Source organism: Sus scrofa, chromosome 15 (assembly GCF_054392235.1).
Source record: "Sus scrofa isolate SSC_HxYL_T2T_F1_AM1 chromosome 15, Sscrofa_HxYL_maternal_Yorkshire_Landrace_v2.0, whole genome shotgun sequence".
Classification (NCBI taxonomy): Eukaryota; Metazoa; Chordata; class Mammalia; order Artiodactyla; family Suidae; genus Sus; species Sus scrofa.
In genome coordinates, this window is record NC_139397.1 from 141927937 (window position 1) to 142072115 (window position 144179).

The 144179-nt window shown below is 37.0% G+C and overlaps 1 long non-coding RNA gene and 1 other non-coding gene across 2 annotated transcripts; both read right to left on the minus strand.

Annotated features, from left to right (window-relative positions):
* Window positions 1-26683: 26683 nt before the first annotated feature.
* LOC146396167 (uncharacterized) lies at window positions 26684-118110 on the minus strand. The gene is made up of 7 exons (XR_014829449.1): window positions 118040-118110; window positions 115227-116206; window positions 114933-115072; window positions 113834-113991; window positions 110549-110628; window positions 109681-109790; window positions 26684-27516 (listed from the first exon to the last, which is right to left on the minus strand). It is a non-coding gene; the product is annotated as an uncharacterized LOC146396167 (long non-coding RNA).
* LOC146396168 (U6 spliceosomal RNA) lies at window positions 60453-60563 on the minus strand. Its single transcript, XR_014830670.1, has one exon. It is a non-coding gene; the product is annotated as a U6 spliceosomal RNA (small nuclear RNA).
* Window positions 118111-144179: the final 26069 nt, after the last annotated feature.

Consider the following 144179-nt stretch of genomic DNA (forward strand, 5'->3'; position numbering starts at 1 on the left):
GAGAAAATAAGGGAAGAATCAGCTTATCCACAGTGAAAAGATGACATGAGGGATAATACAAAAGTATCTTGCGTTTCAAGGAGTAGCCTGAAAATTGGTATTTTAAATGAAATGTCCATTTTGTTAATGACTCTTTGCCACCAATTTCTTCAAAAGCCACATATCCATCTGCATGACATGAGAGAAAACACTATCAAATCACGAAGTAATGAGGATTCTATGACTGTTACCCCAGCATAATCTCTATGGCATTCTTACCACAATGCACTATCATTTGTCTATAACATCCATGCCGCTGTTTCTGTTTATTTTATAACCATTGCCTGGAATTGTCTTTATCTTCAATCCATTGATCCATTAACTCTACAGCTCATTTCCAAACTCATTTACATGTTTCAATTTAGATTTTTTTTCACTTTTATACATTCATATGTTTGAATTATTTTTGTCTCTAGTTTCTATTCCACTTATGTTAGTAGAGCTGCTGAAACTTGCTGAAACAATGCGTTGTGAAGATGTCAAGTTACTCCTGAATCTGTGGTTCATTTCACAGTGTAAGTTGTAGTGTCACTAAAGTTAAAATAATGTATTCTATTTTTTCTTTTGCATACTTCCTGGAAAAAAAAGCATTAAACACAATACTGGGCATTGGATAAATAGTGGTCACTACCTACTGTTCACCAAGAAATGTAAGATATGTGACACCAACTTCCACATTCCATAACATCGTCTCTAATCTCAGCCATAACTGTAGCAAGAAACAAGTAATGGGAATTCAATTTAACAGCTGAACGTAGGATGTAGTTTTATTAGACATGCAAAACACTGATTTCTAAAACAAAGCAGAAAAAAGCAAAGCAAAGCAAAACAAGACTATTTCTCTCCACTAGCTACCTGCCCTTTATGAAGCATTTGAGATGTGTGAACCCTGGAACTCTATTCCAATGTAATATAGTAAACATATGATCAGAATATCATCAAGTTTATTAAAGTACAAGTTGTGAATTACAAAATGGAAGTGAAGATCCCATAAAAAACCCTTTAGACATATTATCTTTCTCTCTTGAGCATCTTCAGACTCATTTTTTCCAATTGGCTTCTGTGACTCTGCCCTTAAATATGTGCTGCCTTCTCCAACATAGAAAAATAAAAATACCTTTACTGAGCCCTTGTATTAGCCCAGGTTTCCATAACAAAATAGCATAAATTGAGTGCTTAAATTATGGAATTTTTTCTCATAGATTTGAGGGCTAAGAAGTCCAAGATCAAGGTGCCAGCTGACTTGATTCCATCAGCAAGCCTCTCTTATTGACTTGCAAAGCCCTCTGTCTTGCTGTGCTCTTGGATGGAGGAGAGAGAGCAAAAGGAAACTATCTCTCTGGTGTCTCTTCTTATAAGGCCCCACCTTCATAAACCCATTTAAACCTAATGACCTCCCAAAGGCCCCTATCTCCAAATACCATCACATTGGAGGTTAGGGTTTTCATATATGAATTTGGGGGAAAACACAATCCAGTCCATAGCAGTCCTGTTACTCAATTAAATAATGTCTTTCATTGTAGAAATTCCTAGTCAAGGCTCATACTGATACCGTACCTACTGATGCCAGTGATTCCTGCAAGTCCTTTGTACATGGACCTTGTACTTTTTGAGACAGATACTATTGTCTCCTCCATTTTGTGGAGGAGGAAATTTAGGAATAGAGAGATTTAGCAACCTCTCTTGGGTCATGTAGCCAGCAGGTAATAGAGCCAACTTTCAAACTCAACCCCACCATCTCCAAAATCTGCTAAGTTATAAAGCTCTTGCCTTAAAGGAGGAGTCTGTACACATCACCTCTTCCTCCTAACCTTTACCACCACTGCGTTAAAACTTTACAGTTTGATGCACAACTGCTTTGGGGAAAACATTCTGATAGTTTCTCAAACAATTAATCATATGACCCAGCCATTCGATTCCTAGGTATTTACCCAATAGAATTGAAAACGTATGTCCACACAAAAAAGTACACATGAATATTTGGAGTAGCATCACTTATAATAGGCAAAAGGTAAAAATATCCCAAACATCAATTAACTGATGAATGGATATATAAAATGTGATATATCATACAATGGAATATTATTCATCCACAAAAGTACTAAAGTACTCATACATGCTACAACATGGATGAACCTTCAAAACATTAAGTAAAGCAAAAGAAGCCAGCAACAAATAACTCTATATTATAAGAGTCCATTCATGTGAAACATCCAGGACAGAAAATCTGCAGAAACAGAAGGTAAATTAATAGTTGTCAATGAAAAGGGAAAAGTAGAGGTTGGAGGATTAGGTAAATGATGGTTAAAACATATGAAATTTCTTTGGGGGGTAATTAAACTACTGTAAAATTATGCTAAAAGTTGCACATATCTGGGTATACATTTACAAAACTTGAACTGTATACTTAAAATAGGTGAATTGAATGGCATATGAAATACACATAAATAGGGTTTTTTTTTTTTTTTTTTTTTTTTACTTTTTAGGGCCAAACCCATGGATTATGGAAGTTCCCAGGCTAGCGGTCAAATCAGAGATGTAGTGACCAGCCCATAGCCACAGCAACACAGGATCCGAGCTGAGCCTGCAACCCACACCACAGCTCACGGCAACACTGGATCCTTAACCTCCTGAGCAAGTTCAGGGATCGAACCCACAACCTCATGATTCCTAGTTGGGTTCGTTTCTCCTGCTCCACAATGCGAACTCCAAATAAGGCTATTTTTTTAAATGCCTACACAATTTAATATTTACGCTATGGAATCTATTGTAGAAATTTAATATCATTTGTGCCATCAGTCTTTTTCTTTTCCTTTTTTACTGACCATTATGCTTTCTTCTCTGGTGTTGTATAGTATTTCTGTTTCTCTTTTACTTTTTCTTTCCTTCGAATTCCTCTTTTCACTCTATAATTTTCTTTTCTCCTCTTCTATACTCATATCCTCAAATGAGTGAGTTTCTTAAACATGAGTCTAGAGCCCTGCTCTTTATTATGATTTTAGCTAGAGTTTCTTATGTTTTTTTTAAAATAAGTTACTGCATTTTTCACATCGACTAACCTCTCCTCACATTACCTCAAAATCAATGAGGAAATATGAATGAATGAATTTTTACACTTGATGAAAAGTAGAGACTTAGCTCCCAAGGTATTTTGCTTTATTTTATTGGGCTTCAGGTGTCTTATGTATAAAATGGGGAAAATATTATCTGCCCAAACCAGATTGTTGGGAATATCAAATATATAATACATAAAGAGAATCCTTTGTAAACATGAAATAATTATGTAAGTATAAATGACTATCAGTATGCCTAAAATATAGTTATTTAAATTTCTATCATTTGTCTATCATATTTTTTTCTTTTCAGAAATAAAATCTTGGCACCATTGATAATGATACTTTTATTTATTCATATGATTCATTCAGTTATTTAATCAGTAATCCTCTGTGTATTCAACCCCCACTATATTTACTTCTCCTAAGAATGCTGCTAAGTATAGGATGCTCAGGGTATAAAAAATAGCCTGCCTTGGTCCTTTGGAGAACTAACACTATGGCTGAAGTGGCAGACAAATTTGTAGAAAATGTGATAGAATGTGATATATATTATCGAAGCATGCATTTGAATTGAAAGGTAGGTCACCTAATCAGGTTTGCAGCTGAATAAGTTATAAGAGAAGGTTTTCCAGCAGTGTGAATATATGCTCTGAGTTTTAAAAGATGTCTTCTTATTTAGCAAGTCATTGATGTGTATGTTTTAAGAGACAGAAAAAGCAGCTTATTCAAAGACACAGAGCAGTATGGACACAGTGAGGACTGCATAAGTCAAGGCCAGGTTATGCCGTGGAAAACAAATCACCCTCAAACATCAGTGAGTTAGGACCACAAAACTTTATTTCTCAGGGACATTATACTCTATGAATAGTTGTAGAACAGCTGAGGAGACATGGTCTTAAATGTTATTAATTCTTGTACTAGAGGAATAAGAGAAGGATCTTGGGTGGGTCGTTAAGATTTTAACCCCAAAGTAACATGTATAACTTCAATTTACAACTCATTTGCTAGACAGACATGGTTATATTATATTCATCAATATTTTTCTTTGTTTGACTTATTTCACTTAACATAATGCTGTCCAAGTCTATCCATGCTGTGGCATATGGCAAAATTTTGCCCTTTCTAAAGGCTGAGTAGTATTCCATTGTATACTACATCTTCTTTATCCATTCATCTGTTGATGGACACTTAGGTTGCTTTCCAATTTTGTTTTTTTATTTTATTTTTTTTATTTTTTTTTGTCTTTTGTCTTTTTGTCTTTTGTTGTTGTTGTTGTTGTTGTTGCTATTTCTTGGGCCGCTCCCGCGGCATATGGAGGTTGAATCAGAGCTGTAGCCACCGGCCTACGCCAGAGCTAGGGGTTGAATCAGAGCTGTAGCCACCGGCCTACGCCAGAGCCACAGCAACGCAGGATCCGAGCCGCGTCTGCAACCTACACCACAGCTCACGGCAACGCCGGATCGTTAACCCACTGAGCAAGGGCAGGGACCGAACCCGCCACCTCATGGTTCCTAGTCGGATTCATTAACCACTGCGCCACAACGGGAACTCCGCTTTCCAATTTTGTAATTATAAATAATGCTGATATGAACATTGAGGTGCATGTATCCTTTCAAATAAGTGTTTTGCATTTTTTGTTTTGTTTCGTTTTGTTTTTTGACATATACCCAGGAGTGGAATTGCTATAGAGTAGTTCTATTTTTGGTTATTTTGAGAAACTTCCATACTGTTTTCCACAGTAGCTATACCAGTTTACATTCCCACCAACAGTATGTAAATGTTGCCTTTTCTCCACAACCTCACCAACAATTGTTATTTGTGTTCTTTTTATGATAGACATTCTGACAGGTGTTGGGTGACAACGCATTGTGGTTTTTATTTGCATTTCTTTAATAATTAGCAATGTTGAGCATCTTTCCATCTGTTAGCTATCAGCATGTTCTCTTGGAAAAAAATGTCTATTCAAGTACTCTGCCAATTTTTAATTGGGTTGTTTGTTTTTTTGATGTTGAGCTGTATGAGCAGTTTTATATGTTGGATGTTAACCTTTTATCAGCACATACTTTGCAAAAATTTTCATCTATTCAGTAGGTCATCTTTTCATTTTGTTGATGATTTCTTTTGTTGTGTGTGTTAAGTCCCATTTGTTTATTTTTGCCCTTATTTTCTTTGCTTTAGGAGACAAATCCAAAAAAAAAAAAAAAAGTATTCCTATGATGTATGTTAAAGAATGTCCTGCCTATGTTTTCCTCTAGGAGTTTTATTGCTTCTGTACTTACATTTAGGTATTTAATCCATTTTGACTTTATTTTTGTATATTATGTTAAAGAATGTTCAAATTCCATTCTATTATGTGGAGCTTTCCAATTCTCCCAGCACTATTTATTGAAGAGAGTGTCTTTTCTCCATTGCGTATTCTTGCCTTTTTGCCATAGATTAATTGACCATAAATTCATTGGTTTATTCTGAGCTCTGTATTCAGTTCCATAGACCCGTGTGTCTGTTTTTGTTCCAGTGCCATACTATTTTGATTACTGTAGCTTTGTAGTATAGTCTGAGGTAAGGGAGCGGCATTCCTCCAGCTATGTTCATCTTTCTCAATATTGATGCTCTTTGGGATCTCCTGTGTTTCCATACAGATTTTAAATTACTTGTTCCAGTTCTGTGAAAAATGCCATTGGTATTATGACAGGGATTGTACTTAGTTTGCAGATTTCCTTGGGGTGTATGGTCATTTTAGCAGTATTAATTATTTCAATCCAAGAACACAGTAAATCTTTCCATCTATTTGTGCTATTTTCAATTTCTTCCATCAGTGTCTTATAGATTTCAGAGTACAGGTCTTTTATTTCCTTAGGCAGGTTTATTCTTAAGCATTTTATTATTTTTGTTCTGATGGTAAATAGGGTTGTCGCCTTAATTTCTCTTTCTAATAGTTCATTGTTAGTGTAATGAAATGTAACATATTCCCATTTATTGGTTTTGTATCTTGCAACTTTACAGAATTCATTGATGTGCTCCAATAGTTTTCTCATGGCATCTTTAGGATTTTCTATGTATTGCATTGTATCATCTGCAAACAGTGGCAGTTTTATGGCTTCCTTTCCATCCTAGATTCCTTTCATTTTTTTTTCTTCTCTTATTGCTGTGCCTAAGACTTCCAAAACCATGTTGAATGAAAGTATCAAGAGTGGAAATTCTTGTCTTATTCCTGATCTTAGAGGAAATGTTTTCAGCTTTTCAATGCCTACTATCTCTTTAAGTAACATGTTCTTGCTAGGGTTCAAAGGCTATGAGAGGACATATTTCAAAAAGTATATTGGAATTTACAATTACATATGCCCAAATGTGAGAATGATAAATTATCTACAAATATAATCAAATAGTCATTTACATCATCAGTAGAAGAAAATTACATATTTTCTTTATTACTACAAAGATTGTATCATCTAATTCAAGAAACATCAGCCTTAGCATCAGATATCTAGATTTAAACCTTTATTCTCATTAGTTTTCATGGTATAAATTTTTTGTTAGATAATTCTCTGAGACCCAGTTTCAAATCTATAGTACAGAGATAATAATAGTCATTTCATAGGATTATGGAAATTGTGTGATAATAGCATATAAAAGTACCTAATTATCTACAGAATAGAACACTCAATAAATAACAATATTTTCCTTTCTGGTTATTTGTTGAGGCTGTGTATTTTCCCTTTATATATGAGCTAGCTTATCTTCAAAAAATGTTGTAACTGAAGGTTCTTAGCAAATCTGTTTCTTTTAGATTAATTTCCTGATCAAATCCATATCCTCTCAACTGGGTTTCAAGGAGAAAACCCATGATTCATCTCATTGTAATTGCTCAGTCATCTCTATTCAGTGGGCACCCAGCCAGACACTGATTTACTGATCACCTACAATACAGGGAGGCCCGGAGTTAGGTCAGTTTTAAAGACTGAAAATTGGAGCCACAAATACATCCTGAATATTCTGAAACACTATTCCCATTACAAATCTATGCAACAATAAACATGTGGTAACTTCAGGCTCATTCTAGGACACAGTTCCTCAAATCACAGAACTGAAAGCTTTGTCCAGGATAATTTTGAGACTATAATTTTTGGCAGAGATCTCTCCTTTCAATCCTCTTTCTTCATTTCCTTGGATGTTCAGTGGAGAAAACATGTTCAGTGGAGAAAACATTTCACCATGAAAATTGTCAAAATTATGTTTTTAGGGCACCTACAACTTTTAATTCTATATCCTTCTCCCTTTCCAACAATGATTTTCTCGTTTTAAGGAAATACAGGTAGTTTCTCACACAGAGTTTGGTAATGCCATTGCATGAGAGACCCTGCATTATTGTTTTTAGGCATTCATTTCATTGAGGTAACTTTCAAGTTGTGAATAAGGAGCTTAGGGTCAAATGTAACAAAAGTTTATGACAGGTTGGGAGCATAGCAACATACCAAGCACTTGATAATAGTGACTGAGAAATAGTCATCAAAATCCCAGGAGGATCTTTAAATTCAATGACAAATTCAATAATGTATTTAACAGAAATGCATAAATAGGCATATTACCTTTAAGACCTATACTGAGGCATTGCATATGTTCTGTTGCTGACAATTTTATCTGAAGAATTTCAGTATTATCCATTTGATTTCCAAATTTTATTTTTTTGTTATTTTGTTTTTTTGTTTTCATTTTTTAAAGTTTTACTGAAGTATAGTTGATGTACAATGTGATCATTTCTGCTGTAAAACAAAGTGATTCAGTTATACAGATACACATATCCATTCTTTTTCAGATTCTTTTCCCATATAGATTATCACAGAATATTGGGTAGAAATCCCTGTGCTGTACAGCAGGTGCCTATTGGTAAATCATTACATATACTACAGTGTACATATGCCAACCCCAAATCCCCATTCTATCCCCCCACCACCTGTCCTTTGGTAACCATAAGTTTGTTTTTAAATTCTGAGTCTGTTTCTGTTCTGTAAATAAGTCCATTTTCATCCTTTCTTTTAGGTTCCACACATAAGTGATATATGATCATTGTCTTTCACTAAATTACTTCACTTAGTATGATAATTTCTATGTCCATCCATGTTGTAGCAGATGGCATTATTTCTTTCTTTTTAATAGCTGAGTAATATGCCACTACATATATGTACCACTATTTACAATAGCCAAAACATTGAAGCAAGCTAAATGTCCATCAACAGAGGAATGATTTCCAAACTTCAAATATCAGGATTGTTAGCCTTTGTAAAGAATCAATGTAACATTACTCCAATTCTCTCCCTAGCTAGGGAACTTCCATATGCCACAGGTGCAGCCCTAAAAAGGCAACAGCAAAAAAAAAAAAAAAAAGAAAGAGTCAATGTAATTTTATAGAAGAGTTTCAGCTAAGTAGATTTTTATTTTTTCATTGAAAAAAATGTAAAGTGCTATTTTGGATAGGAACAGTCTTTTGACAAAATCTAGCACATTTTATGTCTACCACTTAAAATAGTTGAATTACTAAAATAAGAAATTATACATTAACTTGCTACTAGGCAGGGCTCCTACAGTGGATGTCTTTAGAAATAGTGCCATTCATAATTTGAGAAATAAATAATTGTTTGAAAAGTGTCAATGTAGACCCTTTAACAATGTTATTATCTTCTTTTAATTCAAATTTTACTCCTATAAAGGAAAATATAATTAGATACTAGCTGGATTTTGGTCAGAATGGCTTGCTGCCTTTTATATTCATACTCAATCATGTATTAAAGTCATTTGAAAAGAAGTGTTGTATCAGGTTTAGTCCACAGCAGGTATCAGCCACCTTGGGCAAAGCCATAGATTCACTTCCATCAAGTAGTCAACGTGGTTCTCAGCACAGTGTTGGCCCCAATGAACATTCACTATATGGAATGATTAGCCAATTGGTTTTAAAGACAGGAGAAGAACGTAGATGCATCCTAATGTGATCTGATACATAATTTAGGGAGAGAAATTTAAATTTTGGCTCATTTGGAAGAGACAAAAGTGAAAATTATGCATGCCAGTAGATATAAATCTTCCACTATATCTTTCAGTCTAGAGATTCTAATTCTTACAAATTTATCATACAATTTGCACATTTTTTTATGTCTTTAGCACAAATCTATTTCTGCTACTGTTTTAAACGTGAGAGAATATAAAAAGAACCCAACTTTTATAAAACTATTTAGAAAATGAGTAGTGAGACTAGAAAAGGACTTTCCTATTTAAGACAAAAAAAATGGACACAAAATTTTGGAACCTCTGGGACTAATTAATATTTTTTTTTCTAGCAATGGGGCCATTTGTGTTAATAACATGTTTGCATTACTTAACGTGATAGAATTTTTTGTTCTTTTAAGGTAAATAGCATATGCAGTGTTATAGCACACAAACGTCAGCATTTTGAGAGTGAGCATTCATCAGAATCCCACTGTTTCTTTGCTCTTAGTTTCCTGGTTTTCCATCTAACCTTCCCCCACCCTAGTCTTCTCACACTTTTCTATACTGTACTTACCTCTTAAATATAAACATATTTCTGATTTCTGCTCTAAATTCTTCCATTCTCTCTCTACACATAGTTCATGAGTGATTTTATCCCATAACATGACTTCATATACCAGGGGGGTAGTAATTCCTAAATCTACCAATACAACTGAGATTTGTCTGACCTTTGACTTAAAGGTCTTTCTGGCTCCTTACTCATTCCACGCCTGAAAACTATGTTCACCTTTCCTCAAACTTGTTCCTCTGACTCTATTGATGAAGGAATAGTTCTACCAGTCACTGACTGAACGTGGAAATCCGTGCATTCTATTTGAACATTCGCTCTCCCACACTCCTCACAGCCAATCAATCTCCTAGCAATGTTTACACTACCTTTAAAATATTTCTGAAGCCAGTCTGTTTCCCCCCTTTCTTTACTGCTTACTTTAGGCAAATAGGATTCCTTTTCTGGATTACTGCTACATCCTTCTAAAGATAATCCCTTCCTTAAAGCCTTATGGTGGGCAGGATAACAACCCATGTCAAAGATGTTGTGTCCTAATCCTTGGAACCCCACGGTTTTGTTACTTTATCTGACATTTGTATTTAAGGCCCTTGAGTTCTGGAAGAGTCTCCCGGATTATCTAAGTGAATCCAATCAAATCACATAAATCTTTAAGAACTGAGACTCTTCCAGAAACATTGTGTCAGGAAGTAAAGGGCATGTGTGTCCCCTCTCAGAGTGAGAGAAAGGATCAGAGAGGGATCAGCCATGCTGCTTCTTAAATACAATCTGATCTGATTATTCTTTAACCACACCTTCTTCCCTATTTCTAGAGTCCTTCATCTTCTGAGGACACTTGAAAACCGTTCCTTTCTGCTGACTTAGAATTCCTCTTCACTGGCCTTCTTACCACTCATCCATCTACTTTCGAGTATCTAAATAATCCGTTCTATTATCTCCTTTCCCCTCTGTTTATGCTCGTGGTTTTACACCTTTTGTTGCTAGTAGTCATTTTGTATCATTTAGAAGGTTTCAGGAGAGAGTTTAACTAAGTGTAAATGACAGATTCAACCTGCCATCTTTAAGCAAAGCCATCCCTCTCCAATTTTCTTTGCAAATTTTTTTGGAATAATCTGTTTCTGCCTATGTGCTCCTTTTTGCACTGGCAGATTTGAATGATGTCCTACTAATGTAAGGCTTAGAGGCAACAGGACAAATTTTATAGAACAAATACAACTTTGAGATCTAATGATTTTGTTACATATTGAAGATTTATATAAAATGCAGTACCAAAATAATGTATTTTTGGAAATAAGCAAAAAGATTTCAAAGCTGAATTTCCCCAGAGAAGCTGAAACCCCAAGAGACATTTAACAAAACATAGGTTTTTAATTTAAATAAAGGAATTCCCTTACTTTTTTGCTCTGCAAAGAACACAGAGGTTTTTGGTTTTAAGCAGGAAATTTAAGGTCAGATGTCAAAGTCCAATATCTGATTACAGCCAAGCGTCACCCTTTCCTTAACTCCATATTTAACACTCTGTGTGTGTGTGTGTGTGTGTGTGTGTGTGTGTGTGTGTGCGCGTATAACTTTAATCTTCCTCACTTTCTGGAGAAGAGCCAGACTTAACATACATGTTTTCAAAGGACTTGAATCTCATCTGATTCAAAACATGGTTCCTTTTTTAACATCTGCGGTATCCTTTTGTATTTTTCCCTATGTCCTCGTGGTTTTTTTGACTTCTTGGGAAGAGGTAGAAGAAACCAAGTGCAAAAGCAAAGAGAGTGAGAGAGATGGAAGATACCAATAATGATATTTTTTTCTTAAATAAACCAAGTCTTCTTAAATCTTTCCAGATTGAGTCTTGGTCCTTTATATAATTATTTTAAGATCATCTCGGATTTTATTCAAATATGACATTTGTCTTTATTTTGGCCCCAATTGTGAGTGTTGTGAAGTCACTATTAATCTGTTTCAAGAATTCTTTTAAGAAAAGACACTTGATTTTAAAATAGAAGTATGTTTCATAGACGCCTTCATCATGTGTTGTAAATTTTACTGAAAACAGAATTTGCAGTGAGATCAATCCTAAGTTACTCTTAAGGTCACTCTGCCACTTGAGCCAATGGTCCTTGGAGTAAATAATGATATGGTCATTGTTAAAAAAACACACTACTTTCCAAGGAAAATGTCTCATGACAAGCCTAACTATTTGCATGCAAGGAAGAGTCGGTAACTTAACAACAACGACGAAAAAGCAGATGGAGGAAATGAAGAGAAGAGATACAGAAGGAGTACTGAAATATTTTGATTATATCTTTAAATAATAAAATTAAAGTATTATAAATTTCTTTCCTTCAACAAGTGACAAAAATGCTTCACAAGGACTTCTGAATTTGGCATCTTATCAGACCTCCATGGAGAATATTCTCCTAGCACAATCTGAGAATAGAAGGGAAAATAAACAGGCCGTACAACCAATTGAAAAATTATTTGCAAGCATCCCCAGATGGCATTTTCTAGATTCCAGGAGGCTAACAAAGCCTTGTCTTGAACACATTATTGCATAAAACCAATCTACTATTTTTGCATAAATAATAAAGAGTCTGACATAATTAGTTTGAAAAGGTGATTATAAGAAGATATTCTGACCCACTCATAGCTTGTCCAAAACACACTGAACAGAGGAAGAACACATCTGGACATGCAATAATTTAAGGGTATAATTATAGCATCACCATTCATTTAGTCTGAGTTTAAAAAAAAAGGCTATTATCTAACAGTATTAAAATAAAACTTGGTCTTTGCTATCAAGGTTACATGTGACACTAAACATTAATGTGAGACTCAAAAGTGCCTCACGAATTGTTTTGAGGTTTCTTTTTTTTTTTTCTCAGTATGAACCATGAGTCACAGAACTTTAAAACTGGACATGTGATGCAGATGGGGCAAGCAAACTGTGGTGGTGAAAACGTGACACATTATGTCTTCTTAGCAATCACCAGAGATTGGGTCAGATCTGGAATTCTGTTGCAAAGAACTTGGATTAGGAGATTAGCAGAAAATATGGTCCAATCCAAATCCATCCCATTTGTGGGAGGAATTCTTGGAAGTTATATAAGTTGGGGGAGTACCATGAATTTTTGGGAAGGTTACAGGATCAAATGGAGCATGTCCAGCCCAGGAGAGTGGCCAGATGAGAAGGAGATTAGAAGCAATTAGTAAACAAGAAGGAATATTGAAGAAACTGGGCAGAGATTAAAGACTTGTGTCAGCATCTCCAAAATCTGAAAAGCTGAACACAAGCAAAGGAAAATAAAACCAAACCAAACCAAACAAAAACTAATATTCTCTTTTTTGGGACTTGTTCTGTTTAGACCTATAAAAGGACAAACCCAGAATCAATGCAGGGTAGTCAGAGTGAGGTATTATTTAATCCAAATAAGAAAGAAATTTCTAACAATTTGATTCTCTCAGAGTGATCTATATCAGGAAAAACTACATCAGTAGTTTCCAGTCCCAGGGGAATTGTTGTAGTGAAGTCTAGATAATGTAGGAGGTAATCAAGCATTGGAAAAGTATTGAATTTCATGACATCTAGCCCCTTGAATTAGTAAAGATCTGGCTTGGTCTGAACATTCTGGGCACACCCGGAACCCAATCATGGGGCCATGCCTTCTTAATGTGTCACTATGCCACAAACCAGTATTTTCTCCAGCTACTCTGGCCATGAAGCTCAAGTACAGCTTTCATTTGATTACTATATTTACTTTAAAAAATAATGCTCTCCCCATTCACAATTTGACATCTTTTTTTCTAGGTATGTGTCTTTGTAGGAATCTCAGCAAGTATTAAGTACGACCTAATTCATCAGCTATTTTTATCAAATAGTATAGGTATCAGGTTGAAAATATTTGGATCTTGTGCATGGTATAGGTTTCTATTTCATTCATATGTTTCCATTTAAATGCCTAAAGAATTCTCAGAATAGCTGGTTACTGGGTTTAGATTTGAGCCTTGGTCAGGATGTGGAGCTACACTCCAGCAAGACAGTCTCTGCTTCTTATACCTCCTGCAGAGGAGGTTCTTATGAGGCTGGTAGGAGAATCAATATTTAGCTTACTTAGAAGAAAATGTAAGCATCTGGTCTACATGGGTTTTCTGTCCAGATCTTAAACCAGGGTAACCCCTCTACATGCCACATGGCTTTCACCAATAAAGGAATCGTCTTCATTTGCCATCCTAGACTGTTCATGGAAAAAGCCTTAAATCTTGTTCCTTCATTTCGTCCTCCTTTCCCATATTTTCACTTTCCACTCCTGCGCTTATATGATTGCTTGCTTTTGGCTTCATCTGTTGATTCAGACCCTTTGCTCAATCTTTGGTTTTGACTCTGGATGCTTCTCAGGGTCAGAGTCTGCACTTGGCCTCTGGTGCTCTTGCTCTGGCTCTCGGTTACTCACTTGATCAGCTCCTGGTTTGAGTCACCATCCCACTTGACCAGTGCCTAGCACTGGCACATTCAAGTGGATCTACTTCTAGGCGTACCTTAAATATTCATGAAGATGGACAAGGAGTGGCCTTTTTCCAAATTACTATTGGTGAAGCTCAGAGATGATGTTCCTAAATGCCAAAACATAAAAGGTCACATGTGCACAATCCGAGGTTCTTAGACTAGGCCGGTAGTTTGGGGTGCCTTCTATTTGAGGTCAGTTTCCTGTGTGCCATCATACCAGGTTCATGTCTTACTCTGTGATATTTTGGAGACAATCATCATGCTTTGACTGAATCTCTAGAGAAGATAAACAAAAACAATAATATGACTAAAGGTGACATCATTGTAGTCACTCACCTAAGCCATGCACCCAAAACCATGCACCCAAAACCATGCACCGGGATTATTTTTCTGTGCTGACTCACAGGTTTATTAGAAAAAATTAATTGGTAACATTTTAATGAAACTCTACCAGGCAAATTCTTAATCATAATATTTCTAGCAGAAATAATTTATTTTTAAAAGTTAATATCAAAACATTACTCAATGAAAATTAAAGATGGAAAAATTCTAATTTAAACCCATTAATCACTTATAGAGAAATTTATGAAAAAGGCATTTAAAAATAAAGATAAAGAAAATAAGAACACATTTCAATGCCATACCATATAGAGGATGAATTTGTTTTTGGACACGTTTAGAGAGTTCTCTAACCTTCTGTCTTCTAAATTTCCAATTAAAATATGAGCACAGGGAGTAGGGGAATGTGTTTACACTTGGCAAAAACTGATTTCCTGTTTCTAAGAAAAAAAGCTTTCAAAGCTTTTTTGGACTTCAAATAGCTCTTGCAAAACAATATTTTGATGAGCTAAGTGTAAATGAATCAGAAACATATGGATTGGATTTCCATTGAGATACACATGGGCTTAAACATAAGCTGAAGAGAATGCCTGGTAAGTTATACTTGGAATTGATGAAAACCAAAATGTGGTAAATTTTTCAAAACTTATTTTGAGATACCTTATGTCCTGTCCCCCAGCCCAAACACTGAGGGTTTATTCTCTCTTTTAGGAAATCTGTTTGGAAAGGTAGAAGCTACTTTTTCTTTATTGGAAAAGAGGTAAGTTTTAACAAGCAGGCTTCAAAGCGATATTGCTACGCACATCTACCTATCAAAAGGACTGAAGAAATGTTCAGGGCAACCAATACAAATGCATCTTAATTTTCAATAATTTTCTTTGCCTTTGCTCCTTTCCATCTGATTTCCTTGACCTCAGCACAGAAGTATCTAAGGATGAGAAAACAGATAATGAAAATCTCCTGTCAAAATTCTTCCTAAAACATGCATGCCTGGCTATATTTATCTCTGCATCCTATAAAGCTGGCTCCACTATAGTTCTAAAAATATTGTGTTTATTTAAAGTGAATAATATCATAAATACATTATCCTTTATTCCGAGTGATATTTGAAACTGCTCTGGGAACCATCTTGATAAAAGATGGTATGATATTAAATAATTGAGGACTATAAATTCTTATTCATACAAGAGATAATTACATGATTAATGCTATTTATATGACTTAATCCTTTCAGAGTCTCAGGGGTTTGCGAAACAATAGTGTGAGAGATAGCTCTCTTAACTACTTATCAACAAATTTACATTAGATGCTGTCCCACAAAAAAAGTACATCTTGATAACTCCAAGTACCTCAAAAATGTGACTGTATTTGAAGATAGGAAGGAACTTTAAATGGGTAATTAACTTGTGAGGTCATCAGAGTGGACTTTCTTCCAAGGTGACTGGTGTCTTTATAAAAAGAGGAGATTAGGAGACACATATGGAAGGATGACCATGTGAAAACATAGGGACGACACTACAGAGTTATGCTGTATGCTACCAGGTTCTTCAGAATATACTACAAAGCTAAAATCATCAAAGCAGTATAGCACTGGCACAAAAACAGAAATATTGATCAATGGAGCAGGATAGAAAGCCCAGAAATAAACCCTCATACCAATGGTCAACTGACACTTGACAAAGGAGGCAAGAATATACAATGGAGAAAATACAGTATCTTCAATAAGTGGTATTGCAAAAACGGACATGTAAAAGGATGCAGTTAGAACACTCTCTAACACCATACACAAAAATAAACTCGAAATGGATTAAAGACCTAAATATAAGACTAGATACTATAAAACTCTTAGAGGAAAACATAGACAGAACACCCTCTCACAGGAATTGTAGCAATATCTTTTTGGATCCACCTCCTAGAATAATAAAAATAAAAACAGAAATTAACAATGGGACTTAATTGAACTTTAAAAATTTGCATAGCAAAAGAAATCATAAACAAAATGAAAAGAAAACCAACAGAATGTGAAAAAATATTTGCAAATGAAGCAACCAACATGGATTAATCTCCAAAATATATGAATAACTTATGTAGCTCAAAAATTAAAAAAACAAACTACCCAATATAAAAATGGGCAGAAGATGTATTCAGACATTTCTCCAAAGGAGAAATACAGGTGACAAAAAAAAATATGAAAAAATCCTCAACATTGCTAATTATTAGAGAAATGCATATCAAAACTATAATGAAGTATCACCTTATACCAGTCAGACTGGCCATCATCAAAAAGTCTACAAGGATTAACTGCTGAAGAACGTGTGGAGAAAAGGGTACCCTTCTACACTGTTGGTGGAAATGTAAATTGGTTAACTACTATGGAAAACGGTATGGCGGTTCCTCAATAAAGTGAAAACAGAACTACCGTATGATGGGAGTTCCTGTCATGGTGCAGCTAAAAGGAATCAGACTAGGAGCCATGATATTGTGGGTTTGATCCCTGGCTTTTCTCAGTGGGTTAAGGATCTGGCATTGCCTTGAGCTGTGGTGTAGGTCACAGATGCAGCTCGGATCCTGAATTGCTGTGGCTGTGGCTGTGGCTGGCAGCTTTATCTCCAATTTGACCCCTAGCCTGGGAACCGCCTTATGCTGTGGGTGCACCCCTAAAAAGCAAAAAAAACAAACAAACAAAAAAGGAACTACTGTATGATCCAGCAATCCCACTTCTTGGCCTATATCTGGACAAAGTATAATTAAAAAAGGTTTTTGTACCCCATTTTTCATTGTAGCACTATTTACAATAGCCAAGACATGGAACAAACCTAAATGTCTATCAACAGAGGAATGGATAAAGAAGATAATACACACACACACACACACACACACACACACACACACACACACACACACACAGTGGACAATTACTCAGCCATAAAACAAATGAAATAATGCCATTTGCAGCAACATGGATGGACACAGATCATGCTGTCTTTCAGACAGTGAAAGACAAACATCATATCATCATTTATATATGGAAACTAAAAAAAAGGATACGGATGAACCTATTTACAAGGCAGAAACAGACTCACAGACTTTGAAAACAAATTTATGGTTACCAAATGGGAGAGTTTGCTGGGAGGGACAGATTGGGGGATGGGGATTGGCATGTGTACACTGTGGTTTATGGAATGGTTGGCTAACAAAGACCTGCTGTACCGCACAGGAAACTCTGCTCAATATCCTGTGATAATGTCTATGGGAAAATAATCTGAAAAATAATGCATATGTGTGTGTGTGTGTGTGTGTGTGTGTGTGTGTGTAAAACTGAATCACTTTGTTGTACAGCAGAAATTATCACAAATTGTATATCAAATATATGTCAATAAAACTTAAAGAAAATAAAAGACAAGGGAGGAGGAGGCCATCTCTAAACCTGGGAGAGAGGCCCCAGAAGAAACTAATTTCGTCACCATCTTGATCTTGGACTTCTAGCCTCTAGGATTATGAGAAAATATATTCCTTGTTTTCTAAGTCTCCCAGTCTATGGTACCTTGTTACGGCAGCCCTAACACCCTAATGCAGTTGTAAAGATGTTTACTCTCCACTGAAGACAAATCATTATTGCTGTAAACTACAGTCCAGAGTCTAGTGTTTTTTGTTTTTTTGTTGTTTTTTCCTGATGAATCTGAAAGACGTCCTCCTAGAACCTAGGTTTTGACCATGATGGAAGTCGTGGCTTAAATGCTGAGGCTTCTCTGACCATCAGCACACGTGAGGAAGAATTCTTAAGCCAAAGCAAGAGTCCAGTTCTCCAGGTCCTAGCATAGTCTGTTCTTGGCATCCTTCCATCAGTGGCTGAATCTTAGTCCTTTCCCCACATTGTGTTATTTCCCTATTTTCCTCAGGCCTAAATTATATTAGACTTACAATCCTTCTTTCTGCTAAAGTTGGGACTCCACTCATACCCTGTTTCCTTAATGACGACCTGACACCTATATTCTGGTCTCACAATGAAGCACTGAATTTATGATAAGTTTGTGTGCCCATTTGGTTTGACTAAGAACCTTGTGGTATTCTTGCCATGTGGTAGCTTAACTGTCATATTTTATAGGCATATTCCCCTCCTTTCCCTTTATTACCTTGACTGTGTCTACCCATTCACACCTGCTGCCTTCTCTAAACTGATGTCCATGTCCCTGACAGCTGATGTCCTCCCCTCCTGCATGTGCCAGTGGTTCTGGGTATAAGATGACCAATGTTCTTCTACTGACCCCTCTTATAAAAATCATGTGCTAAAATCCCCCCCTTTGAAAATGGGGATAATAATAGTATCTATTTGATAGGGTTATTTGAGGATTTGAAAAGAACATTGTATGTAAAGTGATTTGAACAGACCCTAAAATATTGTAGAAACTCAATAAATGTTAGCTAAAATACTGGATGATAATGGCTGTTCTAAGACGTGAAGATGCATTTAATCATTACAACCTTGGAAGGAGGGTATTTTTTCTGTCTTTCATAGATGAAAAGCTTGAGCATAACCCGATTGGATTCAAGACCCAAGGTCTTCATGCTCTTTCTATAGTTCCACATTAGAAGAGAAAACCAAGCGAAATGGGCCAAATGTAGTGACTTACTGTTACCTAAATATAGCATGTCTTCATAAGGAGCTATTGGGAAGAAAGATTTATTTTGGAGAGAGGATTAGCATAGTTATAACCAAGACACGAGAAGTTTTTATGCATTTCTTAAGAGAAGAATTGGACCTAGTCCCCTGCAGTTAGAAGTAAACTCATTATATAATCTGGAGGACCAAATCCTGTTTTAACTAATGGGTCTGAAATAAAACATCCATATGTGTGCCGTTGTACTGAATAAACTGGCCAAGAAAAGTAAGAAACTAAGGGTGTGTTGAACACAAGAAACTAAGGTTGTGTTGAAGACAGAATCATTGTGTGTTGAGTGATCTCATAATCACAGCATTCTGAAGATGTGCATGAGTTCACTGTCATAGGTGGGGGCCTTAAAACTTAGAAATATGACAGTAAATTAAATCATCAAGTCCCTAAGCAAAACTGTGGCTTTAGGTTCATGCTTTTTCTTCTCTCCTGATTGTATTTGGCTGACCGTTGTATTAGTCTGTTAGGACTGGGATGAGGGCAATAAACCACAAATTCTCTAAGCAGGAATTGATGCTTCACAGGGGCATGATTGGAATTGTGCCTCTATGCAATTTCTTACACTGTCATCTGTCATTTGTTTTTCTTTTTTTTATTATTTTTATTTTTAATTTTTTAAATTTTATCATTATTTCCCCAATACATTTTTTTTCCTACTGTATAGTATGGTGACCCAGTTACACATAAATGTACACATTCATTTTTCTCACATTATCATTCTCCATCATAAGTGACTGGACATAGTTCCCAGTGCTAAACAGCAGGATTTCATTGCTAATCAATTCCAAAATCAATATCTTGCATCTATTAACCCCAAACTCCCAATCCATCCCACTCTCTCCCCCTTGGCAACAACAGGTCTATTCTCCAAATCAATGATTTTTTTTTTTTCTGTGGAAAGGTACATTTTTTGCTGTATATTAGATACCAGATATGAGTGATAACATATGGTATTTGTCTTTCTCGTTCTGACTTACTTCACTCAGGATGAGAGTCTCTAGTTCCATCCATGTTGCTGCAAATGGCATTATTTTGTTCTTTTTATGGCCGAGTAGTATTCCATTGTGTATATATACCACATCTTCCTAATCCAATCATCTGTTGATGGATATTTGGGTTTTGTCTATGTCTTGGCTATTGTGAATAGTGCTGCAATGAACATGCGGGTACATGTGTCTTTTTCAAGGAAAGGTTTGTCCGGATATATGCCCGTGAGTAGGGTTGCTGGGTCACATGGTAGTTCTACATATAGTTTTCTAAGATATCTCCATACTGTTCTCCATAGTGGTTGGACCAGCTTACATTCCCACCAACAGTACAAGAGGGTTCCCTTTTCACCACACCTCCTCCAGCATTTTTTATTTATGGACTTATTCATGATGGCCATTCTGACTGGTGAGGTGGTATCTCGTGGTAGTTTTGATTTGCATTTCTCTAATAATCAGGGATGTTGAGGATTTTTTCATGTGCTTGTTGGCCATCTGTACATTGTCCTTGGAGAAATGGCTATTCAGGTGTTTTGCCCATTTTTCCATTGGCTTGTTGGCTTTTTTGCTGTTGAGTTGTATAAGTTGCTTGTATATTTTCGAGAGTAAGCTCTTGTCAGTTCCATCATTTGAAACTATTTTCTCCCGCTCTGTAAGTTGTCTTTTTGTTTTCTTTTTGGTTTCCTTTGCTGTGCAAAAGCTGGTCAGTTTGATTCAATCCCATTGGTTAATTTTTGCTTTTATTTCTGTTGCTTTGGGAGACTGACCTGAGAAAACATTTGTAAGGCTGATGTCAGAGAATGTGTTGCCTGTGTTCTCTTCCAGGAGTTTGATGGTGTCTTGTCTTATAGTTAAGTCTTTCAGCCATTTTGAGTTTATTTTTGTGCATGGCGTGAGGGTGTGTTCTAGTTTCATTGATTTGCATGCAGCTGTCCAGGTTTCCATCTAAATTTTTGTGGTTCTATCTAAATTTTTGGATTGTTTGTTGTAGTTCTGTGAAACATGTCATGGGCAATTTGATAGGAATTGCATCGAATCTGTAGATTGCTTTGGGTAATATGGCTATTTTTACAATATTAATTTTTCCAAGCCAGGATCATGGAATATCTTTCCATTTTTTTACATCTTCTTTAATTTCCTTGATTAATGTTTTATAGTTCTCAGCATATAAGTCTTTTACCTCCTTGGTCAGGTATATTTCCAGGTATTTGATTTTTGGGGTGCAATTTTAAAAGATATTGTATTTTTGTATTCCTTTTCTAATGTTTCATTGTTAGTACACAGAAATGCGACTGATTTCTGAATGTTAATCTTATATCCTGCTACTTTGCTGAATTTGTTGATCAGTTCAAATCAAACCAAGAGCTGGTTCTTTGAAAAGGTAAACAAAATTGACAAACCTCTGGCTAGACTTACTAAGAAGAGGAGAGGAAAAACTCAAGTAAACGAAATAAGAAATGAAAAAGAAGTCACAATGGATACTAGAGAAATACAAAAAAACATGAGAGAATACCATGAACTATTGTATGCTAACAAATTTGACAACCTGGAAGAAATGGACAACTTTCTAGAGACTTACAGCCTGCCAAAACTGAATCAAGAAGAAGTAGATCAACTGAACAGACCGGTCACTAGAAATGAAATTGAATATGTCATAAAAACACTCCGTACAAATAAAAGTCCAGGACCAGATGGCCTCACAGGTGAACTCTACCAAATATACAAAGAGGAACTTATACCCATCCCCCTTAAACTTTTTCAAAAGGTTGAAGAAGAAGGAACACTCCCAAAGACGTTCAATGATGCCACCATCACCCTAATTCCAAAACCAGACAAAGATACCACCAGAAAAGAAAACTATAGGCCATCATTTTTGATGAATATAGACACAAAATTTCTCAACAAAATTTTAGCCAGCCGAATCCAGCAACATATCAAAAAGATCGTGTACAATGACCAGGTGGGTTTCATCCCTGGTTCACAAGGGTGGTTCAACATACACAAATCAATCAATGTCATACACTGCATTAACAAAAGAAGAGTCAAAAACCACATGATCATCCCAATAGATGCAGAGGAAGCATTTGACAAAGTCCAACATCCATTCATGATAAAAGCTCTTACCAAAGTGGGTATAAAGGGAACATACCTTAACATAATCAAAGCCATTTATGACAAACCTACAGCAAATATAATACTCAGTGGAGAAAAGCTGAAACCCTTCCCACTAATCTGGAACAAGACAAGGATGCCCACTCTCACCACTGTTATCCAGTATAGTCCTGGAAGTCCTAGCCTCAGCAATCACACAAACAAAAGAAATAAGAGGTAACCAAATAGGAAGTGAAGAGGTAAAATTATCATCATATGCAGATGACATGATACTGTATATAGAAAACCCTATGGACTCAACCCCAAAACTACTTGAACTGTCATTTGTTTTGCAAAGTGCTTACACACAAAATCTTTTGGAAACTATTATTATTATTATTATTATTATTATTATATAGAAAACCCTAAGAACTCAACCCCAAAACTACGTGAATTGTCATTTGTTTTCCAAAGTGCTTACACACAAAATCTTTTGGAAACTATTATGTGAAGTCACAAGAGGTTAAGGACTATCTTCTCAAAGGTTAAGTGCAAAAAAATACATAAACCTGATTTTAAACAGCTTTATCTTCTAGTTGTCTCTGTGTGACCTAGGAACTTAGTTCACTGAATTTATTACATTTTCCTCAACACATACAATACTGTTCACCACAAAGGCGATGTTTAATAGTAGGGATTACAGGCATTCCCGCTGTGGCACAACTGGTTAGAAATCCAACTGCATCAGCTCTCGTCTCTGTGGAGGCAAGGGCTCGATTCCTGGCCTGGTGCAGAGGGTTAGGGATCTGGTGTTGCTGAATCTATAGTGCAAGTCACAGCTACTGCTCAGAGTCAATCCCTGGCCCAGGAACTTCATAAACCTCAGGTACGGCCATGCAAAAAAGGAGGGGGGATTATAAAATGATAAATAATTGATTGAATATTCACATTAAGAACAATATTTTCGAAGAAAAAATACATATCAGTTTTTCATAAAATTCTACTAAGAAGTAAAGCCAGCTCTATAAATTAAAGCATGATATAGATAAAAAGTGTGCCTTCATGCCTACCCCATTGATTAATTTATGCATTTTGTGTATTCATTCGATAATGAGTTACACAACTTTGTGTACCAAATAGATTCCTAACCCATTGTGCTACAGAGGGAACTCCTGAAATCCCTAAGATTAAAAGACTCCTTGCTGGTGAGCAGTATTATTTGTGTTGAGGAAAAGGTAATAAATTCAGTGAACTAAGTTCCTAGAAATGGGTAAATTCAGTTGAAAATTGGTAAATAGTGAAATGGATTAATAACACATAGGATACATTTCTACCACGGAAGTAAGAATTTTATTCACTATAAAACTAACAAGGAAAAAATGAGAAAATGTATGAATTATGTAAAAACTTCTTTTCAAGTGGACCAATATCCTAACTACCATCAAAACACATAAGAAAGCAGTTTTTAATATATACAGAAAATTTATGATGCAAAGATTGACAATTTTGAGTATATACTGAAGTTCTAGACAAAAAATAGCATTCCTGATAGTTGAGTATCAGATAAAACATAATCCAGTCATGCTTTAATATTACTCCTTCCCTAGAAGATAGTATTTCCTATGGCAAGAAATTTGTGTAGGAAATTGGGTAAACTCCATGACACTTTAACTCAGATATTTTCATAGTACCAAAACTATTGTTTGTTAATTTAAAAATTGCTCATGTTACTGGTTTACATTATTAAAAAAAATAATATCCTATTTAATATTAAATATTTTATAAAATGAGAAATAGATATCATGGATTGAATTGTGTCCCTCAGAAAGATATATTTCAGTTCTGTCCCTCAGAATATGACCTTATTTGGAGATAGGGTCTTACAGAGGCATTCGAGTTTAAATGAGGTTATTGGGTGAGTCTTTTTTTATTAGACAGAAAATTTAGGTTGACTTGTGCATGGACCCAGGGCCATGGGGAGACTGAAGTCATGGTGCTGAAAGCTAAGGCACTACCTACTAAAGAAAGGTAGGAGAGAGGCTAGGATCGCATCCTCCTTGAGAGTTGTCAAAGGCAAGATGTCCTTATCTACAACTTGATTTTGGACTTCCAGCCTTCAGAGAGACTTTTCCTGTGAGACAATAAGTTTCTATTATTTAAACTACCCAGTCTGTGGAATTTTGTTATAGCAGCATTAGCAAATCAAGGCAATCACCTGGGTTAGATTTAATTCTATTAATACAGTCTTGCTTGAATGGATTTCCTAGCCAAGGTAACCATTTTCCTTTCAATCGAAGAAGAGTAAATTAGATAAGCAATGAGATCCTGCTGTATAGCACTGGGAATTATATCTAGTCACATGTGACGGAGCATGATGGAGGATAATGTGAGCAAAAGAATGTGTATATGCACATGTGATGGGGTCACTTTGTTGTACAGTAGGAAATTAACAGAACACTGTAAAATAACTATAATGGAAGAAATAAAAATCATTTTTTTAAAAGAAAAAGAGTAAATTGGAAGTTCCCATTGTGGCTCAATGGTAACCAACCCAACTAGTATCCATGAGGATGCAGGTTCTATCCCTGCACCCGCTCAGTGGGTTAAGGATCCAGCATGGCTGTGTGCTGTGGTGTAGGCTTGCAGCTACAGCTCCGATTTGACTCCTAGTCTGGGAACTTCTACATGCTATGGGTGCAACCCTAAAAAATAGAGAGAAAAAAAAAGAAAAAAGAAAAAGAAAATTGCTGAAACTTTAAAAAATACTTTCAAGATAAATTATGCTATAGCATTAGATTCCCACTGTTAATGGGGATAAGTGATGAATGTAGCTTTAAAAGAGTCATAGTATGTAGATAGCACACAAAAAATATGGAATTTTTTAAACAGATGCCCCAAATCTAATTTTAACACCTCAAAATTTGGTTTTGATTGCTGAAGAAAATCCAATCACAAATAAAATAAATAGCAAAGAACAGAACTTTAACAGTTTAGCTATTGTCTTCCACTAACCTAAGATAAAAATTTTAAAGTTACAGCATAGATATTTCCATTAAAGTCAAGCAAAAATAATAGTATCCCCAAACTGACACTGTCTAGTATTGTTTTAGAGTCAAAGTAAGAAGGTAAAGAAAATAATCAGGACGCATAACTATTGTAGAAAAGAAGCCAAAAGATATCAGCTTCTTTAGATAGACTTTTCTATGTAGAAGCTGAAGGAAATCAACTGAAAAACTGTTAGAAGTAACAGCAGAATTTAGTATAACTATTAACTTCAAAATAAATAAGCACATGTTATATTTATTTATTTATTTTTGGTCTTTTTGTCTTTTAGGGCCACAGTCATGGCATATGGAGATTCCCAGGCTAGGGGTCCAATTAGAACTGCAGCCACCTGCCTATGCCGGAGCCATAGCAATGCCGGATCCGAAGGAGCTGAGTCTGCGACCTATACCACAGCTCACGGCAATACCGGATCCTTAACTCACTGAGCAAGGCCAGGGATGCTGGTCAGGTTTGCTAACCATTGAACCATGACAGGAACTCCTAAATAAGACATATTATAAATACAAGTAAAAGCATATATTATACGTAAGCCTATATTATATATACAAGTATTACAATTACATGGAATAAATTAAAAATATGAAGTAAAAAGGCCAAAGAAATAAATTAAGTGTACATTGTTTATATAGAGAATATGTATGTTTGAGAAAAGTAAATATTTTTTCCATTTTTTAAATTCCAATAAGAGAGTGATGGACTTTCAGAAAATGACAAAATTATATAAATTTTACATTGAAAACTAAGGTGTGAAGGTTCAGGAAAGTTACATAAAACAATAATGAGAAATAAGTTTAAGAAATAATATTAAAATATTAAAATACATACACATAGATGCTATATTTATTTTAAAAAACAAACATTGTGCTTTTTTAACACTTTGTTTCATCATCCTAAAACAAGTACAAGGGAGAATAATTGGGTATTCAGATAAAGGTAAAGTAAGAATTATTTAAAATTATCTGAGGTCCTATAAGCTACCAATAATTTACCTTAACATTGTATTATATATCTTTATAAAGATTTCTCTAAAATATGCATACCATACATTTCATTTTCAAATAGGTTTATACCATACATATTCTTCTGAAATCTGTTTTTGTATTTGGTATATAAAAGATATACATATATATAATTTTCATATTTTTATGGTATTTTACTGTGTGAATGTGCCATTGTTTGTTAAATTTATCTTCTCATTTTGGTTATTCAGACTAGTTTTTTTTTTTTTTTTGTCTTTTTTAGCTATTTCTTGGGCCACTCCCGCGGCATATGGAGGTTCCCAGGCTAGGGGTCTAATCGGAGCTGTAACCACTGGCCTATGCCAGAGCCACAGCAATGCTGGATCCGAGCTGTGTCTGCAACCTACACACAGCTCATGGCAACGCCGGATCGTTAACCCACTGAGCAAGGCCAGGGACCGAACCCACAACCTCATGGTTCCTAGTCGGATTCGTTAACCACTGCGCCACGACGGGAACTCCCAGATTAGTTATTTTTCAGTGGTTGTAAACAAGGTTAAGAAAGCAACCAAATACAAATACATGTGTATCTTTATAGAAAGCAGTTTCTAAAGATGAATTTTTGGAAGTGAATTTAATGGATCCATGAAGCAAGACAGAAATTCCAGAATTCTCCCAACACACTCATCCATACAAACATATTTACATATACAAAAGATATATGTATGTGTGTATTCAGGGAAGCATTTCTATAATAGCAGAAATCGCTAACATATCAAATATTCAGTAATAATGTAGCACTTTATTAAATAGTGCATTCTTCAAGGATAAATTACAGTATCAAGTTGTAGAAAATAATTAGAGATGTTCATGATATTCTAAGAGTAAACCCAGGTTACAAAGGAAGCATCCATATCAACAGTGAATGATTTTGCTGGGGGGAAATAATGAATGCCTTATTTTTATTGTACTTTTTGTTTACGACAATTGCTGAAGTGAATATCTACTAGTTATGTGGTTCTTCCAAGTGTCACGAACATCCTCTTTTTACTGTCTCTTCCTATAGCAGACTTTCCCAAATCCTTCTCTTCCTCTAAGATCTAGACTAATTCATAACAGCTTCACGAAGTCATTTCCAAGTGCAGCAGTCCCAGCTGAGAACGTCTTCCCTGTGTTTCCACACCGATTCCAAGCTGCCCTTTTTCGAGGTGTTGATTTTTACTCCCCAGTCAGTATTCCAGCTTTTCTACAGTAGCACTTGCACACTGCAAAAGACAAAAGCCCGTCAGAGGAGATGGGCAGGGAAACATCACATTGAATCAGAAATAGCGTCTTGTTTATTTTAAGATCGTATGAAATTTTGTTAAGACACCTCACTACATTATGAGGTGCAACTTCTGCCTTATTTAGTGAAACTTTAAAAGAGAGAAAGACATTACATTTTATTACATTTTGTCATAAATTCATTTACTCAATTTTGCTTGGGTGTCATGTATTTAAAGGCTATAAGCCATGTAGAATTGTCACTTAGATGTAGAGTACTTATAGTACAAGATGACAGGTGAATGGCAGTTCCAACTTCAGGCTCTTCTAACCTCTCTAAAATGCTAGTAGGTTCATAAAAAGGATAAGTGCCATTAAGACTGTCTACAACTGTAATTTGAAAAAGAATTGATGCTAATTATAAGGCAGATAGAACATGACTGAGAGACTACACAGACTTTAGAAAAATATGATAATGAGTGTTACTTAATTAAAAAAAATATAGAGAGTTCCTATTGTGGCTCAGCAGGTTAAGAACACAACATAGTGTCTGTGAGCACGTGGATTCCATCCCTGGCCTCACTCGGTGGGTTAAAGATCTGCTGTTGCCACAGGCTGTGACATGGGTCAAAGATATAGCTCAGATCTGGCTTTCCTGTGGCTATGGTGTAGGCCTGCAGCTGTAGCTCCAATTCGACCCCTAACCACCTGAGAACTTCTATATGCTGCGTGTGTGGCCCTAAAAAAAAAAGAAAGAAAGAAAGAAAAAGAAAATAAATGAAAAGAAAAACACAAATACAAAAAGAAAATTCAGTTCTTACTTTCTCTTCTCATTCACTCAATTTCCATGTATTTATGGCAAGCAGAAACCTGAGCAGATATTATCTGTTCCCCTTAGATTATTCTTGACTCTGCTATTATGACTCCGTTTTCTCACATTCCACCATCCCATCTTTCCCACTGCTAGGCTGAAACATTAGATTTTGGAAAGAGTGGACAAGAAGTCGATGAATGTGTGTGATGGTGGGAAGTTATCACAGATTCTCTTTTCCTACCAAAAGCAATTTGAATATTGAATGCCACGTGAACAACTCAAGAAGACAGAACAGGAGCAAACATTCAACCTAACAACCACCATGTTGCTGTGGCTGTGGTGTTTTACATGTATTTCCCCTGCCTAGAGTTCCAGAGAGATGAACAGAGAAAATAGAAGTGGGAATCCACATCAGAATAAAGGTAACTTCCATGAAAATCTACTGGAAAGAAGCAAGTGGGTTGTGTCCCAGCTAAAGCCCAGAAGTATTCAAAGACTTGAAAAGGAGATTCATTAGTCATCTAAGTGGAAAAGAGCCGAGTCATGGGTGACCAATCTATCCCGTCTGTAAAAAACTTGGTCAGATCCCGCCTTCTTTTCATGATTAAAAATAATGCAGGAGTTCCCGTCGTGGCGCAGTGGTTAATGAATCCGACTAGGAACCATGAGGTTGCGGGTTCGATCCCTGCCCTTGCTCAGTGGGTTGGGGACCCGGCGTTGCCGTGAGCTGTGGTGTGGGTTGCAGATGCGGCTCCGACCCTGCGTTGCTGTGGCTCTGGCATAGGCCGGCGGCTATAGCTCGGATTGAACCTCTGTATGCTGCAGGAGCAGCCCAAAAAATGGCAAAAAGACAAAAAAAAAAATGCATATTCCTTATCTAACTGAAAATAAATTTTCAAGATGAAAATAACCTAATGCATATACATTAAAAGGTAAAAGTGCTTGCTCCATAAAATAAGTTAAAAGGTCAATAATCAGGAGTTTCCATTGTGGCTCAGAAGTTAATGAAACCAACTAGGATCCATGAGGATGTAGGTTCGATCCCTGACCTTGCTCAGTGGGTTAAGGATCCAGCATTGCTGTGAGCTGTGGTGTAGGTTGCTCGGATCCCATGTTGCTGTGGCTGTGGTGTAGGCTGGCAGCTGTGGCTCCGATTCTACCCCTATCCTGAGAGCTTCCATATGCTGCAGGTGCAGCCCTAAAAAGCAAAAAAAAAAAAAAAAAAAAAAAAAAAGGGAGTTAATAGTCAGAAAACATGATGGATGCCTACAAATCAATAAAACTAGGAAAATGTATAAATATGTGAAAAAAATCATAGAAAAAGCCTTGTAACAATATTCTCAACTTCCCAAGTGATCAGAATAATACAAATTTAAAAATTAGATAACTTTGAGATATACTAATTTGACAAAAATTAAAAATTATAACCTTGTATTGGTAAGACCATAAGAAAAATAAGAAAACAAAAATTACTTTTGGAATTTTTCATATATATATGGCAATAGTGCATTTATATTTTCTGTGTGATGAATATATACCTATTTATGTAACCTTTGTTATTTCCTTATACATATGTGATAGTTTTCAATTTCTTATCCCACTTTTATTGAAATATAATTGACATATAGCTCTGTATAATTTTAAGTCATACCACATAATTACTTGACATACATATATTGCTAAATGATTACCAAAAAATTAGGTAACATCTATCTCCTCATATGGTAACAATTTTTTCCTTGTGTTGGTAACATTTAGAATTATTGTCTTAGCAACTTGGAAACAGACCACACAACAGTGTTAACTGCAGTCATTGTGTCGTACATTTTATCCCAGGACTTCCTTATCTCACAATTACAAGTTTGTACCTTTCGACCACTCTTATCTGATACCTCTCCCCCACCCCTTGCCTCTGGTAACCACAAATCTGATGTTTTCTTATATGAGTTTGGGCTTTTTTTTTAGACCACACATATAAGTGTGATCATACAGTGCTTGTCTTTCTCTGTCTGACTTACTCCATGTATGCTAATGCCGTTGAGGTCTATTCATATTGTCGCAAGTGTCAGAATTTCCTTATTTTCCATGGCTGAATAATATTCATTCATACACATATATATATATATGTAAACATATATAAATAAGTATATATAAATATTCATCTGTCAATGGATATATGTTGTTTTTTCATGGTCTTGACTATTGTAAATAATGCTGAATTGAACATGACAGTGCAGCTATGTATTGACATAGTGAGTTTGTTGCTTCAGAAATACATCCAGGAGTCCCTGCTGTGGTGCAGTGGTTAAGAATCCAACGATAGCATCTCAGGTTGCTGTGGAGGTGCGGGTTCAATCCCTGGCCCAGCATGGTGGATTAAAGGGTCTGGTGTCGCCACAGCTGTGGAGTAGATCACAACTGGGGCTCAGATTCAATCCCTGGCCCAGAAACTTCTATATGCCCTGGGTGCAGCTACTAAATAAACAAACAAAATACATCTGGAAGTGGAATTGCTGGACTGTATGGTAGTTTCATTCTTATTTTTTAAGGAACCTCCACACTGTTTTCATTTTACATATTTTAATTGTAGTATTTTATATGAATATATCACAACTGTTTTATGTAGTTTTCTACTGATGACATTCTTCAATTGTCTCCAAACTTTTTTTCTCCTTAACAATTTTTTAAAATGTTTAGTTAAAATATTTCATCTACCTGCATGGTAGATTTGTGAGTAAATGTTTTCCCTTTCAATCCGTTCTAAGAATTGTTGAAACAATCAATAAAACAAAATAGAGTGTATCACTCAGTGGCCAAGGAAAGTAGTGCCAAATATAGGTAGTAGATACAGTGATTCTGGTGATTTCATATACTCTGAAGCTAAACAAACAAATTAAAACATGATCTCAAAATGTGGTAAGTTTTAGAAATGAAAAGGAAAAGTTTCTGTGAGTGATAATATTGTCAACACTACTTTAGATTGGGTAGTGAGATGAAATGCCTGGAAGTGGCATTTAAATTGAGATTAGAAAGGTAGGACCAAGATGCCCCATGAAGAGTGATGAAAAGAGAATTCCATGTATGAAGAACACCATATGTGAGGGTCCTCGTTCAGGGAGAGCTGGGCTTCTTTTGAGAAACTGATAACAAGTCACTGGAGAGGAAGCCAAGTTTGAAGTAGGAAGGGCAGGATCCATCATGGACTGTTCAGCGTAGTAAGTAAAACAAATGGTTTTTTGAAAAAGTTATCATCTCCATGTCTGTAGGGAGGAAGGTGAGGAAGTGGGGTGGACAGGGAGTTTGGGGTGGGAACAGGCAAACTATTATATTTAGAATGGATAAGCAATGAGATCCTGCTGTACAGCACAGGGAACTATATCCAGTCTCTTGGGGTAGAACATGATGGAAGATACTATGAGAAAAAGAATGTATATATATGTATGACTGGGTTACTTTGCTGAAATTGGAACAACATAGTAAATCAACTATACTTTAATTAAAAAAGTTATCATCTGATTTCAATGTGTGTCTCATTTCTTCTCAATCAATTTCACACCCTCTGCCCCTTTTCACATCTCTTAGATGACTCTTCCTTTATTATTGCCTTGTGGTGACCTAGTCTCTGTCCTTTCCTGGACCTGTTATTTTATGTGAATTAGTAACTGAAGGATGATTATGCCTAAAGGAGTGTTGCTATATAAACAGTGCCATTTTCATTGATCTGTTGCCGTCTATAATTTGGAAAGTTGAGGGAGGATGTTGAAGAGAACATGAGTGGGTGAGAGAGAAATGCTCCAGGGCAAGAAACATCCATTCCTGAATTTCATAATATACGATAAAAGTTGGTATGTGTTGATTTCACTAAAACATGAGCCAGATTTTAAGCTGCTTCTAGTTACAAAGAGATAATCTGTTTTTTTTTTTTTTTTGGTATTTAAAGTGAAATGGCAGGCTTGAGGGGAGACAACACTAGAATGCAGAATACAGGCACGCTGAAACTTCCTATCAGTGTAACATTCTCAAGGGAAAATTTCTAGCAATAAGTTAACACATCTACAATGAAACACAAAGCATCAAGAAGTATAAAGACCTGTGTGCATACCTTATGATTTAATCATAAATATATGATGCCAAAGCTACATCGATAATGAATTTATATGTGACATAAAACGTTTTAATGTATCGCATAAAAGATAGTGAATAAAGCATGCAATTTGTTGATATCCAAATAAGAATTACACTACACATTCTTCTTTCCTCAGGGATTGAAAAAAACTGTCATATTTTTTGTTTTATCTCAAATATAATTCTGTACAAATGGTACTTTGTATTTCTAAAATTTAGCATAACTTCTTTTAAAATGATCACAAGAGATCCCAGAACATAAACAATACCCTTTGAGAGCTGAAGTAACTTAAAATAATAGGGTCATTCTAAACATTTTAGGAAGTATGTGAAAGAGTGATGATTGGTTTCAATTTAACATCATAAAAACAAGAAAAGGAAAGTTAATTTCCATTATCTTCTGAGATTAAACTCTATAAACACCACCCAGTGGATAAAAGAGTTATTTAATTGTCAGGCAAAATAGCATCAACATTTAGTATGAAGAGTTATTTCACAATTTTCAACTAAACAAGAAATTTTGAAATTTTATTCTAAAGTAATTCTATCTCAGGCTCTCTCTGTCTCACTCTCTCTCTCTGTCTCTATTACAAACACACACACACACACACACACACACACACACACACAGTCATTTTAAAAAGAAAAAGCCTTCATGTGTAGTCTTAATAACAACAAAAGGACATTGTGAGCATCCCAAAGTTAAGTGTTAGGGCACAGCCTCCTGTACTCTTTGCTAGGTAAGTATGCCTGCTATTCTGACAAAAATAATATACCATAATTTAACTAACAATAATCTAAAAATAGAGTGGGTAATTTGGTCAGTGAGTACATGGGATCCAAAGTTATACGCAAAGTCATAATGAGAATCAAAAGGTAAATGATATTCTTAATTAATATGGTATAGAAATTCCCTAGAATCCAGCAAATTTCAAGGCTCGGCAACATCACTTTAGAGAAATTAGCATATTTGTGTCCCAAGAAAGATAAGCAAGTAGTTGTCATGCCGTTGTTGTAAAACTCCAATTCAAGCCCAGCCCAAACGTCAGCCATTGTTGAAATGGGTAAATTAATTTTGATCTACTCATAAAATGAAAATGAAAAACTACAGCTCAGCAGGATGTAAACTATCCACTCACCATTCCGAAGCTCTCTTTTTCTTAGTTCTCTGGCCAAACGTTGAGCTTTTCTCAGAGATAATGCTGTCTACAGGTTTGTAATGGGGCTGTCAATTGGCCCTCTGCTCAAAGGTGGGGATAAAAGGATGGGGAAATAAATATGAGGCTCATCACTGCTGTATTAATCATCATCTAAGTCTTTTAGCTTCTCTCCTCATTCTGCCTTCTAGTGTTTACTTTTCAGAGTCCTCCTTGGTGGTGTCCAGGGAGAAAAGGTGGGCCTTATCTTTTGACTAAGCAGTTCCTCACTTAGATGTTTATCCAACAGAAATGAAAACACATTCTGGTGAAAAGATGCCTGTGCAAATCTTAAAAATATTGATATTCATGAAAGTCCCAAACTGTAAGCAACTCAAATGGCCATCAGCTAATGAATGAATAAGCAAATCATGGCAAATTCATACCATGGAATGTTATTCAATAATGAAAAGAAGAAAAATTTTAATATATGCAACAATATGGATAAATGTCAACGATGTGTGTTAGATGGAAGAAAGTAGTCACACACCAAAATATATTTTGCATAGTTACATATATATGATATACTAGAAAAAGTAAAAATATTGTGCCAGAAATGAAATCAGTGTATGCTTGATGCTGGAATTTCTGGTTTATTAATTATACTATAAAGTTTATTAAGTATACTGTATAATAAAAAGAATTAAACTATATCATCTTATAATTGTAGTATAATATAAATAATTATAGTATAATTATAGTATAACAAATAATTGTACTATATAGATGTAGTATAACATAAATAATTATACTATATAGATGTATATAACATAAATAATTATACTATATAGATGTAGTACAATATAAATAATTATACTATAGGAGCTCCCACTGTGGTACAACAGGATTTGCAGTATCTTGGGAGTGCTGAGATGCTGGTTCGATCCCTAGCCTGGCACAGTGGGCTTGGGTCTGGTCTCTGGCCTAGGAGATCTATACGCTGCGGGGCAGCCAAAAAAAAAAACACATTATACTATGAAGATATGTGAATAACAAACTATCCTATACTTTGATTGTAGTAATGATAAAACCATTGCATATAATTACCAATATTCTTCAAAATGTACACTTAAAATTGGTAGATTTTACTGTATATATAATAACATAATAACCAATGGGTCACAATGTCTGTTGATGAGAAAGAACTGTGCTAGAGCATGCAAGCAATTTTATTTGCTTGGATTTGGGGGGAGGGGTGTATCTGCTTATTTTAGTTCAGGTAAGGCTGCCTGGACTGGGTAGCTTACACAAAAGAAATTTACTTTCTCACAGTTCTGGAGGCTAGAAGTCCAAGATCAAATTGCTAGGAGGTTTGGTTTCTCCTGAGGCCCCTCTTCTCAGCTTGCAGATGGCTGCCTTCTTTCTGGCTATGTCCTCATATGGCCTTTTCTCTATGAACAGGCCTTCCTGCTATACTTTCCTCTTATAAAGACACTGGTCATATTGGATTAGAGCCCTACCCTATGGCCTCATTTAACTTTAATTACTTCTTGAAAGGCCCTATTTCCAAATAAACATTAAGGGTTAGAGTTCAACATATGAGTTTTGAAGAAATACTATATATGTGTGTGTGTGTGTGTGTATTTTTATATATATATATATATATATATATATATATATATATATATAAAACACTGCCAGTAAATCTTTAAACTACATATGTGGCTCACACGATATTTTTATTGAACTAGAAATTTACTTGTATATACCTTATTTTATTCATTTGAGTAATCACTTTTAAAATTATGTATGAAATAACCTTAAAGAGAAGTTTCTGCTGTGGCACAGTGGGTTAAGCATCTGAGTGCAGTGGCTGAGGTCACTGTGAAGGGGCAGGTTTGGTCCCTGGCCCAGTGCGCCGGGTTAAAGGGTCCCATGTTGCTGTAGCTGCTGTAGTTTGCAGTTGTGGCTCAGATTCATTCCCTGGCCTGGGAACTTCTATGTGCCATGGGTGTGGCCATAAAAAAATGAAATAATCTTAAAGAAAACTAATGAGTTACCTGATAAATGAGTCTGAGAGAGGAATTGGGTGTGTTTGGGGCACGAGATAACTGCAGGAAACCTTTGTTCTCCTTCTTCTCATCTGGGCAGCCTTATAGGTTTGCTTATTTGGGTTCAATACCATAGTGACCAAGTGGATACAGCTGCCTGATTCTGGGGTTTCATAGGAGACCCATTTGACTCTCCCCAAATTAAACTTTCTCTATTATAAATTTGTTTTCTGTTTTTCAATAGAGCTGAAAAAAATCCATATAAAGGAATGAAAATGCTTTAAATATTTATTGGAATGAGCCATATTATTTATTTCTGAATTTTACACATATTTGCATATGGTGTCCTTTTGATAGAGTGAAACAAATTTATCTATTCTGCACTCATCTAATTTAGAACCTTGCCATCTTCCTTGGGCTTATGACAAGATATACTAAAAACAAACGGCTGAGACGTTGAAAAATAAGATTAGTGCAAGCCTATTTCACATTTAGTAAATTACATATATATTTTTTTTCCACTGGCATAAGCTCTACCCTTCTAGCCAGGGAGGCATAAAATCATGTCCTTACCTGGAGAAATGGCCAATGGGAAGAACCAGCTCATTAATAGATAAATGTTTAAAGATTCTTTAACGTATTTCAGAATAAAACACAGAGTTCAGGGATGTAGTCCTTGCCTTCAAGAAATGTGTAGGTTGTAGAAAGTAAGCTTCATATTAGCTCCCCAGACCTTCATACTAAATTATTTAATAGGATTTTTATTCTCAAATGATTATACTTGAGTCATAGAAGAATGGTCAGAATCTGTCTTTTTCCTCAAAGATTATTCATTGTTTGATATGCATGGTATTAAGGACTCATCTCTCATGTTCTCTTCAGAGGAGGTCTACTGCCTGTCGTTGGTAGTGCTGACCACAAGAAGCCTCTACCTGTCACCCCCTTCAGGGTCCTCCTCAGAAACAGAGAGGCCCTGCCTGAGCTCACATCATTCCCAGGGTAGCCCGTATTCAGGAAATGACCTCTCTGGAAGGGGGTGCCAAAATCCAGTCATTGCAACTCACTGACAGGCAAATCTGAGAGACTACATGTACTTCAATGCTCTCTCTGTGCTTGGTCAAATCTTTGCTGTGCTTGCCTCAAAAGTTGACTTCTCTCTTTGATGAATTGTCTTGATGGAGCCTCCCTCCCTCAGGTATTGATACTTGATACAGATCCTTCAATTCACACTAAACTCAACTTCTATTGCTAAAGATTATAATCTGCAATAGTGTAAAAATTAAGTGGAAATTGGTTATAAGATGGGAAAAGATTTTGGGGGAACATTTAGTTTTCTGTGTCTAATGTTATAGGAGTAGAGGTTATTTTCTTAAAGTCTATGTATGGTTTCAGATGCTACATAATTCTTCAAAGCTACACAATTGATCATGACTTGTGTTGGCTTCTGCAGCCATAGGTACAAATTTGAAAGGGATATTTTAGACCTCATTTCTATTGTTGCTACTTCTTCCCCCAATGAATCAGCATAATGGGTGTTGGGTACATCCTCTGTGGTAGTCAAGTTGGTTCTGCTGGCACATGGGGTATTATCTTTGAAATTCTTGCAAGGAGAAGATCAAAAGTAGCCAGATCTTCATCTTAAACCATAAATTATGAGTCAACCAGGGTTGGCCCAAGGCAACTATCTGATGTGTGTTTAGTTATATGATGAGTCAGTGCCCTGATCAGGAGCAGAATTAATCAGTGGGGTTTTCTCCTCACCATGTGAAACCTTCAAGTACTTCTTTTAGAGGGAAAATACATGCATTCTTTTGGCATATTTGGTTTTGCTTGTGCATCATTATGTTTCTCTTCCCACTACCACAAGACAAAACATTAATTGCAGTCAAAAATAAACTTATAAGCCTCTGGCAAGATAAAATTAAGAACAAGACATGAAAGAGATGTATTCCTCTGCACTTTAGGAGGTAAAATGGATATTTCAGAGCTGAGGAATGAGAGAACTAGGGAGATGAAGTGGTTTACTCCAGATCACAAACCAGGTTGGTGGCAAAGCTTGGACTAGAATCCTAATGCAGTGGCCAGTGTTTAACCACATCATGCTGCATTCCACACAGACTTCCTTGGTTGACTAGCACTGACGTAAGCAAAAAGATATCTCTTCAAAACTCAACATTCCAGTGATTCTTTCTGAGTACCTAGTATGTGCATTTTGTGTCGTACTATTTTAGGCATAGTACATAGGGCAGTGATTCAGATAAGTTTTTGTTGTCAAGGAGTTTACATTCTGACAAAGATTAAGTTTCTTTTCTGTCAAAAGCCACCTATAACATATCAATAACAAAATAACTGTTTAAGCACACAGATAAAAACAAAACAAAACAATAAAACAAAACAAAAAACAGCCTTGGCTACTCTTCCTGTGATTCGACCTAGAGTGACATTTCTTTCTTGACACTGGTTCCATCAGGCCAGGGCAAGGCCTTACTATCAAATATGTTAGCAATGGTCACAGCATGTGTGATTATCTTTTTTGGTAACTGTTTAAATGTATTGTATCCTATAGTTACAAAGAGAAGTTTTTATCAATGAGATTTTGAGTTTGAAGAACAGCAATGAATTGGACCATGTTTTATTATTATTTTTTATTATTAATGTAAAATTTCTATTATAATATTTAAGAGTAATTACTTAGGCCATTTATTTTTTTCTTTGCAGAAGATCTAGCATATAAGTTGTCAAACACTAGCTGTTCAATTTCCAGTTCATAATGAATTGTCAATGGTGAGAAGAGCTTGGTTGAGGAGACTCTAGGAGTCATGCACTCCGCAGAGTAGAATAAGGTCTTAGGAAGAAATTTGTTGACGGATTTTGGTGTTCTCATGTTATAGCACCATGTGCATCTCCTTCATATCACTTAGTACAATTAAAATTAATCAGATTCCATAACTTCCTTTTAAAGAATTTTCCTAATGGAATAATAGTGTGGTTGTAACAGCAAAGACTTAGAAGCCAGTGTATTAGGGCTCATATTCTATTTCCACGACCACTGGCAGTATAGCCTTGAATGCATTACTAAAGCCCTCTGGTCAATTGCTCATGTGTAAGATCTAAATAACATCTTATTCACAAAGTCATTATGGGATTTACATGAGTTAGTATTTGTAAAGTGCTTACATAACTGCCTTTACTACTACTAGTATTCTCTTCTTCTGTAACTACAGCTGCATGTTGAGTTGTTTGATAAATTGTTATTTAATGAAAAACTGAATGAAAGTTTTGAAGCCAAAAACAGTCATAAGATTTACCCAAGTTTCTACCTCTTTGTGCTATAGACTTCTCAGCAACCCAACAGGGCTACTGATTTTGATGTTTTTCCCTTGGAGCTGCACAAACATCAATTCATTTGACATTACATTAGCCCCAAAATGTAAAAATTAAATCTCCACCTCACAGATTAGGTAAATGAAATTTAAAGAGGTCAAATAACTTATCCAACATCACAGAGATAATTTAAGTGGGGACTTGGATCAAATCCAGGCTCTTCTGATGCTAAAGTCCATGTTTCTTCCCTGCTACAGTTTTAGGTGAAGAAAAAGTGTTTGGTTATATCAAGTAGGGAAAAATAAAAATTGAAATTCACAGGGGGAAATTGACAGGGGCATAAGAAAAACAATGTTACAGGATGTGCCATATCAAGATTTGTCTTTCGAAAGACATTTCATTTCCTGGGCTCCCTTCTAAACAAACATTGAACCCAGTGATTTTAGCAATATTCCACATTACTTGCTGACATATTTTACTGATGTCAGTTTATTGCAAAATTAGGGATTAAGTTTGAAGTCATTGTAGTTCAGTCTGTAAAATATACTTAAGCAAACTATCAGTAATTTTAAAGTTCAAAATTAAGAAAAATGCACATAAAATATTTTACCAATGATGAATTGAAGAGAGTACCACTGCAATTTGATGTTAAAACGGGGAAAAAAATCAAAAATCATTACCTCCTTAGTCATAAACCATAGTGCATAAACCACAATTCATAAACCCTATGCTCAGATCCATGAATTTAGAAAATGAGGGAAAATGAACAGAAAATCTGAGCAATTTTTGGAAATGATGCAAAGCTACCCAAGGGATCTTACGATAAGGCTAGGAATTTACTCTCTGAAGAATTCAAGCAAAAAATTTCAGGAAGAATGGAAATGACTTTCATAAAACATTGTATCAGTTCTTCCTGAATTGAGTCTAGTGTACTGATTTCATTTTACTGTAACATCTTCTAATTGGACTATTGCAGGGCATTTTGAACTGAGGGCAATTCCAAGTATGATGCCACATAATCATAAAGCACAAGAAACTTGTTCTTTATTCTAAGACTCAGGAAACAGAGAAACAGAAGGCTTTTGATAATTTGCCACTATGGTGGCCACCTGAGTAAAAGTATCATCTCATTAAATAGCTCTGTCTACTCTCTATCATCTCATAAAATATCTCATGTCTAGCTGATAACACTTAAAAGTTGAATATTCTCCTCTATTTAATTCTTGTCAAGGGACAATCACTCCCTAGAACCTGAAACAAACCAGAGTTACTACCAGGGGCAAAACCAAAGTCTTAGGGTTTTTTGTTGTCTGATTTACAACTGGAACTACTTCCTGTCTTGTTTGTGACTCAGTTTGCTTTGTCTTCTTAGCATCCAACTTAAAACTGTAAATTTACAGCTCACTGACTGTGGTGTCAAAACACATTTTCTGTTATTGCTGTAGGAAATCAACTCTTCACAGTAACTGACTTCATGAAGGCAGATATCAAATTCAGTTACAGAAATTAAACAAGGATTTCTACATTTTCACAAAGTCCCAACCTCGCTTATCTGTAAGTACTCTGATGGATCTTTGAAATAAAAACATGATTACACACAGAAGTGACGGGTGATATAGCAAAGGCCTGAGACTGGGTCTGGTCTAGAGAGTGGGAGTTTAGTCTCCCCTGTTTCACCAATTTTAGCTGAAAACTTATTTGGAAAATGATGAAATTTGACTGAATCTTAGTTCCTTTCAGCCATGAAAATGGGAAGATTGAACTGGCTGGCCCTAACAGATATTTTCCAGGTTTTGCCTTTTATGAAAACAAAGCAACCTGATGAAATATGTGGTCAGAGCTGATAAATGAAAGATACACTCCACTTGTGAATGACCTAGAACTTGCAGTAAAATCAGAGAGAAGATAAACACACTCAGGACAGCAAAGCCAAGTGAAAACGGCAGCTCTGACTGAGACAGTCTCATTAGGAAACCATTAGGGACTAAACTTGATGGAGTTTCTTCTCTCCAGACAGCGTTTTGTCAGAGTATTTAAAACTCTTTTCTCACACCAGTCCTAGGAGGTAGATGCTGGCCCTTTTGACACATGAGGAAATTGTTCCTTAGCATGTCCAATTCACATTACTGGAAAAAGATTTAAACCAAGCTCTGTCCAGTCTAAAAGTGAAAGGAGGTAACTGTAAGTCAGATACTGTATTCTGCAACAAACAAGCCAAATCAAACAAACAAACAAACAAAAACAACAGACTCTAACTCACAGCAAGACCCTCTTTCACAGCCATAAGTGGGCATACTCAAGTCTTTAAAAACGCTTCTGAACAAACAAAAGTACGTGTGAGCTCTTTGGGGCTGAGCAGTGCAGCCACGGTGGAATGTTGTGGCAATAAAAATTACAGAGAAGATTCATGGCTTTTCATCCCATGCCCTCATCCGCAGATGTCTGTGGGATGAAAGCAGAAGTCACTGCCAGCCACCAGAGTCCTGCAGTTCTGACACCCTGTAATCCTTAGCTGGATTCCTCACCTCCCTCTTTATCCATCAAGCCTCCTCCTGAGGCTGCTTTATGGTACACATTTCACTTGAAAAAACGAAGTCACATTGCAATTAATTTCGCCTTGAGAGTTTCACAACATCCTTAGGAGATCACAATAACCCCGAGGATATTGTGCAATCTGGGCTGGGAATCTCTTGCTCAAGTTCTAACTTTGTGAAAGAGAAGCGGGTGAAAGTGGGAGAACCAATCTCCCCTTGCGTCTGCCTTAAGGGAGAAGAATGAAATGAACAGTTAATTCTGGTAAAAATTTATCTCATCCAAGTTATAATGTTAATGTTCATATCTTTTTGCAGTATTTCTCCAGGCAATGAGCTTTTGCTCACCCTGAAAAAAAGATCATGTTATTTTGTGTCCCCCACCCTCCACCCCCCTTTCTAAGGGACCTGCCTTCTGTACCCTACCCTGACTCATCATTGCTAATTTAAAATAATGCAAATAAGCAAATACATGACTCAATAAATGTGATGAGTAAGGAGAAAAGGGTGTTTGGCTAGCAACCCAGTCCTACATTTTAATTAAAAAGCATGTCTCACACACCATCAGTAAGTTTTCAAGTGACCTGTCATGACCAGTTCTAATCGCAACGCAAGCATGTCATTCACTCTTTCATAATAAATTGGCAGGTTATGCTAATACAAGGAAGGAAGGCTATCAATTTTGTGTTTGCCAGACAGCCTATGCCATTGATTTCAAAATTTATGATGCCCTTGGAAAAGGAAGATGCTTAAGGACAGGGTTTCACAAACAGAATAAAATGTTACAGGAGGATAATCAATTAGATATAGTTGAAAAATAGGTGGAGAAAAACATTGCAAAATATTATGCTTTCCTAATGGTCAAATGCATGTATTCAATGTCACCTCCTTCAACAGAAGAGTCTGTGATAATAGCAAATGTGTCAGTTATTAAGACTGGGTAATTGACATTTTCTTATAAGTATTTGACTAAAAATAGTCATAAATATTCAACTGATGGGGAGTCAAATTTTCTCTGTTCAAGAGACAAAAAAAACCCAACATAAAACAGAGTAATATTAATTGCTCCAATAAAGTTCTTAAAATTATCATATGATTCCTTGTGTTTTCTTCCTATGTGACAAACTTCGAGGGAAAAATTGGTTCAAGTTAGTTGACATTCTTACATAAAATGAGAGGTTGCAATGGCAATGGGAATTTGGGCACTCATAGGAGAATCCTGGGTGTGTATATGGCCAGGTAGGACCATAATATTATAGCTTAATATGCACAGTTAAGTACATATTATATTTTACATTTATAGTCAAATCTAGTTGCTTGTCTTTAGTTAAAAGATTAGATTTTTGTCTTGAAGTCCACTTTCAAAACACATGTAAATTCCTTTCATAAAACTGAAAAAATAAAGTATATTTATGCTACACTACTTATGAACAGAGCAATTGCCTATGTCCATCATTCTGAAAAGGAAACTATATAGCAAAGCAAAGCAAATTAAACATTTAAACCTTCCACTTGCATTTAACTATTTTTAGCTTATGTAGAGTTAATGCATGCACACACGAACATACAAGCATATCCAGAACACTCAAACACAAGTCAACCTTACCCAAAATATGGCAAACAACTAATTACTTCTAGAAATTCTGAAAACCTCTATTAAACTGACATTTAGCACATTTGATAAATGTTTGTCTTTTGACATTAACTGCTTATTGTATAAAATTGCCATATAACTTGTCACCATTCCAGCATGGTGAAAAGATTATTTATTAAAAATAGTCTTACTTGGGTAATTTCAAAAATATTAAAATATAATTTTTCCCAGTTGTTAGAGCTCATATAATAATGCAATGATATGATACTATATGCTATATGCTATAAAGTCACTCCATGATTAAATTTCTTAAGCTTACATATAATTTCCAGATAATTTTTTAAATGAACAAATAAATAGTTGCTTTCAGATATGCATTTAAAACACTCTAAAAAATAAAACATTCTAGAACGAGATCATTTGGAAAATATTACAATTTTTGTTAAGACCTCTTTTCCTGAACATTTACAAACTCGGGGCTTAGCGAATTTTCAAAAGTACAATGTGTACTCATTTTCTAGGTTCTTCTTTCTCATTGTGGTTTTAATCTCCCTATAATCCTTCAAAAAATTAGTTTCACATTTGAAGCGATACTTGTTTTGCATATGCAAACCTATGGGATTCAGCCAATGGGTAAACACAGGTCACATTCCTCCATCTGTTATCATCCTGATTTTCTCAACTTTTTTCATAAGCAAAGCAATAGTTAAAAATAAAATATAAGCCATCAGTATGTTACCTGTAACAGGTGCCAAGTAGATTCTCACTCCCAATAGCTACCTCATATTAGCTTAGTCCATTTCCTAGTGGGTGCATTTTTGATTCTAGATCAAAAGATTTTTTTTTTTAATGGAAGAACCAATCTTAAGTGTTTTACAAAAGCATGTTCCTGTTCAGAGTTAGTTCATCAAAATGCATCCTGCCAGCACAACACCCTTTAATGCTCTCTTGTGTTTTGAAGCTTTAAATGGCCCTCTCCAAATGCATCTACAGTCTGAAATTAAGTTTGTTTTTCTCTCTTCTTTTCTTTAAACCTCTGCAAGAATAAGTAATATTACTAACTGGCTTGAGATATGATCTTTTAAAATATATGTGGCATTAACATAATTCTACAGTGCAAAAGTACAGAAAAGACTAAAAGAATGAGGGCAGAGGAGAGCAATCACATTTACTCAGACCTTGCATTATGTTGGACGTTGGTGGAATAAATCCAAGATGGAATTAAATCCAAATGTTTCCTGTTTTCTTCCGATTCAATAGCTTCATATTTCCTTCACTTCATGTCTTCCACAAGTTTCATATTTAAAATTGTCGTCTTTGAAAACACTGAACATATTTACGGCATGTCTGTTTCCTGATATATATTCCAGTCTATCATATTGTAGTAGTTACTAGACAATAAGAGAGATCTAGGATTTATGTGTAATATAGAAATTTAAATTAGAGAGGAAATGCGTGTCTATCATGCCGACTTCAAAATAAATCTTCCCTCTTATCCTAAAAGATACGACAATATTTGTCAAGTTATTTTTCCCTACCTTCACAATATGTTTACCCACTAAATTGCAGAAACAACCAAAAGACCAAGTTCATGTTATAAAGGTAACTGAAACACAGGATTAAAAAAGCAAAAATAGAACAGAAGGAAATATAGGGCATAATGAGAGTTAATGTAAAATCCACATTCCTATGGCTATAGTCACATCAAGAGATTTACTTACAAAGCATTTAAATCTTTCATACGATGAGCTAGGTATTCTTAGCCCCTGCAGATTATAGATGTTAAATAACTGGCCTGAGGTCACACAATTACCAAGTAATAGAATCATAATTATTTCAAACAATCAGATTCTAAGAATTACATTTCTCCCTTCTCCTTTGAATAATCTCTGTATATGTTTCACTTCATTGTTGTTGCAAAAATAAAAAACCCCATAAAACAAACCAAAAAAAAGATGGAGACGGGAAGAAATAGAAAAAGTAAAAGAAAGAGCAGGAGGAGGAGGAAAGGAAGGAAGAGTAGGAGGAAAGAAATGACCACTCTCTCTAAATAACACATCAACCTAAATCATGCATTAGCAAGAGGGTGTTTATAGCCTCAGCCCAATTCTTTCACTGCACACTAGCGACACTTTGTTGGCTCTTCCCTCTCAAATTCAAATGTCAATGTAATGACTAACTCATGTGAACTGTCTTTGTTTCCCAGAGATGAGCCAGCCAAGCAATAAAATTTAGATGAAAAAAAGCTTCATGGTGCTTGTTTGTGGTACTTTAAATAGTGCCAACTGCTACTAGAGATGAAATACAGGATTGTAAGAGCAAAAACATCAATTGATGGGGTACATTACACTCATTCTCTTTCCTTTTGAGAAATAATCTCTTGACTCACTATGAGTTCCTTCTTTCACCCTGTCTTATTTGGTCAACCCCACCATTTCTTCTCAAACCTTTCAAGAAGGGAGAGAGGACCATCTGTGACATGGAATTAAGTTTTTCTGGTAGCAATTTTTTTCTACTGTGTGTGTTCAATTACTTTATGGAACTACATCCAAGTAAATATGTGGATAAAAAGTAAAGATTTTCTTTTGCATTTTACCTTACTTCTGAAGAGTACTTACGAAAGATAATAAATTCACTCATGTGCAAAATTATTAAAGAAAAATTATACAAATATTAATTGAGGTGTAGGCTTCTCTGATGAATAAAACTTGCTAGTCTTGTAGTCTATCCTCAGTGTTGGGCAAAGATTTTCATTTCTATAATGCCAATTCCTTTGCTGACATAAGATATTCTTAGCTACTAAGTTTAACCTCCATGGCCTTATGGCCCCATTCTTTTTTTTTTTTTTCTCTTTTTAGGGATGAACCTGTGACATATGGAAGTTCCCAGGCTAGAAGTCGAATTAGAGCTGCAAATGCCATTCACAGCCATAGCCACAGCAATACCAGATCCAAGCCACATCTGCAGCCTACATCACAGCTTACAGCAATGCCGGATCCTTAACCCACTAAGTGAGGCCAGAGATCGAACCTGCGTCCTCATGAATACTAGTTAGAGTTTTTACTACTGAGCCACAATGGGAACTCCAAAATGTCCTCATTCTTAATACTACTGCTTTTGTCATTACCCTGAATATGCAAACTCGTAATTGTATCTTAATCTGTACTTTGAAAGAAAACTGTATAACAGACCTTACAAGAACCTTCTTTTTATCTTTATTTTTTAAATTTTTTATTAAAATATAGTTGATTTACAATGTTCTGTCAATTTCTGCTGTGCAGTAAAGAGACCCAGTCATACACACACACACACACAAACACACACACACACACACACACACACACACATTCTATTCTTTTTCTCATTTTTTTAATCTTTTTTTTTTTTTTTTGGTCTTTTTAGGGCCATACCTACAGCATAGGAGGTTCTAAAGCTAGGAGTCCAATGGGAGCTGTAGCTGCTGGCTTAGCCACAGCCACAGCAAGTTAGGATCCAAGCCACATCTGCAACCTACACCACAGCTCATGGCAATACCCGCTCTTTAACCCACGGAGCAGGGCCAGGAATCAAACTTGTGTCCTCATGTATCCTAGTCGGGTTCGTTAAGCACTGATGCATGATGGGACCTCCATCTTTTTCTCATATTATCTTTCATCATGTTCTGTCACAAGAGACTGGATATAGTTCCCTGTGCTGTACAGTAGGACCTCATTGCTTACCCACTCCAAATGCAATGGTTTACATCTACTAACCCCAAACTCCCTGTCTATCCCACTCTTTCCCCCTCCCCCTGGCAACCACAAGTCTATTTTCCATGAGTGTGAGTCTGTTTCTGCTTTGTACATAACTTTGTTTGTGCCAATTTTAGATTCCACACATAAGTGATATCATATGGTACATGTATATCTCTTACTGACTTACTTCACTTAGAATGAGCGTCTCTAGTTGCATACATGTTTCTGCAAATGGCATCATTTTTTTCTTTTTAATGGCTGAGTAGTATTCCATGTATATATGTACCACATCTTCCTAATCCATTCATCTGTCAATGGACACTTATGTTTTTTCCATGTCTTGGCTATTATGACTAGAATATTCTTTTTAAAATATAACTACATTGGGGTTCCCACTGTGGTTCAGCAGAAATGAATCTGACTAGCATCCATGAGGATGCAGGTTCAATCCATGGCCTCATTCAGTGGGTTAAGGATCCAGCGTTGCTGTGAGCTGTAGTGTGGGTTGCAGTCGCGGCTGGGATCCTGCATTGCTGTGGCTGTGGCATAGGCAGCAGCTGCAGCTCCAATTTGACCCTTAGCCTGGGAACTCCATATGCCATGAATGTGGCCCTAAAAGGCAATATATATATATATATATAATTAAATAATTAAAATGTTGTGTTTGTATCTGTACTGGGATATTATAGACTTCATGGGATACATCCAACTGTATTGAAGCCTTTTCTAGTGGTAGAGAAATTTAGTCAACATCACTTCCTTGTGGCTGAGCTGTGTCTCTTTACTATTCTATCGTCTTTCCCCTGTCATGGATGGTGATAAAACTTTCCCTTGGTTCTGGAGCTACTTAACTTCAAAGGTCTGCTGGAAATCTCACCACTTCCTGAAATATCCAGGAAACCTTTCTGAGCCTGAGTAGCCCCTTCATTGTGAAAAAGGAAGAGCATGAATGGTCCTCAGATCAAATCTAAGGAGACCTGCTATAGCCCACAAGTCGCACTGGAGGGAGAGGGGGTTATAGATGTCAGATGGGGGATGTATTGAATCCATCAGCCTTCACATTATTCTTTCTCTTCTTAAGAAGGATGTTCCAGATGGTATGTATTAATGCATATGTGCAATACTTTTGGCACAGAGTAGTGGCAAGATAAGAAAATGTGAAGTAAACAGAGATGAAAAAGAAACTTACCAATGAAACAAAATTGAAAATATTTAGGTTTCTAAGTAAGAAACTTCAGAGAGTTTTGCATAAAAAGGTTAATTTATCTGTACTATTGTTCTCCAGCAAAAAATTAAATGAAATATCAAAAGACCCAGGCTTCTGCTTATTTTTGTGGAGTTATTTAAAGATTATTATTTTCTAGAAGTTCCCATAGTGGCTCAATGGGTTAAGAACCTGACACTGTCTCCATGAGGATGAGGGTTCTATCCCTGGCCTTGCTCAGTGGGTTAAGGATCTGGTGTTGCCACGAGCTGTGGCATAGGTCATAGGTGTGCTCAGATCTGGTGTCACCATGGCTGTGGGTGTAGGCCTGCAGCTGAAGCTCTGCTTTGACTTCTAGCTTGGGAACTTCCATATGCAGCAGTTGTGGTATTAAAAAAAAAAAAAAATTATTGGAGTTCCCACCGTAGCTCAAAGGAAACGAATTTGACTAGCATCAATGAGGATGCAGGTTCAATCCCTGGCCTTGCTCAGTTGGGTTAAGGATCCTGTGTTGCCATGAATGAGGCTCAGATCTGGCACTGCTGTTGCTGTGGTGCAGACTGGCAGCTACAGCTCTGAATCGACGCCTAGCCTGGGAACCTGCATATGCCATAGGTGCGGCCCTAAAAAAAGACAAAATTAAAAATTATTATTTTATAACAGTTCATACATTTAATTTGCTCAACTTTGCAATTACACATTACTATTTTTTTGGTCTTAGATTCTGATTTCACCCCACTATTTATCATTTTATTTCTGAAATTTGCATTCAACAATTTAGCTCCAAGAATGTTGCAGATGATGTACTGAGCTACCAAGAAATTGCGGCAGCTCTCCATGTCTCTCAAACCTGAGCAGAGGTACCCACTTCTGGTCATGGACTTTGAAGGGAGCAGCCTTGGCCTTATTTCCATGGTAGCCTTTGTTTGGTTGGAAGCCATAGCAGTAGGAGCCAAATTCAGTCATCAAAAGCTCTGTATATAAATTATTCAATTTCTGAATTTAAATATGTTTCCTATCTATTCCAGCCTCCTGCAAAGCTCAAACATTTGATTCTGTTATCACTATATTTTCCATTCTTGCCTCTCTTGAAACTTTTATTTAAGCTATTCTTGTTTGAAAGATCATAGTCCAGATTGTTGGGAGACAGTTCTCTATGGGTGTCTTGTGTTTCTACACATCTTAAGAGCAGAAGCTTTTATGGGTTTTGTTCCAGACAATCCTCAATGGTGTGTGTAGAGCAGACAGCCTAGGAAGACAGAGGTGATGTCTCCTGGAGCAAGCTCAGAGTTCTTCTGTAACATAAACCACTACCTGTGCAGGCACCACATAGCTCTCTTTGTATCCATGCAAATTGAAATCTGAGGATCCAATGGAATAAGATTCTGATGCTTTTGCTACTGCTATTGCTGTGCATTAATAAACACTGCAGTCTTGTGTTTTCTGCCAGCATCCAAGAAATTTGCAAGTGGTGGGGGTTTTTAGTTGGCAAGTAGGATAAAATCTGAGACCTTTCACAGGTCTTGACATTTTCCATCATTTTTCTTTGTAGGAAACTCCCTTGGGTACATTTTGGTTTGCATTTTAAATATGGTAATTCAGTGCTTTCCAAATCTGCCTCAAAAATAAAGTTCCCCTAGAGTATATGTTATAGTAATAGTAACAAACTATCGGACATCTACCAGAACATCAGATCCATAGGTCTGAATTGGGACAAGGGAATTTGTCTACTTAAACAGTGCTACAGGTAATTATTATCTATGGGAAAATAATGTACCTAAAACAAGTGTCATCACTCCAGGTAAATAGTAAACACACTGTAAATGACTGCTTTTAATGGAGTCTTCAAGACATTTTTTAAAAATACTAATACTTTTCCCCACCTCACATCTGAAAAAGTTGAAAAATTTTCAAGGTGACCAAAAATCACTTTCATTGCTTATAAAGATCAGATTGGAGAACAATAGCTTTGATCTATTGCTCAGGTGGGCCTGCCAATTAAGTCCCCAAATTAGATATATTTATCCATTTGATTTCAGGCAGAACTGAAGGACAGAGCTTCTTATGAGGAAAGCTGTCACTCAAGTGAGAATTGAAACAGAGGACTTTCAAAGTTTTATCATGAGTTTTGAGATAGAAAATTGAGAGTGATAGAAAAAATAGGTATCAAAGAGAATTATAAAGTATTTAGAGTAAGAAATGCAATAGTCTGGTCACATAGCCTATAGTGACTTGTCTTTCACTTTGATGAGTATTTAGGTTTTATCATTTCCTCTTAAGTCATGATCTTCTGACTCAGAGAGGTTAGGGGATTTGCTGATGATCACATGGTCAGTAAATGTTACAGCTAAAATTCAAAGCTCCAACTCTAAAGCCCTCCTATATCACACGATAATAGTAAAGAGTTACAAATGATAGTTAGGCTGAAGGTTGGGAAAAGAGGCAGACAACTGTTGCAATAATGGAGATAAGAAAGAATAGTGCACATAGTAAGGTTGAGTGAATATCATCAAAATAAAACATTTTGATTCTACAGGGAATTTGATTTTCATTCTTTTTTTTTTCATTTTGATTTATTGAAACTTCAGTGTATCTTAGCCCTATGGTACACACTGGGGTGAAAATACAATAAAACCTACATCTTAGATTGAAAGGTTTTATAATTTAGTGAGGGACACGAGCCAATATAAGGCTCCAATAAACTTAGTCACTGTAATCTTGGGATTGCACATTATGTGTACAACTAGAACTCCTAAGAGTGATCGATTATTAGAAATGAGAGAAAAGAAGTGGGGATCAGGAGAGGTTTTCCAGAAGTAGTTATCAGGAATTAACCCTCAATGCACAGATACTTTTCTAACACAGAAGTGACATCTTTTAAACTTTAATATATATGTAAAATATATAAAATCAGAAATGGAGCAAAATAAAATTTAATTCACATGGATCATCAAAAACCTCCCTTGCCCCATGATATTTATCATTAACCTTTGGTATGGGTTTTGCCAAATTATTTTTCTATGCGATAATGCACCTAAAGTGAGAATCATTAACATAAACATAGCATGACAATATCTATGGTTCCTTGGGTGCGGTTAGATGGCATACTCTCTTAACAGTGGATCAGGATAACCCGAATAAACCTCAGGGACTTTGAATTTCCCACAAGCCATTAGTCATTATCCCATGGATACTGTCCCTAGGAGTTTCCATTCATTCATTTATTTAGTGAACTGACACTGAGCAACACTTTACCGGATTATTCCTTATTAGAACTGTGGGACTCAGATCTAATGGGGATAATCCAGTAAAGTAAGGGATAATCAGTCTAGTGATGGATAATTTAGTAATTCTAGTATCTGGAAGTGTACATTCCAGGAGATATTAGAGTTCTTAGCAAGGGATCAGTAGAAAGGTTTACCAACATTGCAAACTTCCCAGAACTGAATGTATAAAAATGGAAAAAGTCTGTGAGTACACTCTCCCAGCAGTACAGTTTATAATGTGCATAGTTCTTCTTTTAGGAAGGGTTTTTCATTCACTCTTCCCATGATTCTTCACTTTCTCTTTCAAGTCTCAGCTCTAACACCTCTTCCTCCTTAGAAAGATTATCATCTTGTTCAAAGAAGCACTTTGAATACCAAACAAATCACTCTATTGTGTCATTCTATTTATTTCCTTTAGAGGATTAATCATAATGTAAATGTGTTTATTTGTTTCATTATTCATTACTTGCCTACACCGCTTAAATACACACATCAAAGCAAGCACCTCATTGATCTTCTTCACAGCTACATTCCCAACACTTAGAACTCACACATAATAATTAAAACATAATTTACTGAATAAACTAGTCTTGGTTTCAATGGTTGCACCTAAATGTAAGATGGTACTTGTGTCACCTTAGATTCATTCAGATCAAGAAAATTGAAACCCTGAAGCACAATAGCTTAAATAGTTACAAAACTGGATTATTTTACAAAGAGAATTTTAGAGGTAAGAAGGCATCAGAATGCACTGGCCAGCTCAACAACATGACAATGAAGCCAGGTTCATATTATGTTTCATTTTTGTCCTACTCAAGAGGTTGGCTCTTCCACAAGCCAGGTCATCTTGTGTTTGCAAGATGCTGCAACAATTCCAGGTTTTCTTCTTCACACAAGAACACATACAGTGAAAGAAGGAGAGTCATCTCTTACTCTGTGATTTCTATAATCCATTAGCAAACTTTTCTGGACAGTACTTAGCAAACTTCCCTGTATAGGCCCTTGTTCAAAACTCTGGGGCCTATCATCAAATAAACCAAACACAGAGCCATGATAATAGTTCACTCCAATGGTTTTAAAACTATTTGACTGTGACTCACAATAAAAAAAAAATTGTTTTACATCAAGGCAAACATAGATACACCTAATTGTTTAAAGTAATAGTTTATGAAATTTTTCTTACCCTGGCCCTAATCTAAATGAAACACTCTGCTATTTCCTATTCTGTGTCATTTTAAAAGAACAATGTGACCCAGAAATTTGACTTATTTTTTTCAAGTGGTTGGCACCCGCAGTTGGAATAACAGTCTTGGACCAATCAGGATCTACTTTTAAAGCCAGGTACTGAATCAAATGAAGGAAGAGTGGATGCTCAAAATAAATTGAGATCAGGGGAAAAGAGAATAATGGCTTTGACTTGGGCAAAGAGCATCTTCTACATGTTTTCTGAGTTATTTTCAATATATACACAATTCATTGGAGTTTTCTTATTACATTGTCATGAGTTTGTAGAACACAATTAACTGCAAAAAAAATTCTAGCACATATAGCTACCAAAGACAATACATAAAGAATCAAACTCTTTTCTAGATCCATAGCCAAAGAAAAAGTACATAAAGATTTGTATTGTTCATTTTTGTTTGAGTATTTATTTACTTAAATAAACAAGTGACTTAGAAAAGGTCATTTGTAAATGATGGGAAAAGTACAACTTAAAAACCAGGCCAGCCTAAAATACCAAGTGCAACGTTCTCAATTTCTTTGGAGGTATCATAAACCATCCCAGCTTTCCCAAGATTTCTCTGAAATCCTTCCAGCTGGCTCTCTTGCTGATGATGAAGTGCCTGTCCGACACTGATATTCGCTGTCCAAGGTATTCTTTCCAGAATGTTAAGGAATGGCCACCTCGCCACAAACTCAAGTCTTAATTGGCTCAACTAAGAATTTGCAGTCTCCTGTCATCTCTCAATCCTCTCTTGACTTTTACTTCTTGAATATATATCTCTATTTTCCAATTGTATTTTTTAAAATCTCATTATTTCTAAATCAACTATAGACATTTTAATTCAATCACAGTATTATCTCTCTGTCCTGACCTAGAATCAAAATTGGATTTTTCAAGTACCTGAATGTGACTTTGTCAAGTTCCAACATTTTATTTAATTGTAATTATTTCTGCGAAAAATATCCTAAGCTGCATTACAGAACAACCTGCCCTAATAGAATGTACTAAGGATCTAAAATTTTTGTGGATGGTGTGAGGTGATTATCAGGGAAAGAATTAATTTCTCCATACTACGACAAGAGAGAAGGCTTTAGATGTGACAAACCTCAAAGTGGAGAAAAAAAAATAAAATAAGAAGATGAGTGCAGCACCCAGCACAAAAACAAAAACAAAAAAACCAACCAACCAAACAAACAAAAAAACCTGTTACTCAAGGAGTTAAAAATAGAAGGAAGGACAAAGAAACTACAGAGAGAAATGCAGAGGGTTGGCACTGTCACCAAGGAGAACTAGGATTTCAAATTTCTAACGCTCTGATTGTTCCCAGTCTCCAGAGACAAGACATGTACATCTATCTACAAATGTACATGTAGTGTGTAATGTGTGAAATGTTCTAATAGTTTTTGTTTGTTTGTTTTACTTTTAATATGCTTGCACTCTGTGTTGTAAGATGGGTAAGCTGAAGCATAGCATATCAAAACGGTAATGTCCTAAAGCCAGTGGCAGAATTGAAATTCAAATAAGTGTCCTTTCTCCAAACCTAGTTTCTCTGACCTCTTATGTTCCCTTTGAATCAAGCCTAAGAATAGTCTGGACACCATGGAGAATACCCTCTCTGCCCACGTGTTAATCAGGGCAGGATAAAGCCAGGCTCACCTTGAAAAGAATGTGGCTCTGCCCAGGCAGTCAGGGTCATTCGGTAGGATAATTTTTCTCTTTCTCCCTCCATGGCCTTTCCTCCCTGGCCATCACTCTATCATCACTCTGCACTGCACAGAGCAGCTATGCTCAGAGTGGCCATTGGCCTTAATATTTGAAGCCATGGCTGCATTGCAGGATCTTCTAATCAGCCTAATGTTTCCTAAAGTATCATGCTTTCTCTCTCTTCCTCTTAAGGTTACAGAAGGCATCGTTGTGTCACCTTCTGCTTTCGAGGGAGATAAAGCCTGATGAGCTGTGTAACAATCTTTATCAGATCTCAAGAAACTTGATTTGCCAGGCAGTCAGTGATAGGCTGCCCAATTTTCCAGAAAAGACAAACAGGGATTTATTCTAGGAGAGCTGGCCCTGGGGACAAGGGGACATGGCCATCTTCCTTCTGACAAGAGGAAAACGTAAAACTCAAGTTGCTGGTGCTACAGAATGAGGGTGATAGACAGTGGTAAATATAGATGGATGATAAAATAGTTCATACTTAGGATTATAGTAAATAATATAAAAATAGAAACAGAAATAGACCAAATATAAGATTCATACATCTGTGGTGTATGGAGGAGAGCACAGTATCCAATATACATTTTCAGGAAAAGAATTGCAAATCCTCAAATTAAAAAATGTCTTGTATAATAATACATCATGCATAATTGAAAAAAAAATTTGGACTGAGATGAGAAAACATGCATGTTTACATGGGCTTTGCCACTAGTGAGCTCTCTGGCTTTGGCAAATCATTATCTCTCTTAGTCCTTTAGCATCTTTGCTGCAAAATGTGAAAGGAGGAGTCTCAGTAGATGATCCAAAAGGTCCCTTTCAGCTTTGAAATTCTTTATTGGTTCCTTACGCCATCAAGGGTCACCGTGTGAGAATACAAAAAGGGTCGTATTTATGCCTACACACAGGGGCCACATACGTTTACCAGCCCTTGACTACAGAATGGCAGGCCTTCAGGACCTACATGACTACCCACATGACTTCCTTCAAGGTCAACCTCAACTGTTTCTGGGTAAGACGGTACAACAAATACTGGTGAGGCTTTCTTCAGACCCCCTGAAGTCCCCCTTACTGTGCTGAGCTGCTTTGCCTCATCACTGAGTGCCGGGGGACCCTGAGGCAAGGGTGCCCTTGACAAACATGAGAGGGGGGTCTCAGAGCCCAGCTCTCCTCCCTGGCAGCAGCACAAACTCTTAGATACAGGGCACTCTGTGAGGGTCATTGTCTGAGAGCTCACCCTTGCCAGTTCTGCTTCTCCCTTTCCCTGGGGTGTTTCGCATATGCTTAGGGGAAAGCCCCATTTTGCTCTTCTAAGCTGGTGTTCTTACGGACATCCATGGCCTGCCCGCCACCTGAGGGTTATGCCTTGCTAAGATGTGGAGGAGGTGGCCTCCTCCTTATCACTGCTCCCCTGCCAGGCATGGTATTTCCCAGGATATCCCCAATCTGCAAATATGAAAGATGCCAAGAGACCCGGTCTCTTCTTAAGTCTTCTCTGCACCATGTGAATCCCTGCGCCTTCTTGTCAGAAGTGGGGAAATGTGTCTCTCTCCAACCATGCTGGGCTTTGAATTGAGGCCCCAGAGTTGAGCTGCTGGTGCTCTTTGTTTTCTAAAGTTTATGGTGCAAATTGGATTTTCTTCTTTACTACGATTCTTTTAGTAGTCAAGCTTAGTTCCTAACATGTGGAAGATTAAAAAACAAACAAGCAAACAAACAAAAACAACCATATCATTCTGGTTTCTCCATTTCCCTATCATTTCTCTGCATGTCAAGATTCGCCAGCAGATTCCTAGAGGAAAACTACCGTCATGATTAGCCTAAATTCTTGCTGCTCACATCTAGAATCATACATTGGATATAGATAGATCCAAACTCTAAATCTAGTACCTCATGATCTACGTCTTTCTTATCTTCAAGCCAACCAACTTAATAAAATTGGTCCCACCCAAACAAAGGAGTGCAGAAATTTTCTCATTTATGAAAGTTACTTTTTTAAAAAATCCACTAATAGAAAATAATTAGTAACTAATTTGTTCTCATGGACCATAACTAAAATTCCCATCCAGGTGTCCCTTTTTTATTATCTTCTTCAAGAATCTTAAAGTAATAATATTGGTTAATTTTTATTCTATTTGATAATCACCAACAAATGTGTCATTTAATCATTCTTGGAGAAAGGAGACTTGAATTAATCTGGTAGCAAAATCATATAGATCATCTTATTTGTGCTGGGTTTCCTCAGGCCTACTTAGGCACAGTGGAAGGCATTTAGTGGAGCAAAAAATAAATTACAAATAACATCGTTAACACACAATATCAGAGTTCCAGCTGTGCCACAGCGGAAATGAATCTGACTAATATCCATGAGGATATGCATTTGATCCCTGGACTCACTCAGTACTGTGAGCTGTGGTGTAGGTCACAGACACGGTTTGGATCTCATGTTGCTATGGCTGTGATGTCGGCTGGCAGCTATAGCTCGGATTCAACCCCTAGCCTAGGAACTTCCATCTACCTCCCTAAAAAACAAAAACAAAAACAAAATCATGCAACATGTCTCATGCACTGAAGACATGACTTAAACCACCACACTTATCCCTACGTTTAAACAGGCTAACATACATTGGAATCAAAGAATAATCACATCCGCCTCATCTTTATGGGCAATACATCCATCATATAAGATTAGCTTCCTTATTTAAGTCAATACTATATTAACAATTATTTCCTCTCATCCATCGTTTTGTCTTTCTGCATCTAAAATAATTATATGTATGTCTGTCAAAGTTTATTAACTAGACAGTGGAATAGAAAACACAAGTTTTATTTCTACTACTTCCATTGACTCCTGGGAGAATTTGATTAGACAATTCATCCGTAGGAACCAGTCACATTTTTTATGCTCCATCCTGCATAGGACCTGGTTTTGGGTATTCTGATAAAAGAAGGTTTCTGAGTGAGACATGGTTTCTGTTTGAGTCAAATTTATAATGTAAGAAAGCAACATAGAGACAGACAGAACGAGCCTTGTTCAAGCACACTTTTAAAACACATTCTTCATCTGGCTTTTATAAAATTTCCCTTTGGTTATAACTTTTAAGGAAGACTTTTAAGGAGGTGAAAAAAAAACTTGGCAAGACCAAGATTAAATCAAAATGTCCCAAATAATATGACCAAAGTAACTTTAGAAAAGTAGTTCTTAAACTTTTGAGGGGTCATCTATCCCAGAAAAGTGTGTGGGCGTGTAAGCACTGAAATTTTGTGGAAAATGTTAAAGAATTCAAAACCTTTGAAGCTCCTTTTTGTACTCTAAGTTAAGAGCCTCAAATTTAGGGTTTTCCAGAGTCAGTTTATAAAATGTCCAAATCTTGCTAAAATAGAGCAATATTACCCAAATTATATGGTCTCCCCCTTCCCTTTTTCTCTTTACATCTCTGTCTCCCTAAACAAATTCCCTCTCCTTTCCTGTCTCTCTCTCTCTCTCTCCTTTTCTGTCTCTCTCTCTCTCTGTCTCCCTCTCTGTCTCTCTCCATCTCTCTCTCTCTTTCTCTCTCTCTGTCTCCATCTTTCTCTTTCTCTTTCTGTCTCTGTCTCTCTGCATACACCACCCCCAACATTTTTGGTCTTCTGTGAGTCAGTTAAAAACACTAAAAAACACATTCTCTCTCTCTTTAGCTCCTACACGTCACAAGAGCTTTATAGTGAGAAAAATAAAAGCAAGACCTTCTCAAAGCTTTTCCTTTCTCCTCTTTCTCCTGACAATGCGTTGATGTTGGACTTAGTAAGATCCCCAACTCTAACTCATATCGTATTATCTTCTCTCTTAACCTACACCAGAGGCCACACCACCTGGGATAAAGTGAGTATCACTCTGAGATATAACTGCATCTGATTTGGGCCTTTAGACATTGCTGAATATGTGAAGGCTCTCCAAGGGGGGTGTGTCTCATCTCAGTTTTTGAAACCATGCTTCGGTATCCCTGTATTATTTAGAGTAACGTTAGCTGCCGCCACAAAAAAAACTGGAAGCCTCAACATTTTAGCGACTTAACCCATAGAAAGCTCACTTCGTGTCCGTAATAGATGTTCTCTTTACAGTAGTGGTAGAGCAAGTGTTTCTATTCTCTGTGAGAGAGGCAGCATTGCGATTTCTACTCTTGCAGGGAACCAGCTTGGCAGCTACAGAGAGAGGGTAGGCACGGCACAGTGCCCTCCAGGCTCATCATTCCCACACCTGCCCCAGGGGCAGAAACTGGTCGCATGGCCCCACACAGGAGAGAAGGGATGGAGGTGGGGCTGGACAATGTTGTCTTCGTCTTGGCAGGTGCTTCCAACAACAGCCCTGCCCTGGAGGAGATGCTCATGGATTTTGCTGGGCCACCAGCCTTCTTTGCCTTTGCACCTTTTGATAAGTGGAGGGTTTCTCATTCTGCACTGCTTGAGAATCACTAATTTATCCCTGTGAGGAAAAAATTCCCCAAACTTAGCAGCTTTGAATAGGAAATCCTTCCTATCTCTGTTTCTATGGATAGGGGCATGGGTGTTGCTTCATAGGATACCTGTGTTTCCTTCTTGTCATTTTATATAGAGTCTCCAACATTTAAAAATACCTAAACAGAGAGCTCCCACTGTGGCTCAGCAGGTTAAGGAACTGACATAGCCTCCAGTGAGGAGGCAGATTTGATCCTTGGCCTTACTCAGTGGGTTGAGTATCTGGCTTTGCTGTGAGCTGCAGTGTAGACTGCAGATGCAGCTCAGATCATGCATTTCTGTGGCTGTGGTGTAGGCCAGAAGCTACAGCTCTGATTCGATCCCTAGCCTGGGAACTTCCATATGCTGCAGGTGTGGCCATAAAAAAAGAAAATAAATAAATAAACAAATAAATAAATAAAAATACCTAAACAACTCTCTCTGGGCTTGCTTTGGTAGCAGGAATGTAAAAAGATGGCTCTACGTAGAATTTCTATTACAAACAGAGCAGTGAATGAGAAAGCCTGTAGGAGGTAGTAGATGGTCAGGCAGCCAGTCTTAGGGGGCTTTTGGCTGGGGCCTCTTGTCACTCTCCTGAGAATCACAGTCTATTGGGTTTGTTTGTTTGCATGTTTTTCTCTGTATTGCTTTTTTTTTTAACTTCAACAATGAAAAGTTCAAGATTATCAGCTTCTAAACCAGAGTGTTAAATTTGATACAATTGATGAACCTACATAGATACAACATAACCACCCAAAGGCCATAGTTTACATTCCAGTTCACTGTTGGCTTTGTCCATTCTGTTGGTTTTTACAAATGTATGATGATGTGTATCCACCATGATGGTATCATATGGTTAGTCCCTAAAAATCCCCTGTCCTCTGCCTATTAATCTTTCCCTCCCCCAAATCCTGGAAGCCCCTTGTCTTTTTAATGAGATCATAGTTTTATCTTTTCTAGAATGTTACATAGATGGAATCATGCAGTCTGTAACCTTTTCAGATAAACTTATACAACTGGTAATATGCACTGTTTCCTCCATATCTTTTCATGGTTTAATAGCTCATTTTTTTTTAGCACTGAATAATATTCCATTGTACATATGCCCCACTGTTTACATATCTACTCACCTTCTTTGTTGTTTCCAAGTTTTGGCAATTGTGAATAAGGCTGCTATAAACATTCCTGTGCAAGTTTTTGTGTGAACACAGGTTTTCAGTTCATTTGGGTAAATACCAAAAAGCACAATTGCTAGATCATATAGTAACAGTTTAGATTTATAAGAAACTGCCAAATTATTTCCATTGCCATTTTGCATTCCCACCAGCAATGAATGAAAGTTACAATTCTCTACATGCTCACCAGCATTTGGTGTTGTCAGTATTTTGGATTTTGGCTACTATAAAAGGTTTGTAGCTTTGTTTCACTGCTTTTTGAATTTTCACTTCCCCGATGATATATGATGTGGAAGGAACATTTTTAATATGCTTATTTGCTATCTAATTACCTTCTTTGGTGAAGTCTATTAAAGCTTTTGGTCCATTTTTTAATCAAGTTTTTAATTTTCTTTCTTGTTGAATTTTAAGAATTCTTTGTATATGTATAGCAGTCCTTCACCAGATATGACTTTTGTAAATATTTTCCCCAAATCTGTGTTTTGCCCTTTCATTCTCTCAAGATCATTTTTACAGAGCAGAGTTTTTAATTTAATTTATTTTAATTTTTATTTAGGGTGTGGACATGGTCATAGTAAAAATATGGAATCCTTCACAAATTTACATGTTATCTTTGGGCAGGGGCCATGCTAAGCTTCTCTGCATCATTCATTCCAATTTTAGTATATGTGCTGCTGAAGTGAGTGCCACAGTTTTTAATTGTAATGAAGTCCAATTTATCCACTATCTTTTTCATGGATCCTGCCCTTGGCGCTGTATCTAAAAATTCATCACCATACCCAAGGTCATCTAGGTTTTCTCTTAAGTATCTTCAAAGAGTTTTATAATTTTGCTTTTTAAATTTAGGTTTGTGATCCATTTTTGAGTTACTTTTTAAGAAAGGTGTAAAATCTCTGTCTAGCTTCATTTTTTTTTGCATGTGAATATCTAGTTCCAACACAATTTGTTGCTTAGAAATTTTTTTTACTTTGACTCTTTCCCTAATTTATAATCTTTGCATTTCTCTCTAAAAAAGCAATCATTCATTCTTCAAAACAATCCAGAGATTAGAATTATATCCAGTCTTATTCAAGAAACTAAGGTGGGTTACCTCCTTGCCCCCTCACAACTGCTTAAGTCTACAGCTGGGTTTATTTCAATGACACCTGCAGATTTAACTTCACCTTAGCTTGTGGAACTTCATTAAGCCTTTAGGATTCAGAACGAGCAAGAACCTGCATGTTTAGCTGGACCACACCTAATAAACTCCTCTGTAGATGATCTAGGTCTTCTTTTCATCCTGATTACAGTGAGTGAGCTCTTGCTTTATTCTTGGTGGCTGTGTGTCAGGGTTCAGCAACCACACATAATTTTCCAGAACTAAGTTTCTTCCAGTTGCTTTGATTCTCAGCTCTGGTTACCCATCTGCCTTCCCAGATCTTTCAGGTGATACAGCCATGTGCACCTCATCCCTGGGCTTCACACTTAGAGTCCTACTGCTTGTGGTCAGAGTCCCCTCTTGTCCTCTCTATTGTGCCTGGATCTTTCATGATCATCTCTCTTGTCTAAATGGGGCTGTCTTATCTCTAGATCCTGATCATCCTCCTTTGTCTATCCTGCTGAAGCCTAAACCTTTGTTCACTTCATTTCCTTAGGTCTAGCTTTCCCATTTTTCTCAGACAATTAGACTATTTTGAATTTACAGTACTGAAGATTACTGTATGCCTCCAGAAGGAAGAGAAACAAAGAATTCATTCATTAGATCCTTAATGCAGTTGGTTTTGCCCTGTTTTGATGTGTGTGTCCAAATCCCAATTCTAACACCCAACACATACTGTTACTTGTCAACCAGAATCTTTTCTTCAAGGAGTTCCTGTCATGGCTCAGTGGTTAACGAATCTGACTAGGAACCATGAGGTTGTGGGTTTGATCCCTGGCCTTGCTTAGTGGGTTAAGGATCTAGCTTTCCTGTGAGTTGTGGTGTAGGTCACAGACACGGCTCGGATCTAATGTTGCTGTGGTTCTGGCGTAGGCCAGCGGCTACAGCTCCGATTAGACCCCTAGCCTGGGAACCTCCATATGCCACAGGAGCGGCCCTAGAAAAGGCAAAAAAAAAAGAGTCTTTTCTTCTAGAGTTATAGGCGCTATCTGGGTGAACAGTCACTCAGGCATACCACATCCTCCTGTTTTTTGGTAGTTGGGTGTAGCCATGTCACTAAGTTCCCATTAATGGAGTGTGAACAGAAGCCAAACATAGAAATTCTGCCTCATTTGCTTAGAAAATACTTGCTCTGGACCTGCTCCTCACATTTTCTACTGCTAGCTGAAAATGAGAATGAGAAGACTCCTTTGAATGCTACACTCTGAGGATGTCAGAGCTGCCTCCTCTTTCAGGGATAACTTCTGGAAACAAGAAGACCTTACTGCCTTGTGCCACAGAAAACACAAAATAAATTTCTGTTTTGTGCAGTCATTGTCTTTGGGGTCTCTTCATTGCATCAATGCAGACTTCATTCTAGTGACTACAACATAATTGCTAGAAATCTGCTGTTTAATCATTTACAACAACAGACACAGAGTTTCAATTTCTAGGTTCCCATTCTTCTACATGTCTATAAATAGTTGATTAAAGGATAAATGCAATTTAAACAGAAAATAACTAAAATAGTGTGTAATGCAGAAATTAGTCAAACTTCTGTTTTGCTACTTGCCTCATTTTACTGCTCTTTTCCTAGGAGATGGGGGAAGGGAATTAAGGAGACCTTGGGTGACATCTATGCTCCATCAGCCAGGCAAATAATGGACTACTGTTGATTTGATTTTTCTAGATGTAAAAATGATTGATTTCCTCTCAATTGGCAAGACTGATTATATGCTGATTTGAGAACCCAATAATTTGTTAAAGAATCTGATTGATATATTGTGGTCTTCTGGGGTGATGTGTATATAATGTTCACAGAAACCACTTGTATTTCTTTAGGGACCAGATATGGGACAAAAATAAAGAAGGAAGAGTAAAAAGAGGCAAATGTCTAGGGCACATGTCTAGGGCAATAGCCACTTTAAAGGTTTAATTAATTTTTGAAAATGAGACTCATAGTAAAAGTATAAGGAGCATCTGTGTTAATGGTTTCCAAATGGTAAGGCTACAGGCTGCCCTGAGAAATTGATGAAACTATGGAACTCTTAGAAAATCCACAAAAGTAATTAATTTTGCAATGTGAGATGGTTCACAAATATCCATCAGCCCAGGCACTTCTAGAAATCACAGATTAAGGATATATCTTTATAGGAAAAAAATTCAGAATGAATACCTTTCTTCCATCCTCAAATAGCTATATTAAAATAATATTTACTCTTTACTTATTTTCCAAGAAAACATGGGCTCAATGTTGAGAGATTTAAAAAGATACATAGGTCCCTGTCATTGAGTAGTTGACAGTCCAGGGAAGAAAACAGACCTGACAACCAATATTTACAATGAAATGTGATGCAAAGGATGTGTCGGTAACATGCAGAGAAGGCAGAGGAAAGATAAAATCTCCAAATAAGCAAAGCTTATTTTTTGCCTAGGTAATATTTGAGAAAGACCTGAATAAACAACAGGGACCAGTCCCACGGAAGCAGTATTTCTGACTCTGCATTCACACGAGGTGATAACCACAATCCTTATGGAGCACATATTACATGTCAGATACTATTCTAATAGTCCTTTGATTCTCCTAACGGACTGTATCCAGTCTCATCCCCCATGGCAAGATCAGTTCAAGTGCTTTGTTCTCATTGCCCAGCTAGTGGGGCCAAATTCAATCAAGCATCTGCCATGCTCTTGGCCACCTTGCTCTCTGATAACAATGAAACCATCATATTGTCTTAGATCCGTACTTTCAAATAGTATAGTGGAGAACAGTAAGGAATGTGTTTGTTGCATACAAACTACTCATAAAAATTCAAATAAGAAAACTTATGAACCAAGCATTTTGATGTACAGTAACCTGATGGAATACATATTACTTCCCAAATTTTATGGGTGAGGCATAAAGAGTTTAAATCAGTGGTTCAAAGCCAGGCAGCTGCAGGGGAGAAGCCCATGTGTGGAAGCCAGTGTACTACCTCTACCATATCCCACTGCTTCTTGCACCTAGGAGAGCTGGTATAGCATCCTGGTTTTAGAAACTTTATGACTATTCTTCAATAGTCATCATAGAGTATTCCTTAATTCTTTAGAGTAAAAATTGAAATGGCTGCTTCAAATGCAGATTTAGAATCTGGACCCAGGTCTATAGTGTGTGACTCAAACCCAGACACCATCCTTTGACCAATCTTAGAAGACAGCAAATTTCCCATCCTTATCCTCCCCCAGAAAACAGAATTGGAAATAAGTGGTGAGGAAGAAATATAGCATGAGCTAATGTTCATTTTAGCTGATTAAATAAAAATAGATATTGAATATCTGATGAATTAAACCAAGTTCCAAGTTCTAAATTCAAAAATCAGTTCCTGGTATCCAATAATGAAATAACCTGTTTTTAAAATGGCACAAATCTTCTCTGCATAAACTGACAATCATTCTGCATAAAATCTCTATGCACCTAACATTGCATAGAGAGGGGAATATCGTCAAGTTCTATTTAAAAGATAGTATAGGGGTTGGTTCCTGCTGTGATTCAGCAGAAACGAATTTGACTAGCATCCATGAGGATGCAGGTTTGATTACTGGCCTTGCTCAGTGGATTAAGGATCTGGCATTGCCATGAACTGTGGTGTGGCACAGACAAGGCTTGGATCCTGCGTGGCTGTGACGTAGGCCAACAGCTACAGCTCTGATTCAACCTCTAGCCAAAAAAACAAAACAAAACAAAACAAAAAAAGGAAAGTAATACAGTATAGTACAGTATAGGTAAATAAGAATGGATGGGAGTTCCCTGTTATCTTAGTGGTTTAAGGATCTGGCATTATCACTACTGTGGCGTGGGTTTGATCCCTGGCCCGGTAACTTCTATGTGCTATGGGTATGGCCAAAAGAAATAAAAATAGAAAGGTCCTACTGTGGTGCAGTGGGTTAAAGATCCAGTATTGCAACAGCTTGGTGTAAGACAATCCCTCAGGCATACCCAGAAAAAAAGAAAGAAGGAAGGAAGAAAGGAAGGAAATAAAAAAGAAAGAAAGAAAGAAAGAGAGAAAGAAAGAAAGAAAGAGAGAGAGAGAGAGAAAGAAAGAGAGAGAGAGAGAGAAAGAAAGACAGACAGACAGACAGACAGACAGAAAGAAAGAAAGAAAGAAAGAAAGAAAGAAAGAAAGAAAGGAAGGAAGGAAGGAAGAAAATGTGGCTGAGATGTGCAATCTCAGTTTAGATATAGAAAAATGAACTAAATGCTAAGAAACATACAGAATTTAAAAGCCCCTCTCCCAGAGTTTACCAAAAAAAAAATTCTGGTAAAAGAATAAAATTTTCTTAAAGGTACATAAAATTTGCATCACCCCTATGATGCAAAAATTATAAATAATTGGATGTCTGTGTTTAGAAATATTCACTTGTGATCAACTTGTCATTTTGGGCAACTTGTCATTATGACAAATTTATCAAATTCTTGTTTTCTTTTTATAGTTGTTCACCTATGTTTAAATAAAATGGTTCACATTAAAAAAAAAAAAAAGAAATGTGACTGAGGAAGTTAGTTGAGAGGGACAGATGAGATAAAAGAGTAATGTCCAGAAATCTGTCAGCCCTCCCAAAAAATAATAATGAAAAGGGATGGATGATGCTGCATAAAACATAGGAGGCAAAATCCTTTCTCAGAAATTTGCTCCCAGACCTACTGTGGTGTTCTTTCATATCAATGTGCAGTGTCAGAAGTTGTGGTAGAAATTATATAGATCTATATTTATTAAACTAAGTACTTCATGACAAATATTTTTAGATTTCCACTCCTTTAACTCACAGTTTGGGTTTTAGGCCAAACATGTGATACTGACACTGTGCAATGTACATTAACAGTTGCAATAAAAAACAAACATAGTTGATCCTGCCACCCCCCTCACCCCCCACTGGCAGCCCATCAGTACTCCACTACACAGGGAAACATACATTTCGGAAGCTCAAGGCACATGGCACATGTTCCCCCTCGAGTCAGGTTCCTTGTTTATCACCACATGAACATTTCTCTGGTATATTTTTAGTACAACGTGTTATCCTAGACTGATCATATGTTCACAGATTGTGGGGAGCCTGTGAAAGACTTTCCACGATACTTGCTATTGGGCAAAATCGTGTCTGTTACCTGGTACCCATGCAGAGTAAACTGTAATGTGGAGACAGATGGTATGACCAAGTGGGAGAGAGACTGTCTGCAAAAAACAGGAGAGCAGGGGATGCTCTATCAGAGGATGAAAGAGGAACGAATAAGTCCACCCCAGAGGGAAAATAAGATGAAAAATACAGAAGACTGTCAGTGTCGAAGGTCACCCCTTTCGATTTTGCCAAGATCTCTGCACCAAGTGAGCACGTGAATGTTCCAAGGAAGGCAGTAACCCCAGGTTCTCCACGTGGTGTGTGGGGCCTGACTGTTCACACCACGGGGGTTTAACTCACGATACTTTGCATGAGATAATTTGACCGTCACTCAAGGACATGTTGCCTAGTATACCTCATTTTGCATTAGAGAATAAAATGATGTTTTCACTGAAAGTTGTTCAATTACAAGTGAGTCAGCACTAATTTTATATGCTGTGTATTGTTTATGATGTTCCCATTGCTATCCAGTCACTAAAACTAAGATCTGATGGGTTTTTCTTCTTTTGCAAATCAGTTTTCTCTTCACAGTCTAGTCTTACTGTAATTTAGGACTAACCATGGGATGATAAATGGTTAGCTCAACTGGATTTTGTTTACCTTTCCCATATAAACTGCTATCCCTGGGCACTTTCCCCTAAGATATTTACTTATTTTTATAGCTATAGTGCACACATTTATGCTTATAAAACAGGCATAGCAATTGGATTTTTTTTTTTCGGCCATGCTAGTAGCATGTGGAAATTCCTGGGCCAGGGTTGAACCCTCAATTGGGTTTTTAAAACACAAAAACATATATCTGATAGAAACTAGCCCAGTTCTAAGGGAGTCTCTGATATATCTGTGCATTTTCCATTCTCCCAATTATATGTCCAGATCACTAACTTGACAAACAAAACACATGGATCATCCACCTAGCACTGTCAATAAATGCAAAACAAATCAAGGGGAAAAAAATACATACACACACACACACACACACACACACACACACACACACACGTATATATATATGTATATATACACACCTGCTTTGGTTATAGGGCATTACGTATCGATTCTTAATGCTAAAACAATTTACACTTAATTAAATGCACTTACTCTCTCCAATGGCATACACTATACTACACCTGGAAATAAGAGTCTGTTAAAATTTCAGGTCTAACTGGCGGACTGATTCTCCAAAAAGCAGGCACAGCCCACAGGAATCAGGTCCAGGGGCTGCTGGAGCCCCTCACACCATTCGTCCTGGAAGCAGCTCTAGTTTTTTGCTCTATTTGCGCCAACTTTATCCATGAGCCACCAAAGATCTCAAATAATGTCCTATATATATTAGGCATTAAATAAATATACAGTTCTGACTATATGTAACAAGGTCCTCAGCACAAAGTTTTATAATAAGATGAAACAGATTTGTAGATACAAAGTATTATTAGCTTCTAGTCTTCTGCATAGTCCAATAGAATAGCAGGCAGTTTTGAAGAATTGTTCACCTCACTGTCTGTTACTGGATATGACCACCTTATTTGGTTGAATGGTCTGGCAAATTGCAAAGTATCCAAAGATGCAGTGTTGAAGAGTGAAAGACACAAAGAGGCAAGAGCTATACATCAAAGTTCTTCCATGCAAAGTTCTCTGGTGCCAGATCTTTCTCTTTCCAACACACCTCAAATCCTTCATCTGAAAATAATGATTTATTCTATTTTAGACGTGTTTTAAGGATGTGTGCTGTCACAGTACTTTGTTACTTCTTAAGCCAATTAACTTTTCAAAGAGTGTTTATCTTACCAAATTGTAAAAATAAATGCCTATGTAAAATACAGAAGGGACATAAAAATATAGGTTAGATAATAAAATTACTTTGAATCTTACGGTCTGGAAGTACCAGCTATTAAATAAACAATAGTTAAATTCTTGAAATACTTTTCTTCGGTACTTATATTTTTTCTCCTGCATGTATGAATGTTTTATTCTAGAAAATATATGCATGTTTAATCCTGCCTTTTTTACATATTGAGCATTTCTCTATATCTATGAATATTTCTCAAAAGCCTGATTTTATTAATGACAAAATGAAATTTGAAATTAGTTCTGATGTAACTATTTCTCTATTTTAAAAAAATTGATCCCTATCTTTCAAAATTATAAAGGAAAGTTCATGAGTATTTGCATAAATGAGCTGCTTTCCATCTCTGGAGAGGAGTCCAAAAGATGGAGTTAATAGGTTAAAAGACAAATTTTTTTTTCAGTCTTTATATGCATATTCCATAAATGACACCAATCAAAGCCCCGATTAGCTGTGTATGTGGTCTATCAATGTTGAACGTAATCACTTCAAAGGCTGCCACTCTTGGAATATATGATGTGCTTTCTCAATCACTTTTTTTTGTTACAGGTAAAGTGGTCAAATGTGTTTGTGGTATATGTATGATGTGTTTTTCTTTGGTTTATTCGTTAACACCTTTTGCCCGTTTTATTTCCCCTATAGGTTTTTAATTATAAGAAATATTGTTATTAAGTGAACATGATTATCATATTACTTTTCAATATATTTGTTTTGACTAATAATTAATTCAAAAGTCTTTTTTTTTTTTTTTTTTTTTGGTCTTTTGTGTTTTTAGAACCACACCCATGGCATAGGGAGGGTCCCAGACTAGGGGTCATATCAGAGCTGCAGCTGCCAGCCTACAGCACAGCCACAGCAACATGGGATCCTTAACACAAGGGAACCCTGAGCAAGGTCGGAGATCGAACCTCATGGCTGGTCGGGTTCATTAAACACTGAGCAATGATGGGAACTCCTCAAAAGTCTTTTATTATATACTAGTTTAAGACTTACTATAAGGATAATGCAGACAGTGTGGTACTTACAAAAGGTCCACAATTAGACCAATGAAATAAATAGGGAGCCCAGAAATAGATTCATACTATATGATCATTTAATATTTGACAAGGGTAATAAAGCATTCCAACAAGGGCAGGAAAACTTTTCAACAAATGGTACTAGAACAACAAGCTGTTCAAATAAAAATTTAATCCTTCACCTCTAACTCACCCATGAACATTAATGGATGTTTGGATTAATGGAAATGGATCCCAGACCTAAACATAAAAGATAAAACTACAATGCTTTTAAGGAAAACATAAGATATTTTTGTGGTTTGAGGATGGGCAAAAGTTTCTTTAAAAAGACACAGAAGGGATTTCCCGTCGTGGCGCAGTGGTTAACGAATCCGACTAGGAACCATGAGGTTGCGGGTTCGGTCCCTGTCCTTGCTCAGTGGGTTAACGATCTGGAGTTGCCCTGAGCTGCGGTGTAGGTTGCAGATGCCGCTGGGATCCCGAGTTGCTGTGGCTCTGGGGTAGGCCGGTGGCTTCAGCTCCTATTTGACCCCTAGCCTGGGAACCTCTATATGCCGCGGGAGCGGCCCAAGAAATAGCTAAAAAAAAAAAAAAAAAAGATAAAAAGACACAGAAAACAAAATCCAAAAAGTAATAAAAATGGATAAATTATACCTCAAAAATTAACATCTTCAACTCATCCAAAGACATCTTTAAGTAAATTAAGAGGCAAACTTTAGACTACAAGAAAATATTTCTAATTCACATGCCTGACTTAGGTCTGGTGACAAAAATATATTAAACACACACACACACACACACACACACACACAAATCTTATAAGCCACAAATCATAAAAAGACAAACAACCCAATAGAAAATGAGGAAAATTAAAACATATGTTTCACAAAGGATTATATAAATCCTTTATATTTATTAAATATTATAAAGGATATTTATATATAGGGACAATAAGTATATTTAAAGACACTGAATTTCATTAGACATCAGGAAAATTAAAATTTAAATGATAATATGACACAATCATACATCCATCAAACTATCTAAAAGCAAAAACCAGATTGTGTTGGTAAGAAATATTGATAAGAATGTGCAGCAGTTGGAACTTTCATATCCTGTGGATGGCAGAGTAAAATGCTACAATTTTAGAAAAATCTCTTCTGCTTTCTTCAGAAAGTAGACAAACATCTAGCTTACAACCTGGTGATTCCAAAGAAACATATGTCCAAAAAGAAGAAAAAATTGCACAAACTTGTTCATGGCATCTTTAGTCATAATAACTCAAAAAACAAACAAACAAACAAAAAAAAAAAACAAAAGGAAATACCCTGCATGTCTGGCAATAGGAGAACAGATAAATGAACTACCCTCTGTTTCTACAGTGGGATGCTACTCAATAACAGAAAAGAACAAACCACTGATACATATCCCAACACGATGGATCTCAAAACATGTATGCTGAGTGAAAGAAGCCTTACGCAAAAAAAATTACACACTCAAAGTTTCCATCTTTAGGCCGTTTTGTGTCAGGCGAAACTAATATACGTTGGGCATGGGGGCGGAGATCCACTGGGAAGGGCCGTTGGTGGACTTTCTGGAGATACAGGCACGTTCCGTTTACTAAGAGGTCATCAAATGATCATTTAAGATTTTTATAGGTCATTGTATATAATATTACCTGAAAATAGGAAAGAATAACAGTAAATAAACACTGAATTCTAGTTAATGATACATATGCTTAAGATACGTCTACAAGGGCATGTACTAAAGTCTTCAACTTATTTGAAATGCATTTAAAAATGAAAAGCAGGCAGTCCCTGTTGTGGCACAGCAGAAATGAATCCATCTCCGTAGTATCCATGAGGATGCAGGTTCAGATCCCTGGCCTCGCTCAGTGGGTCTGTGATAACGGCATTGCCGTGAGCTGTGGTGTAGGTCACAGATGCAGCTCAGATCCCTCGTTGCTGTGGCTGTGGCCAGCAGCTGTATCTCCAACTTAACCTCTAGCCTAGGCACTTCCATATGCAGCCCTAAAAAGCAAATAAATAAATAGAATAGAATAGAGAGAAGCACAAGCACAAATAAATATATTTGTGATAAAAACAGTAAATACTAATTGCACGTTGTTGGTGTTTTGACAAATATCTGGTGATGTGTACAACACTGCGAGTGAAACAATGTAAGCTAGGGCCCCTGATGTTAGTGATGTCTCACTGAAGGTTCATTGGTTGTGGCAGATGTACGACTCTGGTCTGGGATATTAACAGTGGGAAAGTTTGTACGTATTTTGGCTCAATTTTGCTGTGACCCTAAAACTGCTCTAAAACATATAGTTTATTCATCAAAAATTAAACTACTATATATATATCTTAAAAGAACCACAAACATTTTAATATGTAAAATTGTCCTTCATATTTGGTTCATGTCTTTGATTCCAACCTATTACAGGGTCCACCCCCCCCCAAAATAAGTAGAAATGGTTCCTCTGCTCTATTCTGTTGGTCCTCCCTCTCCTGCAAATTTTATGATGACAGTTTGTCAACACAGAATTGCAGAACGAACACCCATATGCCCACCAAATTCTATAATTAGCACTTCACTATATTTGTTTTTATCACACATGTATTTGCTTGAATTACTGTGAAGAATAATTTCATTGCCCTAAAATTCTGCTGTGTTCCATCCATCATACTTTTTCTAATCGACCCCTAGCATCCAGTACCTTTTTACTGTCTACATAGTTTGCCTTTCCCAGAATGTCTTATAGTGGAAATCAGGTAGTATGTAGCCTTTTCAGATTGGTTTCTTTCATTTAGTAATATACATGTGTTTCCCGCATGTCTTCCCATGGCTTGATAGTTCATTTCTCTTTAACACTGAATGATATTCCATCGTCTGGATGTACTCCTGCTTATTTATATCACCCTGAGGGATTTGGGTATATGAGTAGCTGCAAGTACTGGTTATTCTTTCTGCTATATGTACTAGGATAAGCCCAAAAGCTCAGTCCCTATCTGCCTTCATTTTATATAAGGAGGGAGGGGGGGCATGCTCCAGGGCAGAGAGACCCAGGCCCCAGGAATCATATTAACTGTTGGATACAGGTCTTCTAGTTATGGATTCATTTTTAAACTATTTTAAATAAGCAGTTTGGAAAGAGGTCTCCTGTTCAATTTCAAACCTAGTTTGGAGGAAGGGGACTGAAAAGTGAATGTCCAGGGGCAGTAGCAAGCCAGACTCTTCATCTAATTGCAATCAAACAACATGACCAATGGCCTGTCAGTCCTGATATCTCATAGCCAAGGAACAGGTAGCAAATGTGAAAGCAATGCATTGAAAAGTAAAGGCAGAACTAAAAACTTTCCTCTAGCTTTTCTCCCTGGCCTGTCTCCTATCACCCTATGCTTGGCAAACACTTCAAAGTCCTCCCCGCGCTGGCATGGCTTCCAGGTAGTCTGCATTCCCAACAAGTTTTGTTGGTTTTTTTTTTTTCCCCTCAACTTTTGCTAGTCTCCCTTACACATGGCTTCCCTGAGCTTCTATGTTTTCTCCAGGGTTGACTCAGGAAAATACAGCCAACAGTCCTTCTGAGTCCACCTCTGTAATGATACCAGAAGCTTCCATTACAGCATTCTATGTTTAATTTAATAGACTAATTTTGTTTTACTTCTAGCTGATTTTTTTCTTTTTCAATTAAAATTTAGGTTGTGTCCCTGGGCACTCCTGGGCATATATCTGAACAATACATTCATTCAAAAAGATGCATGCACACCTATGTTCCTCACAGCACTATTCACAATAACCAAGACATGGAAACAACCTAAATGTTCATCCACAGATGAATGGATAAGAAGATGTGACACACACACACACACACACACACACACACAATGGAATACTACTCAGCCATAAAAAAGAACAAAATAATGCCATTTGCAGCAATATGGATAGAACTAGAGATTCTCATACTAAGTGAAGTAAGCCCAAAAGAAAAAACAGAAACAGATGATGCCCAAGGAAAGCAGACTTGTGCTTCCCAGGGGGAATGTGGGGGGAGTGGGACGGATGGGTAGTTTGGGGTTTTGGGATGCAAATTGTTATATTTGGGATGGATCAGCAATGGGGTCCTACTGAACAGCATAGGGAACTCTGTGTGATTGGGTCATTTTACTGTACAACAGAAATTGGAGAAACACTGTAAATCAACTATATGCTACAGATGTGGCCCTAAAAAGAAAAAAAATAATTTAATTACATTAATTTAAGATATCTCTAAATTTGTATAAATAAATAATTCTTGGATTTATTAAACTCAGTATTTATTGATTTATAGTTGATTTACAGTGTTGTGACAATTTCTGATGTACAACAAAGTGGTTCAGTCATACTAATACATGTCCCTTTTTCAGATTTTTTTTTAAAAGTATACTTATTTTTATTTTTATCCTTACTGTCAGTTTGCCTTGAAATCTTTAAGATTTTTGAGAGGATTCTTATGTTACAGGCTATGTTCACATTTTCTATTTTTGGATAGAACGTTGAACTATGGGTAATTCGATTTACATAGAATTTGACAGAATGAATTTTCCTCTGAATACCTCTTTGGATGAATGTTCTGGATTTTACTATATGCTATTTCCTTTATCATAACTTATTTTTATTGCAGATTTTCTTCACTCTTCCAAAAATAAAATAGAATATCTTGCTAATTAAAAAAAAAAAATCCAAGCTCTGATGGCCAGGATTCCAGCACTTAGATAAAAATTCAGCAACTACCAATATTTTAAACATAAGTAGTCAAGTAAAATAATTGACATGAAACCCCATGGATGCATAATTTTCTAAACAGTTGATTTTTATTCTAAATGACTTTTCCTATTTTAGTACAATAAGCAGCTTTTCACTAAGGGATCTCTGGGGTTGCATTCAAAGGAGCAAGGCTGTATGTAACGCTTCCCCTCTGGTGGCAATGTGTCAATCATTTTGTGTAATTAATTTCCTAATGATCCTGAAACATTTGCTTTATACCTGAATGATCTTGTTCAAGCACCAGGCAATTTTCTGGAACACTTTAAATGTGAAATTTATCAGAAAACCCAAGCAAATACATTGTAGACAGAGTGAGGAGGGAAAAAACTCAGGATCCAACCTTTTTGCCAATGAAGTGTATAATATTTTCTTTGACAGAAGCAAAGTGATCTATTGCATGTCACAGCTAAGCTGTAAAAATACCACGACCTTTCATCAGTCTCAATTATTAGAAGTAATAGCCTCAGGCTAAAAACTACTTGGGAATCCCTGACCATATTTAATGCAGAAAAACTATAGAATCAAATGCAAAGTCCTCAGCCAAACTGCACTGTGATAGGGTGACCCAGTGGTCCATTTATCATTTTTTTCTGCTTACTCTGTGGCTGACATCCACTTATTAAGTCTTTCCCTGGGTCATTTCACACTGCTGAAGAAGCAAAGTGGAAATCCCATCAGGAGGCCTCTATTTCCAGAAGGAAGGGAGGTGTTTTATTTGTGATGCCATCATCTTATTAGGCTAAAGGAAAACTGTTGGTGGTGATAGACTCCTTCCTGCTGTTTTGAAAGTCGTATCCAGTGCAGATGAGTACCTGATGTGCAGGAAAATTCTAAAAAAAAAAAAAAATAATAAACTGCTGGGAGTTCCCATTCTGGTGCAGGGGAAAAGAATCCAATTAGGAACCATGAGGATGCAGGTTTGATCCCTGGCCTCGTTCATTGGGTTAAGGATCCGGCGTTGCCATCAGCTGTGGTGTAGATCACAGACATGGCTCAGATCTGGCATTGCTGCGGCTGTGAATGTGCCGTAGGCTGGCAGCTGTAGCTCTGATTTGACCCCTAACCTGGGAAACTCCATAGGCCGTGGGTGCAGCCCTAAAAAAAAGACAGAAAAATAAGCAAATAAACTGCTGTTCTGTGAAATGGTAATATTTGTTCAGTAGCTAGGGACCACGCCTTGCTTATGAGGGAAGCCAGGCCCAACCTAGCACTGTAAAAAGCCTGGGACAAACTCTCAGAGGAAAACAGGGATGGGAGGAATCCATAGAAGGAATAATTCAAGGAAAGAGAATCTCTTTCATTGAATTCTGTGAGCCAACCCTCCTCAACTGAGCAATTTGTAATATTTCCCTGAAAGAGGAAGTGACAATATGCAAATAGATTGTGTTTGATTGGGGAAGGAATTCAGAAGGCTTTATTTTCTCTAATCTTTTACTGAAATTTAGCACTTTACTTAACTGGAAATTTATGAAACAAAACACAGCAGTATTTGCAATACCTTTCACTGTGTCACCAACAGAAATCACAATATCACATTTCAGTTGTAGAGATATTTTGAAATATCATTTATACTTACCACTATTTCAAAAAATCTATGTATTTTAATATTTTGGACTTGCCACTAGCTCTTATTATGTAATAAAGAAGTATATATATCATTATATCACATTTCAATAATTTGATAACTATATTTTAATAAAATTGATTTACTTTGGTGTCATTTGTTTCTTTTGTGCACTTAAAAGCATTTTTCTGGGAGTCCCTTCATGGCTCAGCAGTTAACAAATCCCAATAGGATCCATGAGGATGTAGGTTCGATCCCTGGCCTTGCTCAGTGGGTTAAGGATCCAGTGTTGCCGTGAGCTATAGTGTAGCTTGCAGACATGGCTCAGATCTTATGTTGCTGTGGCTGTGGTGTAGGCCAGCAGCTGTAGCTCCAGTTGGACCTCTAGCCTGGGAACTTCCATATGCTGCAAGTGTAGCCCTAAAAAGCAAAAACAAACAAAAGAACAAACAAAAATCCAAACATAGAAAAAAAAATAAAATAAAAACATTTTCCTAGATCAGTAGCCTTCTGGGTCTGTAGGCTTTACCATATCATGAAGAATGCAGCACAAGAAAAACATAAGAAGTTTTGTCCTATATAAATTTGAGTCCATTGGGCAAAACCCCCACCAGTGTTTCTCCAGGGTTGGTGTGTGTATTGTGAACTGGAGTTTGGCACATGCCATCTGCCTCTACGTGGATTAAATCATAAGCCCCTGCAGCTGCCAACCTGCAGCACTCCTTGAGCAGAGCTCAGGGTGGAGACCAGGAGTGAGACACTGTGTGCTCTTGGAAAACTAGAAGAGCAGGTCTTCAGATAGCTAGATATTTTTAGGAGAAGGTTTTACGAACCCACTTCTTGCATCTCCTCATATCTTAAAAAACACTGAAACTCTTCATGGTGGTGCCTGCTCCTCATGCTAGTAGTAACTGTCACAAGAGCAGCAGCAAACTTTGTAAAGTGCATGGCTACATGCACCTCCCCCTGCACCTTTATCACTTACATCTTGGTATTTTCCCTTTCCTTTTTGGGTCACTCAATGCAGCCACTCACAGGGGTGGGCTGGTGAACCCTGAGGGAACTCAGGAAAGAAACAAAGAATACTGGCCACAGCTGAGGTGCATATCAAAGGGATGATTCTAGTAAGCTCAGATCTTTCCATCTTCCCATAGAAACTCGTTTTCTGTAAAACTTTTTCTGTAAATCCAGTTATCTGTAAATCTTTTGTTCCTACTACCTTCCCTTTGTTGCAAAAACTCCTACATATAGTTTCCCTCCCTCCCCTCCTCAGAGCAGTTTCTCGGGGCTGCATGAAATGCTGTCTCCTGGGCTTAAGCCCTAATTTCACCCCAAGTAAAACCTAGCCCTCAACTTTCAGTGGTGCATTTTTTTAAGTTGACAGTACGATCTCAATACGCAGACACAGAGCTGTTCAGATCACTACAAGGAACCCAGGCAATTTCCAAGATTTTTTTTCCCCCATTTACAAAGATCTAGATGCAACAATGGCATCTGAGAATAATGATTGTTAAAGTCATACAAGATGTGTTTTAAATATGTCAGATATTATGACATATTCTAAATACATAATTTATTTGAGTGTGGGATTTCCTGTCATGGCTCAGTGGAAATGAACCCGACTAGTATCCATGAAGACATGGGTTCGATCCCTGGCCTTGCTCAGTGGGTTAAGGATCCCATGTTGTCGTGAGCTGTGGTGTAGCTGGCTGAGCTGTGGTGAAAATTGCAGACTCAACTCAGATCCCATGTTGCTGTGGCTGTTGTGTAGGCTGGCAGCTATAGCTCCGATTAGACCCCTAGCCTGGAAACTTCCATCTGCCGTGGGTGCGATCCTAAAAAGATAAAAAAAATAAAAAATAAAACCATAATTTACTCAAGTGTGGAGATTTAACACACATCTAAGACTCTCCCTGGGGCCCTTTTTGGGATGTAGAAAACTAGGCTTGTGGCAGAAAGGTCATGAACAAAGTTTTATTTTTATTTCCTTCACAGTAACCTCTGAATCACTGATGCTTTTAAAAATGAGTATCCTATCCACCTGGAGCAGTGATTTAACCAGAGAGTCTGCGAGGGGTGCCAGTCAACAGGGTTGTGGTGGAAGTGATGGCCTGCCACATGGCAGCGGTCACATCCTTCCTATGGCAGCCTCCAAATAATCCAGGTAGATACGAGGCAGCTTGAAACACCAGGCCCAGAGAGCCCCAGCCATCATGCAACAATGCCAGTTAGATGAGACCTGCCTCTTATCTCTCACCCCTAACCCTCCCAATTTCCATCCCACCCCTGGTGCTGGAGCAGGGCTTGTAATCAGAAACTGCTGTTGGTAATGTAGGGGAGGAAGAGTGGAGGCAATAAAGACCACGCTTCCTCCCTCAGCATTCTGTTTGCTATTCCCAACACAGTGGGAGGCAAGAAAATTTAACTTTCAATCAAATTTGGAGTTTTGTATATTAAGTGCCTCTGAACGTTCTAATTTCTTTCTTTTCTTTTGTTTGTTTGTTTGTTTTTGAGGGCCACAGCTGTGGCATATGGAAGTTCCCAGGCTAGGGGTTGAATTGGAGCTGTAGCTGCTGGCCTACACATCAGCAACAGCAACGCAGGATCCTTAGCCCACCGAGCAAGTCCAGGGATTGAACCTGCATCCTCATGGATACTAGTCAGGCTGGTTACCACTGAGCCAAAATGGGGAACTCTTGAACATTTTAATTTCTGAATCAAGATACTGTTTGGTGACTAAGGACACATAGGATTTAGCTTCATCATCTCAGCTCAGGAAGAGAAAAAAATTCCCCTATTGAATTTTTAAATTTTTATTTATTTATTTTTTTTAGGGCTGAACCTGCAGCATGTGGAGGTTCCCAGACTAGGCGTTGAATCAGAGCTACGGCTGCTGGCCTATGCCACAGCCACAGTAACATGGGATCTGAGCTATACTACAGCTCAGGGCAACACCAGATCCTTAACCCACTGAGTGAGGCCAGAGATTGAACCCGTATCCTCATGGATCCTAGTTGGGGTCGTTAACCACTGAGCCATGAGGGGAACGCCCTCCTATTGAATTTTAAAGAGAGGGTAGAATACAAAATTAAGTAGAATTAATTGAGTCTGTATGTTCAGTATAAAGTTTATACTGTTCTTTGTCTCTTTCCTCAGATACATAAAATTTCTATTCGAGTTAATTTGCTGTTATCACATAATCCCAGTCAAGTCCTGGCTTCCAAGTTTGTTCTTGCTGGAAAAGTCTGTTTTCATTTAATTCCAAAGCATTTTAAACCCCGCCCAACCATCTGATATGGCAAATTTCCACTGTTTTAGCAATATTTTACTTAACTATGCAAACTACATTGATTCATTCCTCCAAATTCCTATTGTCCTTTGAAATACCATTTATTTGACTTGTTACCATATTCTATTTATACATAATATGGCACATTTATATCTGTGTTTAACAATGAACTAAAGGACACCATGAAGTTGTATATACCTGATATATATACACACACATATATATATGCTATCAATGAAATTGAATTTTAATATATTCTGCAGATACCTTATATATGTAATTCTGCAAAGCAATTATTTTTCACTTAAAAATGTAAAACATAAGGCTTTTCTCTTTATTATATGCTTGCTTTTCAATACCTTTTAAGAATTTTTAAAAGTATTTTCATTAAAATAATAAATCACATTTTTCTTGATTTCTTTATTGAAATTTTGGGCAATTACTAAGTTTAGAAAGTCTGGAGGTCTGTTTCTTCTAATTTCAAGTATAGATACAAATGAATATCAAAAAGATCAATGAAACTAAAAGATGGTTCTTTGAAAAATCAACAGAATTGATCAACCTTAAGCTAGACTCAATAAAAAAGGGGACAGGGTTCAAATCAATAAAATCAGAAATGAGAAAGGAGAAGTTACAACTGACACCATAGAAATACAAATGATAATGAGATTACTACAAACTACAGGCTAAAGAATTGGACAACTTTGAAGAAATGGAAAATTCTTAGAAAAGTACAGTCTCTTAAGACTAAACCAGAAAGAAATAGAAAATATGAACAGACCAGTTACTTGTAATGATATTGAATCAGTAATTTAAAAACTCCCAACAAACAAAAATCCAGGACCTGATATCTTCACAGGTAAATTCTACCAAATATTTAGAGAAGAGTTAATATCTCCCCTTCTGAAACTATTCCAAAATCTTTCAGTAGAAGGAACACTTCCAAACTCATTCTATGAGTCCACCATCACCTTGATAACAACACCAGGCAAAAATATTACAAAGAAAGAAAATTACAGGCCAATATCACTGATGAATATTGATGAAAAATCCTCAAAAAAAAATACTATGAAATTGAACCCAACAATACATTAAAATGGTCATACACCATAATCAAGAGGGATTTACCCCAGAGATGCAAGGATTTTTTCAATCGATGAGATATACTGTATTAACAAATTGAAGAGTAAAAACCATATGATCATCTCAATAGATGCAGAAAAAGTTATTGACAAAATTTAAGACCCATTTATGACATAAACTCTGTAGAAGACATACATAGGAGGAACTTATTCAATGTAATAAAGGTCATATACAACAAACACACAGCTAACATCATGTTCAATGGCGAAAGCTGAAAGCATTTCCTCTAAGATTGGGAACAAGACAGCAATGACCGCTTTGACCAATTTTATTCAACATAATTTTGGAAGTCCTAGTTACAGTAATCAGAGAAGAAAAAGAAATGAAAAGAATCCAAATTGGAAAGGAAGAAGTAAAACTGTCATTGTTTGCAGATGACGTAATGCTATAATAGAACATTCTAAAGATGCCAACAGAAAGCTACTGAGATCATCAATGAATTCTGCAAAGTTGCAGGATACAAAATTGATATACAGAATTCTGCTGCATTTCTATCAACTAACAGCAAAGTATTAAAAAGAGAAATTAAGGAAGTAGTTGCATTTACCATCACATCAAAAAGAATTAAATACCTAGGAATAAACCTACCCAAAGAGGCAAAAGACCTGTACTCCAAAAATTATAGGGCAGTTATGGAAGAAACTGAAGATGACACAAACAGATGGAAAGATATACTGTATTCTTGACTTGGAAGAATCAATATTGTTAAAATGACTGTACAACCCAAAGCAATCTACAGATTCAATGCAATCCTTATCAAAATACCAATGGCGTTTTTCACAGAACTAGAACAAGTAACTTGAAAATTTATATGGAAACATAAAAGACCCCAAATAACAAAAGCAATTCTAAGAAAGAAAAACAGAGCTGGAGGAATCACATTCCATAACTTCAGATACAACTATAAAGCTACAGTGATCAAAACAACAGGGTACTGCCCAAAACAGACACAGAGATCAATGGAACAGATAGAAAGCCCAGAAATAAACCCACACACTTATGGTCAAAGGAAGCAGGAATATACAATGTAGGAAAGACCGTATCTTCAATAAGTGGTGCTGGGAAAACTAGATTGTGACATGTAAAATAATGAAATTAGAATATTCTCTAATATCGTATAGAAAAATAAACCCCAAATGGATTAAAAACCTAAATTTAAAACTGGATACTATAAAACTCCTGGAGGAAAACAGGCAAAACATTCTTTGATATAAATCACAGAAATAATTTGTTGGATCTGTCTCCTATAATAAATAAAAAATAAACAGATGAGACCTCATTAAACCTAAAAGTTTTTTCACAGTGCTGGAAGCAAACAACAAAATAAAAAGACTACCTACTGAATGGGAGAAATATTTGCAAATGATAAGGAATTAATATCCAACATGTATAAACAGCTCATATAACTCAATATCAAGAAAACAAACAACCCAATTAAAAATGGGCAGAAGAATGGAAAAGACATTTTAAATTAACTATAATAAAACAAATGGGCAGAAGAACTTAAAAAAAAAGTTTTTTTCAAAGAGGAAATGCAGGTGGCCAATAAGGTACATGAAAAAATACTCAGCTTTGCTGATCATCAGGGAAATGCAAATCAAAACCCCAGTGAGATAGCAACACATACCTATCAGAACAGGTATCATCAAAAAGAACACATAGTAAATGTTGGGTAGGAATCCCTTGTACACTCTTGGTGGGAGTGTAAGTTGGTGCAGCCAGTGGAAAACAGCATGGAGGTTTCTCAAAAAACTACACATAGAACTACAATATGACCCAGCAATTATACTCCTGGGTATACAACAATAACAAAACAAATAAGCAAAAACCCATTGATCTGAAAAGGTACATGCAATCCAATGTTCATAGCAGCTTTGTTTACAATTGACAAAATTTGTAAACAACCTAAATGTCCACCGACAGATGAATGGATAAGGAAGATATGGGGTGTATATATAACTATGGAATACTACCCAGCCATAAGAAAGGACAAAGATTTTCCATTTGCAAGGACAAAGGTGGACCTGAAGAGCATTATGCTAAGTGAAATAAGTTAAAGACAAATACTATATGATTTCACTTACATGTAGAATCTTAAAAAATATAAAAATCGAGTGAATATAACAAAAAAGAAGCAGATTCACAGATATAGAGAATAAACTGTGGTTACCAGTGAGGAGGGGCAATACAGGGGCAGAGGAGTGGAGGTAAAAGCTCCTGGGTGAAAGATAGGCTCAAGGATGCCTTATACAATATAGGAAATATAGCCAATATTTTGTAATAACCGTCAATGGAAAGTAGCCTTTGAAAATTTTATTTAAAAAATAAAAAATAATAAGGACTACTGAAGTTTTACTAAAAAAAATCTAATCCCAATTGTATGTGTTTATATAGATCATAAATCTGGAAATATTATTTGTTTATATGTCAATATTCTAGGGGTGTGCTTTGAAGAGATCTCAGGTTTTATTTAAAATACATAAAAGGTGGGAGGCAGCAGAAAGATGTCTCAAGGGTCTTGTGTATTTTAGAGAGGAATGTCAAGAATTTGGGCTTCCCAGCTTGTAAAACAATAACTTCTTTGACTGGGTGTTCAGTTGTGCCTTGCCTAGCATTTTCTGTTTTTAAACCAACTGAAGGTAAATTTAACCAAGGGAGGAGATATTTTTGTTTGTCAGTTTCATTTTGTTCGTTTTTTTGCTTTCTTTTTTTTTTTTTAGCTATTAAATCGTTTGAAATTTGAACTCTACCCTTGTTTACCACAGTGGTTTTTGCCTTAGAGGTTAAAGTTTGTAACACAGCTCCTTCTTTATCCCTGAAAAGCAGGAGACTGAAAAGACCTTTAGGGAAATTCTGTTGGTAAAACTATTCCCAACGATCCTATTTAAAGCAGATTATGCTTTTCAAAACATTCAAAACTGTATTTTGGGGATGTCGTAATAAAAGTAACTGTCATCCATAAATACTCCCTTGCCATTTGATCAAACATCAACCAAAAAAACGGAGTTTCACTTTTGAACTCATACAGGAAAAAATTCTTTTTTTTTTTTGGCTTTTCTCAGATGCTTACCAACCAACACTAATAATTAATATCCTCTTGACCTTTATTTTTGCACATTTTTAACACATGTTTCCATATCTGGGTTAATTTTCTTCTGAGTTATGACACTAAAGCATTGAAAAGCAGCAAAGAATTTCTAATATCCATCACATAGGTTGATCCTAATATATATCTAATAATACCTAAAGTTCCTTCCAATTTATAAAGCTCAGCACTTTATACATTTCTCTTATTCTTTTTCAGTGAAGTGAAAAATGAAAAAAAAAAAAGCCAACTTATTTTTGAGTCAGCAAAATTGAAAGCTAAACCTGAATTTTAATACTATAAATAGGCCATGTTCAAATGAGTCACTAACAAAGTAGTAAAAATCATATAAAGAATAATACCCATGACTTTTTGGTTTACTAAGAAATTAAGACTTTAAAGTCATGGGATAGCCAAATTATAGCTCATGGGCCAAAGAGACCCACCACCTGTTTTGGGTGTAAGTAAAAGGTAGTTTCTACATTTTAAATGGTTAAAAAAATCAGAAGATAAGTAGTATTTAAAGAAATGTAGAAAATAAACTAAAGCCTCAGTGTTCAAATAGGTTTTTTGGAACACAGCCATTCTCACTCATTAACATATTGTCTACATTTACATGTTATCTATGGTCTTTTGTTTATATACTGTCATTTACATATTGTCTATGGCCATACTCATGCCACAGCAGCTGAGTATAATAGCGGCGATTGAGACTGCAGAGCCTGCAAAGTCTTAACACATATACTACCCGGTCATTTACAAGAAAAGTTTGAGTATGTCTGCTTTCTGGAACAATTCCACTGATGCCAGAATCATTAAGTTGTGATTAAGTATGATTACCCTAGGTCAAATCCTGAAATATCACCTATTTATTCTAGAAATAATGACTTCAACGACTCTGGCATCATAGTTAGTGTTTCTCCTAATTCTTTTATAACTCATGGGCCAAATAGACACACCACCTGTGGGTCTATTTTATTTCCCTTTGACCAACCACATATTTATTTTCAAAACTGATAGGCAAAACTACAGAGTATACCCTGGAGCATGATAAAGTAAACTCCTTACCATAGCACCATTAGCTGCATGAACTAATATACCAATGGATATGCATTTTGGTCAGAATACATCCCAAAATCTGAAATGATAATACCAAAATGACGTTCTTAAACTTGCACTCCGGAAAGTGCCATTGTTTTCATTAATTGTACTATTTATTTCATTAATTTCTCCCTTCAAAATTTTGTGATAAATTTTCTCAAATGCATGCTCTTGGAATTTCAGGAAAAGCATCACTGTAGTGCTCTATTATTTTTCTTCAAAATGAGAGACATAAGCTATTTATTCAGCACTCAACCAATTGCAAGAAAATAACTTACACTGAAAAAAAAGGTAATTTATTGGTTCATGTAATTAAAAAAAAATCTAGAGGTTAATACAATGCTAATTGGGACAAGTTTCCTCTCTTTTTTTTTTTTTTTTTTTTTGGTTTATCTTGCCTCTGCTATCCTCCGAGTGTTGTCTCTATCCTTGAGCCACAGGAGGTGAGGAGAAACTAGCAGTGTATCTCTACATACATTCTCCCCCATTCAATTCCATCAGAACAAGAGAATATTCCTCATACCCATAGCACAAAGACACAGATTCATTATGAGTAGAACAACCTTGGAAATAGGAAATACTTAATGTGGCTGAGAGGGATTTGGAGCTTGGATTGTCCAAGCCTGGGTGCCATGCTATATCTGAGTCAGCATGTGCCCCCCAGCCAACAATGAACCCTAGGCAATGGGAACAATGGGTCCCCAAAGTAAAGAAAAAGGAATGTAGGACCAGCATGTGTAGCTTTGGAGTTAAATGATTCTTACATTTAAAACTTTCAGTAAAATTGTACATGATGGTTTCTGTTGCCAATTTATCAATTTCATGAAGACAGTTACAATTTTCTATGCTATATATTCTATATATTTCTCTATTCTACATTTCTTTATATTTTTACATGATATATGTTCTGTGGAAAGAGATGAAAAAAAGAGGACCTTGAAGGTGGCATTTGGTTCTGTTTCTCTTAGGCTTGCCTCCGAAATAATTGTTATTCACCTATTTTATGCATTTTGCCACCCGGCCTCCCCAACCTGCTCCCACGGTCCCACTCCCTTCTGCCACACAACATCAGGTGAGCGAAGTGCTGCATAATGTGTTCTGAAAGGGAGATGGAAGCCACACGACTGGCCTTGAACAGGCTGGATCCCAAAGGAAGTGCCAGTGGTACCTAGCAAGCATCATGGTCCTTCTTCTCTAGATTTCCAGCTGTTAGGGTAAAACAGCAACACAAAACAAAACATTTCCTTTAACCTTAGGTGACATCCATGCTCTGGGTCTCCTCTCCAAACTCAAAGCTGGGTGTCTTTGAGTCCCCTAAGATGACGAGGGGACCTGTGACATCACCGCAGACATGCACATCCACTAAAAAGCCTTTCAGAATGTGGTCTGCATACTTGAGTTCGCAATGTCATTTTAATAGAAAAAGAATCCTGAATAGGATCACACAAACATGTGACTGTTTTTAAAATGATTAAAAATGTTTTGACTCACAAATTTGGCCAATTATATATTTTTTTAAAAAAATAGGCCAAGATACAGTATGTTCTCATTTTCAAGAGATTTTAGCATTTTTCTTAAGATAAAAAAGAATATTTTGCTTAACATTTTGTGATTTAAATAATTGCTTAACATATGTTCCTTAAGCATCCTACTGGCTGAAATTAAATTGTTCTAAGGCAGTCAGCATGCAAAATGTTGTCCTTCTGAGTACCCAGAAAGACAATGATAGTGTCTTTGAGAGCCACTTAATTTCTCTGGAGAAATGTTTATTTAAGTTTTCTGTCCATTTTTTGATTAGGTTTTTTTTTTTTTTTTTTTTTTTTTTTTGTCTTTTTTTGCTATTTCTTGGGCTGCTCCCGCAGCATATGGAGGTTCCCAGGCTAGGGGTCGAATTGGAGCTGTAGCCACCAGCCTACGCCAGAGCCACAGCAACTCGGGATCCCAGCAGTGTCTGCAACCTCGCCGGATCGTTAACCCACTGAGCAAGGGCAGGGACCGAACCCCCAACCTCATGGTTCCTAGTCGGATTCATTAACCACTGCGCCACAACGGGAACTCCTGCTTTTTTTTAAATTAGAGCTGCCATGAGCTCTTTGTATATTTTGGAGATTAAGTGATTAATCTGCTTCATTTGCAAATATTTTCTCCCATTCAGTGGGTTGTCTTTTTATTTTGTTTGACACTTATATGTGGAATCTAATTTTTAAAATGATGCAAATGAACTTATTTACAAAACAGAAACAGCCGCAAGATTTCAACAACAGATTTAGGACTACCAAAGGGGAAATGTGGGGGGGGGGGAAGGTAAATTGGACTTGGGATTAACATCTATGCATTATTATATATAAAATACATAACCCAAAAGGACGTACTGAATAGCACAGAAAACTACTCAATATTCTGTAATAAGCCATATGGGAAAAGAATCTGAGAAAGAATGACTATGTATATATGTATAACCAAATCATTACACAGTGCACCTGCAACTAACACAACTTTGTAGAGCAACTATATTCCAATTAAAAAAGCAAAACAAATAAACAAAAAAACTCCCTAAACAAAAAACAACAAAAAACAAAAAATACCCAATATCTCTGCTATAGAGAATAAAGGGAGAGTCTCTGGAAAGGGTAGAAATTATTCAGGCCTTTGAAAGATGATGTTAGCAATTTCATCTCTGGCTTTGAAATTTCAATAGCATTTTCAGGAGCAAGAATGTCTAATGTTCTTTTGATTCTGACTCAACCATGTGAACTGATGGTTATGACTACATACTCAGAAGTGTGAGCCATCAGTAGAGCTCCTTTTGTGGAACTGCAGTGGAGCCTATCAGCTCTAGCTGGCTGTAGTAGTGACTTGGAAACCTGAGTCAATCACTTGATTCGTTCATAAACCATCTGCAGCTAATCAATTCTGTTATGCAGTGGAAACTGTAGTGATTCTCTAGCACCTTTGTTTCTGGATGGATGGATGGATAGATAGATAGATAGATAGATAGATAGATAGATAGCGGTGGAATCACACTCAACAACTTCTATAGGATCTACTTTCTCCACTATCGAAAGTGTAGTGTGTATTTGGAGGCATTAGAGAGGGCAAATCGCCTAGTAAAATACCAATTGTTGGGGAGACTTAAGGCAAAAATCCACACTTTTCAAGAATGTTTTCAATTCCTCTTCTTTTTTTTTTTTTTTTTTTTTTTTTTTAGGGTTGCACTTATGAAAAATGGAAGTTCCCAGGCTAAGGGATGAATTGGAGCTGCAGGTGCCAGCCTACGCCACAGCCACAGCAACACTGGATCCAAGCCACATCTGTGACCTACACCACAGCTCACAGCAACACTGATCCTTATCCCAGCGAACAAGACCAGGGATCAAAAAAACATCCTAGTGGATGTGGATACTAACTGTGTCCATTTCCGCTGAGCCACAACGGGAACTCCCTTCTGTTTTTTGTTTGTTTGTTTGTTTTCCTACAAACAATTTGCCAGGATTAGCAAGCAAATGAGCAGTGAAATTTAATAAAATACCCAGTGTTACTATGTGGAATTGTAGAATGTATGTCAGTGTGATTGCACACACATTCACAGACTTAGAGGGTAGATTCCATGTGAAAAAATAAAATAGGATGATGTAATTGAGATTGACTAGATGGCTTTCTGTTACGGAGTTGGGATCAGGAAAGACCTCAAATAGAAGGTTACTTTTAATTTGACACCTGAATAAATGGAGGAAGGCACAAGTCCTGGAAAAAGAATATTTAGTGGTGGGAACAGCATTGTGAATGTCCTAAGGCAGAGACAAATTCGGTATGCTTAAGAAACAGAGAAATGCAGGGAGGTTGGAGTGTGGAAATTTAATTAAAGACTAACAGGGAGGTCAGCAGAGAAAAGACCGTGAGACTTGATAAATCTTGCTAAGAAATTGGACTTTATATTAAACTGAAGAGGAACCCACTGAGAAGTTTCAAATAGGAAGTGACATGACTTAATTCATATTCTGAGAGATAATTGTGGCAATTCTGGTGCAAAATAGTAGCAAAAAGATGAGTTGGGCAGTAATAGTCACTGAGATGGAAAGAGATGTTTGGGTTTGAAATATGTTTTTAAGATGGAGTATATAAATTTTATTCCTGGCAACATGAGTAAGGAGAAAATGAACAGCATCAAGCAAAACATTTATATTTTGGAAGATATTAAGTCAATGTATAAGTTAGAGCCTCTGGGAAGTTGGAGTGGTATCTATAGATTATGGACTAATGAGTATTTAGATGCCATTCAGAACAAAAGGAATAAATGAGATATCTAGGAAGGATAAATAAATATACCTTGCCTGACCTCACTCTGGTCCGACCAGCCAAGCACGGACCTGGAAGAGGTAGCTCATAAAAGCCTTGTGAAACCCTCTTTGGGGCTCAGACTCTGGAGAGCGATCTTCCCTGAGCCCGCCAGCGTAATAAACCTGAGTTCTCCTACTCTCCAAGTGCTTGCTTGGTTGCTCGCTGGGTAAAAGAGCTGATACACTGCAGCCACAGAGCTGCTGGAGCTGGTACACTATAGACACAGGGCTGTCACCAGAGCTGATACGCTGCGGCACAGGGCTGCTGGGCAGCTGCCGTAACAAAACCAAAAAAGCTCTGACTCAAATCCAGCCAAAACCCAGTTTGGGACTTGAACCCATAGTTTTATAATTAGAGTCACTTGAACACATAGTTATTATTTGGTTCTGGACTTACTGAGGTTCAGGTTCTCAGAGCAGAAGGAATTTACTGAGAGACAAAGTGACAGGCAAGAAATAGATTTATCAAGATAAGGATGCTTGTGAGTGTTATTAGTGGGCAGGCAAAGAAGCTCTGCCCCATGAAAGAGGTGGGCTACATTTTTATAATCCAAGGAAAGTGGGGAGAGGAAAAAGACCACCTTCTTCCTTGTTCTTTAAGAAAAGGGTAAGCTTACATCATTAGCTCCTCCTTTGTATGGGGTAAGAGAGTATTTGACCCTATGAGGTCAAGCTAGGACTGTCATGGTATTTATTCAAATCAGCAGAAGGGTGGTGACATATGCTAAAATATATTGAATCATCATCTCAGGTTTCCATATAATGAGGGTCTCCTACTTTGGAATGTCATCTTTCCCTTAAATTCCCCTCCTTGGTCCTAAGGATCATTATCTTGCGGCAAGCCTCATTTTGTCTTTCACGTAATGAACTAAGGCATATCTCATGCTTTTATTTGTGGTTATAGTTATGCAAGCCTGCTTCATTCTGATGGCTTTCTCGAGCCATCATTAACTTGAAGTGGTCTCCCAGAGTTTCCTAGGTTTCTCTCTCTACCTGTGGTCCCCTTCGGGGACTTCTACAACCAGCTGTGTAACTATGCTGCTGTATCTCTCTCAAGCTCACTGGAAACGAGAAAATCAATGAACCAAGAGACAAAAATCTCCCTGGTGCATCTATCACTTAATCTCTATCCATACAAAACAATTTTCCATTCCCTGCAAAGTGCCTTCATGGTTCACATCTCTGTCCTGTTGAAACGGAGCAGAGCCCTGTAGGGCTCCTGGGCACAAAAGCATTTCTGAGTCCTCCATTTCTTGTCTATAGGAAAGACGCCTCATTCAGCCTTACTGCACCTTCCCAGAGTTCTAAAGGGAAGGTTCAAACTGTTGCTAATTAGGGATTGGAGGGGATGCAGAGACAATGGAGGAACAGTCAAGTGCAGCCTTGGGGCAGAGTCCTGGGTTCACCCTCAAAGGATATAGCTAACAAGGTCTTTGAGCTCTTCTGCTGAATAAAACCCCCAACAAATGGAAGATGTTAACTACTTGATGAAGCCTTCTTCCTTCCTGAAAGAAGGACATCAGAACCAGTCCTGGGGCTACTAAACACCAGTCCTGAAGAAGAATGCAAGATTTCATCTATCCCGATCCTTACCTGTGGCCTTATTTTCCACCCCCCTAACTATAAAACCTCTTCCTCTCTCCCAAAGGAGGGTGCAGTCCTTGGGACATTAGCCTGCTGTGAGTTCCTTGGCCTGGCAAAGCAATAAAGCTACTCATTTTCCTTTCACCCCAAACTCTGTCTCTGCATTTTTATTCAGCACCAGTGGACAGAGGCCAGATTTCAGTAACACTGTGCCTTTGTTCATATCATTCCCTCTCTTTAAAATGTATGTTCCAGGTTCCAGATTATATGTATATTCTTCCCCACCTGCGTCAACTATTTCATATTCTCTGTAGCCTTCTCTCAGACCCTAATCTATGCTACCTCCTCAAGGAAACTAATCAGTTTCTCATTTTTGCCTCATATGTATCTTAATTGTAGAGGTAGGTTAGTTGTTTATTTAAACATCTGTATCTCAGACTAGATTCTCAATGCCTAAGGTGAGGTACCGGAGAGAGAAAGGAGAGAAGGGAAGGGATGTTTCACTATGCAGTTCCATTAAACATGTCAGGATACAGTGGCAGGTTTTCAACATCAAAATGTATGTCCCCAATTTTATAATTTAAGGAATAAAGCTCAGAATGGGCAATCGAGGTAATTCTATTTTGCCAGTAGAATATGCATATCTGCAAAAAGTGGGCTTGATCTTTCAGGAGTTTCATGTTCTATCCACCTCTCTACATGTCACTGACTACATGATTCTCACTTTGCATGCTTATTAGTCAGGGTATGTAACATTAGCTGCAGTAAAATACCCACTCCTTAAATTTCAATGTATTAATAAATCCCAGGTGTTCTTCTTGCTCATATCAAATCCAATGAGTATTCGCAAGATATTTAGCTTCACAAGGGCATTCCAAGACCAGTCTCTTTCAATGGTTCCTTTACTACCCAGGCTTTAGAATTCTCAGCAGACAAAAATGTAGGATGAACAGTTGGCCATGAGTTTGTAGAAATCAGAAGTAAAATTATACATAACACCTCTGTTCATTTTCCATTGGCCATAACTACCCTCACGGATCTTGAGAAATAAAATCTGATTGTATGTCTAGCAAGAAGAGGAATCACATGGCTATTGATGGGCAAGGGTTGAGAGGAAAGGGATAATTCATCCGAAAGTGATTTCTTGCAGATGAGCTACTCACAAAGTGCCATTTAGAGCTGAGTGTTTAAGACACTCAATCCTGGAAGAGTTCTGAGGTGATGAGTTAAGTTATCCATCTACTCTACCACGCGAATTACATCCACAAATCTTATTTCCAGCACACGGATTACACCGTGGTAGGAGGTGGGACTGCTGAAACTATGCATGCTGAACCCGTGGAATTAGGCTGGAACCAGAGATCTGCCACATGATACTGATTTGACCCAACCTCTGATCATATCAGGAGAGAGGCTGGTGCTTAAAAACTCCACAACCCCAAATTTGGCATCCATCTTTGGAAGGAAACATCTGATTATGGTTATGCCAGTTGCAAGACTGCAACAGAGGGCCCACAAACCTGCTAATGCTCCTGTCTCTTTTACTTCATCCTAGTAAATGCTGTTCTAGGAGACTTGCTGAATGCTGTCTTGCCTTTTGCCTTTGTTTATGCAACAATGGCATTCTCTCCCACAATATTTACGTTTAATTCTTAAGCTACCATCTAGTTTCTGGCCAAAGCTGCCTCTCTGTGTATGTATCTGTCCAGATAGATCTGCTCTATCTATACTTTTTTTCTCAGATGCAGCCTCCAACCAGCTTCATACAAATCTTGTATGGTCTCACTAGAGTATCAGATACTCACACCCACTATACCCCATCCCTCTCCACCCAGAGAGACACTAAGGTCTCAAATATAAGGGGGTCAGGTTTTGTGCAGACCAGTCACCTAATTTATTGGGATTATCCTTTCGTAAATTCTTATAGTCTGTAATTTGTGATTGTATTTTGAAATTCCTGTATTGTATTTTGAAAAAAAAACTTTTTGAAAATTATTTAAAATATTTAAAAGATTAAAAGCTTTACTGTGGAAAAAACTGCTTCAAAAAATTCCCAAAGCAATACTATTAGATAGGGATACAATGAGGCATAGTGAATGGACCTCTCAGAATAGTTTAGTCCCATGAAAATGTCATGGCTGGGGCTTTGAAAGTAAAGCCACCTGTCTGGTCTTAGAATTTGAACCTGGGTTTTCAGTGATATTTGAAGGTGAAACTCTCTCCTGGAACTGCAGATTTTCAGATCCTTGGAGAAGTGCTTTGGTGGTTACATTTAGTGGTCAATGAAAAGGTGCCCAAGTGAGTTTCATGACTGTCTCATGGGTCCCTTGAAGGATCTGTCAGTTCATAAGATCAGAGAAGACTGCTCTGCCCTGGGTATTTTCAGAACTTCAGAGGCAGAGGATAACATATTGTCTTACCACTTTAGCTTGGTATAGGTGAGCCCCAAACCCTTCCATTCCTAACACTATGTTCTATTACTTTTTTTTGTTGGTGTGTTCTTCCAAAACCCTCTCCTTGCCAGTGTTTTTCTTATACAGGCTGAGGCTAGATGATGTTCTGATTATAATAGGCTGGGTTGTCTGCTTTCTGTTGTTGGGACCTCTGACTCTTTTCAGCTCACCATTTTGCCCCCAAGTTTGAGCTGCAGATCCTGCTTCCAGGAAAACAGGGGGGAGGGGAAGCCTATTCAAAATTCTGTGACAATGGAGGAGGCTAAAGTAACACTGAAGTAACTCTGTTGTCAAAGCTAAAAGAGGAAACAGGTTTGAATTTGTAAGGCTCTTCAGTTGCAAGAAGTGTCCTGGCAGGGCACTAACTGCTTCTAAGAGCCCTGACTCCTATTAAATCAAGTGATACCTTCCTGGTACTGTCAGAACATCTTCTCTTTTCTGTTTCTCTGGGAGCTACTTCACAAGAGTACTTTGGCTGCCTGTTTTCTGAAAGACCATGAAAGAGATGATTTCAGTTTGAAGTGATTACTCTTTGTGCAGTGCTTTTATTTTGGCATTCCCACAGAGAGAGCAAGCAGGGCACCTTACCAGTAGACAGTAAAAGCAAACGGGAGGGGTGATGCTATTATCTTTGTGCTGGTGAGGCTTCTGTGTTGACGAGTTAGACACCAAGAAATCTGAGCATCAGATTGGGATAACCTAAGGAATACACAAAGAATTTTACGAGAGCAATTTTAAGATTAATTAGAGTAAAATTGTATCTCCTTCTTATAGATTTCTAGTGTTAGTAGCCAGAATATATTAGTTATAAAACTCTTCCATTCCCATTCCAGAATTGTATAAATGTAATACTTCCTTTGCTGTTGGTAAATTCTTAAAGATTATTATTACTTTTCCATCTATTCTTTTTTTTTTTTTCTTTTCAGCTGCACCTGTGGCATATGGAAGTTCCCAGGCCAGGGATCCAATCCAAGTCACAGTTGTGACCTACACCACAGCTCTAGAAATGCCAGACTCTTAACCCACTGCGCCAGGCCAGGGATCAAACTGGTGCCTCTGCAGAGACAAGGTGGACCATTCACCCACTGCACCACAGTAGGAACACCTTCCATCTATTTCTTTTATGTGTAAAACTCTACCATATTCACTTATGTCTACCTACCTTTTTTTTTTCCTAATAATATAACCTATGCTCCCTTGCTTTATAATCTACCGCATGTATATCTGGATTATTTTTCTATGTAAGTGCAAATTCCACACCATAGAATCACATAGTTAAGAGGCAGGCAAAAGCAGTGCCTTGGTTATAATTGTTACACATGTATGTACTAATTTGCTGTGTTAGACCTGAATGGCACCTTATTGATGATTAAGTGCAATGCCTTCCTTTTGACAAATCTCTTCAGTTATTTTCTTCATCAGTCAACACCTATTTTCAGCCAACTCTGTTCCGGATACTATACAAATTTAAGTAAGATATAATTCTTGCTTTTTAACATCTCATACTCTCAACCTCAGTATTATTGACACTTTTGGAAGACTAATTCCTTGCTGTAGGGAACTGTCCTGTTTTATTATATAGTATCTATCAATGTCCCTGGCTGCTACCTCCTAGATGACAGTAGCATCCTTAAGTCTTAGCAGCCAAAAAACAAAAACAAACAAACAAAAAGTTCCCAGACTTTCTAACAGGGCCTTGATTGAGAACAACTATTCTAGAAGCAGAAGCAAACATGCACAAAGTACTTAAAATATAAGAAGAAAGTACATTTGAGGCACAGTATGGAGTAAATTGGCATAACCTTGAAATATGTGTCTATCAAGTAGGTTCCCAATCTCCTCATTCTTTAGTTTCTACATCTGTTATCTGTAAAACTGGGCTACCTATAGTACCAACAATATCCTGGGTTCTAGTGAGTATTAAATGCCGTTGTGTGTGTGTGTTGGGGTGTGTGTGTGTGTGTGTGTGTGTGTGTGTGTGTGAGAGAGAGAGAGAGAGAGATTAGGTGTCTGCACCACATCATTAGCATTAAATATTATCTCTTATTCTTCTAATAGAGAAATATTACACAATTTCAGTTTAAAAGAAATATATTGGAAGTGCCAGTGGAGACTCTCTCACAACAGGTACATCTTCAATTAAAGCTTTAGATTAAGACATCTCTGCATATCTGTAACTTTATAAATGAATGTCCACATGAGTCAATGACTCCAGTCTCAATTGCCTTATTTTAGAAATGAGAATAGAAATTGCTTAAAGTGATCTAAGTTACCTAAAGCTTAATATCCAATCTGCTTCTTCAAACACCTGTTCCATCCCTGTTACTTTTTCAAGTCACAATGTAGAACATTCTTCACTACTATTCATGAAAATGTGCAAATCTGCTTTATGGAACAAGGTGAATAATCTGTTCTTGCCAGTTTCACCAGAGAAATCACCTGTCAGTTGGGTGTGTTCCTTCTTGCCTTCTGCCTTCATTATATCTCTTCCTTCTTTCCTCCCTTTCTTATTATTTTCTTCCTTCATTTCTTCCTCCTTCCATTTAATAGATGTTTATTGAACATCTACTGTGGCTACTGGGCCAGATTCTGGGATTATAATGTGACTAGGAAAGGCATAGCCTGCCCACCAGACTCTTCAGTCTAGTATCACATGTGATTTAAATAGCCAAGGAAAAACACTCTATGGAAATCAATTCATATCACCCATGGATTTATTTTCTTTTTATATATCTCCAATTCTACCTTCTAATTGAGTCCTGCCACACTTTCCTATCAAAACCAAAGGATTTTCAGTTTTTGATCCCTAAATGAAAGCACATATTTTTCTCTGGACTTTCTTCCCTGTTCCTGTGTGAGTTCTGAGTTCTGGTTCTGCTCAGCTTAATCCATCTTTCTGCCAACCAGACTCTAGCTCTGAGAGCCATGCCTATGGACATTATGCCATGCTCATCAAAATTCAGAAATTAAATTTGAGAAGTACATTTAAGATAAACACTAAAAACAATTTAAATCCAATTTTTAAGTAGACAAATAATTTGAACTGATACTTCATTCATGAGATTATATGAATGGCCCTCAAACATACCAAAAAAAAAAAAAAAGGTGTTCACCATTACTAATCATTAAGGAAATGAAAAAAAGAATGACAATGAGATATAACCTCACACTCATTAGGATGGCTACTATTAAAAAAAAATAACAGAAAATAACAAATATTAGTGACAATGAGGAGAAATTGTAACCTTGTACATTGTTGGCAGAAATGTGAAAGGCTGCAGCCACAGTGCAGCCACTGTGAAAAACAGTACAGAGGTTTCTCAAAAAATTAAAAATAGGAGTTCCTACTCTGGCACAGTAGGTTAAGAATATGATTGCAGTGGCTCAGGTTTGCTATGGAGGTATAGGTTCAATCCCTGGCCAGCATAGTGGGTTAAAGGATCTGGCATTGCCACAGCTGTGAGGTAGGTCACAGCTGCAGCTCAGATTCAATCCCTGGTCCAGGATCTCCAATATGCCATGGATGTGGCCATAAAAAAATTTAAAAATATAACTACCGCATGATCCAAAAATCCCAGTTTTGTTTACAAATCCAAAAGAATTCAAAGCAGAATTTGGAAGAGGTATCTGCACACTCATATTCATGGGAGCACTCTTCATAATAGCCAAGAAGTGGAAGCAACACAATGGATGAAATGATAAACAAAATGAGATGTGTATGTACAATGAAATATTATTTAGCTTTAAAAAGGAGGGAAATTATGACACATTACAACATAGATGAACCTCGAGGACATTGTACTAAGTGAAATAAGTCAGTTACAGGAAGTCAAATGTAGTGTATGATTCCAATTGAATGAAGTATCTAGAGTGTTTAAACTCAAAGATGCAGAAATTAGCATGGTGGTTGGCAGACTGAGGGGAGAGGGAAATGGAAAGTTGTGTAATGGGTGTAGAGCTTTGGTTGTGCAAGATGAAAAGTTCTGGAGACTGGTTATACAACAATGAGAATATACTTCATACTGTTGGACAGTACATTTAGAAATACAGTTAAGATAATGCATCTTATGTCGCAATCTTTACCACAATTAAAAGAAAATCAAATGTATTCAAAACTAAAAAACGCATTTAAACAGAAGGTTGTAAATGTAGTAAAACTAAGTTTAACTGAAAATAAAAATAGTAAAAGTTTAAATTACTTAATGGATAATAGATTTATAAAAGATGAGCATGACAACTTAAGTAGATTCTGTAGTATATATTCCAATTATATTGTCATACTAGAAAACTTTACCTGTTCAAACCATTCCTTTAATGGATTCTGAATTCTTTTTGATTTGTTTCTTTTTGGCCACACCCACAGCATGAAGAAGCTCCAGGGCTAGAGATGGAACCCACACCAGAGCAGCGACCTAAGCCACTACAGTGATGACATGGGAACCTTAACCCACTGTGTCACCAGCGGACCTCTGATTCTGAATTCTTGATGTGGTGAATATCACCTTTGAACGTCATTACACACCAAATATTCAGTAAGAGTTTTTAGCAAATCTAATGTCCAATTTACTAAGTAATTTGTATATATATATATATATATAGATAGATAGATAGATATTTATTTATTTATTTGGAAAATAATTGTTTGTAAAGTTTAGAAACTCTGGCCTGTGTTCAAAATGAAATATTTATTAGGTAGCTTGGTACCTGAAACTAAGCAAAGAGAGTTGAAAAGTCCCAAATTAGTGTCAGAGATAAGAAAGCTGCCCTCACTCTTTATTCATCTCTGCAAATTTTTCTCTGCTACAAAAGCCTATTTCAAAAAATTTATACACACACACAATTAATGTTTAAAATCTTTTAAGTTGCCTTTAAAGTCTTTATAGCCATTCTTGCCTCTTGCTTTCAGTATCTTCTGTCCATTTTCTGATAACTAGATCTGGTTGAGAAGGCTCCAGAGTTCTTGTTCATTACAAGGCATATATAGTTTGTTGATCAAGAAATAATATCATCCTCTATATACCCACCACGAAATTTCCATTGAGAAATATGCTGGCTCTATAGGTTTTGGTGGTTTTGTTTGTTTGTTTTCACAGATCTGGATACAAATGGTAACAAACTAGGGTCTAGAATGAAGAAGAGGTGAGTGATGTACTTGCTTCAGATGCAAAAGAAAGAATCTTCAAAGAACTCAGTCATAAAGATAAATAATACTTTATGGCAATATTTTTGAAAATCCATGTTGATCAAAATATGAGGATTTAAATTAAGACAGGCTGTTGTTGCTTATTTTGTGACCCTGCATTATTGGGCAATGGAAACAGTCGTTTCCAATCAGCCTTGGATTCTGGGTCTTTGGCTCCCACCACTGGGTTGGTTTATGAGGGCTGACAATGGTGAACAAACAGATTGGGCAATACAGAGCTTTATATATAGTCCTTGTGTTGATTGTGGAGCTTTCGTGACAGTTTTCTATTTGTCTAAAATCATGGAAATCTATTTCGATGGGTATATATGAGGGTGCAGCTTATTCATTTTGCCGCAGGCTCCAATATGGTATGTTGAGGCACAGAATCCTTACTGGACATTATACATTTTAGCAACTTGCAGTGGAAGAGCAGTGTGAGGAGAGGAGAGTTCATCCTGGGACTTTCTCTAGGCAGAGGCAACATCATAAAACCTGAACCAGATGGAGTTTTATCAATTTTTGGCCATTCTTGACCAATTATTTTTCAGTTCTTGACATTTTGTCCCCAATTCAACAACATATTATGAGTTCATTTCTCCAAATGGAAAATGGACTCAAAGCTAAAAATATCATATCTTAAAAGTTCAATGTCACATATTTTCCGAAAAGAATGGTTAGATATTTAAATCCTCAGGAACTGACTCAATTGGCTAAGATATGGTCCTGCTTAATGAAATGGTACAATCAAATCTGTCCTTCAGATAATATCCATTTTCATGTTTCCACAGATACTTTATCATCAGTGTCTTCAAGGACCAAACCTCAACTTACAGTTTTCTTTAGTGTGCGTGTGTGGGGCAGGGGTGGGGGGTGTCTAGTACTAGCAATTCCTCTATCAAAAAAATAATAATAATAATAATCACTACAGCTGAATTTGACAAACTTCCTCAAATATTTATCTAACTATGTCCTTCAGGTTTAAGGACATTGAGATTTTTAAAAAGCATAAAATGCAAATGCTGTCCTGGAAGGTTAAGAAAAACGAATGTCAACCATTAACCTTAAAATCAACAGTTAACAGCTCCATCTGAATGAGTTTATAATGTTTTCTTTAATGAGACATGGACCAGTGGTTGTTAAATTTTCTGGGTAACTAGTCCTGGAATTTGGGGTGACATTGAAGAGATTAAAAGATGACTGCCAATTTTTTAAAGAGCAATTTTTAATATATACCATTATACTCCATTCATTTGGTAGTTTTGGTATGATTGAGAGGTTTGAACAGAAATATTTATTTCCCTGACTTCGTCTTGTGAAATAAAATATAAGTACAAAGAAGTTAAGATTTTTTGTGGCTTGTGGTAAATAGGAAACATTTCAGTGGCATCGCCTAGCCTCTGACCTAAAAGAGCACATTTTTCTCTCCCCTACTCCAAATATCTAAACTCAATCTTTAGACTCAACTATTATGACCAATATCACAGTGCGTAATATGAATACCTCACTTTTGTAAAAAGGAATTTTCATGTTGAGCAAAATGTATTGGCAAAACTGTGTGCTGTTTCATATTCTAATAAGGAGAACTAGAAAAAATCTTGAATTCTTCATCATTTTTGTCACCTTCAGCCTCTAGAACTTTGCAGAGTGCTTGGCACAAGAAATACACTCAAGAACTACTTCTTGGCTTGTAAGGTGTTGGGTTCTTAGGGTAAATGTCTTGTGATAGAGAACTTTAATGGAGATGAAAGGTTTAGAATGTCTATTGCATGAGATGGGGATGTAGTATTGTCTTGTGTTGGCTCCCATGGTTTCCATATTTCCTGGAGAACTGATGAAAAAGATTTGGAGAGAGGAGATCCTTGAGCATATGAGAAGACCCAGGATTGAAGAATACAGAAAAATTAACTTTCTTTTCTTTACAATTTAGGCACAATTTTCTTTTACGAATTTAACAGAAGGTTAAGACAGGGCTCTTTCTGACTTAGCTTTGAAAGAGGTCCCAAGGAAAGCAACATCAGATAACAGAGTGTGTAAGAAAGAGTTTTCCATAAACAGATTTTACAAAGAAAATGGGAAGAATCTGTTCCATGATTCTTGCTGCTCTTCATTTCCTTTGAAAACATAGATGTCTTTAATAGGGGCTGGAAAGTGAATGTACTGAAGAATTGTCTTTGGAGAGAAATTGCTGCTGGCTCTGGTGCCCGTCCTTTCTCGGAGGATGGTGGTATCCCACATGTTCCAGACTTAGTGAGAGATGAACATGTAATGGCTCAGAGTCATGAAATGTGGGTGAAATGTGGGCTCAGATGGACTCATGCCCAGCAGCCTGAGGTAGGAGAGTAGCATAGCTGGTCCCAGTGGGTGGACCAGCCTGTACTCCACAGTGCTGGAGGTAGGTAACATACCTCTTGCTTACACTACTACATGGGAGAGAGAACCGTGTAGCATGTGGTGGAACCCTAAAGACCTTCTAACAAAAGCCTCTAGATGGACCAAGAATACCTGAAGGAAAATGCAGACGTAAATGTCATGTCTCTGGTGCCTGCAAAGCTTTGCAATTGACCATCTCAAAAAGAGATGCATCTGCTCAGATCAAGGGGACTATAGGCCTTGGGTTGGTCCTAGGTGTGTCCACGCATAAGACTCTTGAGGTAAAAAGTCACCTTTAACCACCATTAAACCCAGAAAACTTAATGCCTGGTAAGGAGAGGCCCAGCTCCAGTAAGACTTGTCCTGTTTCCCACTGCTGTGACCTGGAAGATGAACACTGGCTGGTAAGCTGTTGGAGGGGGAAGAAGGGCCATATTATTAAAAGAGAGAGAGAGGAAATTAAATGTCCCATTGCCATTTTCCCTTTGTAGATTTCTAGCCAAAAGAGGTCTAAACTGTGAAGGAAGTAGAGTTGATATTTTATGTCATAACAAGCTACAGTGTTGATTAATATCTTGGACAGAACGTTTCATTTTCTAAATTAAGACTGTGTGATATAAAGTAACTACAGGACCAAAAGCACATAACAAATTCATGGACCTCTTGAAATTTTCATTTCAGATAGGGTAGTTACTGCCAGTGATAACATTTTTAAAATACAAGTGAGCAAAAAAGTAAATACTTAGATAAAGTCAAATTACATTTTGATAACATCAAGAGTTGTGATCAAGTCAATTCATCTGGTGGCAGTAACTTTTAATGTTATTATAATTACAGCTTCCTCTCACTTATTATGACATATGTATGTCACTCTGCCTACTTCTCAAAGGTGAGTTGGTATAGTTCTTTTTGGTGTTATATTAGAGTCATTATTTTGGAAAAGCCAAGCAAGGTGTGGCCCTCTGATCTCAGGCATGAATATGAGAGATGAGCAGTCAAATAAAAGCACAGTTCCAACCCATCCCCTTCCCCCCTCCCACCATGTGCACATGCCCTCCTCAAAGGTACAGCTAGCTTAGCACATCAAACCTGGCAAGAAATGTCATCTGGTAAACCACTAGCAGTATGCATGAGCCTGGAGCCCCCTCAGTTCAGAGGATGCTAAGCCTTTGGGTCCTGAGGGGTTTAATTACATTCTCCCTGTCAGAGAAGGAAGTTGGATTTGCTTCAGTGGAGTTGCATTTTCTGCCACTGGGTTATTTGTCTCCCCATAAAACAATTTCCCAATACCACTAGGAATCCTAGAGGCTGTTTACATAGAAGCTCATGTGGTTCACTCTCAGACCAAAGGCCAGTTGGAGTCCTTGTGTTTGCATTTCTTCCTTTCATAGCTGGCCTTCTGAGAGGCCTTTGTGAGAACAGAAGAGAGGCCTCAGGGGAAAACACTCAAGGTGCCCTCAGGCTCTGCTGCTGCCTGTTCTACAACAGTCCTTACTGCCTGGGTGATGGATATCATGGACCCTGCCTTTTTGTTCAGCATCCTACACAGAACGAAATTCCCATCTGATTCCCCATCCTTATTGCTGCTGCAGTTCAAGGCTGATTCTCTGATAATTTCACTCATTATCTCCTGTACCTTCTGAAAGAAGGGCCCTCAGAAGTGAACGTTTTTGGATGGTAGTAGGTCTGTGATTTTTTTTTTAAATAGTCCTTTGTGTTAAAAATGCTGTCAATCAGACTATCTAAAAACTGACCGAATGCTGAAGAATATATGAGGTCTTCAGTTCAGGGCTTCAGGAACTCACCTGGATGCAACTCAGAAAATGAGTTGTGGGCCTTGATAAAACCCATAGAAAAAGAAATCAATAGTTTAGAACTAGCCCTTACAAAATAACCATGTAAATTATTTCATGCTCAAATATACTCTGTTTGTATAGCACCTGGAAAATATTTGTTTTGAGCATGAATGAGTATTTGATATAATCATCTCTGGGGATTTTAAAGGTACATTAAAACTGTAGAGATTCCAGATGCGTATATGGACCAAGATGGTGAAAGAGTGTTATTTGCATCATTGGATGGGAATGCAAATTGGTATAACCACTATGGAAAACAGTATGGAGTTACCTCAGAAAGCTGAATATAGAACTACCATATGACCCACAAATCCCATTCTTGGTCATATATCTAGACAAAACTTTCCTTGAAAAAGACATATGCACCCATATGTTCACTTCAGCACTATTCATAATAGTCAAGACATGCAAACAGCCTAAATGTCCATCTACAGATGAATGGATTAAGAAGATGTGGTGTACATAGTCAATGGAATACTACTCAGCCATAAAAAAGAACAAAATAATGCCATTTGCAGCAACACAGATGGAACTAGAGATTCTCATGCTAAGTAAAGTAGGTCAGAAAGAGAAAGACAAATACCACGTGATATCACTTATATCTGGAATCTAATATATGGCAAAAATGATCCTTTCTGCAGAAAAGAAACACATGGACTTGGAGAGCAGACTTGTATTTGCCAAGAGGGAGGGGGAAGGGGAGGGAGTGGGATGGACTGGGAATCTGGTTTTTAGATGCAAACTATTGCCTTTAGAATGGATAAGTCATGAGATCATGCAATAGTTTGCATCTATTAACCCCATACTATTACTAGTACCCCATACTATAAATAGTATTTCATTAATAGCATGCCATTTCAAAGGCAGTGGTTTGCATCTTGGAACTGTATCTAGTCACTTATGATGGAGGATAATGTGAGCAAAAGAACATATATATTTCTGTGTGACTGGGTCACTTTGCTGCACAGTAGAAAATTGACAGAACACTGTAAATCTGCTGCAATGGGGAAAAAAATCACTTAGAAAAAGAGTGTTATTTAGAAAAAGGAAGACACAGAATAAGGTGAATAAGGGTCTGATGATCTAAAGCATAACATGATGACTGAAGTTCTTCACACTGTATTACATAATTGAATTTTGCTAAAAGACTAAAACTGACCTGTTCTCACACACAGATGAGATAATGATGTGAGGTGATGGGTACGTTAATCAACAAGCCGGAAGGAATCCTCGCACAGTGCAAAACCTATCCAATCATCAGGGCGCATCCCTTAAATAGCTTACAATTTTATTTGTCAGTGATACCTCAATATGGCTAAATAAAATGGAAAAGTAAACATTATTTAAAAAATAGCAGTTCCAGTTGTGGCTCAGTGGAAACGAATCTGACTAGCATCTATGAGGATGAAGGTTCAATCCCTAGCCTCACTCCGTGGGTTAAGGATCCGGCATTGCAATGAGCTGTGGTGTAGGTCACAGATGTGGCTCAGATCTGGCATTGCTGTGACTGTGGCGTAGGCCAGCAGCTAGAGCTCTGATTTGACTGCTTGGAACCTCCATATGTGATGCGTGTGGCCCTAAAAGATTTTTTAAAAATTTTAAATAAATCTGGAGTTCCTACTGTGGCTCAGCAGGTTAAGAACCCAACATAGTGTCCATGAGGATGCAGTTCAATCCCTGGCCTCCCTCAGTGGGTTAAAGATCTGGCATTGCTGCAACTTGTGGCATAGGTTGTGGATGCATGTTGGATCTGGTGTTGTAGCTGTGGGGTAGGCCCACAGCTGCAGCTGTGACTCAGTTCCTGGCCCAAGAACTTCATATGCCACAGGTGCAGCCATAAAAAGAAAAAAAAGAAAGAAAAATTTAAAAAAAGGAAAGAGAAAGAGGAGACACTAAATACTTCTACCGTAGTTACAGCCGTTGTCTCTGGTGGACACAGAAACATTCTCCTAACTCCTCTCCTGGGTTTTGTATTTAACCTCCTTCAGTGGCTCCTACTGGTTCTCAGTCAGGGGTGATTTTTGCCCCTGACAGACATTTGACAATACCTGGAGACACTTTTGGCAGTCACAACTACATCGAGGCTGCTAGACTCTGTAAGGTAGAGACCAAGGGTGCTGCTGAACATCCTACAATACACAGAAAACCGTCCACAACAAAGAATGATCCAGCCCAAATATTCCCACTTTGCAGCAAGAATGATCCTTTTCAAATATGCAACAGATGCTATTACTCCTGCTCAGAATCTTCCAAAGGTTTCCAGTTTCCCTTGGAGTAAATATCCAAGTATTTCTCACTGTCTAGGAAGCCTGAGATGACCTGCTCCTGTGAATTCCCCAACCTCACCTCCTGCCCAGTCCCCTCACTCACCCCATCCCAACCACGGCACTCTCTGATGGATTATATCTTAGCCCATCTATGTCTCTGCTCAAATGTCATTTCCTTAGAGAGCACTTCTCTGACAGCTCTATCAAAAAACAAGCCAGCAAATTAACTAGAAATAGCTACCCCATAACCCTCCCTATCCCACCCCAGGGGCACAAAACTGGTTCATAATCCTGGGTTCATGACACACACTATTAGTGTATAAAAGTCTCTTCTTCCCTATGTCCCTCTTTCCCTCCCCTCTTCCCTTCTTCCTTTCTTCTTTCTTTCCTTCTATCCATGTATCCTTTCTTCCTTCATATTTTCCTTCAAAAGGAAATGATTAAACCCATGACTCCAACATCGAACAAGGAAACTGGAACACGGGAACCTATATGATCACTCTAAGCCTCCTGGCATCCAAGGTAACTGCTATTCCAAATTTCATGTTAACAATTTCTAAAATTTTATTTATATGTATTTAACACCTCTCTGTGTATTCCTTTAAAAGTGTATGTTATGGTTGTATATGTTGTTCGACTTTATGGGAAAAAAATGATTTCTAAAATATCCATATGCCTATTAGTCCCTCGCATTTGTGTGGCCAAGATCTATCTACAACGTTGTCTATAGTTGGAGTCACTCATACTCATTTCTGTATAATAGTCCCTGTTTGAATGTGCCAGAACTTACTTCTCTAGTCCCCTCTATATTATCATGTATTTACTTCTAGGAATTTGTCATTGTGAACTGAAATGTTACTGGGAACGTGTTCCAGAGAGTCTTTGGGCTTTCTCTAAATAGAATTTATCACCACCTGATATTTTATATACACGTTGTCTTATTTGCTGACTGCCTGTTTCCTCTCAGTAGAATGTAAATCCCATACAAAGGAACAAAGGCTCTATTTTCTTCCTGCTATATCTACAAAACCTAGAAGAGTGCCTGATATACAGTAAGAACTCTCTGAATATCTTCTATTTCTATTTTTTTTTCCTTTTGACATCTTGGCCAGCTTATTACAATAGTGTCCTAACTAGTCTCTGCTTCCTCACTTGCTGTCTTAGAATCAACTTGCAGCATAACAGCCAGAGTGATCTTACTAAAAGGTATGTCAGATTTTGTCTCTTTTCTATTTTAAAATCCTCTCATATCTCCAAATCTAAAAGTAAAAGCCAAAGTTCTTACAATAAACTGGTTTTGTGGGATCTGGTTTCATTCTACGTCTCTGACCTTGTCTCCTAATATCTGCCCCATCATTCTCTGCAATCCAGGCACACTGGTCTCCTTGGTTCTGTTTGAGCACATTTCGTCCACACTTCTTCGGGACCACTGCACTTACTATTCCCCTGGCCTAGACAGTTATCCAGTCAGATGTCCATATAACTCACATCTCACTCCCTTCAAATACATGGTCAAAGGTCACTACTAGTAGGTCTTCTAGGCTAACTCACGTAAAATTGTAACTCACCCATAACTTTCTGTCTCTTCACAGTGCTTTATTTTTTTCTCTTTAGTTCTTAGTGCTATTTAATCTAATTTTTCCTTACTGATACATTCCTTTTTTGGCTGTACTCTTGGCATGCAAAAGTTCCTTAGCCAGGGATTGAACCTGACCCAAAGCAGTGACAACCCTGGATCCTTAATCAGTAGGCCACCAGAGAACTCCAAATTTTCCCTTTTTTATTGTCTTACTGGTATATTTTGCTTGTCTCTATCCTCTTACTAAACTCCAAACTGATAACCTTCATGAGGCAGAGATTTTCATTGGTTTTGTTCACTATTGAATACTTGGTCCCTAACAAATGCCTAGCACACACCAGATATTCAGTAAGCAAAGGAAAGAGTCAACAAAATGAAAGACAACCTAGAGAATGAGAGAAAATATCTACAAGCCATATACCTGGTAAGGGGTTAATATCTAAATATACGAGGAATTCATAAAACACAATAGAAAAAAAATTGTCTTTAAAATGGGCAAAGGGGCTGCAAAGGCATTTTTCCAAAGAGATACAAATGGCCCATAGGCACATGGAAAGTACTCAGCATCACTAGTATCAGAGACACTCAAATCAAAACCACAGTGAGCTATCCTGTCACACCTGGTAGAATGGCTAGTATCAAAATGACAACAGATAGAAAGTGCTGGCAAGGATGTGGGAGAAAAAGGAATTCTTGTGTGCTGTTGGGGAGAAGATAAATTTGTATCACCACTATGGAAAACAGTAGTTAGGCTCCTCAAAAAAATAAAAATAAACTGCGATATAATCCAGCAATCTCACTTCTGGGCATCTATCCAAAAGAAATGAAATCAGTATCTCAGAGATATCTGTACTCATGTTTATCCTAGATATCTGTACTGGTGTTAGATATCTGAACTTCTAATGGCCAAGATAAACAAATAACCTAAGTGTCTATCAATGGATTAGTGGATAAGGATGCGAAAGACACATACATACATAGAATATTATTTAGCCATGGAAAAGGAAATCCTTCCATCTGTAACAGCAGTATGAACCTGGAGGACACCTAAGGTGGAGGCAGACAAATGTTATATGATCTCATTTGCATGTAGAAACTAATCCATCCATCCATCCATCCATCCATCAAACTCACACAAAAGAGTAAAATGGTGGTTTCTAGGGCTGGGGTGGGGAGGCAATGTATGTATGGAGAAAGTGGGGAGACGCTGGTCAAAGAACACAAATTTTCAGTTATAAGATGAATACGTTCTGAGATTTCAAACTCAAACTGTGACTGCATGGTGACTGGTCAATAATACTCTATTGCATACTTGGAATTTTCTGAAACAGTAATCTTAAGCATTCTTATCACACACATGAAAGGTAACTTTTTTTTTTTTTGTCTTTTTAGGCCCGCAAACCTCAGCATATGTAGGTTTCCAGGCTAGGGGTGGAAATGGAGCCATAGCTGCAGGCCTACACCATAGCCACAGCAACACCAGATCCAACCCAGGTCTGCAATGCACACCACAGCCCACAGCAACACCGGATCCTCAACCCACTGAGCAAGGCCAGGGATCAAACCTATGTCCTCATGGATGTTAGCCAGATTTGTTTCCACTGAGCCAATGATGGGAACTCCATGAAAGGTAACTTTTTAAAAAAATAATGCATTAATTAATCTGGTAGTGGTAATCATTTTACAATGTAGATGAATATCAAACCATCGTGTTGTACAATTTAAATATACAGAACTCAAATATTCCTCAATAAAGCTGGAAAAAATATAATTAAATAAGTACTTGCTAATTAAATGAGTATACACTTTAAATACATAGCATTTTATTTGTCAATTATTCCTTAATACAGCTAGAAAAAAATAAAATTAACTAAGTATTTGCTGAATGAACGAGTATGGTAAGTGTGAGCAGTGATTATCATATAACTGCTTATTTTTATTTTTAATTTTTTTTCTGTCTTTTTGCCATTTCTAGGGCCGCTCCTGTGGCATATGTAGATTCCCAGGCTAGGGGTCTAATGGAAGCTGTAGTAGCCGGCCACAGCAACACAGGATCTGAGCTGCGTCTGCAACCTACACCACAGCTCGTGGCAACACTGGACCCTTAACCCACTGAGCGAGGCCAGGGATCAAACCTGCAAACTCATGGTTCCTAGTCAGATTTGTTAACCACTGAGCAGTAACGGGAATTCCCTATAACTGCTTATTTTGACATTCATCAGATCACATGTACAGCTTTGATGGTCTAATGTATATCAAAATGACATAAAGCTTTAAAAACAATTCTCCTTGAAGATACTCATGTACTCAGCCAAAGAAATAGAATTTGAGCTAGGATAGACTCCTGGATTAGAGTCATGCTACACATTCTAGAAGACCCTAATTCTCAAAGCTTGCTTAAATACACAACCTAACATGTTTGCTTTCCGTAAAATAAGAAAGCATGATTTCCCACAGGGTGAAATCAGATCTAGTCTCAGGTGCTGTATTTATTAGGAATGAAGCACAGATCTTTCTCACTGTCGTTTGTCACATGTGGAGCTTCTAACCAAAGACTTCAGAGGAAGAAAAATGCTGCCATGCTGCTGCTGTGGTTTTTGAGGAAAGCAACGGTTTTGCCAAATTTACTACACATTTAGAAATTATTTAGTTCTAAATTTTAATTTGAATATTTCACATTTTCTCACTTTGATGTATTAAAATTTCTGAAAAAGAATTTAAGAAAAAACTAAAGATTTTGTAAGGAGTTAGGGGATGGGAAAGAGTATAGGAGAAGATAGATGATTTCTGGCAATTCTAGTGTTACTAGTCATTATTAGCATAAAGGTAATACTCAAGTAATAAAATTAACGTCCTTAAGAAGATATAGATACATTTTAGCACTCAAAGTTTTGGGGCTCAGAATATATATTTTATAACTTTAGCTAAACCTTAAATTATGAATCTTTCAAACATCAAATGAGGCATATCCAATTTGCAATCACAATCTGTCATCCTCTCAACTTCATCAAATTTTGAATTTTTGCATAAAGGAAATATTCATTTTGCTACTACTTTATATGAAAATTTTGAAAGTTTCATATAAAGGAAACATTCATTCCTACTATTCAGTAAAATGAATCTGTAGATCACCAGTTATCTCATCAGTAGATTAGATCAACACTACTGATCTAATCAGCTCTGTGTGTTGTGGAGAACTCAGATTTCTATCCACACACAGGGATTTATCTTGGCATTTTCTGCTACAACTGCTGCTTAACAAATTTTTAAAAATAAGTGCCCCCAAATGAAATATTCTAAGGGGTTGAAAAAAGTATTGCTTTAAACATTTTATTTTTAATTTTAATGATTAGTGTGTGTGTGTTGGCGGGGGTGATTCCCAGTGCCATGTAGGGAGATACAAGGGTGGAGATTCCTGGGCTGATCTATTTTATCCACAGATGAAATGACAGTGTGAGCAAACAGATGTTTGATCTATGCCTCTGAGCTTGGCGTAGCTAAAGGGAAGGATGCATTCCTTCCTATTGCTGGAGTCCCCCACCCAATCCCAAATATCAAAGCAAAAAAATTTGCATGCTCCAAAAAATAGAACCAAGATATAAGTGAAGAACTCTTCAAATATTTGTTTTAAAAATCCTTTGAGAGTGTATTGAATTTGGATCATGAAAGCAGAGGTCAATTTGTATTTTTTCATTTTTCCCAGTTTCACATTTTTAAAAAATGCTCTTTCACCACCTCCATGTGCAGAGGGCTATGAACTTGCTTTGTTTCCCAACTGACCTATTCATATCAAGTTAGTTACACCCACTTAAGTCCCTTCCTCAATTTTGGCTTGTCCAGTGAACCCTCCTATGGAGCTGGGAACTGATATAGAAATTTTGTGGGGTGTTTTGTTTGTTTGTTTTTTAACAGAAAATGGAATCCCTCAATGCCACAAGACACCCTTTCTTATTAAGAAACAAAAGGCATGGAAATTGCTAAAAAACAAATCAATTTCTATTAGAAAAAGTTACACGATTGGAAAAAGAAGAGCACATTGCTGTAATTACCGGTACATCAAGCAGGGATGAACAGCTGCGTGAACTTGGAGGCGGTAGAATAACAGCCACTGAGCCAGCTTCCCCATATGGTCCAAGGGAGGAGGTGGGGCTTCTAGCGGCTGAGGGGTTGGAGAGGTGAGGAGGGGGCACACTCAAATCCCATTCAAGTGAGAAACTCAAGCCAAGAAATGTCTGGCTTTCCAATCCAAACCCAGCTTCTTTTGAGCTGCAGTGGGAAAAATCCCCCTGGCCTCCATAACAAAAGCCTCTAAAATCAATGTTGTTTTTTCCTAAAGAGAGCAAAATGTGAGTGTTTTCAGACTTTTGGCTCCCCTGCTACTAATAGAAAAGATGACTTAAGAAAGACTGAATCACTTCCTCAGCCTTCTTGGGGTGTGGCTATGACTTGAAATGGTTGGTATCACTTCATAAACACTGTACAATCTAGCATTTGCCTTCTTCCCAATTAGAAGTTGGGTCCAGCCAACAGTGATGGGTCCCCACCACCAGGTAGTGGTCTCAGTCTGTTGCAGTGAAAAGCATTATAGCCTTCTAATTGGCATCCCCTTCAGAATTTGGCAAATTTGGTAAAAGCAGACCAGCACTATGGTAACCTTTCATTATCAATGCAAATCCTAACAGAAAAGCATTCCATTCTCCTTACATTGTATGTCATAAATGAAACACAATAAATTTTCTTGTGAAAACTTCTCAAAAGCCATTCCTGAATAGATGAGGCAGAAAATGCTTGCATTATACTACACAGAGCTAAAATTTGAGAGTCATTGGACGACTTGGCTATAAGGAATCTTTAGCTATTTGCAGGGTGAAATACCAAATAGGTTACATCATTTGCAAGGAGATGCCTTGTAAGTACCATGTCCAAAACCACTCTAGTTCCGACTATATGGAGGGTTATTATCACAGAGGATGGTGGCCAGCTGTTCTTCATTGCCACTGAAACAGAATGAGGAAAAAAAAAAAAAAGGCATTAAAATGGAATTGGAGGAATTCAAGCTTCCTGAAAATCTGAGTTGGTTAACAGGGGAGGGATCCATCCAAGAGGAGTTATATAATAGACATCTTTCATCACTGATTTTTTTTTTTGAAAAGAGATACAGTTCAGATAAAATTTTGTCTATCAGTCAAATAATTTGATAACCTTACCAAATTTGTCCTACTGAAAAAAAAATCTGAAAAATGTTTAAGAGTTATGACTGTGGGAAATTAGGCTATGTACGGAGAGTAACATATCCAGTTATGTGATGACACATGAAATCTCATAAAATGAGAGGGTATCACTAAAGTAATCCTGTCTGAAAGGGGTACATTTCATGACATAGATTTAGACAGGTTTATTCCAAAACGAAGTATAATAATTCCCCTGTAAATTAATACTTAATCATCTTTAGAAATATCTAAATTTTGAAATAGAAACAGCATTCTATTCAAATTAGGTATAATACTGTTTCTTAGGAAATAATTAGGTAGATAGATAAACACAAATTTATTTTTTGACAGGTAATTTGGAGTGCACATTCATATTCAATTTATGGGTTCTCTACTTAGGAATTTATAACTATATTCAAGCAGGTACTGAAATATTAACCACGTAAGACTTTCTTAATAAAGCAATTCATAAATCAGCTATGGGAAAGACACTCCAGTCTTTCACACATGGAGTAAATCTTTCACTGGCAGACTTCGAGCTCCATAGAACCCTTCCTTTTGTGTTTTTCATTCAACTGGAATGAAATTTCTGCTAGATCTCATTTCAGATCCTCCGCAAGACAGAGCTACCTTTCAGAAATCAGTACTTTACCAAGGACCACACTCAAGTTTGAACATCTCAGTAGACTTGGAATCAGAAATTGGAGATTATTAGGTTTCAACCTGAGAGCTTTTCTTCTCAGATGCCATAATAAAGAACATCACCTTCCTTTGTGGCTTTTCTGGCAGCTAGCATTTATCTTTGTGATCTCCGCTCTTGAGGGAAAACACGGTTTATAAATAGCTTGAAACATTTTTTTTTTTCCACGCAGGAAGGATAAAACAACAATAAAAATAGTTTCACTCTATATCTTAAAACTTTCTGGCAGTTAGGTCATACGCCATGGTTTTCCCCATGGGTCACGTAGTCAGATTATTGCCAAGTTACATAACTAATTCCTTGCTTCAGGAAATATTCAGTTATTTAGTCTGAGGTACAAATTGCATGAGTATTGAAAAGTTTACCAGCATCTGGAACTACAAGTACAATGATTATTTTTCTATTCTCTTTATTCTTTTATGAGACACGTAGAAGGGGCTCTTTAAGTGAGCTGTTTAGTTTTGTTCCCTGAACTAATTTTTCCTTCATACAACATTAGAGTTAACTTATGAAGAAGAAACAGTTTATCATGATGAGATTTTGGACCCAGCCTGAATGGGCTTGATTTCTACTTTTGTCATTTACCAGCTGTGTGCTCTTTGAGCAAGTTAATTGACCTCTCTGAATCTCTGTTTTTTTCCACTATGAAACTAGGGTTTGATAGCATTCCCATTACATGGATGTTCTGAGGGTTTTTAAGAGTTCTCAGAACTTGCTTGGAACTTTTTGTCCATAGCTCAGTGACATCAACAGAAAGAAAGAAAAAAGATGATCTATTGAATCTATTGATCAGCATAAGAAGATCATGGGATAAGAAATAACTACCTTCTACACAGCAAAAAAAAAAAAAAAGTATTGTTTGGTATTTATATATGATATACAGGTATGTTAATCTTGATTTTATTTTATTTTAATTTTTCTTTTTATGGCTGCATCTGAAGCATATGGAAGTTCCCCAGCCCACACCACAGCCATAGCAACACTGGATCTGAGCTGCATCTGCGACCTCAGCTCCTGGCAAAGATCTTTAAACCGCTGAGAGAGGCCGGGAATTGAACCCACATCCTCATGGGTACTAGTTGGGTTCTTAATCTGCTGAGCCACAACAGGAATGCCAATCCTGATTTTATTTTAATGCTAATATCTGCCTTTCTTTTAATAATTGTAAATATGAAACTAGATAAAATGGACCATGCTCACAGTTATTTGGGAGAGAAGGATGGTATATTGCGAATTTCTCACATCACCTGGCTTATCATGTACCTGAACAGAGTAGCTATAAATAGATGGAAAGGAAAAAGATAGGTGAAATGCATGACTTAGTTCATTTTACCCAGTTGGTGCCAAGTCCTAGAAAATGAGCAGCTGAAGTTATAAGCTTCCCTTCTTCAAGTTCCCTTTCCAGATTTAGAGGCTGCCTTCCTCCCTCCAAACTTTTCAAGTCCAATTATGTTCACATAGACTGGCTATGTTCACTCGTTAATTTAATCAATATTAATTAAGTACCTACTGTGTATGTGGGATTCTGCCAGGCAGCAGTACGGGAGAAGAGTCAGGAGTGAAGGGTGTAAAGAAAGACGTTAGGTCACAACGATGAATAAGGTACAGTTTTTACCCTCAAGGAACTCAGGGTCTAGATCAGGGTCAGAAATATCATCTGCTACATGACAAACTGAGGTGGGGGGAGAGACCAATAGAGAGCTCTGCTTAGGAAATGTTCGGAAGTTTTCTCAAAGAAAAACAGGTTTGATTTTAGGGCTATAAGAAAAGTAGGAAGTAACCAAGTGAGAAAAGGAAAAAAGAACATGAGAGAGCAGCCCAGGCAGAGGAAATGGCATATGCAAAAGCACAAAGGCCCAGCAGAACTCAGAATGCTCAAAAAATGCCTAGCAATATTTGGGGTTGGAACACAGGGCACTTTGTGACAGCCTGTGTGGTCTACAAACATAGGAGAGACACGGGTGTTTTCAAAAGGCTGCAAGTAACGTTATAGCAGGAGGCCACTTATGAAGTCTTGCTACCAGCCAGGCTTATTTGATTTCCTGCCTAAAAGTCCAATGAGGCCAACAGCCTGAGGGCATTTAAATGAAGAATGTTCTCCTTTCCTTAAGGACCAGCATCCAGGAATTATGGAAGACAGGGAAAGAGATACTCCCTCCCATGTGTCCCATGTCCCATTCAAACATCTTAAAAGAGATGATTTTGAACTTCAGGAAGGAATGACATTACCTCTCACTCAGCCTGTTCATCTTGTAGTTTCACTGATGCATAGTGTTTACTTACATTACTTACTTTGGTCTTTTGAATATTTTAATTGAAATTGAACCCTTGGAGTTTCCTTCTCTTAATTTTAGGAGTATGGAGTACGGAAGAGAAATCTCAGCCTCTTTAGTAGATTATTGGAAGTGAAGTACGATGTTCAGGAGAAATCCAGAGGTGGAAACAATAGCCTGAGAAGAATGCAGAAGAGCTTGTATAAAAAGAGCAACATCTTATGCTAAGGATTTGTAATATGCATTTCTATTAAAAGGGCTTTACTTTAATTCTGAAAAACATGCCTCTTCACCCCAAATCCTACAGAAGAGAAAACACAGAGTGACCCAAACCTCTGAGAGAAGGCCCAGAGGGTTGTAAATGGGTGTGGCTTGTGAATACGTGCTGAGGTCACTGGAAGATGGATTTTCACCGCCAAGTTTCGGATAGGGAAGAGAAACAAACTCCTGCAACTTAGATCTTCCCATATCGGAAGAGGGAATAATAGATCATGATGATCCACTCTAGAAAGGCCACCTCTCCACACCCCACTCTCGGCCTGCAAGCGCCTTCTTGGAAGAAAGTCGTAACACTCTCTGAGGACAAATTTGAAGTAACCGCAGAATCGGCAGTACACACTATGATATTTTACCCTCTGCATCTAGAGCTATAAAAAATTGATCTGGATTAGTCCTACCAATATTAAATGTGATAGGACTAAAGCAGCTCAGGTTTTCATGGCCCTGCTCTGTGGATTTAAAAAAAAAAAAAAAAATGACAATAATCATAGCGTTTACTCTACTTCTCCAGTTTCTCAGAAAGCAGCGTGAGTCAGCCTTCTCCAAAGAGCCGAGATGGAATCTGAGTCGGTAAACACACGGCTTGGTGGGGCCTCCGAGGTGCCCTGTGTCCCCTCTTGCTCATTAGCAAGGGGCCAGCTAACAGCAGAACCACGGTGCGCTGCATCTGGAAGCATTGTTTACTGGGCTCCGCTATGGAGCAGGTGAAGCATTGTAATCCCAGGCTCTACCGCCTGGCCAATCTGCCCGATTCCTTCAGCATTTGTGAACAAGCCCGGAAGAGGAATTCTGCAGACAAATAAATGGGGGGGCGGGGGTGAATGAAAGGAGAAAAACACCTGTTCCTGCAGCTGGCCAACAGACCTCTTTAATGTGCTGTCTTCAGGGAAATCGAGGCGTCTCAGGTTACGCGGGGGGCCTCAGCCTGCAGTGGAGCCTGCAGAAAGGAATTCTATGACCAGAAGATGTGAGGCTTGGTCTGTGGCCAAAAACAATGGTGAAAGGTACAAAACGAGAAGCTCTGTCAGGACAAAGGCACTCAATCACAGAACAACACGCGGCTTGGCCTTTTGAAGAAAGGAACCCAAAACCAAAGTCACAACTGGATTAACAACTAGTTGATCCCCTTTTACCTTCTAATGCTCCTCTGGCTGGCGACTACTTGTTGAAATCAGAATGAGGAGAATACAGCCGCCAGCAGCATACACTGTCTTCATTTAGGGCTAGTTCTGGCTGGTCTCGGAAAAGCAACTTGCAAGATTTATGCTCCTCTGCCTTCCATCCATGTTTTTTTCCATTAAAGAGAGAATTTAGAGCAAAGTTATCAGTGCAGCTCCAACCCAGGGCTGGGGAAGTCCTCGCTGACTTGCAAAATAACTGTGGCTTCAGCAGAATCCCATGCCCAATAGTAACAGAGGTGAAGCTCATAAAAATTCTGTGCAAATATTTTTTAAAAAACAGGAGAAAAGACCCTGTAATCAGGTCCACACTGGATCTAATGGTTGGTTTAGTCTCATAGCACAGAGCTAACTTTGAATATTAGGAACGAATAGAATCAAAAGGGAGATTGTTTCCAGGAAAAATCAGAAGATTCCCCTCTTTGCAAATATATATATATACATATAGCTATAAATAGTTATGCATATATTTTTATATAATGTACAGACCACAGAGAATCTATCAAAATTAACTGAAGAAATTTAGAAAGGCCAAAAGTCAAAGGAGACAATAGTCCAAGGTCACCTTGCCCTGAAAGTCCACAGAAAGACTGGGAGTCAGGATAGGCATGTCTGGTATGATTTCTGAAGGCCAGGAAGGGGCCTGCACAGTGGTGCCCAGAAGTCTCATAATAGGAGGCCGGGTCATTCATGCTTCAATCAGAAGCTGGATAAAACACAAAGACCTTGGAAAAGTATCTGTAAAATAAAATACACAGTAAGCTCTAAATGACTGAACACGTGTTTTACACTTTCTGATAAGTGTATTACTTACCCTCCTCAAGCTTGGTGAAAAATGATGGAGGAAGGGAGTCAGGCATGCATGCACTCCTTGAAAGAATGGCGCTTCACAGGGGCACCACCACCGAGCAGGGTCAATGGAGCAGGAAGTGAACCTGTGGACACCAATGCCAAGTTTTTTCTCTTTTGAATGTGGCCACATGTGGGTTCTGACCGTAACAGATGGAATCGATTGGGTCAACGGTAGGTGAAATGAGAAGGAGGCCTGTGCCTAAGAAGGAAGCAAATGCCCCAGGTGTCCAGTCCCAAATATTTTGGCAGTGAATTTAGACATGTGAAGAAAAAACTCATTTATTCATGGAAAACTCTCAATGAACTGTTTTTTTTTTAAACGTCTCAAATATTTATTGTCATTTTCTATTTTAAACCAATATAAGCAAATTTCATTGTTAAATGATTCCATTGTATTACATTTTTGCTTAATAGTTTGCTTAAAGCATTAATGACAAGGAACTCATTCATTGAAATACATTATCATAACCCCTAACACAGAGAGGTATTGTTTTTCCAATGACACTTTTCCCCTTGTGTAACACTTGAGGAAATTTAAACCATTTTAATATCTAAAGATAGATTTTTTTTCCCTAGCATCACCCCTCTTTCTCAATCTCTCTCTCTTTCTCTCATACACACACACACACACACACACACACACACACACACACACACACACACAAACTCTTTAGAACGCAGAAATGATTCATGTTCTCCTTTGCATTTTTGACCCACCTTTATCACCATAAAGAATAATTGGACCTTGGTCCTTACTCTGTTTCACTGAATATGCTGAAGAAAACATTCAGCTCTATTAGCACTGACTCTACTGAATGAGATGTTTATCTGTTTGGGCATCTTCACCGGGTTTGAAAATGCGCCATTGTAAGTCTTCCTAACTGTGGTGAATTATGAATCTGCATTTGATAGCCATTATATCATTTGCTCTGTGTTCTGTCTGGTGGTAAGAAGAATGGGATCAAATAGCCATTAAAGCATGGGCACCTTTCAAGTATTCTTAGCACTTTTCAGTATTACTTACTCTCATCAAGTCTTCAGCCAAGTATCAATTTGCTCACAGGCATGCAACATTTTGGGTAGAAAGAAAAAAAAAATCCTGAAATGCACAACCCTTGAAGGCTGTTGGCAACATTATAAAGCTATAAATTTTAGTTGATATTCAGATTTTATGATATTCATACAGATTGAGAATTCATTTGACACCTGAAAATTGATACCTATTTCAAATTGTACCCCATTGCAAAAGAAAAAGCATGGCACCCATCCGACATTACATTGGCAATAATCAGCTTAAAGTACTCAATCCTTCTAGGTCTCAGACCATATAAATAAAAATTATACCTTTTAAAGGCAGAAGATTGGCAGGAAACATAAACCTCATGTAAGCACTAGCTTAGAATTCTTTATTTTAAGCACTAGCTTAGAATTCTTTATTTTAAGCACTAGCTTTACTTAGGTGACGATTGTAAATTGGACCATCGCTCCTGGTAGCAAGTATTTTATTTGTCATAGGATGGAAGCTGCCTAGCCAGAGCAAAGCCAGTTTATAGGCAGACCCAAGATTACTGCGTACTTTTGGAATGCTTCTCACAGACTATAGTCACAAAACATTATTCATTGAGTCGGTCTCTCTCCTCTGCATGAAAGAAAGTTTTAGCTGAGCTTAGCTCAGACACAAAGAGTAGAGCTCTACTTGATTCAGTATTATTCCTAAAGGCAGCAGTCTTCATAGTGTGCATTTTCAACTGTCCTATAATTTTTTTTTTTTTTTGGCTGCAAAAATGTCCTTCTCCATCATTAAAAAAAACAAAACAAAACAAAAAAAACTGTCTTCCCTTTAAAAATAATTGATTGTAATCAGACACATATTTCAATTCAATTCCATAAAACAAGGATTAAAAACCTCAACTTACCAGGTAAAATTTGGGTACAGAGATGAATAAGGTGATGTCGCAAGACAGCAAGACAGACCTACACATGTAATTATATAACAAAGCAGAACATTGCAAAAACGCTTAGAATTTACATACGAAAACCTCTTGGAATACTGAAGAGCAGTGATTCTCTTATGAAACAAGGATGTGTGGAGACGGAAGTGATATTTGATCTGTTTTCTGAAATTGAATGGAGTTTCAACAGAAAAGAGATAGGCAGTAGTTCTGTCCTTACGGAAGTGTGGGGGCTGGGATGACCAGCTATAGCAAGGAGCCCAGGATAATCGTACTTAAAAGAAGGCTTTGCCTCTGCTGCTTTTCATATGTATTTGGGATTTCAATAAAGACTGACATATCAAAATTGACTTGCACTTGTGCTGAAAATGAGAATAGGGTGTAGTGGCCTGTAGTTTCTCCCCTGCCTCACAACTACCAAGAGCAGGGCCAGGGATGCTGCCTAGCTGGCCACCCAGGAAATGGACATGAGGGTAGGTGAATAAGGACATGAGTCTCTACTGAAAGTGCTTTTATCAGCTCACCAATGATATCCTTGACATTCAATACTGCCCCCCCCAAAAGGTAACTCTCATTTCTCCCCTAGGCTGTTTGACAATTGTGACTCTCTTAGCTGAATAAGCTTCTCTGATGTTCCATTGTGTTCTTTCAACCATACCTAAAAGGTTGGCATCTATCTTGAGAGAGAATATGATAGAAGATAGTATGAGAAAAGAATGTATATATATATATATTCATATGTGTATGTGTGTGTATGACAGGGTCACCTTGCTGTACAGCAGAAATTGACACAGCACTGTAAGTCAACTATACTTTGATAAAAAAAATAAAAGACAAAATATAATTTAAAAATAAATAAATAAAAGTTTGGCATCTCCAAAGGTAGTATACTCAATGGATGCAAATTCCCTGAGCAACCTCATCTACTCCTATAATTTCAGATATGGTCATGAACTTCAAATCTACTTCTCAGACCCTGATCCCTTTTTTGAGTTCCAGACTTAGACATCCCCTCCTCATTAACCATCATCCACCCTACTTAATCATATACCACCAACAATAAAATAGTTGCTAAAGTCGTCACTGTTATTCTTCTTAACGGTTTCTAAACCAGTCTGCCTCACTCTGTCCACATAACAAAGAATTTGTTAAGCCGACATGGCTGGTCCCAAGAGTTTCAGCAACAGGTACTACTCCCACTTCTCTCATCTTTTCCATTTAATCTTTCACACTGCAGCCAGAATGATTCTTCCCAATATAAACATGATCTATCATATTCCTTTTAAAAGCAGACTTCCAACTGCTTATTGTATAAGGTCCAAAGCACTGGTGTTGGTTTACAAATACTTTCATCACCGTGTTTTCTTACTCTACCAGCTCCAACATAGGCAGCATTGTTCCTTTTATATTCTGGGCCATCATGCTTTTGAAGATCCTTAATTTTTAGATCTTGTGTGACCATTTTCTGTTGCCAGGAATCAGCCTACTTGCCTATCTCCCCCAATTTAAATAGTGCCTACATCTGTAAATTTCCTGCCTGACATATCCCCAAAACTGCCACCATGAGCATAGGGTAAAATGCCCTAATATGTATGCACAAAATATTTATTTACTTATTTTTATTCTTTTTTTCTGCATTAAGACTGTGATTTCTATGAATATTAAGGAACATTTTATTTCATTCATTAGGTCTCTTTGACACACAGAATACAATCTGGTATATAGCAAGTGTCTAGTAAATATTTATAAATAGATAAATAACATAGAAATGTGCAGATCAAGTTATGAAATAACTAGTGTTCTAGTAGTTATGATATATAATTGGAAAAATCAAGGCTGGAAAAAGAGGTTGATTCAGGTGGTGACAAATGTTAAAAGCTTCAGAGGTTTTTTTGGGGAGGGTTTTTTTTTGTTGTTGTTATTTTGGGTTTTTTTTTTGTCTTTTTAGGGCTGCACCCATGGCATATGGAAGTTCCTAGGCTAGGGACCGAATCAGAACCATAGCTGCTGGCCTACACCACAGCCACAGCAACACCAGATCTGAGCCATGTCTGCAACCTATACCACAGTTCCCAGCAACCCCGGATCCTTCACCCACTGCGCAAGGCCAGGGATTGAACCTGCATCCTCATGGATATTAGTCGGGTTTGTTACCACTGAGCCATGCTGGGAACTCAAGAGGTTTTTTATGTTTTGTTTTTAATTGTGTTTTAAACTTACGTTGTTAGCAAGAAGAAAGCAAAGCACATCTGTAAGCAGAAAGACGATGTGGACGGATCTTGTCTGTTAGAAAGGGTTATAGTGATGGGTCTGTTAGAATGGATTGGAGAGAAGGTATACCAATAAGGCCTCTACTAAAAAGCTCAAAAAGAGATTATGAACCAATGTCATGGCAATAATAATTAATGGAGAAAAATTATTTGGGAAGTACTGTGGAAATAGAACTGACAGCACTAGGAGATTATCTGGATGTGGAGGGCAATGATATCACAAATATGTGATCTCATATGATATTTGTCTTTCTCTCTCTGACTAAATATAATTTCTAGGTCCATTTATGTTGCTGCAGATGCTATTATTTCATTGTATGTTATAGCTGAGTAATATTCCATTGTATACATGAACCACATCTTCTTTACCCATTTTTCTGTGATGGGCATTCAGGTTGCTTCCAAGTCTTGGCTGCTGTAAATAGTGCAGGGATGAATATTGGTGTGCATGTATCTTTTTTAATTATAGTTTTGTCCAGATATATGCCCATGAGTGGGATTTCCAGATCATGTGGTAGTTCTATTTTTATTTTTTTTGAGGAACTTCCATACTTTTTACTATAGTGGTTGACCAATTTGGATTCCCACCAACTGTGTAGGAGAGTTTCTTTTTCTCCACACCCTCGCCAGTATTTATTGCTCGTAGATTTTTTTTTTTTTGTCTTTTTGCCTTTTCTAGGGCCACTTCCCGCAGCATGTGGAAGTTCCCAGGCTAGGGGTCTAGTGGGAGCTGTAGCCACCAGCTTACACCACAGCCACAGCAACATGGGATCCGAGCCACGTCTGCAACTTACAACACAGCTCATGGCAACGCTGGATCCTTAACCCACCGAGCAAGGCCAGGGATCGAACTCACAATTTCACAGTTCCTAGTCGGGTTCATTAACCACTGTGCCATGATGGGAACTCCTATTGCTTATAGATTTTTTGATGATGGCCATTCTGGCCAGTGTGAGGTTATAATTTATTGTGGTTTTGATTTGCATTTCTCCAATATCTAGTGATGTTGAGCATTTTTCCACGTGCTTTTTTGGCCATCTGTCTTCTCTGGATAAGTGTCTTTTCAGATATTCTGCCCATTTTTGGATTGGGTTGTTTGTGGTTTTGTTATTGAGCTGCATGTGTAGTTTTTATATTTTGGAGATGAATCCCTTGTTGATTGCTTCATTTGCAAATATTTTCTCCCATTCTGTGGGTTGTCTTTTTTTTCCTTTTGTTTATGGTTTCCTTTGTTGTACAAAAGCTTTTAAGCTTAATTAGGTCCATTTGTTCATTTTTATTTTTATTACTCTTAAGAGGTGGATCAAAAAAGATATTGCTGCAGTTTATGTCAAAGAGTGTCCTGTGTATGTCTTCCTCTGAAAGCTTTATTGTATCCAGTCTTACATTTAGGTCTTTAATCCATTTTAAGTTCATTTTTGTTTATGGAAACAAATTAGTGTTCTAATTTCATTCTTTGACATGTAGCTGTCCAGTTTTCCCATTGCCACTTATTGAAGGAAACTATCTTTTTTCCATTGTATTCTCTTGCCTCATTTGTCAGAGATTAATTGACCGTAGGTATGTAGCTTTGTTTCTGGGCTTTCTATCCTATTCTATTGATCTATCTATCACTGTTTTTATGCCAGTACCATACTACTTGGATGGCTGTAGCTTTGTAGTATTATCTGAAGTCAAGGAGCCTGATTTCTCTAGCTGTTTTCCTTTCCTAGCATTGCTTTGGCTATTAGGGGCCTTTTGCGTTCCCTTATGAATTTTAAAATATTTTGTTCTAGTTCTGTGAAAAATGTTATTGGTAATTTGGTAAGGATTGCATTGAATTTTTATACTGCCTTGGGTGGTATAACCATTTTAACAATATTGACTTTTCCCATCTAAGATCACACCATGTCTTTCCTCTGTGTCACCTTTGATTTCTTTAATCTGCATCTTAGAGTTTTTCAGAGTACGAGTCTTTTACCTCCTTAGATAAGTTTATTTCAAGGTATTTTTTTGATGTGATGTTAATTGGGATTGTTTCCTTAATTTCTCTTTCTGATCTTTCATTGTTAGTGTATAGGAATGCAAGGATTTCTATGTATTAATTTTGTACCCTGAAACTTTACCAACTTCATTAATGAGCTCTAGCAGTTTTTTGGTAGCATCTTTAGGATTTTCTGTTTATAGCATCATGTCATCAGCAAACAATGACAGGTTTGTTTCTTCCTTTCCAATTTGGATTCCTTTTATTTCTTTTTCTTATATGATTGCTTTGGCTCGTGACTAGGACTTCCAAAACTATGTCGAATAAAACTGGTGAGACTGTACATCCTTATCTTGTTCCTAAACTTAGAGGAAATGCTTTCAGCTTTTTGCCATTGAGAATGAATTTAGCTGTGGGTTTGTTATATATGGCCTTTATTATGTTGAGGTAGGTTCCCTCTATGGCTGTTTTCTGGAGAGTTTTTATCATAAATGAGTGTTGATTTTTTAAAAAAGCTTTTTCTACATCTATTGAGATGACCACATAATTTTTATTCTTCAGTCTGTTAATGGGGTTTATTACGTTGACTGATTTGCAGATATTGAAGAATCCTTGCATTCTTGGGATAAATCCCACTTGATCATGGTGTATGCTCCTTTTAATGTATTGTTTAATTCCGTTTACTATTATTTTGTTGAGGATTTGTGTGCCTATGTTGATCAGTGATATTGGCATGTAATTTTCTTTTTTGGTGATATTGGTTTTGGTATCTGGGTGATGGTGGCCTCATAGGATGAGTGTGGGTGTGTGCCTTCCTCTGCAACTTTTTGGAAGAGTTTTAGATGGGTAAGTGTTAACCATGCAAATTGCCTTACAAGCAGATTCTATCAAACATATAGAGAAGAGTTAATGCATACCTTTCTAAAACTTTTCCAAAAATTGTTTCTATTTTGGGTTAGTGGTCATAATTTAATTTTATGTACTACAGGAATAAAGCAGTTCTTAGAGAGGAAAGTGAGTTCAGTTTCAAAAATTTTGGATTAAGGAGTTTTTTCTGACTTTTAGATGAAATGGAATTGAATGGGATCAACTATTGGTTGAAGTAATTCAGAGACTGGGAATTAAATGGGATCTGATGGATCCTTAATCTCTCTCATGCTGTGGTCTGTATGGCTGATTGCAACAGGGATTAGGAATTGGATTGGGAACCTCAACTCAGAGCCATCAGGAACTGCACTTGGGAAGGCAGAGCATTAGGAAGTGCCTTGGGAAGGTAGCCATTAGAAAAGAGGGTATCATTGCCACAGCATGTCACCAAAGCAACCTAAGACTAAAATCTACCTGTCATGATATGACTCAGGCAAAGCAGGTTGTTCTGTCCCTTGCCTTTCCACACACCTTCCTTATGCTACTTTATGGCCCTGGTAGTCATGTTCATCTGATTGCAACAGCACACTCACTTGGGGGATGGATGACTAGTGCCATGAATTGGCTTTTACAAAATAGTTCTCTTCCCCTACCCCCAGTCTTGATCCTTGTCTATTGAATTGCTTCCACGTTGTTGAGAACCCTATAGTGATGCTTCAAAGAGAGGGTATAATTTACTTGGAGCATACGTTCTGTGCAAAAAATCAGGCTCTTCTCCATTGTAAACATAGGTATCATTTTGCTCCAGAATAACCTAAGACAATCTATTATGTCTTTTTTCCAGGTACCCCTCTCTTTACATCTCAAGTAGCATTTCCAATGGAAATTTCAGAAAACCTAAATTACAGCCAAAAAGTAGCTTTTCATAAGGATAGAAATCGCCAAAAGGTTATGGGTTATGGAGGAATAAAGAACAAGCAAAAATCATGTGACTGAAGTATGCATTTCTCAGGAAAATGTTTCAAGTAACTAAACAGAATGGAATAAATTCAAGTTTAGGCTTCTGTTTCAAGCTTTTATTTTTTTTAATTAAAATAATAGTAGAAAAAGAAATCTCTATAGAGGTTTAGTTAGAATTTTTAGCAAGATGATGAAGCCAAATTCATCTATGCTTTTAACTACCTCAATATAAAACCTAACTTATGTATTGAAAGAATACCTTAATGTTTTATGTTAATCATGACAATATGAAAATTTAAAAACTTAAAACACAGTAACTGTAATTCTGGCAAGGGCTAAAATTTATCATTGCCAAATAGTTTCCACTCTAACCTCGTTTCTTCTTGGTTGAAATTTGTACAATGCTTTCCCTCTAAGGGGCAGGGGTTTCTCTGCTCAGAGGTGAGGTGACTTTCTAAAAAGATAATTTGGAGTCTTCTGAACCACTTTTCAGTCAAAAGCCCAAAAAGCAAATAACCTCTATTGAACTTTTAAAATGTCAAAATTCTTGAACTTTAAACAAGATTCATGGAATGAGAATTAATTTGTATTTCAGGTAAATGTTTTAGAGTTTTAAGATTACATTGGACTACTAGATATAGTAATGATAATTGAGTAAGTTATTTTGTTTGTTTGTTTGTTTTGTCTTTTTAGGCCACACTCACGGCACATGGTTCCCAGGCTTGGGGTCACATCAGAGCTGATTCTGCAGTCCTTTGCCCCAGCCACAGCAATGCCAGCTCTGAGATGTGTCTGCAACCTACACAACAGCTCATGGCAATGCAAAATCTTGATCCTTTAACCCACTGAGTGAGGCCAGGGATGGTTCCCTCATCCTCATGGATACTAGTTGGGTTCATTACTGCTGAGCCCCAGTGGGAACTCTGAAAATTGAGTGGTTTTTTAAACACTTAATAGAGATGAACATATACATAGATTTAGAAGAAAACCTGGGAATTCCCATCATGGCTCAGTGGTTAACAAACTTGACCACTTTCTATAAGGACATGTGTTCGATCCCTGGTCTTGCTCTAAGAGTTGAGGATCTGATGTTGCCGTAAGCTGTGGTGCAGGTTACAGACGCCACTTAGATCTTGAATTGCTGTGGCTGTGGTATAGGCTGACAGCTCCAGCTCCAATTTGACCCCTAGCCTGGGGACCTCCATATGCCGCAGGTGTGGGCCTAAAAAGACAAAAAAAAAAAAAAAAAAAAAAAAAGAAAGAAAAGAAAAGAAAAAAGTGTATTTTAGTAGATCAAAATCTTGGCACAGTTAAGAATAAAAGTACTATATCAGCCTAGTATCTTTCATTAAATTGTTTAATACTTGTGCAGAGCTTTACAAGTCAAATCGTTTCACTAATGTTATTCAGAAGTCTCCTACTCCACTTTTTCTGTGCATACCACTCCTGAGAAGTAAATACTGACAGTTCTTTTAGCAGTGTATTCTTTTATCCACATCCATAAGTCTAAATAATAATTTTCCTGTTATCTCTTCATTTGTAATTCTTAGACATCATCTAATAACTTTCTACTGGAAAACAGGAAATTTTCTTACATCTCCTGCCCACCCAGCACCACTTTCTTTACATCCTCTGATGCAATTATATCATATTTTTATTATGGTCATTTTAAGTATGATTTACTTCTTCTTGCAGCTAATAATTACGTCCTTTTTTTTTTCAAATTTGCTTTCGTGATTTTTCATCATTACCATTAATGCTGTCCAAACTTTCCAAGTGCATTAAAAAAGACTCTTGAAACACTTTGTCACATGGTAAAGTGCTTTAGGGAGACAATAATGCAACTGTGATTCCTCTTCCCTCGCAACTTCTTCCTTGAGTCCTCTATCCCTGTCCACTCTGGAAGTTGTGTTCTATGCCTGCTTCTCAGTTGCTATCCTGTGACTTTGTTTTTATTTTCCAGATCTTCATGTCTGGTGTCTCCCCCTTTCTTGATTTTCTCCTCTGTTTTGATGCCATCTATCCTCTAATGCAGTGCCACACTCAGGGGGTCCACAAACCACTTCTGATCTACAGATTATCATCCATAGTTTGCGCTGAGATCACAACAAAAATCACTAGTAAGCATTTGAAACATTTTTGTAATAATTTGAAATTGCTACTCTAGTCACATATTTAATCCAGCTGTAGAACTGTTCAGATATGAGTGAACAAAACGGCAAGGCCCCTATAGCACAGGTGCAGTAAGACCATGTCACACTGGGTACTGTTTTAAGGTTAGTCAATAGTAATCCAAAAGCAAACAAATCTGGAGAAAAATGTGTGTATTAATTATACGCTGTTACTTTACAACAATTTGAAATTTAATAAGCCTTTTCTAAATATATAGCTTATATTTAAATAAGGGTGGTAAACTTTGTGTTATTTTCAGTGGTAAAATACTGAACACAAAATAAACTCACTGGATTTCTTGCTGAGAAAAGCCACAACTTTTCCGAATGTGGCAGCAGAAGTCATTGAAAAAATAAGAGGAAAGGAATTCCAATGTAATGGAGGCCCAAACAGTTCATGCTAGTGTGCTTACGAGTATGTATTGAGGTTTGTTTGTTTTTTTTATTTTAGGGCCCCACCTGCGGTATTTGGAGGTTCCCAGAATAGGGGTTGAATTGGAGCTGTAGCTGCCGGTCTTCACCACAGCCACTGCAACTTGAGATCCGAGCCACATCTGCAACCTATACCACAGGGCAGGGCAACACCGGATACTTAACCAGGGATGGAACCTGAGCCATCATGGATGCTAGTAGGATTCATTTCCGCTGAGCCACAACAGGAATTCCTTGAGTTTGCTCTTTTTAAGTTGTAGCTGATGATGATGTGTAAGCATATTCTGCTATGTGCACCTATATACTCGCTAATGAAGGAATAAAGTTCTCAACAATGAAGAAGCATTTGCATACAAAAATGCAAAAATTGTATTTAAAACTAAATGCTGTGTAAAGAGGCCCCCTTTACATGGAACCACAGTGGGAACTGGGACAAATATAGCATCAAAGCTGATCTCAGAACAAATCAAATTAGCAAGCAGTTTTATTGTAAGTTGACACATGATGATATAATGCCAATACAGTAATTCTTTTAGTATATGTGAAATTTAGTTATGATGGTTCTATAAGGGAAATCGTTTTATTGCAAAAAAAGAAAAGCAACCAGGTCTTGCCTCTGAATATAAACTATAAAATATTCCATTGTCTCTTCATGTGACCATCAGTGACAGCATTCTTTACTTCGGAAAAGTGTCCACTAGGAGTTCCGTTGTTCCAGCTAATATCCGTGGGGATGTAGGTTCAATCCCTGGCCTTGTTCACTGGGTTAAGGATCGGGGGTTGCCATGAGCTGTGGTGTAGGTCACAGACATGGCTCGGATCTGGTGTTGCTGTGGCATAGGCCTGCAGATGCAGCTCCAATTCGACCCCTAGCCTGGGAACCTCCATATAGACCAAATTTGGCCCTAAAAAGCAAAACATAAAAAAAAATAAATAAATAAAGTCAACTAGATATTATGGTATGAATTATGTAAAGAATAATATATTAATTTTTAACTTATCAAACTAATTATGGGAGATAATAATGGAAAATGACTACAAGCAGCTTCTTTGCCTGCTGAGGTACAATGGTTTTCAAGGAAAAAGCTCTGTTTAGACTGATTGAACTCTTGGTTTACTTGCAAAATAAGAAAATAACTGAGGCCTCAATATTTAAAAATATAAATTGGACAGTCAGACTTGTTTATTTGCTCTCATTAATATTTTTAATTACCTTAAAACTCTTATGTGAGAGAGGAATGTAACAGGCTTTATAATGGCAGATGAGCTTAGAAAACTTTTGCAGGTTGTTAAAACATATTTTAACATTTATTACAATTATCAATGAAGTGGGGGATAATCTTCATACTACATATTTGGAAAAAGTTATAATTGAACATCTTTGTTAGTAATTATATTTTATTTTATTTTATTTTATTTTATTTTTTCTAGGGCAGCACCTTCAGCATATGGGAATTCCCAGGCTAGGGGTCTTTGGAGCTGCAGCTGCAGGCCTAAGCCATGGCCACAGTAACACAGGATCTGAGCCACGTCTGTGACCTTCACCACAGCTCATGGCAATGTCAGACCCTTAACCTACTGAACAAGCTAGGGATCTCACTCACAACCTCATGGATACTAGTCAGGTTTGTAACCAATGAGCCACAACAGGAAGTCCCCCTTTGTTCATAAATTAGATCAAACTTTTTATTATGTATATGTATATATGTTTTATACACACACACATATGGTCAAATAATAGACTATTTAAGGATCTGGAACCCTTTTCTTTCACTCAAAGATAAAGTTACTTAAACCTTGTAGAACAGGAGTTCTCACTGTGGTGCAACTGGATTGGCAGTGTCTCTGTTGTGTCAGGACTCAGTTTCAGTCCATGCCCAGCATAGTGGGTTAAAGGATCCAGTGTTGCCACAGCTGCGGCATAGGTTGCAACTGTGGCTGGGATCAGATCTCTCGCCCAGGAACTCCATGTGAAGTGGGTGTGACCAAAAATACAAAAGGAAAAAAAACACACAAAAAACCCAAAACCTTTATAGAACAGATTGTTGGAAGTAGTAATTAGAAAAAAGAAAATGAAAGGTGAATGTTAATAATATAGCATTGTTTTTCATTTTAAATAAATGATGTAACTGAATATCCTTAGCATGCCAGAATAGATTTGAAGTCTTTTCTTCCTTTTCTGTCACATATTTTGGGAGACTAATATTACTCAAACAAATGTAATTAAAAAAAAGATGAATGTTGTCATGAATCCAAACTAGAATGGATAAATTAACAAGAAAAAGTAAGCACATTTGTGATATTAAAGCCATTAAATATTGACAAAAAATTTGGTTTGTTAAACTGTATATATGTATCTAAAATAGGGGTTCATTTTGTCATTGAAACTGCTTTTTAAGATAAAAATGTGGAAAAACTATTATTTTCTACTGAAATAAAAACTAACAATTTAACATCTCTATATTCATTTTTAATGATAAACATGTACAGATTTTATAATTCTTTTTTCCTTAGGTCTGTTCAGATAATATGCTTTGAAAACAATTTAATGTCAGTTTAATAAAATAAAATCTGGGCTGTATTTTATCATTCTAGTGATTTACTTGATTATTATTATTCTTAAAGTATAGTTGATTTACAATGTTTCATAGGTTCTGTCATACAGCAAAGTGACCCAATCACACGCATTTCCCTGTGCTGTACAGTAGGGTCCCATTGCCCTTCTACTCCAAATATAGCAGTTTGCTTCCATCTCACTCCCTCCCCTTTCCCCCTTGGGAACTCCAAGTCTTCTCTCCTTGGCCATGATACATTTCCATTTGTTTCTTTCTTTTTTTTTTTTTTTTTTTGTCTTCTTGGGGCACATGGAGGTTCCCAGGCTAGGGGTTGAATCAGCGCTGTAGCCACCGGCCTACGCCAGAGCCACAGCAACATGGGATCCGAGCCGCATCTGCGACCTACACCACCCCTCATGGCAACGCCAGATCCTTAATCCACTGAGCAAGGCCAGGGATGGAACCTGAAACCTCATGGTTCCTAGTCGGATTTGTTAACCACTGAGCCATGACGGGAACTCCCCATTTGTTTCTTTCTTTTTTTTTTCACTTTGACTTACTTTAATATATGTGAGCAATCAAATACATAATTTGGAGCTGGTAACTACATTTTAATTCTGTACATATAAACATAGAGAGGATATTAATCATCATGTGACACTTATGACATTAAAGGTAATAAACCATTTATTGAAAAAACAGTATTATTAAGACTGGGGACAAGTTTCTCATCTATGAATTTCTACAAAATATAAGAAGGAAAATAGAACAGTCCATTTCCCTGTAAAAAAAATCAAGCTCTGAGACAAAGACAGTGAATGTGGTTTTTAGCTTTGAGCATTTGTTTTAAACTGTTAGTTTAACTTGCCTCTTCCTGAGTATTTAATAGATTTAGTTATTTCTTAAATTGTTTTAACTTCCTTACATTGTTTTTTATGTTGCTTCATTTTCTTAACTGCTAAGTAAGGGGAATATTATACCCTAGGCCCCTACAGAACAGATCTTCCACTGTACCATTAAAGAATCCACATAGAAATCTATAAAATGTTTCTACTGTATTTATGGGGACTTCTTCCAGACCTGCTGCTTTATGGCAGTTCTTTATATTAGAAGAGTCTGATTCATGTACACCAAAACCCAACAGATGGCAATAAAAGAATCATCCAGGTTTATACGTAATAAATACAATTATAATAGGATTCAAACACAGAGATAACTAACAAACAAACTGCAAAATAATCAGGTATTTAACAACAACTAGCAGCACCACCGAAGGGAGAAAATGGTTCATATTGTTTGACTTGCAAATTGTACTTCTGGGAATTTATTGTAATGAAGCCACTAAAAAAAAAAAAAAAAGAGAGAGAGAGAGAAGTTCTATACAGAGAAGTATCTGTACAACAATATTCACTGGAATATCAAATGTAATAATAGTAAAAAATTAGCAACAACCTCAGCGATAAGAAATGAAAAAATTATAGTAACTCAAAAGAATATTATGTAGACATTTAAAATGGTAGATATGAAGGTTATGTAACAACCATTTGTTTCTTTTTTGTTTGCTTGTTTGTTTTGATAGGATCATCTGTTCCATATTTTAGATTCCACAAACAAGTGATATCATATGGTGTTCGACTTTTTCTTTCTGGTTTACTTCACTTAGTATGAGAGTCTCTGGATCCATCCTTGTTGGTGAAAATGGCATTAGTTTGTGTTTTTATAGTTGAGTAATATTCCATTGTATATGTGTACCACTTCTTAATCCATTCATGTGTCAGTGAAAATTTAGGTTGTTTCCTTGTCTTGGCTATTGTGAATAGTGCTACCATGAACATAGGGGTGCATGTATCTTTTTCAATGAAGGTTTTGTCTGGATATATGCCCAGTAGTGGAATTTCTGGATCATATGGTAGCTCTACATTTATTTTTCTGAGGTACCTCCATACTGTTTTCCATAGTGGTTGTACCAATTTACATTCCCACCAACTGTGGAGGAAGGTATCTTTTTCTCCACACCCTCTCCAGCATTTGCTATTTGTTGACTTGTTAATGATGGCCATTCTGACTGGTGTGAGGTAATACATCATTGTAGTTTTGATTTGCATTTCTCTAATAATTAGTGATATTGAGCATTTTTTTTTCATAAGCCCTGGCCTCTGTATGTCTTTGGAGAAATATCTATTTAGATCTTCCACCCATTTTTCAATTACATTGTTTGTTTTTTTGCTCTTGAGTTGTATGAGTTGTTTGTATGTTTTGGAGATTAGGCTCTTGTCTGTTGCATTGTTGGCAAAGATTTTCTTATATTCTGTGGGTTGTCTTCTTTTTTTTTTTTAATGGTTTCATTTGATGTGCAAAAACTTTTGAGTTTGATTAAGTCCCATTGCTTTATTTGTGTTTTTATTGTCTTATTCTAGGAGGTGGATCAAAAAGATGCTGCTGTGATTTATGTCAAAGACCGTTCTGCCTGTTTTCCTCTAGGAGTTTTATAGTATCCAGCCTTATATTTAGGCCTTTAATTCATTTTGAATTTATTTTTGTGCATAGTGTTAGATAGTGTCCTACTTTCGTTCTTTTACATGCAACTTTCTAGTTTTCCCAGCACCATTTATTGAAGAAACTATCTTTCTTCCACTGTATGTTCTGTCCTCCCTTGTCATAGATTAGTTGACCATAGGTACTTGGGTTTATTTCTGGGATTTCTATCCTCTTCCATTGGTCTGTATTTCCATTTTTGTGCCAGTACCACATTGTTTTGATGGCTGTAGCTTTGTAGTTTTATCTAAAGTCAGGAAGCTTGAGTCCTCCATTTTTGCTTTTCTTTTTCAATATTGCTTTGGCTATTTAGAGTCTTTTGTGTTTCCACACAAATTTTAAAATATTCTGTTCTAGTCCTGTAAATAATGCCTTTGGTAATTTGACAGGGATTGCATTGAATCTGTAGATTGCCTTTGGCAGTATAGTCATTTTGACAATATTGATTCTTCCAATCCAAGAGCATGCTATGTCTTTCCATCCGTTTGTGTCATCTTTGATTTCTTTCACCAACATTTTATAGTTTTCAGAGTATAGGTCTTTTGTCTGTTTAGGTAGGTTTATTCCTAGGTATTTTATTCTTTTTGATGCAATTGTAAATGGAATGGCTTCTCTGATTTCTCTTTCTGATCTCTCATTATTAGTTATAGAAATATGATTGATTTCTCCCAAGGTAACAATTCAAAGCAATTAACAAATTGGCAATAAATACACATATCCATAATTACACTGAACATAAATGGATTAAATACTCCAAAAAAAGACACAGACTGGCTGAATGGATACAAAAACAAAACCCATATACATGCTCTTTATAAGAGACCCACTTCAGACCCAAGGACACATAAAGACCGAAAGTGAGAGGTTGGAAGATTCTACATGGAAATTGAAATAAAAGGAGAGCAGAAGTAGCAATACTCACATCAGATGAAATAGACCTTAAGATAAAGAAAATCATAAGAGACAATGAAGGACACTACCTGATAATCAAAGGATCAATCCAAGAAAAAGACATAAAAATTGTAAATATATATGCACCTAACAGAGGAGCACCTAAATATATAAGGCAACTGCTGAGAGCCATAAAAAGAGAAATCAATACCAACACAATAACAGTGGGGAACATTAACACCCCACTTACATCACAAGACAGATCATCAAGACAGAGAATCAACAAGGAAACACCAGCCTTAAACAATACTCTAGACAAGATAGAATTTAACTTATATTTATAGAACATTCCATCCCAGAACAACAGAATATCTCAAGTGCCAATGAAACATTCTCTAAGATAGATCACATTTTGGGCCATAGATCAAGCCGTGGTACATTTTAAAAAGTTGAAATTAACCCATGCTATGAGACTAGAAATCAACTACAAGAAGAGAAAAAAAAAAAAAAAAACACAGCAAAAAACACAAACTTCTGAAAGCTAAACAAATATGCTACTGAACAACAAATGTATCATTGAAGAAATCAGAGGAAATCAATAGATACTTAGAGATGAATGACAACAAAGATAAAACAACCTAAAACCTATGGGACACAGCAAAAGCAGTTCTGTGAGGAAAGTTTATAGCAATACAATCTTACCTCAAGAAAGAAGAAATATCTCAAATAAACAAACTAACTCTACACCTTAAACACATAAAGAAGAAAGAATAGACAAAGCCCAAAATAGCAAAAGGAAAGAAATCATAAAGATCAAAGCAGAAATAAATGAAGTAAAGACAAAGAAATCAAGAGAGAAAATAAAGGAAACCAAAGTTAGTTCTTTGGAAAGATCAACAAAATTGATAAACCTTTAGCCAGGCTTATCAAGATAAAAAGGGAGAGGGCTCAAATCAATAAAATTGGAAATGAAAAAGTAGAAATTACAACTCACTCCACAGAAATGTAAAGGATCATAAGAGATTACTACAAGCAACTATATGCCAATAAAACGGACAACCTAGATGAAATGGACAGATTCCTACAAAAGTACAACCTACCAAGTCTGAACCAGGAAGGAATTGAAAATATGAACAGGCCAATCTCAAGCACCGAAATTGAAAATGTGCTTAAAAACCTTCCAAAAAACCGGTGATTTCTATCAAACATTTAGAGATGAGTTGACACCTATTCTTCAGAAACTCTTTCAAAAAATAGTGGTGGAAGGAACACTCCCAAGCTCCTTCTATGAGGCCACCATTACTTTGATACAAAAATCAGACAAGAATACCACAAAAAAGAAAAGTGCAGACCAGTATCACTGATGAACATAGATGTAAAAATCCTCAACAAAATATTAGCAAACTCTATCTATATATATACATATATATTAAAAGGATCATACACCACGACGAAGTAGGATTTATCCCAGGGATTCAAGGATTCTTCAACATCCACAAATCTATCAATGTGATACACCATATCAACAAACTGAAGAATAAAAAACACATGATCATCTCACTAGATACGGAAAAGGCTTTTGACAAAATTCAACACCTGTTTCTGATAAAAACTCTCCAGAGAGTGGGGATAGAGGGAACCTACCTCAATATATTAAAAACCGTATATGAAAAACCCACAGCTAACATCATTCTCCATGGTGAAAAATTGAAACCATTTCCACTTAGATCAGGAATAAGACAAGGATGTCCACTTTTACCACTATTATTCAACAGTTTTGGAAGTCCAAGCCACTTCAGTCAGAGAAGAAAAACAAATAAAAGGAATCCAAATTGGAAAAGAAGAAGTAAAACTATAACTGTTTGCAGATGACATGACACTTTACTTAGAAAACACTAAACATAGTACCAGAAAACTGTTAGAACTTTATCAGTGAATTTGGCAAAGTTGCAGACTACAAAATTAATACACAGAAAACTAGTGATTTCCTTTTAATTGTATTTCACACTGTAGCTTTCTATGTGAAGCACTTCTGTAATAATTTTGGAGGATTGGAAGAAGGGTACATAGCTATGTTGTAGGATTAGAGGGATGCATGGGAGATGTCACATGGGATTGAGTGAATTTTTGGAAACTTTGCATGTTTGATAATATCCCTCTTCTACCTTTAAGCCTTCTTGATAGTTTGTCTAAGTTTGGAATTCAAAGAGGAAACAAGTTTCCCTCAGAATCTTGAAGTGATTTATTTATTTATTTATTTATTTAGTCTTTTAATTTCCAGTGCTAGTCTTAATAAAAATAAAGACCGTCTGGTTCTGAGTTGATACATATGCTTCTTGTTCATCTTGTCTTTTTCCCTTTCTTTCTGTCTGTCTTTCTTTCTTTCTTTCTTTCTTTCTTTCTTTCTAGAATCTTCTCTGTCACTGGCATTCTGAAATTCCACAATGATGTGCATTGCTGTAGGCTTCTTTTCATTCACCATGAGAACAAGTTAGTGGACCCTTTCAGTTTGAGGTTCATGTTCTTTATGATTTTTATTTGTCTGTTTACATTGCAGTCTCTCTCCATATAGAAGATCAAGTGTTCTTTGGCTAGTCAGTTGTTGAAGAGTTAGAGACATTTAATTCAATTAAAATATGATTCAATTGAACAAACAAACCAAAAAACCCCTCAGTGCAGTAGGGACACAGTAGAACCTCCTAAATCCAATAAGGATATCTATTAAAAACCTAAGCAAATACAACACTCATTTATCAAATATTGCAAAAATCCCCCTTGATACTGAGGATAAAATAAAGGCATCTGTTGTCACTCCTATTCAAAATGAACTACAAGTTCTAGGCTGTGCAGAAAGACAAGGATTAGAAACAAAAATCGTAAGAATTAGAAATGAAAAATTAAAACTAGAATTATTAATATAGGCAGTAAATGCATATATTTAAAAAAATCCAAAGAATCTCTAAACAAAGAGAATTAGGAAGTAAATTTACCAAGGTACTGGATGAAAAGTCGATATAAAAAACAAATAAGCAAACAAAATTACTCAATCTGCCTCTATATTCCAGTAGCAAAAAAAAAGGGGGGTAATATTTAAAATAAAAATCATATTTACCAAGGCATTTTAAAAATAATTCATAGGAATAAATCTGAGGAAAGATATGCAAGATTTTCTCACTGGAGGCTATAAAACATTGGATAAGAAATCAAAGAAGACTTAAATAAATGGTGTGAAATCCTATATTTTGGATTGGTTTACTAGATATTGTGAAGAGCCAAACACAGATAAGGTAATATGAAAAAAGAAAAAATCTAGTAGCCTAACAACACTAGATTTCAAAGATTATTTTAAAGCTATAGTAATTATGGGAATGTGGCCTAAATGCAGGTATAGACAAAATAATGGGACAAAACAGAATTCTAAGACAGACTTGTTAACATATGTCACCCTACTTATTACAAAGGCAGAATAGCAGAACAGTGGGGTGTAAGGTAGGCAGTGATTAAAAATAATGATAAGTTATCCAATCAGCCACTCTGTGTCTTTTGATTGGAGCATTCTGTCCATTGACATTTAAGGTGATAATTGGTGGATGTTTATTTATTGCCGTTTTAAAACTTGTTTTACGTTGAGTCTATGTTTCTCCATTCTTCCTTTCTTCTTTTGGTTGGATGGTTTCCACTTATTTTATGCTTGAGTACTTTTCATTTTTTGTGAATGTAATGTTCAGTGTTGATTTGTGGTTGCCCTGTTTTTTAAGTATGTTCACCCCTTCCTATAACTGTGTGCTTTAGCCTGATAGTCATGTAGGCTCAAACACTTAATTACAATCATAAAAAAAAACCTATCCATTTCCTTACTTTGATGTCTCTTTTTTTTTTATATCTTCATGATTAGATCTGTATGCTGGCTTATTTAAGTGATTGCTTTCTTATTGTGGTTTCCTCCATCCTAATTCTTCCTTTTTTTTTTTTAATTTAGAGATGCCCTTTCAGTATTTCTTTTAGAATGGGTTTCACATTGCTGTACTCTTTTAGCTTTTGTTTGTTGGAGAAATTCTTTATTTTCCCTTCTATTTTAAATGATATCCTTACTGGATAGAATATTCTAGGTTGCAGGTTTTTTCCCTGCATGTTCATTGCAGCTCTATTCACAATAGCCAAGACATGGAAACAACCCAAATGTCCATTGACAGACGATTGGATTAGGAAGGTGGTATATATACACAATGGAATACTACTCTGCCATAAAGAAGAACAAAATAATGCCATTTGCAGCCACATGGATGGAACTGGAGACTCTCATCCTGAGTGAAGTAAGTCAGAATGAGAAAGACAAATACCATATGCTATCATTTATATCTGGAATCTAATATAAGGCACAAATGAACCTTTCCACAGAAACAAAAATCATGGACTTGGGAAATAGACTTATGGTTGCCTGACAGGAGGGGGAGGGAGTGGGATGGATTGGGAGCTTGGGGTTAATAGATGCAAATTATTGCCTTTGGAATGGATTAGCAATGAGATCCTGCTGTGTAGCACTGAGAACTAGGTCTAGTTACTTATGACAGAGCATGATAATGTGGAGAAAAAAGAATGTATACATGTATGTGTAACGGGGTCACCATGCTGTACAGTGTGGAAAAAAAATGTGTTGGGGAAATAAAAATAAAAAAAAATAGTGATAAGTTAGTTGAATATCTCTACTGGAAAAAAAAAATTAAATAAACCTTTGCCCTGTATCTCATACCATAAACAAAAATGAAACTACAGATTTTTATGAAAACATAAAAGAGTGTAAATTGGAAGTCCTAAAAATTAATTTTACATGTTGTTGACAGGATGAAAACTCTTTCACTTATAATTATTTTATTTGTTTTTCTGAAAACCCTGTAAAGTATATACGGTAAATATTGTAATCTCCATTCTGCCAATGAGGAAACTGAATTTTAGGGATGTTCAGTCATTTGCTGAAAATTACACCGTCACCAGACGAATGCAGAAGGGTGTCACGCAGTCCAATGCCAATAAGATGAGAGAAAATGGAAAATCAGCAGGTTCAAGTAATTTGCCTAAGTTTTTACCCTGTGCTTCAATTTCTTCCTTTACAATAGTTTAGCAGGGTTATTCCAAAAAATAAATAAATAATATAATTAGGGTGAAAATGGCTGACACTCAATAAATATCAACCTCTCTTCTTGACCCACCCCGAAGTCCATGAGCAGCAGGAATGCAGAACTGGAGTGAATGTTTCTCACCAGCAGCAATGTTCTCTGCTGCCTCTGATAAATGATACCAATAAGGCTCAGAAATTATCTTTAGGGGAACTGGCCACTGTGCAATGTGAAACTTGTCACTTATCAAACAGCAAGGTGGAAAATTGTTAGAAGTTGACAGGGTATTTTATAGAACCAAGTGTTCCAATTTTCAACACATTTCTCAAAGCATTTTCTTTGTGTCTTCATTTCCTTTTATACGAGTGTGACTTTTTTTTTCCCTGTGTCCTCTGTCATTCTTGCTCTGGCTAAGAATTCAGAGCCTCTTGGCTTCCTCTCCTGACCTCCTAGTGACAGCATCATCATTGTTCCTGAGACTGTGATTAGGACTCGTGATGATTGCATGACAAGCCTTCCCAGAGGAGGGACTTTCACTTGTCCCAGAGAATTTGTTTTACTTCAGTGAACATGACCAAGAATGACTTCAAAACAGAGCTGACTTTTACCTGGAAGTGTTGAGTTTTTAAACAGGAGAAAAAAAAGGAAAGTTTTTTTCCTTAAATAATCATTGTTTTAATAATTTAAACCCAACATACGAAAAGCTTCTCTATACAGATAAAACAAGGGCATGTGCTGGAAATGTAAAAATCGTAAAATCATAATTGTTTTCTTTTTTATTAATGTATAGTTGATTTACAATGTTGTATAAGTTTCAGATGTGCAGCAAAGTGATTTAGATTATATGCACTTTTTTTCAGATTCTTTTCCCTTATAGGTTATTATAAAAATATTGAGTATTATCTTGTGTCACAGCAGGTTAAGGATCCAATGCTGCCACTGCAATGGCTTGGGTCACTGCAGAGGCTTGGGTTCAATCCCTGGCCTGGGAATTTAAACATGCTATGGATGTCACACACACAAAAAAATATTGAGTATGGTTCCCTGTGCTACACATTTGGTTCTTGTTGGTTATCTATGTGGAATCATGAAATTTAAAGACTGGGAAAAACATTAAGAAATCTCTAATTTGGAGTTCCCATCGAGGCACAGCAGAAACAAATCAGACTAGGAACCATGAGGTTGCAGGTTCGATCCCTGGCCTTGCTCAGTGGGTTAAGGATCTGCCATTGCTCTGAGCTGTGGTGTAGGTCACAGATGCAGCTCAGATCTGGTGTTGCTGTGGCTCTAGGGTAGGCCAACAGTTATAGCTCTGATTAGACCCCTAGCCTGGGAACCTCCAGGCGGGGAACCTCCAACTTTCAGGGCGGGTGCAGCCCTGAAAAGACAAAAGACAAAAAAAGAAAGAAAGAAAGAAAGAAAGAGAGAGAGAGAGAGAGAGAGAGAGAGAGAGAAAGAAAAGAAAGAAAGAAAGAGAAAGAAAGAAAGAAAGAAAGAAAGAAAGAAAGGAAGAAAGAGAGAAAGAAATCTCTAATTCAAGTTTGCAAACTCAAATGCCTACAGGAGCCAAACAAGTTGCATGAGTGGAGCTGACTATGTGACAACTACAGCCTTCTGGGCCTGGTGGGGTTGCCTGCTAGTGACATGCATTATATCCAGGGTAGCCTTATTTCTTATTAACAGAAATCCTATTTTCTTCAGAATGGCTCTTTGTCCAGTGAAAAAACTCATCTTTGTGGAATCCCTCGTAACCTGTGGTGGTCAGATGACACAGTTACGACAATGAGAGACAAGTAGAAGTCTACACACAAAACTCTTTTCTTTCCAAACAGGAAGGGCAGCCCCAGCAGGCACAAGACTTTTATCATTTGCCTTTCTTCTGTCTAGGATACGATTATTATGGCTGGAAACAGAGTGACCATCTTGTGGCCATGGAAACAAAAGAAACACTAAAGATGGTGGTGCAGGACAAACTCAGCCAACTAACATATTTTGAGTGTTTACACTGTGGCAAGTACTGAGGAGAAACAGGGTTTCATTCCCATGGGCTTTACATTCTAAAGAGAAGTGAGAAACAGATGCAAAAGATGCCAGCTACTAGGAAGTTCTATGAAGAACAGAGTGAGAAAAAGGTGAGAGGTTAGAAGCTGATTGATGCAAATCTGACGTTAATTTAGATAGGGTAGTGGGCAAAAGTCTCTCTGAGAGAGGGACATCTGAATCATACAGGTCTTTGTTGTTGTTGTTGTTTGGTTTGGATTTTTTAATGGCTGCACCTGTGGCATATGGACGGTCCCAGGCCAGGGATTGAGTCCAAGCTGCAGCTGTGACCTACGTAGCTGTGGTAATGCCAGATCCTTTAACCCACTGCCCTGGCTGGAGATTGAACCTGCGCCTCTGCAGTGACCAGAACTGCTGCTGTTAGATTCTTAACCCACTGTGCCACAGCAGGAACTCCAAATCATAGACTCCTACAAGATGTAAGTGAAAGAACCACAAGGCTGTATTACTGTCAGCTCTGAGGAAAAAAGGACTCATGTTTGAGAAACCCTGCACAAAATACCCTCTTCTTTGTAAGTCATAGTGTGCACTAGTGTTTTAAAGATTCTAAATAACCCTGAGGTAAATAAACATATTGAACTTCACTTAATCCAAACTTACCCGGATTCATTTGACTTGGTTTTGTTGGAGATTGTCCTATCAACCACCTCTGGAAAAGTTCCAAGTCTTAGTTTTGGGAAATTCTGGCTATAATTGCCCCAGGATGGAAACAATTAACTATTGCTGAGGCCTCTAGAGAATTAACTGAAACTGACCCATTGGTTTTTTAAGTTCTCATAAATAAACACTTTTATTCAAATAAAGAGTCTCGGATCATGGTGTTCTGTTACTTAGCAAGCAGAAATAAGCCAAGAAGAAAAAAACTGTAAACAAGGGGCCAGTGATATTGCAGTAAATGTAAGAATTATAGGGAATTTACCACAGTTTTTTAAAAATACAAAATATCTAACCCTTCAGGGAAAATAATGCTCCTCTCTATTTTTCACCAAATACCCTATTTCCCTTTCCCACACTGCATTTATCTGTGGTCCCATGTATTGTCTCCAAAGTATTTATTTTGTGTTTGCTTCTCTTGGTTACTATGATGTGTGGTCCATGAAGGCAGCGGCTGAATCTTGTTCAAGTTTCAATCCTTAAAGTGTAGTATAGCACGTGGCTCATGTTAGGTGCTGATTAATAAACACGTTCATTCAGAATGAATACTACATCATTAAGCTCAGTCACTTTACATTTATGCTCATTGTTTAAAGCTGGTCCAGGAGGTAGTTTCACTGTGAACTGCCTCTTCTTGCCTTATTTCTCAGTATGGTTTCCTTCCCTTGCCATCAAAGCAGCTCCAAAGATTCCACACAACCTGAGTATGCTACATTAATTCGGTTAAAAAAAAGTTTTAACATGCTAACAGTTGTTTGAACAGTACAAGATAGATCAGCAAGCGAATTTTTTAGAAAGTCTTTGCCAGCTAATCCATCTAATGTTCATCTCTGATTACATTTTAGAACTCAGAGAAAATTTTTAAAGTAACAATAACTAATACTAAGCCAATAACAATAACTGGATTCTTCTCCAAATTCACCTCTTCAGTTAATTATCTTTCTGTGTGTGTATGTGAATCAAATGTGGGCTTTTTCTTTTAACTCCCAGCTGATGTCAGAAGTGTTGAGAACCATTTTTTATTGGTCAAAGTAATTGAAAGCTTAGGGACCCTCTGAGTGCAAGCAATGAAATGCAGAGGGCATACTTGCAGGAGAACATAATGTGCAAATGGACATACACCAGGCAGGAGGATGCATTAGCTTGGCCTCACTAAGTTCACATCAAATAATAATACCATCTTCATTCAGGAGACTTTTCCATACCCATCAGCTGACACAGACTCTGGAAATGCTTTCATCCTTGTGCGCAAAAAAAAAAAAAAAAAAAAAAAAAAAAAAAAAAAATTGTCCCAAGATCTTCCTGAATCTAAATTACTGATATGCTATTCATGTACTATATTAAAGACAAGATTTGAAGGAGATGGACATGAGAGTATATTACAGTGCTGCTTCAAAAGTCATCCAAAACATTTCGTGTCCTACAAAGAAGAAAAAGAATAATGAGAATCTCTGTGTGACCTACTTCAATTTGAAAGTGGAGTGTTGGATTTTTGCAGACTCTAAATGCACAAGCTTCTATTCGGAGCCCAGCTGCTACAATTAGTAGCTCAGCTGACAAATCCTCTGCCAGTCATCTATTTCACCTACTCGATATTATAGTTGCTTGTTGCATCTTGTTTAACCACCGTTCACTGATGCAGGCAAGATAGGTTTCCTGTTGACTTTTAAAGAATGTTTTATGCAAAATATTCCCCAAAGCCACACTCTTTGGTTTCTACATATATCAGTCAATCTCTGAATGATTATTGAACATATAGAGTAGAACTCCATTAAGCTTAAATGATTCTGCTTCATAGGTGACTAAATTCTTCCAGGATGGCAAGCATTGTCTTAAATAATGTCTCTCCATCCTTGAGAGGTCACGGAGAATGCTGGCATCTCATAGAAAATCAATAACTACATCTTAATAATTTGCATAACTATTAATCATTTTTTTAATTTTAGTTTGAAACAATTGAAGTACTCTCAAACTTATGGAAAAGTTGTGAGCACTATAGGAAGAACTTGTATTTTCTTTTTTTTTGTCTTTTTGCCACTTCTTGGGCCACTCCCGCGGCATATGGAGGTTCCCAGGCTAGGGGTTGAATCGGAGCTGTAGCCACCGGCCTACGCCAGAGCCACAGCATCGCGGGATCCGAGCCGCATCTGCAACCTACACCACAGCTCATGGCAACGCCGGATCGTTAACCCACTGAGCAAGGGCAGGGATCGAACCCGCAACCTGAGGGTTCCTAGTCGGATTCGTTAACCACTGCGCCACGACGGGAACTCCAGAACTTGTGTTTTCTAAACCATTTGAAAGTAAGTTTCCAGCAAGACATCTAAACGCCTCTAAACTCTTTACAGTCATATTCCACAAATAAAGGCATTCTTCCTCAAAGCCAAACTATCACCCCCAAAACTCAGCAAGTTAGCACAGACATATTATTCCCATTTAACTTTCAGACCCTCTTGTTTATGTTTCCCAATTAACCTAATAATGACTTTTATAGCAAAAAAAAAATCTAGTTCAGAATCACACATTGAAATTAGTTGGATATTTGTCCAATCTCTTTCAATTTGGAATAGTTTCTCTGTTCGACAGCTTTGAGGATTACAGGCCAGTTATTTTTCAAACTGTCTTCCAAATTTGGGCTTTTCCTGATATTGTCTTGTGATTAGATGTATGCTATGCATTATGTCAGTAAATTATAGAAATGATGCTGTGTTTTTCACATTATATTATATCAGTAATTTAGATGTGTCCCACTACTGATAGTATTTGCTTTGATCACTTGAGTAAAGTAGTACCTTCTAGGTTTCTCTTTGGTGTGAAAGAACCTATTGAAAATGACATGAAAAATTGGGACAATCAATATTTCACCAAGTAGATACGTGTATGTTCACATAAAGCACTTTATTTAGTAGCGCCTTGAATAAAAATAATATCAATAATATTTTGCGTGTATCAAAATAATAATGAAGAACACTGTTCAGTGTACATTTGTTCATTATTGGTACCTGAGATTTCCGCACAGAGCAGCAGAGACTTTGCTGCCAATGGTGGTGGTGGTGATGATGGCAGTGATAATGGGGGCAGAAAAACTGAAATAGGTACTTGAGAATAGAAGTTTTCTAGGTCCACTCTCAATATTTCTGCTTTTAGGAAACCTAGGATCTATCGAGCTTGTGCACTGGTCACAATAAATATCAGAAGTCACTAATGGTATCTAGTACATGGCTTGACAGTTAAGAACTAAGCTAAATGTTCTCCTCTGAATTGTCTCTTTACACTTCTTTTGCGATTGTGACGTAATTTATGCCTCCTATGAAGGCAAATTAAAGGTTGTTTATGCATTTACACTAAACACAGTTAATCGGCTCTACACCTGCTTTATTTAGAAAGCCTTATTATGGTCCAATACGCCCGTCAAAATGCTAGCTGCTTGCTTTTGAAATACAGCAGCAGCACTAAGAGGGAAGAAAGGAAGATATTCTAGAAATTAACTTGTATGTGTACATTATTATGCATCAGGCTATATTGATTAATGTATCATATTGTATTGAATACATAAATCTGTATCAATGTATTATATACTTGTATACAAATTATATTGACTTGCATCAAATAATTATCATATTTAATAATA